Genomic DNA, 144179 nt, shown 5'->3' with positions numbered 1-144179 from the left:
CTAGGCACTGTGATAAGTGCTGGAAATGCAATATCATTTTCATGGTGCACATTGTTTAGTGTGTGAGGGAGAAGAGGGTTATTGAAAAATGTTTTTCAGGCACCCTGTTAAATTATGTCCATGTCTTATATGATTTTAATCCATTCCACACAACAACTATATGGAAGTAGATGCTATTGTGACTCAAATAACAATAGAAGAAATCAAAAGATTCTGTGCAGAAATCTGTGGACTAGGCCATAGAGGATAAGGAAAGAGAAAAATTCTTACAGGACTCATAAAGGACAATAAAAAGGGAAGCAGATAGACCAGTTCCTGGTTAGAAGCCTATAGACTTAGTCCTGTTCTTTTCACAGTGTGGAATCTAGTAACCCTGAGACCTGGGAGCCACCATGACTGGCCAGCTGAGTCATGGAAGCTGGGGATGATAGAAGCATTTGGAGGGAAATAGGGCTTATGCGAGCATTTTAGGTTCAACGCTGAAGTCTTTCGGTAGAAAATTATTACATGGCAGTCACCCAATTCTATGAAGATGGCATGCTTCAGATGCATTATGGCTTTAATTGACTTGTTAAGAATTACATCCTATATATATATATATATATATATATATATATATGAGCAGATCATAGAATATGAAGTTAATTTTAGCTTTAAGAAATAAGTCAGCCAAAATCATTGTACATTTAATGGATCAGTCAACTGCAAATACAACTCACAGTGCCAGTGAATGAATCTTGAATAGCCAAGGAGGGTCATTGAACAGGAATAAAGGATGGTTTTATTAACATATACACATTTTAGGCTATTAAAATATTTTTTATTCTGCCTACAAAAAGGAGAGGGCCAACATACACATGAAAAGACGCTCTACACTATTGATCATCAGAGGAATGAAAATCAAAACCACAATGAGATGTCACCTCACACCTATCAGAAGGGCTAAAATCAAAAACACAACAAACAACAAGTATTGGCAAGGATGTGGAGGAAAAGGAACCTTCTTGCACTGTTGGTGGGAAGGCAAACAGGTGCAACCACTGTGGAAAAAAGTATGGAGGTTCCTCAAGAAGTTAACAATAGAATTACCATATGGTCTAGTAATTCTACTCAGTATTTACCCAAAGAATATAAAAATACTAATTTTAAGGAATACATGCACCCCTGTGTTTATTGTAGCGTTATTTACAATAGCCAAATAATAAAAGCAGTCCAAGTGTCCATGGGTAGATGAATGGATAAAGAAGACGTGATCTATCTATCTATCTATCTATATCTAGATATTATTCAGTCATAAAAATGAATGAAATCTTGCCAATTGTGACAAAATGGATGGAGCCAGAGAGTATACTGCTAAGTGAAATAAGTCAGAGAAAGACAAATGCCATGTGATTTCACTCCTATGTGGACTTTAAGAGACAAAACAAGGGGAGCCTGGGTGGCTCAGTTGGTTAAGCATCTGACTTTGGCTCAGGTCATGATCTCACAGCCTGTGAGTTTGAGCCCCGCGTCAGGCTCTGTGCTGGCAGCTCAGAGCCTGGAGTCTGCTTCGGATTCTGTGTCTCCCTCTCTCTCTGCCCCTCCCCTGCTCATGCTCTGTCTGTCTCTGTCTCAAAAATAAATAAAAACATTAAAAGAAAAGAAAAAAAGAAACAACAACAACAAAAAGAAAACAAAACAAATGAACAAAGAGAAAAAAAGACAAACTAAAAACAGACTCTTTAACTACAGAGAACAAACTGATGGTTACCAGAGGGGAGGTGGGTGGGGGGATGGGTGATATAGGTGAAGAGAGTTAGAAGTACACTTACCATGCTGAGCACTGAGTCATGTATAGAATTGTTGAATCACTATACTGTACACCGGAAACTACTATAACACTGTATGTTATTATACTGGAATAAAAATAAAAAAATACAATTTCACTAAAAGTAGAAAAAAAAGGAGAGAAAAAAACCCGAAGAAGGAGAAACATATAAAGCAAAAAGAAAGGAAGGATGAAAGAAAGAAAGAAAGAAAGAAAGAAGAAAGAAAGAAAGAAAGAAAGAAAGAAAGAAAGAAAGAAAAAAGTGAAGAAAGAAGTAATAGAAGAGAATTGGTAAACCTGAAGACTAGAAAAGGGGCAGAAAAAATGGTAACATGGCAATGTGTTACCAGTAGTGTCTGGGCAATAGGAAGTTCTGGCTTCCCTATGGGATATCCATATCCTGTATGGATATGTTCCATATATGTTCCACAGGCTAAGTTAATACCAACAGCGGCTACAGATTCGTAGCCCTCATCTTTAAGAGTAGCCAGCTTCCTACCTTGATTTTGATTCTACTCTCTTATGAACCTTAGTTTTCCCTGACTTCTTCTGCCAAAGTAAACTATGAGTACTAGGACCTTTGTATCTGATAACTATGTTTCTTCTTGTAAATTGTTAAATCTGTTGCTTGTGAGTTTGGTGTTTGTGAATCATCCCCTAGCAGTGACCAACAGCGTGTTTACTGAGCTGACCCGCTAAGGCCAAACTCCAAACTATGGTGATCTGACCAAAGTCTTGTTCCCAGGTGTTCAGTCTGACCACTAGCCTCATCACATTTTGATTATGACCCAGATTTTTACATCACAGCTTACTGCCGTGACTGCAGTTATCAACATCATAAAGATGAAACGTTAGCATGAATCAAGAGCCCACTGTTCAGGTACACTGTTATGTGCTTTATCTGTGTTCTTGTTTGTACTTCATAGCCACCTTGTAATTTTCAAGGAATAGTCTTCTAAATTGGAAAATTGTTTTCATCAAACAAGTTTCAGGCTCCACACGGAGCCATAGGGCAGAAGAGCTACCTGCCTTTTTATCTGACCAGCAAAATCAACTCTCAGTGTCTTGACAGATGTTGCTTCTAGATTTCTCTCACATCTAAGAGGCCAAAGTTATTTCCCATTTTATAGAAGAGAAAAATAAGGTCCAGAACATTAACCTGCTTATATTCAAAAATCTAGTTAGCGTCAGTGCCAGGAGTTTTGCCCAGGTCTGTCTGTCATCAGATATGTTTACTCACTAATTTTTGATAACAAGGCATCCATTTTACATGTAACCAATTAACTCACCAGACCAGTATGCCCTCCTCAATCATTGAGTGTGGTGAAGTCTGGCTGTGGGAAACTTAGAAAATTTGCATTTGGTTGTAAATTCTGAAAATACCACCTGTAACTTAAATATTTGCACATGTAGAAAGTGAGTCATGAATGTGGGAAAATGCTTCCCCATTTACTGCTTGGGTTCTATTAACTTAGCATGAAAACGCTTCTGGCTTCCTGACACCCTCATCCATCCACACTGACAGAGCTTAAAGTTCTTCCTCCACAAATAAAGGAACGAAGGGCCCCAGAGCCTGGGGAGAAGCTTGGGATGTCTCAGAGGAGACAGTTTGGAAGAACAGAGGACAGAAAAGACAAGCATGACCAACAAATCAGTATGGCCTAAACAAAATTCTGGACAGATGATGGCAGATTCCTATAAATAATTAAATAGGAATGTTCAAGAACAGGAAAATTAGAATCCATATAAATGACTATTTCTGTGCCAAATCACCTACTGATGCAAAAGTCAATCTAGAATGCCAATTCTCTGCCAGATCAGGCATTTGACTTTTTTTGTAGAACGCAAAATTTCCCACTAAGAAATGGGAGTGGAAACTGGTTCCGTTACCAGCCTGCATGCTTTTTCCTACTTCATTCTCAGGTTTCTCTTGACTAAAAAAACCACAGCCTTATTGACATTCAGAAGTCTATTGGATTTAGGTGTTTAGATAGTTCAGCTGAAACAACATCTCAGTGAATGTACTCTGAGTGAGGGCAGTAGTCACTTGAACTCCTCGGTAAAACCTGCTATTGTTGGTATGTAGCTCGGCCCAATCCTATTGGATGAGGGAAACAATGCCTTAGCAAAGGTGAATTGACTTATACATTGGACGTTGATGCAAAATTAGAATTCAAATTTCCTGCAAGATAGAAATAATTCCAAATGTCTTTTACTCTAAGCCTTATGTCTTGAAGCTAAAGGAATTATGTCTTTTCCTTGAGTAGATCCTTGCATGATATCAAAACAAAGTCAGGCAACGTTAAACTTTCAATTTTTAATTGAAGCCCTATGTTTGGCGAGGCTAAGTATTGCTCTAAATAGCAGGGACTACTTTATCCAACTCAAGATCAGATAGAAATGGTAAATTAGCCTTTTTAGGAGTATGTTTACTTCATAGTAAACCAACCAGCCAACCTAGTATATTCGCATGCACAACCTTATAAGGCTTTCAGAGAGGTAAGGGACATCAAACACTCCACTGCCAGTCCCACAGGAAGTTAAAAACATGCAGCCACAGAAGGAAAAAGCCATGACTCCAGGCAAAGTCATTTCCTCCTGCTTTAACTTTGATTGAAGTCTATTTTCATTTTAAGTGAAGATGCTTAGAACTTGCAATGTCACCCCAAGACTACACCAAGCAGTTATAAATGAGCCAGAATCAAAGAGGAAAACATTATACAGGGAACTCTCAATTTGTCTATTTTTTCTACTTTGTAAGTAATCTGGATCAGGGCTACAAACCTATTAAGGCTGAAACACACTCAGGATGTAATAACCTGTATTCATGAAAAAATTTCCGATGAACAGGACAACAAATTTTATAGATAAGAATTAAATCTTGGGTGCCTGTCTGGCTCAGTTGGTAAAGCGTGAGACTCTTGATCTTGGGGTCGTGAGTTTGAGCCCCACAATGTGGGTAGAGTTTAGTGGGAAAAAAAAGAATTAAATCTTATTAGTAGCAAATAATTAAATAATAGTAAGTACTAATTAAATCTAAATTATTAATAGTGGCATCTCAGGTGAAAGCAACTTATTAAAATGCGTGTTTTTCCTCAGTTTTAGAATATGAAAGGATCAGGCCAAGAACATAGGAATCCTTTCTGAAATTATGCTCCTTGGTTAAATCTCACCTGAAAGAATAAGTTTAAAATTTTTGCTCTTAGTGCTACTTGATTTCTAGCACTGCCTCAAGTCCTGTTTGTTCTATAAGGACGTAGCACACGAATCATATATATAACAGAATGATTTCCAGTTGCTAACTTTCCTTAAAATATGGGACATTCTATTTCATTCTGAATTGAAATTCCATTCAAACTCTTTGCATAAGCAAACTCATTAAGGATATGTTTTCTCAGCAAGCATTTATTGAGTATCTACTATATGTTTAGCAAGACACTGGGTATTAGGAATACACATAAACTCAGTCTGAGGGAGTAGACAATCATATAAGCAGGTGTAATTGGTGAAGTATGTTCTTTGCTGTAGAAAGTGTAGATCTAACTGAGCTTAATTGTTGAAAGAGTGTCACTCAGAATCTCTCTGGAGATTCAATAGCCCTTATTTTTAGCCACTGAAAGGAAATCTAACTCAGGAGTTTGCACAAAACCCTAAAGAAAACTAGGAAGTAAAGTTTGTCTTCCTGTCGCATGGCCGCAGAGCATCCAATTTATGTATGAAACATGTCCCAACAGGTCTGTCTTACCACTACAGAAAAATAACGTGCTCCATTCACTTTTAGTCACCAGTATGTCTCATTTATTTGTTGTCTTTTCCTATCATTATTCATTCTTTCTGTTCTTATAAACATTGGTCAAGAGAATGAGTTGAGATGATGCATGTGTGTGTGTGTGTGTGTGTGTGTGTAGTTGATTTATGTATATATAATATATATGTGTATGTTCGCATATATATGAATTCGGTTTTTGAACAATGTCACTGCATCATCTACTGTGATAAATAAACAAATAATAGTGTGTAGCATTTATTGAGTTTCTAAAATTGTATCATATACAGAATTAGCACTTTACATGTATATTTTTATATTTAATTATTGTAAGTTTTATACACACACATATGGAAACTTTTATCAATCAAGAAACTATGGGTTTAAGCACGCAGGACATTTGTATTTAGAAAAAATTGCTCTATGGTCTTCATTTTACATGGAGGAAGCTAAAATCCAAAGAGAAAACATACCTTCCCAAAGTCATCTAGAGAATTTGTGACAAATTAGAACATAAAATAACTTATTTCAGGGGAGGTAAGCTTTCCACTGCCTATACACAGCTCCTTTATCTACCCTCAAACACTTACAATTCCAGCTTTTTTTTTTTAACAAGACCACGAGTGGATAAAAGAAGTCTAAAATACATTCAAATCTAACCAATTGTTCTGCATAGATCGATGATCTTCTAAATGAAAGAGAAATCGAAGAAATTAGAAAAACATTCAATTAAGCATTAATTCTATTTTTGGCCAACATGAGTTGACCATTATGAGTACCAGTGGTTTTTGTCATGGCACGATCATCAATATGTTCAATGAGACAATATTTTTTTGAGATCAAATAAATATGAAGGAAAGAAAGCCTAAAATATTTATGAGTGGTGAGAATAAAAGTTAGTATTCTAGGGTTTCAGAGATGATAAAAATATTTTGTGGAGTAATTGGAAAAGTATTTAGAGAGACAATGGGATTTGACCGAGGCTTAAAGAGTTAGGTCTGAATGGGCCTAGACAGTAGGAATATATTCCAGGTGAGAAACATGTTTGGAAGAGGAACAGAGCATGTTGTGGAAGCAGGAAGGATGTTTGTCATTTCACCAGGAGGCAATCCCATGAAGATTTACTGGGTGTTGTGTTAATTTTATTCATTTCAAATTGCAAACAATGGAGACATACCCAGACAAGTCTCCTGTAATGGGGTTTGTTTTTGTTTTAAGCAAGTTGTTCTGCTGTAGAATTCCTTTGGTGTCACTGTTCTCTCTATACATATTTATCTCTGTCCCTGCTTTTATTGTCTCCTCCACCCATTCCCATCTTGGAAGGCAGGGATGAGGGTGGCTGAGGGCGTGGCAGAGAGATAGATAAAATATTGATGACGCGTCTATGACCTTGAGGAGTTGACAGTCTCCTAGGAAGGTAAGATGCAGAAAACCCACTTTGATATATGCTAAAATGGAAAAACAGCAGAGGGTGCTATGGGATCAACAAGAAGGGCCCATGGCTCAGTCTGAAGAGTTTAGTGAGGGTTCATGGGTAGCTTTCTGGAGGAGTTATCAATGAACCAAGTCTTAAGTATGGGGCAGCAAGGTCAAGGTTTGTAAGATTGAAGGTAGAGGACATATCATGGGCAGCAGCATGCTTGATCCATCATGAGGGGCACTGAAGAACTATAGTAATCTGGTATTTCTAGATTATAAACTAAAAGATGGAGAAGATAAACAGCAACCAAATAATAGTTGGGCTTGTGTGCCCTGCAATGGATTTGTACTTGTCTCACAGGCGATGTGTTTCCACTGGAAGATTTTCAGCAACAGAAAGAAAATAGAATTGCATTTAGGATTATATTTTTGGCTCGGGGGAGGCTGTGTATGAGATAGGGAAAGATGAAGGACTGAGTAAAGTAAACCACCATGAAATATTTCTTAATACTGCAGAGTTTATACTATTTTTCCTTGTATAGCCTATGTCCTTGTAATCATTTGCCAGCACTGAGGAAATAGAGTGAAGAAAAGTATTGTCAGAGAAAAGAGCAAGATAGAGCTATGGGACAGAGAAAAATCTGTTTTCTCTTGACCCCTGGGTGATGCACTACAGAGTGAGCTAGATATCTTTCGGTGACGGGCTTATGTATCAGATTAGTTTTTCAGCACAGTGTCCCCACTCCTGAAGAAAGCTAGAGTCAACGCCCCTACATTATGGAAAAGGATGAGCTTCCTGTGTACCTGGTGCAAAATGCACAATTTAGTTTCACTTGTATGTCGTGGCATGTATCATCACAGAATACCAAACTCAGCAATACCACCTAGATCTCAATGCCAATATCTTGTCATATGCTGCAGTCGAAGATAGACAAATATCCAATGATTATCCCAGACAAATTGTGTAAAAATCCCCTTTACAATTGCTCAATCGAGTTGCAGCATTTTAGAGGAGTTGCAGCATTTTGCCTCCACTAGGCAAATGCTAATAAAAGAATCTTTAGCAATCCTGGAAGGGTTTGCGAAATCTCACATTTCCTGTGTACTATTTCTCACCTTACTTGCAACCATTTTAAGGTAGTTGAACTTGTTTGGGTTTATGAGTTAGAAGAATGTAAGAGTAGGCCATTCATTAAAATAACTCCAAAATGACTTTACCAACACAGGAAAACAGACTCTAGTAAATTTTATTCTTCATAATAGAAATACAACTCAACAGAATTGCATTTTGATATATTCTGATCATGATACAAGAGATGTGAGGATAATATAATCAAATCACATGATAATGAGAGAGAAGAGTGGTGATGGAATTTATTTTTATTTGAATTATTCAGGTGGTTCATTTTCTTTTTTTTTAAGTTTATTTATTTATTTTGGGAGATATAGAGAGTGTGCCCAAGCAGGGAAGGGGCAGAGAGAGAGAGAGACAGAGAGAGAGAGAGAATCCCAAGTAGGTTCTGCACTGTCAGAGCAGAGCCTGATGCTGGGCTCGATCTCATGAACCATAAGATTTTGACCTGAGCCAAGATCAAGAGTCAGATGCTTAACTGACTGAGCCACCCAGAAGCCCATTGTGTTGTTTGTTTTCTTAAAAAGGAATTTATTAGATAACTTTGGAACATTCCATTCAACTTTGCTTTTCACTGGTTACTTAAGATAGTGCAGTAAATGCCATAGGCTTTCAAATATCATTAGACAAAAATGAAGAAAAGGATTATCTAACTACTAGTGCAGACAGACATAGGAGGACAGTCAGTAATGCTGATTCAAGACACTGGTTTTTATCCTTCTAAACAGGATGCTAATGCACATTCCTTAAGGCTGCACATTAGAATGTTCTTTTTATTATCTGCATCTTTTCCAAGGAGAAAGCTGAGATTATTCTATGAGAGGATGTCTACTTTGCCAGCATTTACTATTCCACAGAGAAAGGGTGGGCTGACATTGTATAAAACTCCACAAGCTTCCACTCCAGCTCTGGTATCATTTCCATGTTGAACTCCAAATAGCTACTTCCTGAGTGCAGCTGATGATGCTATGAGAGAGGCTTTGCAAAACTCCCGGGTGAAGGACCAGAGTGTGGGGTTTGGAGAAATGGAGCCCTTCACCTCATCACAGTGATGCATTCCAGTTCATAGCACTAATTAGAGTTGATGTATTATTTTCATGTCAAAGTAGCAGCAGACTGGGTCTCCATGAAGAGAAAGAGGCCAAATCAATAGTATTTGCCTTGCTTCTGTTTTGAGTTTTTTTCTTTTCAACCATACATTTAGATCAACCACAGAGGACTCACACTCTCATTATCTGGCTCACTTTTAGTAGAATTCTCCACGTTCTTTTCTCTGCTTCATTGCACAAAGAATACCTTCCCCAGAAATCTGTATTTGGCCTCTGAATCTTAAACATCAAAAGTCATAGTGAATTAAGACATTGCTTTTAGAACATGTGTTTTTCACCCTTGGTCCCATTTGTTACTTTTTTTAATTAAAAATTTTAAATGTTCATTCATATTTGAGGGAGCGAGAGAGACAGTGTGCGAGTGGGGGAGGGGCAGAGAGAGAGAGACAGAGACAGAATCCGAAGCAGAGCTGTCTTCACAGAGCCTGACGTGGGGCTCAAACTCAGGAGCTGTGAGATCATGACCTTAGCTGAAGTCAAACACTCAACCGCCTCCCAGGTCCCCTGATTGGTTACATTTTTTTTGTACTTAAAACAATGCATATCACACTCACATACATTGATGTGTATTGCACATATGTGTATATAAATTTATATTGACACTTATAATGCTTTCCAGTACATGTCTTAAATACAATAGATGCTGAATAATTAATCATTTGGTTAATAGGACAGGAAACATTTAAAGAGATTATCACTATAACGAAAACTAAATCATCTTTCTTTGAATCTTACATGTAATTTGCTTAAGTTTTTTAGTGTGTATCTGATCCACACATATGTTTCTGAAAAAATAAATATATTTTTGTGCTTATTAAGCTTTACAAAAGGGAATGCTTCTTTTCTTTTTTTTTTTTTCAACGTTTTTTATTTATTTTTGGGACAGAGAGAGACAGAGCATGAACGGGGGAGGGGCAGAGAGAGAGGGAGACACAGAATCGGAAACAGGCTCCAGGCTCCCGAGCCATCAGCCCAGAGCCTGACGCGGGGCTCGAACTCACGAACCGCGAGATCGTGACCTGGCTGAAGTCGGACGCTTAACCGACTGCGCCACCCAGGCGCCCCTTTTTTTTTTTTTTTTTTTTTTTTTTTTTTTTTTTGGGAATGCTTCTTTTCTTGAAAACAAATGCTTACAGTGACTCTTGGAGAATAATACTGAAAGAAAACATATATTATTAAAAAAAAAAACTTTAGTTTTTTCTGGTTTAACATTCTCATTTTTTAGCAGGAGCTTTGTCTTAATCTTTTATGCTTGCCTGCATTGTTTACTTAAGCACACATGGTTTGCCTGGAGTAGATTTATTTTGGTTTGGGTCATTGAATGGGTGGGGTTTAAAATATTCATAGGGAAGGAAATAAGGGATGGTAATATTACAATAAGGAACAAAAGTGCCAGATTTCATTTTTAATAGTCACAGATATGTGGCCACTTGATCCCCAAATGATCCCCAAAGTTTTATTAGAGGACTGTTATCATGTGCTTTTTTTTTTCTTTGTATTTTCACACACAAGGGGGAAAAACGGCCACCAAAATCTTCTGGATTGATCTGTTTCTTCTTGGCTGTGGAAACTGACATTAAATATTATCAACAGGCAGCCAAATACCAAAAAGCTATTACCTTTCAGGACTTGGTTCAGGGTTTCAGGGTGGTTCTGCCGCTGGCAAGATTTCTCCAAGTCTAGTTACCATTTGCAGATTTTATGCAACTTTTATCACATTGTTTCAATAAAAACAAGATGATCATGTTAGTGAACGTGTGCAAGAGAAGGGCAGCCTCAGAAAATTCAGCCCCAATCCTTCTAGATACAGTCTCCAGCTGGGCCTGACTCATGTACCCTATCAGGAGGGAAGATAGCAGTTGCACTTAGGACGGTTTTGTTCCAGTCAAACGATCAGGCTTCTCCTGTTTTATCTTAAACTTGCAGAGACGGTTTATGTTTCTGATGAGGGCAGCCAAATAATGCACTGGTAACCCAAGCCTATTTATCCCCTGGCTAGGGGGTATGTTACATTATACTTTACCTTTCAACCCAGGAGATGATCTAAGTTAGAAGGTGTTATGTGCATTCCCTGAGCAGAGGTCCATCTTTCAGATTAACATTGGAAACCTCACTTCTGAAATCAGTCTTCCACATAATGTCGGGAGGAGGTGAGTTTGCGGTAGGGTTCAGTGAGTTATCATAGACACTTCCCTTGTCCTTCTGTTGTTTTGGTTTCATTTTTGTTTTTCATTGTTTTAGTGCATAGTATCGACACTATTGAGCTCATTATCTCCCTCTTCAAGCATGTTACCCCTTCTGTTGGCTATATCTTGGTGCCATGAATTTCCATTAACTTAACAAAACTGGGAACCATTGATTCTTCCCACACACTAAGAGTTTCAAACTCTACATTCATTTCCTTCTCTGACTCTGTTCCTATCAATTGTTTCCATTAGTTTGTTCAATATAAAATTTATGAGAAGAGAATTAAGATTTCTCTGAAAGAAGAGCAGATTTCTATAAGCTATTTCCCATATAAAAGAAGAAAAAAATTAAAAGAAAAGGGAAAGGGACCTCAAATCTTCCCAAGCATTTGTCTAATAAGTTACGACATTGCAAAAATTACATCTTTTTCAAGATGATTAAAAAAGGATATTTTAAAACCATGAGTTATAGTTCAGTATGTTTTTTTCTAATTTTAATTTTTTTTTTAACCATTTATTTATTTTTGAGACAGAGAGAGACAGCATGAACGGGGGAGGGGCAGAGAGAGAGGGAGACACAGAATCGGAAGCAGGCTCCAGGCTCCGGGCCATCAGCCCAGACCCTGACGCGGGGCTCGAACTCATGGACCGCAAGATCGTGACCTGAGCTGAAGTCGGACGCTCAACCCACTGAGCCACCCAGGCGCCCCTCTAATTTTTTTTTTTTTTTTTTGATTTATAATACACACTTCCCTCCTTTACCAAAAAAAAAAAAAAAAAAAAAAATGCTGTATATTGTAATGGCAGTGCATATATTATAGACAATTCTAAAAAGACCAAAAATAAATATTTTTAAAGAAAATACAGAAACCAGGGAAGGAACTTAATTTTTTACCTTTTTTCAAAAGGCTAACTTATTTATTTATTTTTAAAGTTTATCTTTAAAAAAAATTTTTTTTTTGAAAGAGAGAGCAAGTATTAGCAAGGGGGGTACAGAGAAGAGGGAGAGAGAGAATCCCAAGCAGGCTCTACAATGATAGTGTGGAGCCTGATGCAGGGCTCAAGCCCACGGACCATGAGATCATGCCCAGAGCCGAAATCAACAATCAGACACTTAACCAACTACACCACTCAAGCACCCCTAATTTTACCTTTAATCTGATGTAAAAAAAAAAAAAAAAAACAGACACAATTAAAAAGTAGATTATATTGAGTTTCCTGGTAGCAAAAAGATGACAGAAAGAAGAGTATCATTTTTCAAAAAATATATTCTTAGATCTATTCTTGTAACTTATCACAGGTAGACAAGCCTCAGAGATTTAAGAAAGACTCTCCTAAATTCTTTGTGGTTGTGGAATCTGAAACCCTTTATTTTTCTGAAACACCTCTCTCCCATGGTTCTACATAGTTAAGCGATCCTCCAGTTAAACTCTTGAATCCTTCTAAAAATTCATCAGAATGATGACATTGAATTTATTTGTTGACCACTTTTTTCTGGAGCTTAAAAACCATTTCTAGCTATGAGTTCTTTTAGAAATCATATTAACTCCCTCAGGAAACTAAGGCACAATTACCTAAATTAATATATTTGTGTAGCAAAGAGATAATGGAATAAAAGTGATACAAATGATCATCAGAGACTTAGCATAAACATCTGACTATGAAATTAAATAGCATTAGCTATGGAGATTTTAAGTTACAGAATTTTTATACTTTTAAATTTAAAACATTATAAATGAGTTTCCACTATGGCAGGGAAAATTCACATAAGCATCTTTAACAGGAAATGTCTGATCCTGCAAAAAGGGAAATCAAAATTGTGAAAAACAAGGGTAAGAAAGTTTGTCCTTCTTCATTCTTGACTTACACATTTCCTCTACAGCCTGACTTGTGATCTAGTTCAGATAACTACTGTATTCCCTTAACAGTTAAAATCTTAGCAATTTATTTTACACTGAGCCCTTTCGGTGGCTTGGCACACAGTTCTTCGAGGCTTATCCTTTAATTGAGCCAGTGATAAGCAAAGAAAAAATACACTTTTTTGCTCCAGTATTTCTGAAAAGATGTGGCACTCCCTATCCAGATTAGCAGTTAGGGCTGAGATTACCCTGAAAGAAATCAATTGGCCATTCTATAAAGAAACACAGAATGTATATGTCGACCAGCCTCGTCTTTCGCAGCCTTCAAAATCTCTGTGAACAGATTCTTTAGGACAGGGAATATCTCGACCTTGTAGGTGAATGGGACACAAATATACAGGCTGCAAAAGAACATAAGTGGGCCAAAGTTCACAATAGTTAGATGAATATACAAAGGTCACAAAAGCTGGAAATACAGGCAATCTTATCAGGCTTCGTATTTCTGCTGAGTCAAGTCTAACAAAGACAAAGGTTAGGTAACCAACCTTTGTAACCAACCTAGTAACCACACATGGTGTTCTTTTTTTGTTTTTTCTTTAGTTATTGCTGTTTGGGTTTAATGTAAGTCAACTATACATCGTGAAAGGTACCTTTTGTGACGGCATCTGTGATTCAGTGAATACCAAAGATTGCAACATTTGTGAGAGAAAAATAATGCTTTAGCTCAGCTCCATTTGGTGCCATTCAATTTAACTGAGCCTCCCGGCACCTGAGTGGTTCAGTCGGTTGAGTGTGTGACTTTGGCTCAGGTCATCATCTTGCAGTTTCTGAGTTTGAGCGCCACGTTGGGCTAGCTGCTGTCAGCCTGTCAGCCAGTCAGTGCAGAGCCCGTTTGAGATCCCCTGTCCTTCTCTTGCTGCCCCTCCCTCCCCCACTTGCACTCTCCCCAAAATAAATAAATATAAAAAAAATTAACTGAGTCTCTGTGCTAGATACAGAGACAAGCAAGGGGTTAAAAATCTAGTTGGAGGATATAGTGTAATTCACTTATATGTAGAATATTAAGTCAAATGTGACCACTATTGTAAGATAGTAAAAAAATGCTGTGAAAAAGGAACAGCGATTAATTTTGCTTGACAAGGTCAAATACATTGCCTGGAATTTAACAGATGGGTACAATTTTCACATGCATTGATCTATACCGTTGATACACAATTAGCAACCTCTTTTGTTGTTGCTTTTCAGTCCTTGCATTTAGTTGGGATTGCAGTGAAGATGGCATTAATTCTGGCTAAGTCTCTACTACGTTTCTTAACTCGGAGCTTAGAATTTTGTAATCTTTCACAGTCTAATTTAGCACATGTTCTCTCTTACCCCCCGACCTGTGTCCTACACTCCAGATGTTCTGAACATTTTACAAATTCCCTAATTAGCCAGATTTGTTCATGTGCTGCTTCCTCTACCTAGAGTGTTCTTCTCGTACTCTGTACATATTATTCCTTTAAAACTCCATATACGTGTAAAACCTTCAATGGAAGGTTTTACAAGAGGTGCCAGTTGCTTTAATCTTTCATTATATATGGTCTGGCTACTGATTAGCCTGTGAACCTATGTTCACCTCCTTTGGGGGTCCAAGTAGTTCCTAAATGTATCTGATGCATGAATAAATGAAGGCCAATATCATGCATATAGTCTTTCCCAACTATTTCTCTCAGTAATGAGGCTACCTTCTTTGAATCACCGGTGAACTTCTAGCTTTATAGAGTTCTGAAAATCAGCCTTGCAGATGAATTCTAAAAGATTCACTAGCCTGTAACATTTAGAAAAGTTTAATAGATTTGTCCTTTACAGATGCTTAAATGCATTTATTCAACAAGTATTTGTTAAATGTCTTCTGTGCTTAAATCCTGCACTTTATGAGGTAATACGAGAGACACAGAATATTCTCAGAGTGTTCAATCAGTAGTTATAAAATGACTATAAATGGGTTTATTTGTCTTCTAACTTTAGGCCTTTTTTTTTTCTAGTTAATTGAAGTGTAAAGTTAGGTTGTTCAAGAGATATCTTTTTAACAGACAGATGTGTGATGCTGTGAGTTTCCCTCTTAGTAATCTTGTGGCATCCCATAAGTTTGGTATGTTGTGTTTCATTTGATTTGTCTCAAGATAATTTCTAAATTTTATTTGTATTTCCTCTTTGACACATCCTAATTTTCACATTGATTTCTACTTTTGACCCATGGACCCAAGAGTATGTTTTTAATTTTCACGTAATTGTGAATTTTCCAATTATTTTTTTCTACTGTTGATTTCTAGTTTCATTCCATTCTGGTTGGAAAAGATATTTGGTAGGATTTCAATCTTCTCATATGTGGTATGACTTATTTTGTGACCTAACACGTAAACTATCCTGGAGAATATTTCATGTGCCTTGAAAAGAATGTGTGTTTTGTTGCTTCTGGGTAGAATGTTCTGTACATGCCTGTTAGATACATTTAATCTGTACTGTTTCCTAATTGATCTTTTCTCTATTATTCAAAGTAGAGTATTGAAATCTCCTGCTACTATTGTGTTGCTTTCTACTTTTCACTTCTGTCAATGTTTGCTTCATATATTTATGTGCTTTGATGGTGGGTGCATATATATTTATCACTGCAACATCCTCCTGATGAATTGATCATTTTTTCATTATATAACTTTTTCCCTTGTCTTGTGACAATTTTTGATATAAAGTTTATCTTGTCTGATATAGCCCGATATATATAGTCTGATGTAAGTTATGGCCACTTCTGCCCTGTTTTAGTTACTAATTGCATGCAATATCTTTTCTTGTCTTTTCACTTTCAGCCTGTATCTGTCCTTAAATCAAAAGCAAGTCTTTTGTAGAGAGCATATAGTTGGACGTTGGTTTTTGTGGGTTGTGTTTTTGTTTTTGTTTTTATTTTTATTTTTAAGTTTTTTTAATGTTTATTTATTTTTGACAGAGAGAGAGAGAGAGAGAGAGACAGAGAGACAGAGCATGAGCGGGGGAGGGGCAGAGAGAGAGGGAGACACAGAATCCAAAGGAGGCTCCAGGCTCTGAGCTGTCAGCACAGAGCCCGATGTGGGGCTTGAACTCACGGACCTTGAGATCATGACCTGAGCCGCTTAACTGACTGAGCCACCCAGGCGCAACCCCCCCTTTTTTTTTTTTTTACATTTTTTAAATTAATTAATTATTATTATTTTTTAAGGTTTTGTTTTTAATTATATTCAGTCATTCTGTATCTTTTGTTTGGGGAGTTTAATCAACTTAAACTTAATTACTGATTTAAAAGGACTTATTATGCCATTGTGTTAACTATTTTGTGCCTTCTAGTTCTCTCATTTATCTTTTCTTCTCACTGTCTTCCTTTGGGTTTCCCTGATTTTGTTTGTTTAGGGATATGTTTTGATTCCTTCCTCATTTTCTTTTGTGTATCTTCTATGGATTTTTCTGTGTGATAACCATGGGGCTCACATAACACATTTTATAGTTATAATCACCTATTTTAAGATGATCTTAAGATGATAACTACTTAACTTCAGTCCCATACATAGGTTTTATTTATTTATTTATTTTTTAAGACTTTTGTCTTTTGACTTGTATAACTGAATTAAAAGTGACCTTTGCACCACCAGTACAGTATTATGGGTTTCTGGCTTCGTCAGAATGCATTAATACATTTCCCTGTACTGTATATATTTACCAATATATTGACTATATTATTAAATATATACTAAATATGCTAAATATATTTATATGTCGCAATATGTACAAAACATAGTATTACCTGAAAACTTAGTGCTGTCATATACATTATGCTGCTGCTTAGTGTTTTTTGTTTGTTTTTGTTTGCTTGTTTGTTTCAACTTGAAGGACTCCCTTTAGCAGTTCATGTAAGGCAGATCTAGTTGTGATAAACTTCCTTCGCTTTTATTTATCTGAGACAGCCCAGTTCTCCTTCATTTTTGAAGGAGAGTTTTGTTGCATATAGTACTGATAGTTGGCATTTTTTTTTTAACTTCAGCAACTTCAACTATATCATCTCACTATCTCTTCAGCTGAAAAGTTACTGCTGAGAAATACATTGATAAGCTTATGGGGCCCCCTAGTATGTGCTGCTCTCTCGCTGCTTTTTTAAAAAATTTTTTAATGTTTATTTTTGACAGAGAGAGAGCATGAGTGGGGGAGGGGCAGAGAGAGAGGGAGACAGAAGCAGGCTCCAGAATCCAAAGCAGGCTCCAGGCTCTGAGCTGTCAACACAGATCCTGAAGCGGGGCTCGAACTCACAGACTGTGAGATCATGAGCTGAGCTGAAGTCGGATGCTCAACCGAGTGAACCACCCAGGTGCCCCTCTCTTGTTGCTTTTTATAATTCTCTTTGTCTTTTATTTCTGACAAATTGATAATAATGTGCCTTGATGTAGATTTCCTTGGGATCAGCCCATTTGAGATTTGTTGGGGTACTCATATCTATATGTCCATATCCTTCTTTAGATTTGGGAAGTTTTTAGCCACTATTTCTGTAAATAAGATTTCTGCCCCTTTCTCTCTCTTTTCTCTTTCTGAGACTCCAGCTGGTCCATATGATAGCATTCCATTACTCTCTTATCCTTTCTTCACTCTTTGGCATTCTTTTTATTGTCCTCCTCTTACTGGATAATTTCAAATGACTTACCTTCAAGGTCACTGATTTGTTTTTCTGCTCGATCCTGTCTACCGTTGATCAATTCTTCAGTTCATATATTGTATTCTTTCAACTTCGAAATTTCTGTTTGATTCTTAAAAAACATATTTTCTCTCTCTTTGTTGAAATTCTCATTTTGTCCATACATCATTTCCCAGAGCTCACTGAACACATTTGTGACAATGACGTTTGTGACAGTTATTTTTAATTCCTTCCGTGGTGATTCATATACCTCAATTCCTTTGGTTGGTTTCTGGAGATTTATTTTGTGCCTTTGATTGAGCTATTTTCACTTGGTGTTGTGTGTGTGTGTTGTGTGTGTGTGTGTGTGTGTGTATGTTCCTTGTCATTTGGGATTGGTATCCACACATGTAATAAAAACAGTCACCTCTCTCTGTCTTTATGGACAGGCTTCACACAAGGTAAAAAACATTACCTGTTGAATCTAGTACCTCTCAAACCTTTTCTGTGGATATGTCTTTTCTGCACAGGTGCGTGTAGATTCCTACTTAGAGGGATTTTCTGGTTTTGGGGGGCATGTGCGTGTTTCCAGGATCTTAAAATCCTTTGTTCCCTCAGTGTCTGCCTGCTGTACCTGTACCAGCCAGTTCTTTTGTGTTCTCAGTGTGTCCCAACACATCTAGAATCCCATCGGCACTCCAGTACTGGTGTCCTAAAAAGCCAGAACCTTGGGCACATGCTCCATTGTCTCCTCTTCCTCCAGAAGGACAGGCTGCTGAGCAATGCACGTCCTCTGGAGCAAGAGCTTGCCACTCAGCTCTTTTTTTGTCCTCAGCAGCCCAGAGGCATTGAGAGTATGCTGGGCTCCAGCAGCACTCTGAGGCAGGTGGGTCAGAAACCAGTCTCTCTGGTAGCCCCTTCTGAATGGCCAGAATGTTGGAAGTACTATCGAGTCTTTTCTTTCCTTCCCCAGGAGGAAGGTGCGAGCTGGCACTGTGACAGGGGCTGGAGGGAGCCATGTGAGAACATGTCCTAAAATTTCCTATTGGCTCTGAGGTGTCTGAGTTTCTACTTGCCTGGGATACAAGAGCTTTTTAACTGGTTTCTGGGCTTTTCGTAAAGAGAACCGGTTCATGTCTTGTTGTTGAACTGGCATCTCCATGGGAGGAAGGAGGATCCGGGGTTTCCTATTCTACCATGTTGCTTCTGTCATTTGAAGCAACATCAATCTTTTCAATGAGTTTTGGATTCAGGAAAAAAAACTTTGAACTGTGAAATCATTTTATCATCGTTATTCATCAGTTTATAAGCAAGTGACTTGTCTTCCCCGAGTTTCAGTGTGTTCTTCTTTGTAAAATGGAGATAACGTCAAGTCATTCCAAGAACTGTTGTGAGGAAAGTCCTTTTAAAAATCTTTCTCCCTAAATAAATGTCTAGAAGGATATAGGTCAAAATATTAAAGAAATCTCTAACTCTGAATGAGTTATATAGGTCGCTGTATATGACTCTATATTTCTTTCTATCTTAATCTTCCTACAGTGAAAACATATTGTATGTGTTATGAGAAATTTTCACGTGTTTCCTGATGTTTAGGTGCCTTTCTGATTTGTAACTTCCTTTCTGGTCTTCTCCAACCCATGCACCGATTCCCCTCAACTACTTTACATGCATTTCTAAAGTGAATGGAAACCAAGAGGTCTTTTCAGAATCAAAGGGTAAAGGGTAAACTCTACAGTAAAGCACTTCTGGCTCTTGTGTTTCATTTTCATCATGGATAAAGACAATAGGCATTTTTATTTTTAGCAGTAAGTAAATTACCAAGGCACATCAATATCAACATGTCACTGAGCGATCATATCATAGGCTCTTTGGAACAGGTCACATTGAAAAGAACATTGATTTTAGCCCCAGAACGTAAAGTACATCAGAGCTACTATATAGCTGACAGCCACAGAATAACTAATCCTATTTACTTTTGTCACCCTAATACTATTTCATGTTATGCATATTTTTATATTTATAAAAATCTTATAAGCTAATTGTTTCACAAAGCCAGTTTTCTGCTAGCCTGGATCTTTGTCCAGGTGGTTTTAGCTATCACAGGATCCTTCTCTGTCCCCTAATGTGTCTGGACCTTTCTAGTGTATGGAGCTTTTCTTTATCCTATTGGTTCCTGCTGTAAACCAGTAAGGTACTCAGGCCTATGAATGACCCAATTTTGGGAGTGAAGAAATACTACAATTATACAGTAGTTCACAATTAAATGTAGTAAGAATGGGATCTAGTTATTTTATTCCCATAGATTCCAAATCTGGTGTTCCTTATCAATGTCCGTATGATCATCCTGTCCATTTACCATGGTTCTATCATGTCAATAATCATCACCCGGGGAGGGGGGGCACCTGGGTGGCTCAGTCGGTTAAGTGTCCGACTTCAGCTCAGGTCATGATCTCACAGTCTGTGAGTTCGAGCCCCACGTTGGGCTCTGTGCTGACAGCTCAGAGCCTGGAGCCTGCTTCGGATTCTGTGTCTCCCTCTCTCTCTGCCCCTCCCTTGCTTGTGCTCTGTCACCCTCTGTCTCAAAAATAAAAACATTTAAAAAATTAAAAAAAAATCATCACCCAGGGGCACCTGGGTGGCTCAGTTGGTTGAGCATCTGACTCTTGATTTCAGATCAGGTTATGATCTCATGGTTCATGGAATCAAGCCCCACATCGGGCTCTGTGCTCTCTCCTTCTCTCTCTGCCCCTTCCCTGTTCATGTGCACACATGTGCTCTCTCTCTCCCTCTCAAAATAAATAAATAAACATTAAAAAAATAATCATCACTCTCACAAAATCAAATCATGGAATCCAGGCCCATATCCTACCTGTCCATATACCTGGTCCTTACTGTATAGACTCATACAGATTCTATTTCACCCCTTACCCAAAGAGGTCATCAGCTGGGACATAGCTTATGGGAAGGAATGAAAAAAAATGTGTTCTATCAGTATCTGGGATTCACATAAACATAGTCCCCATATTTACTTCCTTTTTACCTTATTCTTTTCTTCAAAGGCTATCGTTGAGGTTCAAATTAGACTGGCTTAACCTGGGAGGAGAACAGAACTTAGAGAGAGAACATTATTATTCCTGCATAAACTCAATTTAGTATTGCTCTGCATGGAACAAAGCAACACTCCCAGGTCTTGGGAGACCATCCAGTCTGTGAAAGATCTGGAAGTTTCCCAGATCTCTGGTATCTTATCAGGATAGAAGGGCACCTAAGTTCTAAGAGTACTCCCACAACCACATTTTTGTCCTTTTTACCCAATTCAACATATTAAGAATATTTTTATGATAGTTGTCTAGAGCAACTTTTTTCCCCCATAATTGCTCTGACTTTATCTCCTTTGGAAACTGAAGTTATGGACCTGTATTTTTATATGGAATGTAAATTAAGAGTGAGGTCTCTTTGAAAAGTATAATAGTATTATTATCATGACAGTATTATTGTATTAAATTATAGTAATAGTGTATACTTACTCAGCACCAATTTGGCTTACCACCACTTATTTTTTTATATTCTTACCCGCCACTAAAAAATGAGAAAACTTTTCTTGAAAAATGATGTCTCAGATGTGAACAGTCATTATGACAAAGCACTTTTACATACAATATCTCATTTACTCACATGATATAAGCCACACTCCATTGGCCAGGACTTCATCACATGGCCCCACGTACCTGTGAGGAACAGGGAAATGTTGTCTAGTTGTGTACCATGCAGAAAAGGACGTGATTCATGGATCACATATCATCATGACTGCCACAGCATCGTGCTGTGTGCTAAAGAAATAATTTCAGTATCTGAGAATATAAAGACAGAAATATCCTTTTCTCCCTATTCATCTTTTAAAGCTAGCATACCAAACATCAATGCCAAAGCACACAAGGAGAGTATGAGTAAGAAAAAGTTCATGTCAAATTTCCTAATAAACATAAAGGTAAAATGCATAAATGAAATATTAACAAACTGAAGCCAGCATTGTAGAATGAAGGTAATAATACTTTATGACCAAGTTGTATTTTCCCTGAGTACAAAATTTATTGGGGTGCCTGGGTGGCTCAGTGGATTGGGCATCTGACTCTTGATTTCAGCTCAGGTCATGATCCCAGGGTCATGGGATCAAGCTCCACATCGGGCTCAGTGCTGAGCATGGGGCCTGCTTAAGATTCTCTCTCTCTCTCTCTCTCTCTCTCTCTCTCTCTCTCAAAAAATACAAAATGTATTTAAAATTAAGAAATAAAAATAGATTAAATATAAAAATATATAAGATATTATGTTAACATAAGCCCCTCAAAGTCTTTCATATACAGTTCAATGTCTATTCATAGGCAAACTTTATATTCAATAGTACCAAAACCCTTCTTTTTAAGACCCGAAAAAGATGAAGATGCCTTTTACCACTGTTTCTATTTAATATCGCACTGGAGGTCTGAGCCAGTTCTATAAGGCAAGGGAAAAAAATAAGAGGTGTAAACATTTTAAAAAGAAGAAACAGAGGCAGCTGGGTGGCTCAGTTGGTTAAGCTTCCGACTTCAGCTCAGGTCATGATTTCCCAGTTTGTGAGTTCAAGCCCACATTGGGCTCTGTGCTGACAGCTCAGAGCCTGGAGCCTGTTTCAGATTCTGTGTCTCCCTCTCTCTTTGCCCCTCCCCCGTTTGTGCTCTGTCTCTCTCAGTCACAAATGAATAAATGTAAAATTTTTTTTAATTAAAAAAAAAGAAGAAACAGAGTTATCATTAATTGGAGAAGAAACATAAAACCCCCCACAGAATAAGTTGTTAGAGATAAATGTTCACATGTATAGATAGAAAATCAATGTACAGTAATCTGTTTTACTTCTGATATAGTAGCAAGAGTGTAAAAGTGAGTATTTTTCAAAAGATACTATTTATAGTAGCATGAAAGCATAAACTTTCTGGAAATAAATCTAATAAAAACATTTCTAAGTTCTGTGTGGAAAGCCTTGCAGCACTCCATTGAAATACAGTTTTAGAAAATAAATAGATATATAATGCTCATGGCATGGGAGACCCAGCATTGTGTCAGTTTTCTCCTAATCGTTCTATAGAGCCAATGCATTTAAAATTTTTTATCCTTTTAATGGGATCTGGCAAAATAAATGAAACATTTATACAGAACTGCAAAGGGCGGAAGCCATCAGGAGACTCTTGAAGAGCAAGTTGGAAAACTGACTCCAGCAGACACAAAGACTTAAAAAAAGCTCTAGTAATTAGGACAGTGCGTGTTGGTGCAGGGATATAAAAATTGTCAAACGCACACAAATTGCACCCAGTGCAAGTCAGATGCCAAAGAGACATTTGGAGCTTCACTGAGCAGGTATTACAGATCAGTGGAGAAAATCTGGACTTTTCAATAAGCGGAACGGGGACCATCGGTTATATGTATAGGAAAAAATGTAATTAGATCACTGCCTTACAAAAAATACATTCCAGGTGACTTTCCATAATAAATGTGAAAAGCAAAAATAAGGATTTTAGAAGTTATTAGAGCAGGATATTTTTATATACTCATGATTTCTGAAACAAAATCCAGAGACTATAAAGGAAAGACCAATATATTTAATTACATTAACATTAAGAATTTCTCTTCACCAGAGAAGCCATAAAGAAACTGAAAATAGGAGTCACAGAGTAAGAGTATTGCAGACGTATATAATTAACAGATTGAATTATTGAAACATAGAGAAGAACTGGTATAAAGAGATAAGAGGCAGGCAAACAGCCCAACAGAAAATCAATCAAAAGATAGAGTCAAGTACTTTGCAAAAGTTAATGGCTAGTAAACTAAGGAAATGGTATTCACTTCAGTTACTAATCAGGGAAATGCAAATCAAAATCACTATAGTGTACAACTACTTACCATAGAGCTGGCAAAATTTAAACGTCCAGTAACTGCCATCAGATAAAGCATGGCCTGGTGGTTTAGATCAAAGGTTTGCGTCGTTATTCTGACAGTAAGGGCATCCATTGAAGACTTGAAAGCAAGGATGCGATCCAACTAAAGTTCTGAAAAGATTCGCTAACTGCAGTATGCAGCCAGACAAACAATAGTTGACCATATCTAAATATTGTCATCCACTGCAGCGCCGATTTGGAAAAGTGGTTTGGCATTTTCCAGCATATTTGAAGATGTGCATTCCTTATGATCTTGGAATTCCATTCTTGATCCACACTTTAGAGGAATTCTTATTCACATTTATCTGGAAACTTAGGCAGAAATTTTCAGAGCAACTCCAATACAATAGCCTTAAACAGAAACAACCCAGATGCTCATCTAATATAGGTTGGATGAATAAATCATGGTGTATACATATTTTAAGATGTTGTATTACAAGGAAAATGAAGGAATTACAACTACACACATCAACTCAGAAGAATTCTATCAACATAATGTTGAATGAAATAAGTAGACACAGAATATACACAAAGTGATTCTACTTTAACTAAGTTCCAAACAGGCAAAACCGAACAATGTATTATTTAAATATACATGCATAGAAGGAAGGAAAGGAAACAACACCAGAGATAGGATTCCGGTTGCTTCTATAGGAGGGAAGGAAATTCAGTTGTGCACAAAGGAGGCTTCTAATATACTAGCAGTGTTCTGTTACTTAAGCTTGACGATGGCCATAGGGGTGATTTCTTTATTTTTATTTTGCAAACTTACATATTCTTTTTTTTTAATGTTTATTTATTTTTGAGAGAGACAGAGACAGAATGCGAGTGGGTTAGGGGCAGAGCGAGGGAGACACAGAATCTGAAGCAGGCTCCAGGTTCTGAGCTGTCAGCGCAGAGCCTGACGCGGGGCTCGAACTCACAAACTGTGAGCTCATGACATGAGCTGAGGTCAGACGCTCAACCGACTGAGTCACCCAGGCGCCCACAAACTTATATATTCTTATATATACTTATATATATATATATATAAGTGCAAACTTATATATTCTTATATATACTTCCATGTGTATGGTATATTTTACAAGGAAATAAAAGGAAGACTTGTAGGTCTATTTTGTTTGATGGATTATATCCAATATTTTCTTTTTTTACTGTCTGAAATAAAAAAAATAAAATTCTCTTGTCTAGGTTTAGTTATATTCTCATTGAAAATTTAAAACCATGAAACATATAATGTAAAATACAGAAAAGACTAATGCGTGAGTTGTGAGTTATTTATATTTTTATACAAACTAACACATGTGCGTCCATATGAATGTTTCTGTTATAATTTTGAGATCATTTGTGCCAGAATAGAATAGTTTTTTGTTGGTAGTATTCACAAGACTGGGTCCCACAAGAATATAATAATTAAATAAATATTTATCTGCATGTAAGGTAATTATAGCAGTTTAAAAAAGTCTCCCCATCACTACCCCGGAAGATTGATTTAAGTGAACTTTTTAAATTTGATCCTTGTAATTTTTTTTTTAAACTATCATACAGTGCATGGTAATAAAACCAATCGTCCACTTGAATGTTGCTAAGAGAGTAGGTCTTAAACGTTCTCACCACAAAAAAATAAGTGGTGTCTATGTGATGGGATGAAGGTGACAGCTAATGCCATGGTAGTAATCATGTTGCAATTCATAAATGTATCAAATCAATGCATTGCACACCTTAAACCTACACAATGCTACATGTCAAATATATCTCAATAAAGCTGGGGAGAAAGAGAAATTAAGTAACTTCCCTAAGTTACTTAAGAACCAATACTTCCAGGGAGTTTGAAACTCTTTGTAGGCTGTCTGAAACCAGAACCCATTCTTTTATTAACGCAGGGGCTGCAGAGTATTATGTTGGAACGGTCAGAGACTTATGTGTGTGTTTTTTTCCTTTGGCACAGTCTTAGCAATTTTTTTTAGAAGTGAAATGAAACACTTTTGTGAGTGTACTTGCTCATCCCAAATCCAAGAGAGCCCCCCCCCCCATCTTGATAATCAATTTCAGTGACCTCCCAAATGTCCCCAAATGTTAGCATTTTCCTCTCCTACACCAGCTCTTTTTCTCTTAACAGCTGATCTTTGGAATGATTCTCTAAGGTAGGAAAAAAAACACCCAAATTTCCCAGGTGGGGAAACCAATTTTCAATGATGTTATGTGGGCATAGTAAAAAAATATATATATACAAATTTTTCAATTGAAATTGCTTTATTTTTAAATGCAAAAGATACTCAAATTATAGGGAAATCCAATCAAAAAACAATCTGACCCCCCCACCTCTGAGAATTAGAATTAATTTATCAGATTTCTTTATCTGCTCAAGGAGAAAATAAATGAATAAACTTCACTGCTGTCACAGGCATCCTGCCTTTGCTTTGTTATTAATTAGTGGATCTTTTGCCCTCTCTGGAAAAAGAAACTTAACACCATCCCAAAGGAAGCGATTTTTCCTCTCTAGATTTCCTGATGTGAAATCCATTCTTCTAATGTTTTCCATCACTGCAAGGGCGTGACACTTCTATATAACTTTTGTTCTCCCACCACTCAAACAAAGAAAAAAGGATGACTTTTACCTTAGATCACTGAGAACGATGACTTTATTACTATTAATTTTTATCTTAGATAATGGAAACAAAATATTCCCCTGTCTGCAAAGGATCTATAATGATTTTCTGTGTACTTTTGAGAAAGGGGGTGGGTGGGAGGAGGGACTGAGTGGCAAGGAAAGAAGGTTTAGTTGAGAAAAGTAATGGAAAAAGCAAAGTATCAAAGCATAAAATTCTAAAGGATAAAGCATAAAGAGCCCCGCATAATTTTAGGGAAAACATTGAGACATTCTCTGTTCCTCTAACCTGTAGATCATGATTTCAGCTTTTAAGCTTTATGTAAGACATAAAAATATCCAGTGCTGGCACAAAGCTCTGCCTAGCTGCACAAACATAAGGTTTCTCTGTGCTTAGAAAACTAAGAAGTGCAACCCTCAGCAAGATCAAAGAACTGCTCTCCTATCAGCCTGAGAAAATGCAGGAAAAAATTACTGATAGGTCATTTTCCCAGGGGACTCATTTGAAAACACTTGGCAAACTTACAAAGAAACTGGAAATAGCATATGAAGGCAAACATGCTAAGCAGGTGCCATCGAGTATTTTAATATTAACAGTGTCTCTTAGAATAGCCAAATGACTGTGATTCAAACTGATTTAGCCACAGTTAATTATTATGAACCAGGTACTGGATTTCAGTTTGAACCAGTGGCTTAGAGGAGCTAATACGGATTTACAGGCCGGTGAAACCAAATATTTCCTTTAAGAGAATGACATTTTCTTGCAATTAGATTCACACAACTACCAGAAGTTCATCACAGTATGGTAACAATTTTCAGCAAGGCAGCTTGCCAACTTTCGTGGTTATGGAAGGGTTCCGCTTCACTGAATTTTCCCAAAGAAACTTCTAAGAGAAAAGAGCTGAGATGTTTTTAAAAGTGTATCGAACAGAGGGTTGCGGGGGGGTGGGGGGGGGTAGGTAACTAACTGGGTGATGGGCTTTAAGGAGGGCACTTGTCCGGATGAGCACTGAGTGCTGTATGTAAGCGATGAATCACTGGGTTCTACTCCTGACACAAATACTACACTGTGTGGTAACTCAATTGAATTTAAATAAACCAAAAAAAAAAAAAAAAAAAAAAAAAAAAGTGTATCGAGTCACCAACATCAATAAGGCAGAAAAGGAATTATTTATTTATTTGAGTCACTCTAGTCTTTCCTAACGTGCCTTCATGGCAAGCTGGCTGATAAATGCAAACTTTACAAGGCACTATGTTGGGAATACAGGTGGATACGCTGAGCTCACCCCGCGATCTTCCAAATGGCATGCTATTCTGAAGGGGGTGGGTTACCCTCTAGCTCTGATTGCGATATTTTGTCTTACATTCAATATATTGGATTCATGTATAGGTTTTTGAAACATCTCCAAATGTTATGATTTTGGAATGTCTTCTATAAGACACCAAAAATACTAATCCCAAATTTAAGGTAACGGTTTCCATAGCGTGCGTTTCAAACTTCAAAACCAAAGACCCACAGGCAAAACTTGAAGTCAAACACCAGAGGTGAGTCAAGACTACATAAATTCATATAACGGATAAGGTATTGCAGCCGGAGTTCAGACTGATGAACAAAAAGAAGTCCAGCAGTAGGTAAAAAGATCAAAGGATATGGGCGGCCACTTGACAGAAGAGGAAACTAAGTGGTCAATTCACTTGTGAAGTGATACTCAGCTTGCCTGGTAGTGACAGACACACAAATAAAATAATGGAAGATAATTTCTGACTCCTTAGTTTTATGAAACTTTATAAGAAACCTAGAAATCCCAGGTATTGGAGAAGGCATGAAGAACTGTATCTCTCTCATCCTGATAGAAGTATAAATGGTACAGACACTTTGGAGAGCAATTTGGCTTTATTTACTGTGCACATCCAAGAGAAATCAGTTAACGCTGACACGCACGTTGATGATGACAAATATAAAGAATGTTCCATGTACTGCTAATAGCAGTAGCAAACATAATGAAATAATTTAAAGTTCCATCACTAGGGGGATGGATAAATTGTGGGGAAATCATATAATGAACCTTATACAAGTATCCGTTTAAAAGGCTGTCTGTTCTGATCCATTGGTCTATTTGTTTATATCCATAGGTGTAATTTACATACTTCCTCCGAACTCGTCCTCCAAACTTTCTTACATTTTTGGTTTCTGTACTCTTCCAAATGATTTCAAGGTTAACTTTTTACATTCTGTGAAAAATTCTATTGAGAAGTTGATTGGTATTGTTTTAAATTTGGATTAATTAAATTCATAGATTAATAACATCATTGATATTTTCTAGTTCCTTGACACTTCCATAGGTCCTCTTTTGCACGCTTTGGTAAAATTTAACAACTTTTGGGGGCTCCTGGGTGGCTCAGTCGGTTGGGCACCGACTTCAGCTCAGGTCATGATCTCATGGTTCGGGAGTTCGAGCCCCATGTTGGGCTCTGTGCTGACAGCTTGGACCCTGGAGTCTGCTTAGGTTTCTGTGTCTCCCCCTTTCTCTGCCCCTCCCATGCTAGCATTATGTCCCTCTCTTTCTCTCTCTCTCAAAAATGAATAAACGTTAAAAAACATTAAAATTTTTTTACAACTTTCTACATATCTTCCACTCACTATATCTTCCACTCATTTTTCTTGCTATATCCCTAAGTAGTTTAATTTTAAAATTTAAAATTTCATATAAAATATGTATTTAATTGCTTTTCTGATTGGTTCTCGCTGGCATATAGAACCACACACACATAAACATGGAGTGTTTTTATTTATTAAGTGAATGTTTTGGATTGTGTATGTGGCTTAGCATATTGCCTGCAAATAAAGACAAATGTTTTGTTTTTGTTTTTCAATGTTTGAACTTCTTCATACTTTTAATTTTCGTGTTATTCTACTTAGAGTCTCTAAATGATAAAACAGAATTGAGAGTTCTTATTTTGATCCTGACTTCACAGTGAATGGTTCTGCTCTTTTACAGTTAAGACTATAAGCCAGTGACTCTCAGTACATGGTCAGTGTTGTGGACCACTGATCAACATCACCTGGGCACTTGTTAGAAACTCAAATTCTTTTTCTTTAAATTTATTTACCAATTTTGAGAGAGAGAGAGAGAGAGAGAGAGAGAGAGAGAGAGAGAGAGAAGGGGTGGGGAAGGGGAAGAGAGAGAGGGAGACAGAATCCCAAGCAGGCTCCACATTGATTGCACAGAGCCCGGTGTGGGGCTCTGTCTCACAAAACTTGAGATCATGACCTGAGAGCCAAAATCCAGAGTCTGATGCTTAACCTACTGAGCCACTCAGTCACCCTGGAAATTCAGATTATTGAGCCCCACCCCAGACCTACTGAATCAGAAACTCTGAGGGAAAGAGGATGATCCCAGAAATCTGTGTTTCAATAATGTCCCCCAGATTATTCATTAGTAGGCAAACTAAAGTTTGAGAACTACTCTTCTAGGTATGCCTTTCATTAGGATAAGAGAAGTCATTTATTGAAATATAGCTGAGTTTTTGTTACAAAAGGATCATATATTTTATAGGGGCACCAGGGTGGCTCAAGTCAGTTGGGCATCCGAATTCAACTTGGGTCATGATCTCACAGTTTGTGAGTTTGAGCCCCGTGTTGGGCTCTGTGCTGACAACTCAGAGCCTGGAGCCTGCTTCGTATTCTGTGACTCCCTCTGTCTCTACCCCTCTCCCACTCATACTCTGTCTCTCTTTCAAAAATAAACAAACATTAAAAAAAATTTAGAAAAAGAGATGATATATTTTATGGATTCTTTTCTGAATCTATTAAGACCATATGCTATTTTGTTTTTGAACAACATCAATATGATGGATTATATTAATGACTTTTTAAAAATAATTTAAAAACATCATTGTACTTACGAGACAGTCTCTACTCATTTGTGATACACCTTTTGTGGTTGTGAACAACATTAATTATATTTAAGAAGTTAATATGCAAATTGGAAAACTACAAGGACTGGACATCTAAAGTCGTAACAAAGTGCCTTTCAGCATCTTATTTGCCTTTGTCAAATTGACAGTCTGCAATTATTTGTTTATTGCAGTCTGTTTTGCTCTTAGTATTTGCGTGACAAGGGCACTTAGCACTTCTGACATTCCTACCTTGGTCCGATTGCCCTTGTGTCAACACAGTGCCTCACAGAAAGCTAGTACTTAGTAACTGTGCTGGGGGAATGAACTCTCTCAAATGGTCTGCGCTAGGAGGCAGGTCCCATACCTGCTGGATTCTCCTCTGGTTTTACGGCAGATTCTCTAAACTCTGTACCTTATCCCGATAAGTTCACTTCCTTACGAAGAACAAGTCCGTATTCTATCCACATAGACTCTACATTGTGCGATGTCTGAGCAGGGCTTAGGTTCCTGTATTTTCAGTGCATGTCTATTTTGATGAGCCACAAAACCTGTCCCAAGAATATTCTGAAATCACGTGTGGTGAGAGGTGGTTGCTTGAGAAGAGACACAACTGATTTCAGAAACATACTGGCTGGGTCCCTTTGGGCAAGTGACTTCATGCTTCACCTCGTGGAGCACTGTGTCGTCATTTGTGGAGTGGGACAACAATACCTACCTTGTAAGATACTATGATATATGTAGAGACTAGATGAAAAATTAAATGGCCAATATTTATTGAGTGCTTATTCAATCAACATAGCGTTTAGAACTTTGTATGTATAGCCTCATTTAATCAGTAAGTTCATGTGAATGTGGTGCCTAACACCAAAAAACTAATAAATAAGAGTAGATTTTTAAAAAGCTGGTCAATAAGAAAATAGACTGTAGGGGCACCTAGGGGGCTCAGTCGGTTAAGTGCATGGCTTCCACTCAGGTTATGATCTCGCGGTTCCTGAGTTCGAGCCCTGCGACAGGCTCTGTGCTGACAGCTCAGAGCCTGGAGCCTGTTTCAGATTCTGTGTCTCCCTTTCTCTCTGCTCCTCCCTCGCTCATGCTCTGTCTCTCTCTCTTGCAAAAATAAACAAACATTTTAAAAAATTTTAAAAAGAAAGTGGGCTGTAGATAGGAAATGAATGAGCATCAGGCACATTAAAAATGGATATAAATAATTCACAAATGTCTAAGATGTAGTTCGTGTCTTCAGGAGCACCCAGTACATGTAAAAACAACCTATTTGTTAATAGGTTAATTTATTAATGACTTATTCATTACATAAATGATTAAAATATATTATGATTTGTATACAGATCTTACTGGCATATTGCATTTGAAAGGAATACCAGTTAACAAAATAAATATTTTAAATTATATTGTGTTCACTTAGAAAGAGCAAGATTAGCTAGTTAAAACAAGGGATTCTTATTTGGATGTTTATAAAGTCTGAAAGCAAACAATAATTGAAATCAGGTTCAAGGGGCGCCTGGGTGGCTGAGTTGGTTAAGCGTCCAACTTTGGTTCAGGTCATGATCTCACAGTTCGTGCACAGCTTGTAGGTTCGAGCCCTGCTTCTGGCTCTGTACTGACAGCTCAGGGCCTGGAGGCTTCAGATTCTGTGTCTTCCTCTCTCTCTGGCCCTCCCCTACTCATGCTCTGTCTCTGTCTCTCAAAAATAAATAAATGTTGGGGCGCCTGGGTGGCTCAGATGGTTAAGCATCCGACTTCGACTCAGGTCACTATCTCGCGGTCCCTGAGTTGGAGCCCCGCGTCGGGCTCTGGGCTGATGGCTCTGAGCCTGGAGCCTGCTTCCAATTCTGTGTCTCCCTCTGTCTCATGCTCTGTCTCTCTCTGTCTCAAAAACAAATAAACGTTAAAAAAATAATAAATGTTAAAAAAAAATTAAAATCGGGTTCTATTTTTTTTTTCTTTCAATTGTAAAGACTGAAGTCACTCAGAAAATGCATGCTGTGGGTGAGGCAATTCCTTAGTGGAGACAATGGAAACACAGAAAAGAAAAGGGGACAATCCTGAATCACTCATCACAATGAGTTTGTGTTAAGCCTTAAGTTTCTGTCCAAGGGAAACAATTCGGCAGAGTGATTTAAGAATTATGCAATACCAAAACTCTCTGTCTTGGGTCAGTGGTCAGTGTATGTTAGACTGAAAGAAAATAAAAGAAAAACATTTCTATCGGAGCCTTAACCACTCACAAGCAATGCACAATGCAGTTTACTCAAAGGTAAATGGACTTACTGTGATTGAGCTGGTTTATATGAAGGATGATCCATTACTTAGACTTGCAGAGCATCTATGCAGGTGATACAACTTTTGACATGTAGACTTCCTTAATGTATGGGCTGTGAAAAACCTGCTGGACCCTGAAGACTGTGTTCTGAACAGGAATGATTCAAGCTGTTGCAGACCTTAGTACTTGACTAATGGTAACTTTCACACTATTTCTTGAATTTATTTCTACCCGTACTTGTTAGTGACTACAACCTGCTCACTGTTTGAAGGTTTGCTTCTAACATGATCCTTTGGGCTTTGGGCTTTTTAAACTAACTGAGAACACATCCTTCAATTATTCATTCATCCAGTACATATTTACTGAACATCTACTATGTGCCTGCGACTCTCCTAGGTGGTAAGGTACAACAGGGAACAAAAGAAAAGCAAAGGTTCTCTGCTCTGGCATTTTGGCCTCATGTAATTTGCATGTAACTTTGCTATACTGGCCATGTGCCTGAATTGAGAGGGGGTGGGGGAGTAGGGAGGGGCAGAGGGAGAAGGAGAGAGAATCTTTTTTTTTAAGTTTATTTATTTTGAGAGAGAGAGCGAGAGAGAGAGAGCACACGTGTTCATGCAGGAGTGGGGGCAGGGCAAAGAGAGAGAGAGAGGGAGAGAGAGAATCCCAAGCAGGCTCCAGGCACTCAGCTTGGAGCCTGACACGGGGCTCGACCCCACAAACCAAGAGATCATGACCTGAGCTAAAATCAAGAGTTGGTTGCTTAACTAACTGAGCCACTCAGGTGCCCTGGGAGAGAGAGAGAATCTTAAGCAAGCTCCACACTCGATGCAGAGCCCGAAGTGGGGGCTCGATCTCACAACCCTGAGATCACGACCTGATCTGAAATCAAGAGTTAGATGCTTAACTGACTGTGTCACCCAGGTGCCCCATGAAATGCTTCCTTAATTCCTTCACTTCATGCTTGACTAACCCCTATTCATTTAACTTAAATGCTACTTGTTTAGGAAGGCTCTCATTTCCCTCCCTCATACTAGATTGGGCTTCCAATATGTAAATTTTTGTAACTCATTATATATTCTTCGAAGCACTTACAACAATTTGAATCGGGTAGTTACTTGCATAAGTAGCCTATCTTTGGACTGGCACTATGGTCTGTCTTATTTACCACCGAATTCCCAGAATCTGTAACAGTCCTGGGCACAAAAGAAAATGCTATAATATAATCCAGTTTTTCGGAAAAATTTGCATGAGGTAGATTCATGTCAGGTTGGGTATTTGACATTTTAATGCATCAGCCTTATGTAATATAAAAACACTTTAATGTTTTGTCTGTTTTACCCCCTCCCCTGTACTCTTTCTGGTCACTGATTGCATCATATTATAGATGCCCCAGGTCTCGTTCTTTGACAGATGAAGTATTGAAACCTTCTGCCCCCCCCCCCTTTACACATACACCTGTACTTGTCCAGCTTCAATGTTCACATTTATTCCCCTTCCTGCTTTTGTGTACTGGTTTACAATTTTCTCTATGCCATGGGCTCTAGAAAAACTGGGAGGGTGTCACGGATAAACTTCCCATCCCACACCATTCAATATTGTGTCATGTGTCCACCAAATCCACCTGCATTGTAAAATCCATTTCGGGGCGCCTGGGTGGCTCAGTCGGTTCGACGTCCGACTTCGGCTCAGGTCATGATCTCGCGGTCTGTTGAGTTCGAGCCCCGCGTCGGGCTCTGTGCTGACAGCTCAGAGCCTGGAGCCTGTTTCGGATTCTGTGTCTCCCTCTCTCTCTGACCTTCCCCCGTTCATGCTCTGTCTCTCTCTGTCTCAAAAATGAATAAATGTTAAAATAAAATTTTTTAAAAATCCATTTCATTTCCAGTTTCTTTATTCTTTTAATTTTTTTAAATTGTTTTTAATGTTTATTTATTTTTGAGAGAGAGAGAGAGACAGGCAGAGCGTGAGTGGGGGAGGGGCAGAGAGAAACGGAGACAACAGAGTCTTAAGCAGGCTCCAGGCTCTGAGCTGACAGTTCAGACAGGGGTGAAATCATGACCTGAGCTGAAGCCAGCCAGGTGCCCCCAATCTCTTTATTCTTAACTAGAGCAAAATAATTTTTTATGTCTCTTTCTTTCCATTCCAACTTTTCTGCTCTCTCTCTCTGCCCCAGGACCAGCTGAATCACTTGTACATATTTGCACAAAGCACCTGGCTTAGTGCAAATGAAAGCGGGAAGGAACCCTTTGTTACAGAATTAAAAATGTTAAGACACCTGACAGTAGGGCATTAAACCCAACTTGGAATCTTTCGAAGTGCAAGGCCTGGCCACTGTACAATGCTCAAGTCCAGGGATCTAGCCTTGTCCCTCTTTAATTTTATTCTGATAATTTTATAAATAATTTTATAATAAATTTTAATTTATTTATTAATTTAATTTAATTTAATTTATTTAATTTATAAATAATTTTATAATAAATTTTATAAATAATTTTATTTATTTTATTCCCTTCTTTTCCTCAGTCTCCTTCTATCTATCTACCCCTATTTCTTTCTCTCCCTGACAGATGTGACCAAGTCTCTTTCCTTCCCCCATGAATATTTCCATTTCCTGTGTTAGACAAATTGGGATCAATCACCAAAAGTTAAAAATGCAAATAAAAACGTTTGTGGGCGGGGAAAAAAAAAGAGAAGAGAGAGCCAAGCCATATGAGACTCTTAAAAACAGAATAAACTGAGGGTTGATGGGGGAGGTGGGAGGGAGGGGAGGGTGGGTGAGGGGCGTTGAGGAGGACACCTGTTGGGATGAGCACCGGGTGTTGTATGGAAACCAATTTGACAATAAATTCCATATTAAAAGAAAAAAAAAGTTTGTGGTCTTGTCTGATTTTGTGGGTAAAATCAACATCAATTTCACTGAATACTTGCTATTCATTTTTAAAACTGTATTTTGAATGAACTTCCAAGTTTTAATGACCAGCCTAACACCATTTGCAGTTTCTAGCTTTATTTTTTAAAAGAAATTACAGCTGGAAATTCTTCGAGGATGGCTACTGTACATTTCTGGCTTTGCTCTACAAACCTGGCAGATAGATAATAATGTAATGGGGACCAGAAAAGGAATACATGTGTGGGGAAAGCCCTTGAAAGTATACTGTTATCCCCACCATATGAAGTGAAAATGATCGCTACCTGGGTATTCCAGCTCCAAAATCAGGGCCTGAAAGTCTTCTTTCAGGACCAGATTAAATGTCTTACCTGGTTTCTCCAGAAAGCAGAGCTTGAGGCCAAGTGTTGTGTCCTCCTATTTTCCATTAGGCAATGCAATGACGGGGAGCAGGAATAAAGAAAAAAGGTAGTGAGGCAGGTTAAACCAATATAAAGTTTGCAGCTTGGTCTTGTGGAAACATTCGCCAAGAAGGCTTAGGCATTACATTATAGGACTGTTAATCATGTGGGAGAAAAGGGAGAGAATCTAGCCACCAGTGACTCCTTCCCGCAGGTCCGTAGTTTGTCGACAGGATATGAACTCCCTTGGGCGTGTGTGAGTGTGACCAGGGCCTGCGGTGAGCCAGGCCTCTTGCAGAAGGCAAAAGGCGCTGTATCGACACGAAGAAAATTGTGTTAACTTGAGCATAAGAGAATCGGATAGAAATTAGGCAAAGCAGGTCATGAAAGCAGAGCGGAATTAGCAAAAAGGCAGTGTGTTACGAGGCGAATCTGATTTCAAGCACGGTATGAAGTAAACTGATACGTTGTGTCATTGAACACTAACAGTTCCATGGATCTGTAATATATATTTCATGTCATGGTTTCATTCATGTGCCCTGATCCATTGAAACATTTCCCGACTATTAGATTAGTAGGTTATTTCCGTTGTATTATTAATATATTGTCACATGAAGTACTCCAGCTTAGTTTGGATGCCTTATTAATCCTCTCTTCATATTTAACTCAGGCTTAACTCTGGGATCTTGGCTTCAAGCACCCTTGCAAGCGGGCTGTTTTCCCGTGATGTTGGTCTGTGGCTGACATAGAAAAATCCAAAATTCCGTTCAAACCGGATCTTATCTTTCTAAATGGTGTCACTGTTTAACGGGAGAGCCGGGCAGGCTCCCCTCTTTCCATATGATGCTTCATTTGGAGTCCATTTCTTCTTTCAGGATTTGTTGAGCTCTTCCTGTGTTTGGCCAGAGGCTGGAGATACAAAACTAAACGAGACACCACGGTCCTTCGCAAAGCACTCCTAGTTCAGTGCCGAAACCAGCTGCCACAGACAGCAATAGACTTCTTAACATTTCCTGTGTACATAATAACTAGGAAACATAATAGCTAGGAAAATGGGGACGGTGTATTTGCAACTCAAGTAGTGGTAGAGCCCATAACAAGGATTCTGGTTCTACAAAATCCAGGCCAGGTAGGAAGATAACACAGTTTTTGTGGCAGAATGTTTCTCCGAGTTTGGGAAGATCGGATCCAATGTGATCTCCCGGCAGTAATAACACCACAGAGGAGAAAGATAAAATGTTACTGTTGATACATCTCCTTTTACCATCATTTCACTGGGAATTAATTCTCTGTGCCAGAATCGAGTGGGGTCACTTCTCCTTTATGTTGTCCTGGAGTGAGGTTGTTGGGTTGCAGGGAAGGAAATTGGCTTCTTTGCACTGGACATTCAAATATTTACACATTGTCCTTGAGGTAACACTGAAACGCCTATGAGCTGAAAAGCGGGTATTTTATACCTCAGTGGTGACAGTGACAGGATTTTAGGGTGAAAGATGTGGGTAAAATGCAATCTGAGTTAACTAACCCAATTCGAATCTGCATGACCGCCAAAGCACATATTAAACACTGTTCATTTTGCGGTTTAGCACCTTAATGCTCTCTGGCACACTGTAATGCTGGTCATAATCATCAAAATAACAAACGAACTCTCTTTAGTGGATACTTTTCATAAAGTAGTTACGGTCTCTATTCCAAAATCCTGATGGAGATCTCACAGGAATTAGGAGAGTCTGTGTATTTAGAAAATCACAAAGCACTTTTATTGTACTTCTTTCCCTAAGGTGATTAAAGCCATAAAATCTTATAAAATGGGACAGAGTAAAGGGAGAAGCAGCCAAATTAATATTGGTTGTGGGACTTCTCATAGCAATAATGCAAGATTTTCAGTATCCCTATCCATACTCCCTCCCTTCCTTCCTTCCTTTCTTTCTTCTTCCCTTCCTTCCTTCCTTTCTTCCTTCTTCCCTTCCTTCCTCCCTCCCTTCCTTCCTTCCTTTGTTCCTTCCTTTGTTCCTTCCTTCCTTCCTTCCTTCCTTCCTTCCTTCCTCCCTCCCTTCCCCCTTTCCCTTCCTCCCCTTTTCCCTATCTTCTTCTCCTTTCAAGGTATTGTAATACTGTGATATTTTTCCCCCACTGGTAAAATTTCAGGTATTTCTTTCAAGTTCACCTGACTGCCATCCATTTCCCATCTTCTAAATGGTGTTACAACAAAGAGAATACTTTACTTAAAAATATCTGATAATTTTGGAATCACAGGAAAGAAGATGATTTTCTAACTTTATCCTATTGCTCATGTGACATAAGAATTTTAATCCATTAGAATATGTTTGCTTTAAATATGCTCTGGTATGTTTAAACAGTACATACAAAACCAAGCTTTTTCAGTAGGATTACTCTTCCGTACTGATGACAGACAACATCTTTCTCAATGTTCTGCCATTAACAATAGATTTTATAGAAATGGGAAAAAAAAGTTCAAGAGGATAATCTTTCTGATTTCTCTTTTCTGTACTATATGTCTTGTCAATATCTCCCGCCACTAATTAAATTCATCTCTGACTTTGTTCTTCTCTGTTAAGTCTTAGTTTTCCTCTATTGCCCAAATACCTTCTTGTCTTTTTGGTCCCATAAGGAAATCTTCTGAAGTTTAACATCAGATAATCTGGGACTGATGGAATTGTGTGTTCTCTCTCCAGGTTGCTTTGTGAGAAAGCTCTACTGAAAAAGCCTTGTGTGCATTTCTAAGTCAATGGCATCTGTCCAGCAATATGTCCAATTTGCAAGAAGGTCTGATTGAAGCCCTTCATGATCATACATTGGCGAAATTTTGCCTGAAGGGGAAACGGCTCATTAATAAGAGGAATGAATTGCACATTGTTTTTGCCTAATAATCACACAGCTTCCTTGTAACACACATTCCTGGCATTTGCTTCAAATTGTCTACCTGCTTAGTGACCCTGTGTATGAGAGTTGAAGCAACAGCCTTGAAGAGCTCCATGTTGTACATGCCAAAGTTACCTCTGAATCACAGAGTAGATCAGAAAGTCTTCTGTGTGTTCTCCTAAAGGGACTAATTATTACAAAATATATCTATCTAGGCTCATAGGCAGATTCTAGATCTGGATTCAAATTAAGGCCAAAGGTAGTACTGAGAGTGCAGGTATGTATTTCAAGAAACAAAAGGCTCATTTTAGAAAAGACAGCTAGAGTGGCTCAGTGGTTTGAGTCTTGGCCTCTTGATTTTGGCTTAGGTCATGATCTCATGGTTCACAAGTTCGAGTCCAGCATTGGGCTCTGCGCTGACAGCGTGGGGCCAGTTGAGATTCTCTCTCCCTCTCTTTCTTTCCCTCCCCTGCGTGCTCTCTCTCTCAAAATAAATACATAAACTTTAAAAAAGACAGCTTATAGTTAAATATATTTAAGAAATATATCTATGTCTATATCTATATATATCTATATATATAGATATATATAGATATATATATGTAAAATGGTTTTCTTATAGAAAACCATTTCCCATCCTTTTCTAAAGGGGCTGCTTCCCAGCATCTACGTTTGTTTTGACTCCTTGTAAGGACCACGAAGAGGTTGAGGCAACCTCTCTCCCTCTCTTGAAAACTGAGGATACAGAACAAGAAACAATAAATTTAATTCTGCACGAACTCAGGAGAGTGGAGCATCCATATTCTCCCATGTGCATTTTGAAGCCGAAAGAGCCAGTTTTCACAGAGACATGTATGTAAAGAAAGTTGGGAATTCCCTCAAGGGTCTTGATATATTTCCTGTCCCTTGAGGATTGCCTGAATTCCTTTTTCTTTTTTCCTTTACTTGGACTAGACTGAATACTTGCCAATTATTTGCAGTCAACGATTGTGGACTAATACAAATACATAAGTAAATACAGGTAGATGCTTTCTTCTATTCCCATTTAGAAATCGGAATTGATTTACAATTGTACACAGAAAACAGCCAGAGGCAAAGCATTATACTTGAATAATATGCAGCAGACGAAACACAATAATTAAGAATTGACAAATCCCTTAAATTGTGCACAGGCTTATGCAACAATCAAAGCACTAGAGAACAGAGACACAGCAAAAACTCAAGTTTCTAAGGAGCCCACATCAATGGCAGCTTTAGTGGGAGTAACTCAGGATAAGTTGGGCTGGAACAAATATTTACATAGAAGAGAATTCAGTAATGCAATGTTATGGCAATCGTTATTTGTGAAAACAGATGTATCACTACAAATCATAGTCTCTGGAGGGATAATTTATAACCAAAGCTATTTTAATTGCTTTGCACCACCCTCCTTTATGATTGTTTTACTGGGAAAAGATGTTAAAAACAAAGTATCTGAAAACAAAAGGCTGTGGATTCCTTTTTTTAAATCAAGAAATAATTTATGTAACTAAAATGTGAATACCCAAGACTTTAAAAAATGCATTCCTGGTGTTTTGTTTTTGTTTTTTGTTTTCTGCTGTGGAGAATCTTCATTCTTAAGGGAAAGGCAAATGGTGTCTATGAGTCATCACAATAAGAATAGAACATTTCAGGCCACTGGAAATTACTCTTTAAATTTTCTCATCTCTTATCAAGCAATTATACTCCAATCATATATTTCAAAGGTAATTTTTGTTAATCGTCTAGGGGAAGTACGACTTCATTTCTCCTGAAAAACGAAAACATATTTCTTTATTAAAAAAATTACTCAGTACTTGATAATTGCAACATACATTTATTCAGCATTTCCACCATGGTCAGGAGTAATGTTGTTAGCCTAAAATTAGGAAAGAAATGTGATAACATCAATTTCCCTAGACAACAGTTTATTTTCATATCCATTTCTATTTTTTGAACAAGTGTCATTTCTATTCTTAAAGTTGGAAATCCAGATACAAATAAATTATGAAGTTTGTCCACACTTCCAACGGCAGGCTAATTGAGGAGAAGGCACTAGGCATGCGTTTGTTAACTGGCCAGCAGACCTGGATACCGGGGGCAGTCAGGGAGACGAAGACATATTGTACTGAAAGGTGAGCTATATTCAGCACTAAATTCCATGTGTCTTACTAGGGACGTGGAACTAGGTGTGGCAAGTGCTGGCAGGAAATCTGAATTATGCAATTATAATCTGAAAGGCTCATCTACTGTAGGGCCTTGGCTGGAATAGGAACTATCAAAATGACAGCATACAGGAACCAAATTAGGACTCTAGACTTAGTGACCCGGATACATAGGAGCTGGTGGATTGAAAACTCGGTGGTGTTGGTTGGAAAGTGGATATGTGAAACTGCTCTCAGGCCTGGAAGGAGGAAATACCGAAGTTGTTTCAACCATGCCTGCTCTATATCCGAGTGGTTTAGGGATATTGGGATGATACTGATTTTGCCCACAGGTCATAGGGAAAGCAAAGGATTAATCCAAGTTTTTTACTCACATAAAACACTATTGTCTTGGGGGTCCCTGGGTGGCTCAGTCGGTTAAGTGTCTGACTCAGTTTTGGCTCCGGTCCTGATCTCAGTTTTGTGAGTCCCGCATAGACAGCACAGAGCCTGCTTGGGATTCTCTCTCTCTCCCTCTTTCTCTGCCCCTGCCCCCATTCATGCTGTCTCTGTCTGTCTCAAAAATAAATAAACTTAAAAAAAAATAAAACTCCATTATCTTACTCCTATTGTAACCAATTTACTTAGTGTTCAGGGGTTTCTTTTGCCTATAATGTTTCAGCTTCATTTCCCTTTTTTTTTTTTTAAGTTTCTTTCTTTTTTAAAATTTATAATAAATATAATTTATTGTCAAATTGGTTTCCATACAACACCCAGTGCTCATCCCAACGGGTGCCCTCCTCAGTGCCCATCACCGACTTTCCCCTCTTCCCCAACCCCCGTCAACCTTCAGTTTGTTCTCAGTATTTAAGAGTCTCTTATGGTTTGCCTCCCTCCCTCTCTGTAACTTTTCTTTTCCCCCTTCCACGCCCCCATGGTCTTCTGTTAAGTTTCTCAGGATTCACATGTGAGTGAAAACATATGGTATCTGTCTTTCTCTGCCTGACTTATTTCACTTAGCATAATACCCTCCAATTGCCTTCATATACTCATCAATATAGTATCATATACTCATCAAAACTTGTCTGTTTTGTCTTCCCTTTGGGCCGTGCAGTTGTGTATCTTTGGAAATTCCTTTCATCCTGTCTTTATTTGTGTTAATTCTATCTGTTCTTCAAATCCTAGTTCAATTCTTATTTTCTGCTATTTCTCCAGAGTTGGAAAAAGCATTAGGGATTCTGAATTCCTTTTAAAAACAGTTATTACTATAAAATATATCACATTAGATATAAAAGTACAGAAAACAATTAATTTGAAAGACTCATCACTGTAACCACAACCCAGGTGAAGAAAAAAGGTAGTATTAACCTCCCAGAAGCCCTTAATGTGATTTACCTCTTGATCATTTCCTGTTTGTTCTTCTTTGGAGGTAATCACTGTCTTGACCTTGCAATAATCATGTCTTTCCTTGTACTTGTTCATTTGGGCTTTCACTGTTCATGCATATCTCCAAGTAACATTGTTGCTTAACTTTGCATAATGGCATCTTACTGTATGCATTTTGTACTTCTTTTGCTCAATATTAAATTTATTAAATTTATGCTAATAAATTTTATCTATTTCACTGCATGTAACCACAGTTCATTTACATTTTTGCATAAGATTCCCTTTTCTAAATATTCCACAATTTATTTATTCATTGTACTGTGTGCATATAGGATGAGTTCTTTGACTATTTAACTGTGTATTTGTATTTAACTTTATGAGAATAAAGAGAATAAAGATTCTCAGTTTAAAAGAGAAAAATGACTTGCCAATGTTGTTGCACACATTTATATTGACTGCTTGTTTTTAGTAGAAAATTGTTTTTGGAAGGGAGACCCAACATATCTTTACTTTAGGATCAAATGATCTCATATTATAACCATTTATCTACATGTTCTTTCTCACCTAAGTCAGGAAAGAGATATCCTTTCTTCTTCTTCTTGGTTGCCAAGGACCACCTAATTTTTTACCTCTAACCAAAATTTTGGCAGGCTATTCTTGATATTGTCACAACTAGATTTCTGATGGAAGGTAGTAAGAACATTAGATTGATTTTAAATGGTAGCAACCTAGTAATTTAATGATCTTGGTGAGAAAAAAATGCATTAGAATACATATGTATGGCAATTGTTGTTAAACAATTAAATATACTTTATTTTCAGTACTATCTCCAAACCAGGATTTTTGCTGCAGATTGGTTCACATGCACACAATTCTATATAAAGAAAAGAAATGGACAAATGCTTTATTAACGGGAAGGTGAAGTCAGTTTGTCCTTTTCACCAACTCATTACGTTCTTCCCAAATCCGTTTGCCTGAGGCTGACTGACCGTGACTCTCCTTGTTTACTCCCTCAGTGACTGAAATCAGTGGTTGCAATATGTGGAAATAAAAGGTGATGAATGACACTGCTTGTTCCCCCAAATTGGACAATTGCGGGTATCATGAATCAGTGCAATTATGACATTTGTGGAAAGGGGCAATGAAAACAATGACCATAAAATGACCTGCTGAGTCCACTCCTAATAAGGTAACTGGGGGAGTTCAGTAGTCAGCCTTTAGCTGTTCTGTAGGATTCATACAAGAAGAGGCTATTTATTTTATGTTTTTGCTTCCCGATGAAAACGTGTCCTACTTTCTATATACGTCTGTAACTCTGTCTTTTGCTTGTTATAGAAAAGGGACAAAAGTGTGTACGTGTGTATGCACTTTGGTATAGTTTTAGTATAGTTTTCTATATGAATGTATATTAATATATACTAATATGTTTAAAATTTATATCTATGATCAATATATTAATTTGATTATGTATTTACTATTAATATTTAATTCTAAATATTTTCATATTTATATATACTTTTGTCTAAAAATCTTGGTGTATAATAAATATTAATACTTATAAATATTAAATGTTACTATTAAATTATATGTTAAATATTAATATAGTAAGTTATATGTGCATATATTTACATATGCTTTTGTATTAATTATTTATATATTTATATATACTTTTGTCTATCTAAAAGCATGGAGATATATATGTGTATGTACATATATATCCACACTTAAAAAAATTTTTTGTAAATGTTTATTTATTTTGAGACAGAAAGAGAGAGACAGAGAATGAGTGGTGGAAGGGCAGAGAGAGAGGGAGACACAGAATCTGAAGCAGGCTTCAGGCTCTGAGCTGTCAGCACAGAGCTCGACGTGGGGCTCAAACCCACAAACCACAAGGTCATGACCTGAGCTGAAGTTGGACTCTTAACTGACTGAACCACCCAGGCTCCCCAACACTTTTTAGTAATACAAGTAAGATTTCATTTTTTTAAATTTGGAAAAGTGCTTTTTGTGAATTTTAACCACAGCATCATGCATAATACCTTCTAAGACTCATAAATTAACGTTAAAAATACAGGTTCCACATTTTTAGTGCTAGTCTTCTTGAAATGGATTCCTTATCTCTTTTTTTGACCACTGAAACCTTTTTTATTAATGTTCTTTTTTTTCTTTTCAAATTTTTATTTAAATTCTAGTTAACATACGGTGAAATATTAGTTTTCAAAATAGAATTCAATGATTCATCACTTATATACAACATTCAGTGCTCATCACAGGTGCCCTCCTTAATACCCATTACCCATCTAGCCCATTCCCCTGCCCACCTTCCCCCCTTAGTCCTCTGTTTGTTCTCTGTCGTTAAGTGTCCCTTATGGTTTGTTTGCTTTCTCTCTCTCTTTCCCCCTCTCCTGTATGTTCATCTGTTTTATTTCTTAAATTCCACATAGGAGTGAAATTGTATGGTATTTGTCTTTCTCTGACTGACTCATTTCGCTTAGCATAGTAACACTCTAGTTCCATCCACATCGTTGCAAATGCCAATATATATATCATACATTATATATATCATATATTATATATATGTATAATATATATATGTATATGATGTATACATATATTATATATAAGCTATATAATTATATTTTATATATATACCACCTCTTCTTTATCCATTTATCATTCGATGGGCACTTGGGCCATTTCCATGATTTGGCTATTGTAGATAATGCTGCTACAAACATCAGGGTGCATGTACCCCTTTGAATCTGTGTTTTTCTATCCTTTGGATAAATTCCTAGTAGCGCAATTGCTGAATCACAGGGTAGTTCTATTTTTAACTTTTTGAGGAGCCTCCATACTCTTTTCCAGAGTGGCTGCACCCGTTTGCATTCCCACCAACAGTGCAAGAGGGTTCCCTTTTCTCCACATCCTTGCCAACACCTGTTTCTTATGTTGTTAATTTTAGCTATTCTGACAGGTGCAAGGTGGTATCTCATTTTGGTTTTGATTTGTATTTCCCTGATGATGAGTGATGTTGAACATCTTTTCATGTGTCTGTTAGACAACTGGATGTCTTCTTTGGAAAAGTGTCTATTCATGTCTTCTGCCCATTTCTTAACTGGGTTATTTGTTTTTTGGTTAAGTTCTCTAAGTTGTTTATGTATTTTGGATACTAACCCTTTATCAGATATGTCATTTGCAAATATCTTCTCCCATTCCAGAGGCTGCCTTTCAGGTTTTTTTTTTTTTATTTTTTTTTTAACGTTTATTTATTTTTGAGACAGAGAGAGACAGAGCATGAATGGGGGAGGGTCAGAGAGAGGGAGACACAGAATCTGAAGCAGGCTCCAGGCTCTGAGCTGTCAGCACAGAGCCCGACGCGGGGCTCGAATTCACGGACCGCGAAATCATGACCTGAGCCGAAGTTGGCCGCTTAACCGACTGAGCCATCCAGGCGACCCTGCCTTTTAGTTTTAACAAATGAAATATCCAATCTTACATCTGGAGCACTTCACTTCTCATGCAACTGCTATGGCTCTTTTCTGTGAAGAATATAGCTTGCTTACTTCCATAGAGGCTTCTTGGAGTTCCTGGGAGGTAAGGGACTCAGGACTGCAGATAGGGTTTCTAAGTTGTAAAAACAGGGTCATTATCTTGATACTAATCTCATCCCAGTAGAGGCCATGGATGATTTGTTTAGTTTTCTCTTTTATTCTTCTCCAGACATCATCTAGATTCTCTTCTAACAGTTTTCCTCCTTATCTCATCTGAGGACAAGAATCAAAGGAATTGGAGGGAATTCAATAAAGATATTACATGTATTTAAAGCCACTTGGTAGATGAAAAAACCCACTGAAGTAGCATGTTAAATATGGATTAACTCTTTGATTCTTCAAACACCCCCTTTAATATTCCCCATAAATTGTTAGCAGTGGCATTTTAAGCTAAAGATTGTGTCATTCTCTTCACTTCATCAGGTAAGCCAATCTTGAAATTGTATGGAAGATGAGATTCTAAAATTGTTTTACTATTTTATTTTTTAAATACCTCAAATTCTTAATGGTCATGGATCCCCATTAGGTTGTAAACATTTCATAATCTTGTCCCATCTAAATTCTTCAGCCTCCCACCACTTATACCTCAAGGTAGTACCTAAACATATTGAATGCCTCCCATTTCACTAAAAATGACATATAATTCTGTTCAAATTCATTCTGGCAGACCCTATCATCCATTCCTAGTCATGCAAAAACAAAAGTTTTATCACCCATTTGCAATCATAGAATAATCATTTCTGTATCCCTAATATTCTTCACTATCTCTTTAATGTTATCCCATATCCCTTGTGCTTGTTGTAAGCATAGCACATACAATATAATTATCACAGTGTATTTGGCACTCTATCTTTTTTACTTGTTGCATAAATACTACACTAGATTGAAGAATCTCTGACATTTCAGAATAGGTTCTGATATCATAAAATAAGTAAATGAATGAAAGTAGCCAGGGACACCTGGATGGCTCAGTCAGTTGAGCGTCTGACTTCAGCTCAGGTCATGATCTCATGGTTCATGGGTTTGAACCCCGCATCAGGCTCTGTGCTGGCAGCTCAGAGCCCGGAGCCTGCTTCAGATTCTGTGTGTGTGTGTGTGTGTCTCTTTCTATGCCCCTACTCGCTCATACTCTGTCTCTCAAAAATAAATAAAAATGTTAAAAAAGTGTTAAATAAATAAATAAATAAATAAATAAAAGTAGCCAGTAAAAATATAATAGAAAATACAGCTCTAACCTCACAATTTATGGAATAGGGCCAGATATTTTGAAAGTAAAGAATCAATACTTTTGTTTGCCTGTTTATAAGTAAGTAAACTCTCCAAAATCCAATTACCAAATAATATGGATTCAATGTGAGTTGTCTATATAGCTACTTCTAAACCTGGGCTGATTCTTTCAAGTTTTAAAATGGAATGGAGTGGTCTTGTTTAGGGAGATTAAAATGAATCTTATACATAATCTTTGAGGGAAACACTAAATCTGTTCCATTCCATTGTGTTGAATCAGACTAAGCATATTGCATTCAGTGCCTAAAGTCAGCTAGCAAAACTAAGATTTTATTACCACTATGTCACCATGTACATAAAGAAGATTCTCATATCTTTTAATGTAGAGTACTGATCCTTTTTCTTTTTTGGAAAATAGGAGACTGGAATGCAAAATCCAAACTTCTGTGGTTTTTTTCCCATACTCATTCTTGGAACAGAGATGAATAAAAATATACATATGGGCATTCAGATAATCAAAACTAAGGAGAGATTTCAGCCTTGAGGGCAATTATGCTTTTACTCCCATATGATTTAATATTTTAGTGAAATTTGTCGAATAAAAGTAGTTTCAAATCTACTTGGATTATCTCTAAAGGAATAACAAACTACTTGAGCGACACCATTATAAATGAAATGGAAAAACACATCTAGAATCTAACTGTTGGTTAAGACTGTGGTTCTTATTATTTCTCTGTGTCACAAACCTCCCGGAGAATCTAAAGAAAATGATGATCCTTCTCCTCCTAATGTTGTTACACACAATTTTAATCAGTTAAAAAAAAAAAAAAAAAAACTGCCAAGTTAGAAACACTCTATGCCTCATATTAAAAAAAAAAAAAAAAAAAAATACAGGGACCAGAGCAGAACCTAATCCTGAAAGAGATTGCTGCGCAAAGTAATCTTTTTCTACTAATTTAATTGAATGCATTCCTCAGATCATGTGAAGGTCAAATGGCAGAAAGCTGATGTATAAAAATTTAGATTTCCAAAGATGGAAACTAAGACTGGCTGAGAAGCTAAAACCGTAGGGGAGACTTCCTAGAAAATTGTATACAGAGAAAATGAGTCCCAAAATCTGGTATAAATTCTGCCCAAATCCTTGGCTGCATGCTAAATTATGCAGACCCAGGAGAAAATGCCAGGAAACTAAAAAAGAAAAACAACACAGATATTGAAGCAGATATGTCAGCAACTATACACAACAGAAGAGATACAGTTTACAGTTTGAGTTGAGACAAATTAACAGCATATTCAAACAAACGAAAGGTGTACAACACTCAAAAGAGTGCAGAAGAATCCAAAGTTGCTACAAAGGATTTTTATATAATGTCTGATTTTCAACTAAATATCATTGGACATACAAAGAAAGAGGAGACTGTGACACAAACTCAGGAAAACTAAAAATCAGTAATATAAATTGACTCACAATAGGTAGAGATATTGTATATATTGCATATAGCAGAAGGAAATTTCAAAGCAGCTACTAAAAAACATATCCAAAAATTTAAAGAAAATACATTGGATCAGATGGACTTGACAGATATATTTAGAACTCTGCATCCCAAAGCAACAGAATATACTTTCTTCTTGAGTGCACATGGAACATTCTCCAAGATAGATCACATACTGGGCCACAAACCAGCCCTTAATAAATATAAAAGAATTGAGATCATACCATGCACACTTTCAGACCACAATGCTCTAAAACTTGAAATGAACCACAGGAAAAAGTCTGGAAAACCTCCTAAAGCATGAAGGTTAAAGAACCCCTTACTAAAGAATGAATGGGTCAGCCAGGCGATTAGAGAAGAAATTAAAAAAATATATGGAAACAAATGAAAATGAAAATACAATAATCCAAACGCTTTGGGATGCAGCGAAGGCAGTCCTAAGAGGAAAATACATTGCAATCCAGGCCTATCTCAAGAAACAAGAAAAACCCCAAATACAAAATCTAAAAGCACACCTGAAGGAAATAGAAGCAGAACAGCAAAGACACCCCAAACCCAGCAGAAAAAGAGAAATAATAAAGATCAGAGAAGAAATAGACAATATAGAATCTAAAAAAAAACCCAGTAGAGCGGATCAATGAAACCAAGAGTTGTTTTTTTGAAAAAATAAACAGAATTGATAAAACTCTAGCCAGGCTTCTCAAAAAGAAAAGGGGGATGGCCCAAATAGATAAAATCATGAATGAAAATGGAATTATCACAACCAATCCCTCAGAAATACAAGCAATTATCAGAAAATAGTATCAAAAAATTATATGCCAACAAACTGGACAACCTGGAAGAAATGGACAAATTCCTAAGCACCCACCCACTTCCAAAACTCAAACAGGAAGAAATAGAAAATTTGAACAGACCCATAACCAGCGAAGAAATGGAATCAGTTATCAAAAATCTCCCAACAAATAAGAGTCCAGGACCAGATGGCTTCCCTGGGGAATTCTACCAGACATTTAATGCAGAGATAATACCTATCCTTCTCAAGATGTCCCAAAAAATAGAGAGGGAAGGAAAACTTCCAGACTCGTTCTATGAAGCCAGCATTACTTGATTGCCAAACCAGACAGAGACCCAGCAAAAAAAGAGAGAATTACAGGCCAATATCCCTAATGAATATGGATGCAAAAATTCTCAACAAGATACTGGCAACTTGAATTCAACAGCATATAAAAAGAATTATTCGGGCGCCTGGGTGGCGCAGTCGGTTAAGCGTCCGACTTCAGCCAGGTCACGATCTCGCGGTCCGTGAGTTCGAGCCCCGCGTCAGGCTCTGGGCTGATGGCTCGGAGCCTGGAGCCTGTTTCCGATTCTGTGTCTCCCTCTCTCTCTGACCCTCCCCCGTTCATGTTCTGTCTCTCTCTGTCCCAAAAATAAATAAAAAATGTTGAAAAAAAAATTAAAAAAAAAAAAAAAAAAGAATTATTCACCATGATCAAGTGGGATTCATTCATGGGCTGCAGGTCTGGTTCAATATTCACAAATCAATGTGATACATCACATTAATAAAAGAAAAGATAAGAACCATATGATCCTGTCAATCGATGCAAAAAAGAATTTGACAAAATTCAGCATCCTTTCTTAGTAAAAACCCTCAAGAAAGTCGGGCTAGAAGGAACATACTTCAACATCATAAAAGCCATTTATGAAAAGCCCACAGCCAGTATCATCCTCAATGGGGAAAAACTGAGAGCTTTCCCCCTGAGATCAGGAACACGACAGGGATATCCACTCTCACCGCTGTTGTTTAACATAGTGTTGGAAGTTCTAGCATCAGCAATCAGACAGCAAAAGGAAATCAAACCATCAAAATGGGCAAAGATGAAGTCAAGCTTTCACTTTTTGCAGACAACATGATATTATACATGGAAAACCCGATAAACTTCACCAAAAGTCTGCTAGAACTGATTCATGAATTCAGCAAAGTCGCAGGATACAAAATTAATGAACAGAAATCAGTTGCATTCTTATACACTAAAAATGAAGCAACAGAAAGACAAATAAAGAAACTGATCCCATTCACAATTGCACCAAGAATCATCAAATACCTAGGAATAAACCTAACCAAAGATGTAAAAGATCTGTATGCTGGAAACTATAGAAAGCTTATGAAGGAAATTGAAGAAGATACAAAGAAATGGAAAAACATTCCATGCTCATGGATTAGAAGAATAAATATTGTTAAAATGTCAATACTACCCAAAGCAATCTACACATTCAATGCAATCTCAATCAAAATTACACCAGCATTCTTCCTGAAGCTAGAACAAGCAACCCTAAAATTTTTATGGAACCACAAAAGACGCTGAATAGCCAAAGTAATATTGAAGAAGAAGACCAAAAAGAAGCATCACAATCCCAGACTTTAGCCTCTGCTACAAAGCTGTAATCATGAAGACACCATGGTATTGGCACAAAAACAGACACATAGACCAATGGAATAGAATAGAGATTCCAGAATTGGACCCACAAAAGTATGGCCAACTAATCTTTGACAAAGCAGGAAAGAATATCCAATGAAAAAAAAAGACAGTCTCTTTAACAAATGGTGCTGGGAGAACTGGACAGCAACATGCAGAAGAATGAAACTAGACCACTTTCTTACACCATTCACAAAAATAAACTCAAAATGGATGAAGGACCTGAATGTGAGACAGGAAACCATCAAAACCCTAGAGGAGAAAGCAGGAAAAAACCTCTCTGACCTCAGTCGCAACAATTTCTTACTGGACACATCTCCAAAGGCAAGGGAATTGAAAGCAAAAATGAACTATTGGGACCTCATGAAGATAAAAAGCTTCTGCACAGAAAAGGAAACAATCAACAAAACTAAAAGGCAACCAATGGAATGGGAAAAGATATTTGCAAATGACATATTGGACAAGGGGCTAGTATCCAAAATCTATAAAGAACTCACCAAACTCCACACCTGAAAAACAAATAATCCAGTGAAGAAATGGGCAGAAGACATGAATAGACACTTCTCTAAAGAAGACATCCGGATGGCCAACAGGCACATGAAAAGATGCTCAACGTCACTCCTCATCGAGGAAATACAAATCAAAACCACACTCAGATATCACCTCATGCCAGTCAGAGTGGCTAAAATGAACAAATCAGGAGACTATAGATGCTGGCGAGGATGTGGAGAAACGGGAACCATCTTGCACTGTTGGTGGGAATGCAAACTGGTGCAGCTGCTCTGGATAACTGTGTGGAGGTTCCTCAAAAAATTAAAAATAGACCTACCCTATGACCCAGCAATAGCACTGCTAGGAATTTACCCAAGGGATACAGGAGTGCTGATGCATAGGGGCACTTGTACTCCAATGTTTATAGCAGTGCTTTCAACAATAGCCAAATTATGGAAAGAGCCTAAATGTCCATCAACTGACAAATGGATATTGAAGATGTGGTTTATATATACAATGGAATACTATTTGGCAATGAGAAAGAGTGAAATATGGCCTTTTGTAGCAACATGGATGGAACTGGAGAGTGTTATGCTAAGTGAAATAAATCATACAGAGAAAGACAGATACCATATGTTTTCACTCTTATGTGGTTCCTGAGAAACTTAACAGGGAGGGGAAGGGGAAAAAAAAGTTACAGAGAGGGAAGGAGGCAAACCATAAAAGAATCTTAAAAACTGAGAACAAACTGAGGCTTGATGAGGGGTGGGAGGGAGGGGAAAGTGGGCGATGGGCATTGAGGAGGGCAGCTGTTGGGATGAGCACTGGGTGTTGTCTGGAAACCAATTTGACCATAAATTTCATGTTAAAACAATAAATAAAAAATAAAAGTGTAATCGTTATTTTATTCACTATAATTTTTTAGTTTCTCTCATGGTATTCTTATGCATTTTAATATTCTTTTTTTGATCATATCTGTAACAAATAAGAACTTTTGTAACATTTTTCTTTCTTCCAACATCCATTCTTCACCAGTACAATGGTATTTTACTTACTATATATTTTTTAGTTTCTCTGATGTTATTCTTATTCATTTTAGTATTCTTCTTTTGATGTTAATTTTGAGAGAGAGAGAGGAGGAGAGGCATTAAGAGAGGGAGAGAGAGAAAATCCCAAGCAGGCTTCATACTGTCAGTGCACAGCCCCATATGGGGCTCGATCTTATAAACCAGGAGATCATGACCTGAGCTGAAATCTAGAGTCGGATGTTTCACTGACTGAGCCATCCATGTCCCCTGCATTTTAATATTCTTACACCCTTATTACTTTGTTTTAGTCTTAAGTAATTGCGTGCCCCTGTATGTGTGTGTGTGTGTGTGTGTGTGTGTGTGTGTATTATGTCAACTAAAGTTCCAAACAAACCTGGCACTACAATAGATAACAACAACAAATGGATAAAAATGTTTAAGTGATATGAATAACTGAATAGAAAATAAAAACGGGCAAATTTTAGAGGTAAGTCAACATTTGGAAGAAGGAAATGGTATATGGAGATTCTGCCATTTGTGTGACTGTTAGAATCCCAAGCAGGCTGAAGTTGCTGATTTATGGAGTGGTTAAAACTCTAATAAGAATCCTGCAGGCTTCCAGGCCTGAAGAACCAAAATACTGAGTTTAAGGCAACCAAAGTCACTAAAAGTGAGGGAGAGTTCTCAAAAGGAGAGTGTGAGGGAGGATTCCCAAATGGCATATAAAACCACGCCCACATCTTTGAACCAGGCACAGAACAAAATCCTGATAAGGATACAAGGCCGGCATGAGATTGGAGCAGATGAATGGACAAAGTTTGCTTTTTCAGTCCAACCAAATTAATTAATTGCTAAAACTAACAAGCCAATGGATTCTTCAGAAGAATATAACGGAAGCCAGAGTCTTTACAATGTAACATTGACAAAGCCCAACATAAAATTCAAAGGTAAGTGACACACAAATCACTTCAAAATTCTTCAAAAAATGAAATAAAACAGAACAAAATGATGGAGACCAAGTCTGAGGTAAAAGAGGTGTTGGAATTCCCAAGGATTTTAAAACAGCTATTCCTTTGGTGTTTAAAGATATACAGGACTGGGGCGCCTGGGTGGCTCAGTAGGGTTAAGCGTCTGACTTCAGCTCAGGTCATGATCTCGTGGTCCATGAGTTCGAGCCCTGCGTCAGGCTCTGTGCTGACAGCTCAGACCCTGGAGCTGTTTCAGATTCTGCCCCTCCCTCTCTCTGCCCCTCCCCTGCTTGCATTTTGTCTCTCTCTCTCTCTCTCTCAAAAATAAATAAAAACATTTAAAAAATAAATAAAGATATAAAGGATAATACGTTCACCGTTAATGAAAAGATGGAAAATGTTAGCAGAGAAACAGAAAATACAAAGAGAAACCAACTAGAAATTCTAATAATGTGATTTCAAACAGGTAAAAAGGAACAGGGAGAATTTTACTATCTTTACTTTTTAACATTTTATCGTGAAAAATCTAAAAATTATTCAAAAGATAAAAACTATACCAAATGGTCACTCAATTTCAAAAAAACACAACATGAAATGATTCTTTTATTTTATTTTATTCTCTGCCTCCTACGTTTTTGACTAGATATTTTAAAGCAAATTGTAGTTGTCACATCATTTCATCCACACGTATGCAGCTCTGATAAGGAATTTGAAAAATGTATCTATGTTTCCATCTACGAGAAATATCATTATTTCTTTAGTTATCTAATATCAATGATATGTTCAAATTTTAATTTTCCCAAGGAAAGCTTTATATCTAGCCAGTTTGTTTCAATTTAGCTTCAACAAGGTCCACATATTATATTTGTCTGCTAGGTATCTTAAATCTTTTGTTTAATTTTTTCACTAAAATTTCCTCTTCCTTCCCTTGTCTGGAGAAACCTGGTCTTTTGTGTTATAGAATGGCCATATCCTGATTTTGGGTGATTGCTTTTGCATGTACTTAACTTGCTTGTCTATCTCTAGTATGTTTTTATTCTCCGGTCATTAAATCTAGAAGTTCAATTAGAATAAAATGGTTCCTGTTTTCAGGTATTAAAATTTAGATGATGTTAATCACTTCCTATTACATGCCATCATTAGGTCCATAATGTCTGATGTTTCTAATTTTTTCCATTTATTTAAAAAAAAAATTAATGGTTTTATTTTTGACAGAGAGAGAGAGAGAGACAGAGCGTGAGTGGGGGAGGGACAGAGAGGGAGGGAGACACAGAATCCGAAGCAAGCTCCAGGCTCCGAGCTGTCAGCACAGAGCCCAATGTGGGGCTCGAACTCACAGACCACGAGATCATGACCTGAGCTGAAGTCAGCCACTCAATCGACTGAGCCATCCAGGCACCCCTCCATTTATCTTAAATTGAGAACTCATCAGCCTTCCTTTGAATATGTTCTCTTTCTCTAGACAACTTTTTTAAAACTTTTTTTAATGTTTATTCATTTTTGAGAGAGAGAGAGACAGAGCGAGACACAGAGTCCAAAGCAGGCTCCAGGCTCTGAGCTGTCAGCACAGAGCCTGATGAGGGGCTCAACCTCACAAACTGTGAGATTGGGACCTGAGCCGAGGTCAGATGCTTAACTGACTGAGCCACCCAGGTGCACAGGTAGCATCACATTTTAATTGATAAAACCCCACATAGCTCAGCTTCTGAGTTTCTTATATACATAAATAAACATATTTTCCTCTTCACAAATTCAAGGAATTCTACTAGGTTCTGGGGATTAAAGTGAGGTTTTCAATTCTTTTGCGAGAATTTGATTCAGACTCAATCCCACCCTACACTAGAAACTAAAATAGCAGTTAACTTGGGAAGTTAAGAGAAGAAAGAAAGCAGGCATAAAGAGTGGGATATAGATACTCTCAACTGAGTGCTATTTCAGTGAGAACCATTTACCTAGTTTAATTAAGAAACCCAGCAGGGCCACACATGAACAATGTACAAATCAAAAAGGTAATTGTGCCAGGCTAAGAAGTAAAGCACATAATTATAAAATCGAATTATACCAAATCAAATTAGAAACTTGTTTTGAAACTAACTAAACAACATTAAAAGTCTTTCTGGAAAATGACTAGTGGGTGAGATATTTTTTCTGGTATTAATCATACCATACGTACTTACTGAGTGTCTATAATGCATTTGACACTACGTGAAACAGATTTATTAATTCTTAGTTCTGATAGAAAACAGTCCTAAGTGCTGATAGCTTTGACTAGTTGTTTAAAAGTCTTTTCGTGGGTGGGGGTCAGATATTCCTTTGTGAAAATCTCAGCGTGAAACCAACACCTTAGGTTTCAGTAATAGCTGGTTACCTTATCTAGTTTTCATGAACCTGTAGCATTTGCAAGAGAATCTTGATTTTTAGAATATTTCATACAGAAGACTTTCAAACGAATCATGGACATCGCAATCAGCAAACAATAAATGATAGATAAGGGCTTCCTCTGAGAGCCGCCTTTTATGGAATAGTGAAGAACCATGTCAGAAGTAAAGCAGGAGGTGTGTTCTCTAAATTTTGTGAAGGATTTTCAGTTAGATACTGCTGTCTGATTTACTTCTCACGCAGTTTTCAAAGAGAACTTTTCCACAGAATGCCCGAGAAAACGGTTTTGCAAAGGATCATGTAGTTTCTCAGTGGAATCTTCACCTTGAAACCAGTTCAGTTGACTATGACCCTGAAGAACTTCGCAGTAGAGCACGGGAACCTCACGCTTACAATGGCGTGAACTTGACATTTCCGAAAATAAACAACTTAACGCTTAATCCATAGAAATCTAACCTATAAAAATAAAATTAAATAATGTATGTGAAAATGCTTTACAAACTATAAAACAATAGAGACATTCATTTCTATACATGAATCCGTGATCAAGATATCAACATATGACACTAAGAATCTAACAGTCTTCATACTTAAAACAGCCTTTTAGAATAGATATTGCAGGGGCACCGGGGTGGCTCAGTCAGTGGAGTGTCCAACTCTTGACATGGTTCAGGTTATGATCCCAGGGTCATTGAATTGAGCCTTACGTGGGCTCTGCATGGAGCCTGCTTCAGATTCTCTCTCTTTCCCTCTGCCCCTCTCCCTCACTCGTGCTCTCTCTCTCTCTCTCACTCTCTCTTTAAAATACAGTAGATATTGCAAGCTATTTTTACCACTAGTAGAGAAAATCATCTACTTAACCATAAAGGAAATACCAATAAAAATGGGCAAAAAGTAAACAGTCTAGTCATAGAAGAAAAAATAAATGCCAGTTAGGATCAACAGATGCTCCACCACACTAAATATTAGGGAAACAGAAAAAAATAACAGTTGAAAATATTTTTTAAACTAAATAAGTAAAGTTTAAAAAGTAATGTAATATCTAAAAATAGTGAAGGTGTTGAAAAATGGACTCGTTGGGGTGCCTGTGTGGCTCAGTTAAGTGCATCTGACTCTTGGTCTTGGCTCAGGTCTTCATCTCAGGGGTATGAGTTCAAGTCCCACACTGGGCTCTGTGCTGGGCTTGAATTCTACTTAAAAAAAATTTTTTTTAAAGGACTCTTAAATGAATATTAATTAGTTGGTATACCTTAGTTTATCTTTATTTTAAAAAAAATGTTTATTTTTGAGAGAGAGAGAGAGAGAGAGAGAGACAGAATGTGAGTGGGAGAGGGGCAGAAAGAGAGGAAGACAGAATCTGAAGCAGGCTCCAGGCTCTGAGCCTTCAGCGCAGAGCCCAACACGGGGCTCGAACTCACGAGTCGTGAGATCATGACCTGAGCCTAAGTCAAGAGTTGGACACTTAACCGACTGAACCACCCAGGTGCCCCTGCCTTAGTTTATGTTTAACTTAAAAAATGTAACTGCTATGTTAAAGTGTTTCGTAGTAAAAATGGAAAAAAATACCACAAAAATGAATAAGATAAATTTCAGATATGCACATATTCCTTTAGAAAGTTGCAATCATTCTTCATAAAAAGTTCAAGTATTTGTCACTTTATATTTCATGAAATATTTTATTTTACTGTGTAAGCTTCAAATTATTGTTATTAATAGTTCTATTAATGATTGTATCAATATCATTTCCAGTGCATACAGTATTAGCTTTTTCCCAATTGCTAGGTATTTAAGTTATTTCTACCTCACTAGTTTAACTAATGTCTTGATAAACATTTGTGTATTTATGGCTTTTTCCTCCTTTGGGATTACCTCTTATATGTTTTGCTCTCAAAACTTTTAAATTTAAATACTTTCAAATTGTAAAGAATAATACAACCTTACTTGTATACAAGCAATTTATGTATACCAATATATTTTTGAAGGTTTGGGGAATTTAAGAAGCAAAATAAAACCTTATTTTTGGTCATTATTTAATAAGTACTGAAATTACTTTCTATTTTGTTAACTGAGTTCCTCTTTTTTGAAATTTTTATGTCATTTATTTATTGGAGCACTGATGCTTTTCTTTCTAATTATATTCTTTTTTATCATTCCATTTGCAGCAATTATATTTGTCAATCTATTTTTTTCTGAATTTCAGAACTTTTAAGTGTTACATATAAAATTTTTCATTGTTTTAAGATCTGATTTTCATCTCAATATGTTTAAATTTTAAGACATTTTCTTCTCTAGCTCTCATGGTTATTTCAAAAATCAGCACTCTAATACACATGGGATTTATTTTGGTTTATAGTATGAGCTGTAGGTCTGAAACAGATTTTTGTCTTAAAATTCCTAACATGTTACCTCAGTGTCATTGATTAAATAAACTATTTCCCTATTGTTTTCATACGTTTCTTTTATAAATATTAAATCTTTATGTATAATTTTATCTATTCTATTCCAGGAGATCTTTTTTCTTATATCAGCAACACATTGTCTTAATTATTATATTTCTAAAAAAATAATTGTGTGGTAGGGATTTTTTTTTTTCCTTTTATTCTTCCTTTACTGAATATATTCGTCCATATTTTTCCCAGTCTTCTCCCTAGATGAAAATTAGAGTGGATTCTTTTTTTTTTTTTTTTTCTTCTACAGCCACCTATATTACCATCTTATTTAGCTCCATAAACTAATTGGAAAAATTTATGCATTTAAAATATCTTTCTATTTTCCCAAGTTTTATATCATATCTTTCTGAAAGGTTCATAGTTTCTTGGGCTTTGTTTTGTCCAGGTAGATCAAATCATTTCTCATGAATATAATTCTTTTTTTTTTTTTTTTTTAATATATGAAATTTATTGTCAAATTGGTTTCCATACAACACCCAGTGCTCATCCCAACAGGTGCCCTCCTCAATACCCATCACCCACCCTCCCCTCCCTCCCACCCCCCATCAACCCTCAGTTTGTTCTCAGGTTTTAAGAGTCTCTTATGCTTTGGCTCTCTCCCACTCTAACCTCTTTTTTTTTTTTTTTCCTTCCCCTCCCCCATGGGTTTCTGTTAAGTTTCTTGGGATCCACATAAGAGTGAAACCATATGGTATCTGTCTTTCTCTGTATGGCTTATTTCACTTAGCATCACACTCTCCAGTTCCATCCATGTTGCTACAAAAGGCCATATTTCATTCTTTCTCATTGCCACGTAGTATTCCATTGTGTATATAAACCACAATTTCTTTATCCATTCATCAGTTGATGGACATTTAGGCTCTTTCCATAATTTGGCTATTGTTGAGAGTGCTGCTATGAACATTGGGGTACAAGTGCCCCTATGCATCAGTACTCCCGTATCCCTTGGATAAATGCTAGCAGTGCTATTGCTGGGTCATAGGGTAGGTCTATTTTTAATTTTCTGAGGAACCTCCACACTGCTTTCCAGAGCGGCTGCACCAATTTGCATTCCCACCAACAGTGCAAGAGGGTTCCCGTTTCTCCACATCCTCTCCAGCATCTATAGTCTCCTGATTTGTTCATTTTGGCCACTCTGACTGGCGTGAGGTGATATCTGAGTGTGGTTTTGATTTGTATTTCCCTGATAAGGAGCGACGTTGAACATCTTTTCATGTGCCTGTTGGCCATCCGGATGTCTTCTTTAGACAAGTGTCTATTCATGTTTTCTGCCCATTTCTTCACTGGGTTATTTGTTTTTCGGGTGTGGAGTTTGGTGAGCTCTTTATAGATTTTGGATACTAGCCCTTTGTCCGATATGTCATTTATGAATATAATTCTTAACTATTTTATATATTTTTCCTTATTGTGAATGGTATCTCTTGCCCCATCTCTCAGATGATATTATTTTAAAACATTGAATTATTCATTTTACTAACTCTTATTAATTTAAAAATTTTAATATGGCAATTTTGGCTTCTTTTTGAGAGACAGAGTGAGTGAGCAAGGGAAGGGCAGAGAGAGAGGGAGGCAGAAAATCCCAAACAGGCTCTGTGTTGTCAACTTGAGTCCAATGCTAGGCTCCATCTTAGGAACTGTGAGATCATGACCTGAGCCAAAATCAAGAGTTGGGTGCCCAACCGACTGGGAAACCAACTGGCCACCCAACCATTCTAATATGTTGATGGTACAAATGGTAATGGTAATGATAATATGTTGATGGTATGAATACTTCCTTCTAATGATTTTAATGGCTGAGAAATTACTTTTATTTATTTGTCAGGGCTTTAAAACAAAGTCAACTAATTTACTTCTAGAACTATCTGTTGAACACCTACTGAGAATGAATATTATAAATTATATAACCTTATAGGCAATCAGGAGCTGAATGTTTGTGACTCCATCTTCAAAATGCTTATACAAACATACACTCATGTACACTTATACTCACATCATATAGCAAATTCTTAAGTAACAAGACATGTAGTATGTTCAGTGCATACTACTGGTTTATGGAAAAGCTGACAGCCACCTGGAAAAGATAGATCTTCAAAGATAAATGGAAGAATTAGCGTGTCTGTTTGGCTCAGTAAGTAGACCATACAGTTCTTGATCTTGGGGTTGTCAGTTTGAGCCCCAGGTTGGGGGTACGCGTTACTGAAAAAATAAAAATAAATAAAAAAAATAAACAAAGATGAATGAATTTGGATGGATAGAATGCAGAAGGAAAGGAATTCTTGAGCATGAAGAAGAAAAGGCAAAGGCATGAATAGAGTACTCTCAAGGCATATTCTGAAAATAGGCAGATCCATTTTCAAGGAGAGAACAGGTGGTTTGTTTGACTTTCTGTGGCTCATTTATCTAGCTTGACTCACTCATGACCCATGCCTTTGCTGGTCTCTAGAACTGCCTAATCTCTTGGATAGTGGGTGAGAGTTTACCCATTTGAACCCACACCTCTCTCCCTGGTTTCCTTTGTCAAAAGGTCGCATACTTTTAGCTAGGTATCTTGATTAACTCTCTAATGTGGCCTCTTTCTGTTTATCTCCCTGGCCTCTGGACCTTGGCTGTTGGGCCTGATTTGTAGTAACTTTTGGCAATTTTTTATCATTGACTTTACTTTTGAATTTTATTGTTAAGAAAATCTTCAATGAAGATTTTATCATGTGGTTTATCCTTAGATCTTTATGATGTTTTTTAGTCTTTTTGCTCCTCCTGTTGGGAAGAAAGAATGCCCTTACATTGTAAAGCTAATACTGGGCAGATAAAGCTGTAGGTTTGAAGTATAAAATGAGGACACGATTTGCAATAGAAGGCTCTTAAAGGGAGTATGTTAGAGTACAGAACTACAGAATAACTATGATGAAAGGGAAGTGTTTTTTTCTTAAAGTTTATATTTGTTTTGAGAGACAGGGCATGATCAGGGAAGGGGCAAAGAGAGAGATGGGGAGAGAAAGAGAGAGAGACAGACAGACAGACAGAGAGAATCCCAAGCAGGCTCTGCACTGTTAGTGTGGAGCCCAATGCAGTGAACTGTGAGATCATGCCCTGAGCCGAAGTCAAGAGTCGGACACTTCACTGACTAAGCCTACCAGGTGCCCCACAAGGGAAGTTTTAAGTAAAACATGTTTTATAGTTATTTGTTCAAAATTAAGCTGTGTGAAATATGAAATTGGGTAGACTTTTATAGTTAGGAACTCAAGCCTCTGCAAGAATATGGAAGTATTGGCTTCATTAAAGAAAGGGATCACAGTATTTATTTAAAAGTAAAGTGTTTAACTTAAAGCAAACCTAATAATTTCCAGTTGCCAAATCACAACGACACCAGCAATGAATAATTTAGATTTCACTGTAGCATTCTTAAGATATAATCTTGTGGAGGGGAGCCTGGGTGGCTCAGTCGGTTAAGCATCCGACTTCAGCTCAGGTCACGATCTCACGGTCCGTGAGTTCGAGCCCCGCTTCGGGCTCTGGGCTGATGGCTCAGAGCCTGGAGCCTGCTTCTGATTCTGTGTCTCCCTCTCTCTCTCTGCCCCTCCCCTGTTCATGCTCTGTCTCTCTCTGTCTCAAAAATAAATAAACGTTAAAAAAATTAAAAAAAAAAGATATAATCTTGTGGAGAAAAGTCCATATGATTTGTTTTTCTTTTCCAAGTTTGTGAGCAAAACCTTGAAAGTGAGTTCTTAAGGCTTTCAAAACCTCTGAGTTCATACATGTTACTTATCAAACCTAGTAACCTCAAATCAAAAATGAAGGACTTTTTTTATGGTGATATTTTCATTTTTTTTTCCAAAATAGCATTCAGCAGGCCCAACCTGCGTAACTTTGCAAGTTCTTTGAGAGACCTAGGGTTTTATGTTTCTGCATTAGTCTGCCATCTTAGAATGCGCTAGATGAGATTTCAGCCATTTTTATAGACCTGTCAGCGTTTTGGAATTTGGGTGTATTTGCATTGTGACTCTCATTAACTCAAGAGGAAGCCTCTAGTCATCAAGGTGATAAGGACTTTCACTCTAACGGCAGGCAAATAGATTTTTTTAAACAACAATTTGTCCTGCTAGCAAATACTTTTAACCTAACATCATGCCAGAGAAACTCCACAAGAATTTGAATGTTCCAAAGTTCTACAAGTGGCAACAAATTTGGAAGAAGGTAGAATCTTGATACAGTTTTGATAAATCACTTGGTAAACTTCTACTGACTTAAAATGATCTCTTTGTTAAATGGCATCTCGGACTATAAATGATATCGCCAGCCATCATTTTTCACCTATTATCTTCTCACTGATTTCACAAACCTAGTAGGAAAAGTAGGTCAGGTTTGGTTAGATTTTTAACTCTACTCTTATTTATATTGGCTGTGTTTTTCAGTCTGTAATAAATCTACCAAAGTAAGTCATCATTTATCTGGTATTATATCTGTAAGGGACCTAAAAGAAGAAAGAGACATACTACATAAATACTTTTCCCCCCATTATTTTAAACATAGCTCCAAGTGAAATTTGTGACAGTAAATTAACAAGGCTTTTAGAAAATCTTGACATCTGAAGAATTCTTTATGAACCTTCGTTGGTTTCCAGAAGCTAAATTTGAGAAGACCGAATCTGAATTTAGCGCCTTCTCCTTATTCTGAAAATTTGACTGTTACTCTAAAGCATGTACCACTATAAAGCCAAACACTTGTTTTTCTTTTTAAAAGATCCCCAGATTTATTAGCTACATTATGTTGACCCTGAGGACAGAAGAAAAACAACTGTGTTTAGTTTCCTTAATTCACTTCTGGCACTGTGTGTTAATGGTCCTAAAATACAAGTTGTAATTTTAATGCGTTTTCTTGCAAGAGTTTCACAATGGCCATAGGAAATGAGGATGTACGAATCTCAAAATATTCTGAGTTCAAGAATGGTTTATATAAACAGTTCAGAGTCAGCAAAAGCTTTTCCAGAAACCCCTGTCAACTTTCTACTTACAGCTTATTGACCAAAATTTTGTTTCCTAGCCATGACTGACTACAAGGGTGTTGGCGACAAGTATAACTATTTAACCTCCGCAGTCTCTTTGGAGGAGGTAGTCAATAGAGAAGTTGGTTAGAAACTGCTATTGGATTGGTCTTTCAATGCTATGTATACCTAAATTATTTGCAAGATGATGGGCCAGTCTTCATTTCTTTCTTCTTATATATAAAACAGGGTTGCCTGGGTGGCTCAGTCGGTTAAGCGTCCGACTTCGCCTCAGGTCATGATCTCGCGGCCCGTGGGTTCGAGCCCCGCGTCAGGCTCTGTGCTGACAGCTCAGAGCCTGGAGCCTGTTTCAGATTCTGTGTCTCCCTCTTTCTCTGACCCTCCCCTGTTCATGCTCTCTATCTGTCTCAAAAATAAATAAATGTAAAAAAAAAAAATTTAAAATAGATTCCCTTACTTCATTACTTATTGTAATAACAGTGACGTTATTTATTAAGCATTTCCCTGTACTAGGTAGTATATCAAGCACTTTCCAAATGTGAGCTAATTCTCCAGCAATTCTGTGAGTCAGGTTCCATTATGCCCATTTTACAAATGAGAAAACTGAGATACCAAGAAGCAAAGTTACTTATTTCAAGTGTGCGCATCTTCTGATTGGCAGAACAGAGGCACTCTGTGACAGGGGACTTCACACTTTAAACCACCCCTTAATTATAGGTTAATTACAATGACATTTCACTCCTTAAATGTCTTTTTCCTTTTTACGTTACATTATTTATATTTCATTTTATTTTTTTAAGTTTATTTATTTGTTTTGAGAGAGAGGGAGAGAGCGTAAGTGAGGGAGAGAGAAGGAGACAGAATCCCAAGTAAGCTCCGTGCTGTCAGCACAGAGCCTGACACAGGGCATGGACTCATGAACCATGAGATTATGACCTGAACCGAAATCAACAGTCTAACGCTCACGTATAACTGCATGTATATACATATTTTATGTAAAATATTTTAAATATTTTAAAAATATTTTATTTACTTTTGAGAGAGAGGGAGAGAGAAAGAGAGAGAGAGAGAGAGCACAAGCAGGGGAGGGGCAGAGAGAGAGAGGGAGACATAGAATCTGAAGCAGGCTCCAGGCTCTGAGCTGTCAGCACAGAGCCTGATGCAGGCTCGAAGTCCTGAACTGTGAGATCATGACCTGAGCTGAAGTCAGCTGCTACTGATGGAGTACCCAAGCACCCCCTACATTATTTATATTTTAAATGGAATTCATTATTTTTGTTTGTTTTGGATCAAAAACCTTGAGCCACTCACTCTTTGTGGCAAGTGTGCATCAGGTCATTTTCTGAAACATAATTTGAAAAGACAACTTGGCCATGTTGTCTAGCATATAGTACAAGTTGCCCAAGAATGTCTCATTTTCCTTATTTGCAGAATGAGGGATTATTTTACATGTCCTTCAGCAGATCTTGGAAAACTAATACCATATAATCACTGAATTTTTTAATGTTTATTTTTGAGAGAGAGAGAGAAAGAGAGAGAGCAGGGGAGGTGAAGAGAGAGAGGGAGACGAAGAATCCTAAGTAGGCTCCAGGCTCCAAGCTGTCAGCACAGAGCACCACGTGGGGTTCAAACTCATGAACCTCAAGATCATGACCTGAGCGGAAGTCGGATGCTTAACTGACTGAACACCCAGGCACCCCCATATAATCTCTGCATTCAAAAAAAAAATTAGGTCTTTCAGGGCCCAGTGCAGTTCAATTTTTATGGTGGACAAAATTTTCTGATTGCTCAAGAGAGTCATTGCTAATAAGTTTACAAAGAATCTTCAGTAAAAAATGTGAAGATAATGCTTTGAGGACAAGGCAAAGTGACAAGAAGCTGGAATCCATCAACACTAAAAGGAGTGAAAGATGTTATGACTTTTCACATATATTCTTTTGCATGAAAGGGAAAAATGCAGAGTGGACCACTAGAGCTGTCTTTGATTTATAGGTGGATTTGGGTGATGTAAAAATAATTGCAGTAAATTACTCTGAGGAGAATCTAAAATCATCAAGAATGCAGCATTTATCGGTACATGATCCCTCATTAGTAAAGAATGAAATAATGCAGGCTCTGACAATTCTTTCTCCCACATTGGACAAATGGGCCCTGTGCATGATGTTAATGACTTGAAAGAATGCCAACTTCGGGCAATGTTTGGAATTTAACTAGCACTCATAAATACAGGTAGATGTGATATGATCCCAGCACTGCCTCTGGTTTGACTTGACCAGACCTTAGGTTAAGCATGCTACACAACAATCATTCAGAATGATAGGTGAGGAGATTTGAAAGAGTGTTGCTTAGTGTTTAATGGGAATGCTTTCCTAAACATTTAGGCAATGATAACAGTGATTACATAGGCATCGTGTAAGATTGATGCGTTAGTCAATAAAATCCAAATAGCAACTATGTCCTGCTGGGCAGGGAATTCAAACGTTGTGCAAAACCAATTCTGTCTACTTTCTTCTCTCTCCTTCTATCACGCCCCTACTGCATTTCCACACTTACCCAGAGAAATCCTTCTTCTTGGCAAAACTGGACTCAAAAAGCACGATATTGGGCCATTGCAAAACTATGTTGGCTGTAAGTATGACTATGCTGACAAACTTTCTCTTGGTTCATCTCAGGTCAGGAAAAGCCACTTTGAGTTAAGTAAAATATTTTCGTGCTATAATCTGCATGCTGTAAGAATTGGAGTCTGTAAAGCTTAAGTTAGTGTCTAAAATCTGACCATTACTATTTGAATGAACTTGAGTCGTTTATGTGGAGATTTCCTAGGATTGAGATAGCATGGGTTTGCTGCCATATTCAAGGTCATCAGACTCCTCCAGCAGAATAGTGTTCTCAGTTACATCTAATGCAGCTCCTGATATTCAGTATCTGGTATTAATCACGGAAATAGGTATTTTCATTCACTTTTGTATTTATGTTGGCTGTGTTCAATAACTCTATCCTTTGGAATAGGTAACATATAAGTGCTATGTTAGCAAGGAATCTATTAACAAACTCTAAGTCATCAATTTATTAGCATTATCTTTTTTAAATGTTTATTTATTTTTGAGAGAGAGAGAGAGAGAGAGAGAGAGAGAAAGAGGGCACGGGTGGAAGAAGGGCAGTGAGAGGAAGACAGAGGATCTGAAAAAGGTTCTGTACTGACAGCTGAGAGGCTGAGGTGGGGCTCAAATTTACAAACAGTGAGATCATGACCTGAGCTGAAGTTGGACGCTTAACCAGGTGAGCCACCCAGGTGCACCTAGCATTGTTTTAAATGGTTCTCTTGGAAAATTGTCCAGGACAAGAACATAAGTTAATCTTGGTAAGGTTTATGCAGATATAATTTTATTAAAGTATCTCTCTTAATAATTAATAAAAGAAACCTAAGATATGGTTTTAACATTTCCCAAATATATAGTTTACTGATTGTTAGAAGGTGAGGGGGACAGTAAAGTATCCCACAACCTGAGAAGGCAAGTTGAGACGAGAAAACAAAGCAGGTGACTCCATGCAATTTTCAGTCTTATTTAGTAACTTATTGATGGGGGTGGGTGGGGGGTGGCGTAGATCTGGTGGAAGATGATCCACGGCAACTGAATGGTTGTTGTCCTCAAAGTCCAGAGCTTAGTCTACAGATTTTCTAGAGCAAGGGAACACACAGAAGGGCATTACCATGAGATCAAAGTGTTTACATGCACCTCAGAGGGTCTGCATGCTCTTAATTGACAGTTCACCTATAATTAGACTTTGTGGGGCACCACTTCTGTGTCAGGAAGCAGAAAGATTATGTTACCCCTAATAGATTCGTGGGAAGCCAAAATAGGCTTCCCTCCATCCTAGTGGGCATCCCTTGGTGGACATTTCTAAGGTATGGATATTAATCTCCAAGTGGCCTGGAAACATGCATCCCTAAGAGAAGTCTTGAGGGAGCACAAACAAGATGGAGGGCCAGGAATGGAGTCAGTATTGTCAGCACTCCTACAGTGATTTTGCAATAATTCAGTGATGCCTCTTTCCCTATTAGACCATGCTTTTTATTTTTTCCTAAAAAAAAAAAAGGTTTTATTTATTTATTTTGAGAGAGAGAAGGGGGAAGGACAGAGAGAGCGGAACAGAGAGAGAATTCCAAGCAAGCTCCATACTGTCAGCACAGAGCCTGATGTGGGGCTTGAACTCATGAACAGTGAGATCATGATCTCAGCCAAAACCAAGAGCCTGTTGCTCAACCAACTGAGCCACCCAGGCACCCTGACCATGCTTCTTATTTGACAACTATCATACTGTATTATAGTTATCTTCATTCTTCCTTAATTATATGTTCCATATGGGCAAGAAATATGACTTTTCAATATTAATGGCTAAAAATATTTTACAAAATGTTGGATTCCTTGCCTGTGGTTCAGGTGGTATTTAAAATATAGAGAAAAAGAGGCGCTGTTACTGGTTACAAATGCACTTTATTGAAACTAATAAGTATAAGTACTTTTTAAATATCCATTTTGACAATACAGAAAGTGTATATGAAGCTCAAAGGCTCCTCAAACAAATGACCATCAAGTGGTAAACACTTCACGATGATTGATAACTTTGAAGGATCCATAAGAATCATTGGAGAAATAAGCAAGTGACAATTACAATCTTGTAGAAATTAAAATATGTAGTTTTACAAGATGGATGATCTCCCAGTTGCTCGGTGTGCCAGAGAGGAGATTATAGTGCATACAACTGATCAGTCCATGCAATATGATTCAACTCACCCTCCTAAGTGTTTTTGTGCTTCTCAGGAAGAGAGGACTTTCAGGGATTCCTCCTAGAGTGGAGATTGATAGTGGTGTAACTTTAGCTGTTAGGAGCGCAGGCATATTTACAGTAGACTTCAGGTTTACTTACAAAGTCAGAAGGAATGGGAGTTTTGGGCCACATAAATTGTCTTAAGACATGATTTGTGAAAAATGTGGCCAGGTGGTCAGATCTTAATGTACTCACTTTCTTATCTTTTAGCCCAGAACTCCTCCTTGTCCAGATTTCTACTTTTTTCTCTGGTAGTAAAAAACAAAAAAAGCACAGAACTAGAGCAGAGAGAAAGGCTTAGGTGGAGGCAGTGTATTATTGAGGTAACAAAAGGTAACATAGTCATAGGTTTAAAGATTAAGAGGGATCTTTGATTAGGATGACTCTCTTGGGGGAGAGGGTATTGCACTGCATACCAAAGTTGACTCTGGCCCCCCATAATGCACGTCCATCTTATGTGCAAACTACGTTCACCCCATCCAACATTTGCAAATGCCTCAACTCATACAGCATCAACTTTGAGTCCAAATTCTCTTTTAAATCTCATCACCTCCAAAGTCCCCCATTTCCTTACCTAAATCATCTAAATCAGGTAAGGGTGAGGCTCTGGGGATAATCTCTTCTAAGGCACAATTCCTCTCCATGTTGAAGCCTGTGAAACTCAAGAAACAAGTTATCTGTTCCCCAAATGCAGTGGTGGGACAGGCAGAGGAAACCGGAGCAGGCGTTTCAGTTCACAAAAGGAGAAAAGGGAAGGAAGGGTACCAGTCCTAGGGAATTTATTATTTTTATTTTTATTTATTTTTTAATTTTTGACGGAGAAAGAGACAGAGCACAAGTGGGGAGAGGGGCAGAGAGAGAGGGAGACACAGAATCCGAAGCAGGCTCCAGGCTCCGAGCCGTCAGCACGGAGCCCTACGCGGGGCTCGAACCCACTAACCGTGAGATCATGACCTGAGCCTAAGTCAGACGCTCAACCGACTGAGCCACCCAGGCGCCCCAGTCCTAGGGAATTTAAAAATGCAGTTGAGACGCTAACATTGGCCCTAAGAATAACCCTCTATAGTTTTCAGCTCTGCCCTTTGGGTTGATGACTCATTCCGCTGAGGTTGCACCTCCACCCTTGGAGTCACCCCCACCCCCCTCTTTTTTTCAATGTCAAAGATAGCATGTATTTGTAGCTGAAGAGTTTTACCAGCCTGTCTTCTGCCTATGGAATTATGGGAACTCTACAGCCTTTTTTCATTTGGACCTCTCTGTCGCCTTCAGTCCAAACTGGCAGTATTTCTGCTGGCATGAAGTTACTATGAACTTCATCAGTCTCCTATGTAGGTCACAAGGATTCACTCCATTAGAAAAGAAGCCCCTTCCACGGGCCTTTCTTAGATAACCTCATCTCTAGTTTTGGCTTCCGCTGAAATGGTGGAGGTGGATCCATGAGTCACAGGCCTAATCTCTTCGAGGAAGACGTCTCTTTGTGACTGAATATGTTGACCTTTTGTCCCTTCTGAGGCACTAGAAGATGGTTGTCTAGTCACACTCTTGGCCATCTTTCCAGAACGCTCTTGACAGTGAATCTTGCGGTTTTAGAGTCTTCTGCAATCTGGATAGCTGAGAATTTCCCATTTCATCAAGTCCTGGTTCCTTTTTTATTTATTTCTTCCCCCTTCCCCCTTCTCTTCCCTCCTGCAATTTATTATAAGAAGCAAGAAGAAACCAAGCCCTATTTTCAACACTGAGAATTTCCTCAGAAAAACCCAAGTCCGTCACTTACAAATTCTGCTTTCCATGTAACTGTAGGACACAGTTCCACTCAACTTTCTGCCACTATATAACAAGAATTCTCTTTCTTCCAACTTCCAATATGTTTTTCATTTCCTTTTGAGCCTTTACCAGCAGTGCATTTACTATCCTTACTACCGTTAGTCAGCTTAATGATGATTTAAGTATTCTCTAAGACAATATAGATTTTCTCTCCTATGCTCCTCATTTCCTTCTGAGTCTTTATTAGCAGAGTCGTTAAAATTCATCTTTTTACTAACAGTCTGTTCAAAGCAGGCATGGCTTTTCTAACATGCTCCCCAGAGTGGTCCAGTTCCTACCCTTTCCTCAATTCCAAGGCCACTTCCACTTTTTTAGGCATTTGTTACAGTAACATTTCATTCCACTTCCAATTACCAAGATTTGCAGTAATTTGCTGCTGTAATAAATTACTGTAAATTTAGTGGCTTAAAATCCTAATTTATTATCTTACAGTTCTGGACATCAGACATTCAAAATGGGTCTTACTTGTCTAAAATCAAGATGTCAACAGGGCTCTAAGGGCACATCTATTCTTTGGTCTTTTTCAGCTTCTAGAAGCTTCTCGCACTTTTTTTCTCATGACCCTTCTACTCTCACAGCCAGAAGTTTAATGTCCTCATACTTTTCCCTCTGACACTTCCGCCTTACTCTTATAAGGACCCTTATAATTACATGGGGTCCACTCAGATAATCTAGGATCATCTTTCCACCTCAAGATGCTTCACTTAATTACACCTGCAATGCCCCTTTTCCCCATGTAATGCGTTCACAGGTTCCAGGGATTAGGCCATGGATGTCTCGGAGGGAGGGGCATTACATTTCCTTCCAGAGAAACATACTATAAAAATGAGTTCCTTGAAAGCAGAATTCATACCTTCCTCCTTTCTCTATCATCAGAACCTAGTACAATCATGTTCCAGCACCTAGAAGGCACCCAGCAAATGTTTTTAATTGCTTTAATCAAGAAAAATATGTATTTGGTATCTGCTATGTGACAGACACTCTTTTAGGTGGTTGGGAGAAATAGTGAACAAAACACAGTTCTTATTCTTACAGGCCTTATATTCTAGTTTGGAGAAGCAGAAAGTACATGCCAAAACTATGTATTAAGTGATGGTATGAAGAAAAACAAACCAGGATAAGGACAGACTGTGTATGTAAGAAGTCCTCTCAGAAAGGATGCCATTTGACTAGAGACCAAAAAGAACTGGAGAAACAAGATTTATGAGTATTTGGGAGAAGAATATTTAAAAAAAATAATGTTTTATATTATTTTTGAGAGAGAGAGAGAGAGAGAGAGAATGAGCACGGGAGGGGCAGAGAGAGACACACAAAGAACTTGAAGCAGGCTCCAGGCTCTGAGCCGTCAGCACAGAGCCCCATCCAGGACTCAAACCCACTAACTGTGAGATCATGACCTGAGCCGAAGTCAGATGCTTAACTGACTGAGCCACTCAGGTGTCCCTGGAAAAATATTTTAGAAAGATGGAAGATAGGTGCAAAGATTCTGATTTAAGAACGTGGCTTGGATTTTGAGTTTTTAAGGATAGTAAGAATACAAATGAGGGTCACAATGAGAGAGGGAGAGAATAGTATCAGATGAAGTCAGACAGGTAGAAAGGTGACAGAATGCATAGGATTTTGTAGTCTGTGGTAAAGATTTGGATTATACACAGGGAGAGAAATGGAGGTACATTACAGGGTTGGAACAGAGGCTAGTAAATATCTGACTTATATCTGAAAAGATTAATCTGGTTGCTGTGTTGAATACCAACTGTGGAAAGGTTAACGGTGGAAGCAAGGAAATAAGACAGGGCTATTGGAATAGACCCAGGAAGAAGTGATGGTGATTTGGATTAGTCTGGTAATAGTAGTAGGGGTAAGAATGTGTAGTCCATTCTGGACACATTTTTAAGGTGGGGCTTGTATGATTTGCGTGATGGATTGGATGTGGTGTGAGAGAAAGAATGCAATTATCTTTCTTGGATTTGGCTGAGCATTTGATGAGTGGAGACACCATTTTCTGAACTGGAGAAGATTAGAAAATAAGAACAAAATCCCAGTTTTGTATATGTTGAGACTAATGCTTATCAGACATTAAGTCAAATTCTTATGGAGGCAGAGAGACATGGGAGACTTGAGTTCAGGAGAGAAACTGGGGCAAGAGATATTCTTTTGGGAATCTCAGTACACGGATGCCATTTAAAGCTCTGGAACTGGGTGAAATTCCCAAGGGAGACATTTTAGAATAGAAGTGATACCAAGATTGAGAAAAGGGGCATTCGTGTGTTTGGAAGTCAGGAATATGAAAAGAAAACAGCAACAGAGTGTGCCAACAAGAAGGTAAGTGGGGGATGATGGGACCAAGGGAGAGTGATGTCCTGGAAGCCAAATGAAGAAAGTCTTTCTAGAAATGCATAATCTAATGTGTCATCTGCTGCTAAGGTATAAGATAAGGACCTCAAAACAACTATTTTTTGACAGAATGGAGGTAATTGTGTTTTGCTGGAGTTGGGGATACATTAAATGCCTGATTGAAGTTGTTCGTGGAGCTTCAAATGCCTTTATAATTTACCCAACAGCAAAGAATCCTTATTGCATTTCTAAGTGTTGACAAATACTTAACACTTTATGTTATGCAACTTGGGGCTGACTGGTAGTATAATTATTGGAGGTTTTTGAAGTTTAATTAAGGCTTCTAAGTTGGTCAGAACGCCTGGGCTTGCTCAGCCTGTAAAGCACGTGACTTGATCTTGGGGTCGTGAGTTCCAGCCCCATGTTGTATGTAAAGATCACTTAAAAAAAAATCAAAAAGTCTTCTAACTGGGTCATCTAGCATTTCTTTATTTGCAATACCCTTAAAATGTATTCTAAATTTTCAAACTTCCTTACCTCCAATTATCTCCTTCTCATTATAAGGCAGATGGGTCTATAAAATGGAGAGATTTATAGAACCAAGGACAGTTTCCATTTCTCTGGGAGAAGGCAGCTCAGTGCAGGCAGAATAGTTCACAAGGCATTTTTGCTTTAAATTTTTACCCCATTTTCTCATGATGCTGACATAGATAAAATATCAGATGCTCCAGGTCAGAGATTAGTTACGGGGATTCTTTAGTTAAAAATGCATTCATTCTTTTGAAACAAATAAATATGTTAGTAATTAGTGTTGTTTGACTGTATATTTTCCTCCACTTAGTAAAATCAACAATCAAAACATTCTTGGCTTCATAGGACTCTAATATTTAAATCATAGACTTTATAATTGGTACATTTTGCAAAAAAAAAAAAAATAAATCAATAGGAACACATACATACAGTATGTAAAGCACATACAGTAGTGAAACTCATAGAGCCAAAAAAATTCTCGAGTATTCTGCCAGTGTTCATGACAGTTTCCCTTAAAATACAATGGATCAATGAAAACTATTCCACACACTTTTCCCATATTATACTCTTTTGCTTTTATAATATCCTTTCCACAGATGGGACACATATAGAGAACATGGGATTGGCAAAAAGCAGGGGAAACTGATTAGGAAGAGGAGGATGTGAAAGAAATTTGCCACATTTGATTTACAATCTGCAGGTATGATCGGAGGACAGAAATCACTGTTCATGTACCTGGCTTGTTCTAGGCAAATGCTGGCTTGTGATGGGGTGAGAATTTTCCCTTGATGCCTCTTATATCCTTGCTGTCTGCTTCCTTCCCTCTTACTGAGGATGTTCTTACAGTGCTAGACATCTGGTTACATATTTCATTACCCTCTGCTTGAACGCATCAGTCTTGGTTCTAAGGATGTTTCTCTGGTAGGTCATAATGAACATTCTCAGATTTTAATTGGGTAAATAATCTGTGCTGAAAACGACTTGGTTTAATTCTAGGTTAAAACTGAACAGAATAGGCAATCAGCCAGCCTTTGCTAAGTTGAAAGTAAAAATAAGCAGGAAGGGGAAAATACATTAGTAACGGTTGGCATGTCAAATCCCCAATTCACCTGTAGGAACAAAACTGACTCTGGACATGTGAATTCAGGAAAGGGCTTAGAAAGCTTAGTATTGGGAAATGTGGGTTCTCACTCATTGGAAAGAAAATATTGGTCTTTTTTTTTTTTTTTTTTGGTAATGGGCTTATATTTGCTTTTTTATCCATACTTTATTATTTACCTTCAATAGGTATCAAAGGGGCCATTGTTATTGTTATGGCTAAGAGAGACTCAAGTTCAAATCCTAGTCTTGACACTTACTGGTGATTTGATCCAGTTACCTACCTTCCATGTGCCTCGGTTTCCTCAAATATAGAAAAGAGACAATTTTCACATCATGAGATTGTTGCGATGTGGATTATATCAAGTAATTTATGAAAAAAAGACTGGTGTAAAATATAGACCCTATAGATTTTAATTGGAAATGGAATAACATATGTTCTGGAAGCAAACAATACATTTGACAAGAGTGTAATAGTTATATATCAACAAAGGAAATTTGGGGAAACCATTTCTCAAGTATGGACATTTTTCAATTATAAATAGGAAGCCTTTTTGATTCATACTGTAAGGTGTTTAGTACAGAAACATATTTACAAAGAAAAGTTTGAAATCTCAATAATTCACTCATGAGGAATCATTAAGGTAAAAGAATGTGGAAGATTCATAACACACCAAAATGAAAAGTTTGTTTACTACATGAGTTGTATTTTTGGATGTCATTTCAGAAAACTAAGAGATTATTTACTCCAGGATGACAGGATATATTAGACTTCATAAATGGTGATTCTAATTCCCACTTCATCCATCCATCCATCCATCCATCCATCCATATATGTGATTTATGTGTTTGTATATCATATCAGAATCACAAAACACCTATAAACAAATGTCAACAAAATCTCAAAATACAAGTTAGAACCTCTCTAATCACCTTCATGTATCTAACCTCAATTATTCTTTGAAATCTGGAGAATCATATATATTATCACACAACTAAGCTTATATAGTTTGAGTTAGAGTCACTAAAGACAAAAGTACGATCCAAAGTATGAACTCAAAGTTGAAGTGAGCAGATTTCACAGAGTTGTGGCTTCCGAATAATTGCCACGTGGAAGTATGTGACTAGCTGTATTGTTTATTTTATACTAGGAAGTTTTTGCCTACAAATAATGCCTACGTTCGTTGCAACTCTTTTGTCCAACCTATGATACAAATCCTAATAAACTTCAGTATGTTCTGGAAAATGAAACTTTGAATTGTTTAAGCATACAAAGAACAAAATAAACTGTTGTCAGACTTTGGTTTATTGTAAAATTTAGCAAAGATTTATTTTTTGGTAATCCCTGACCCCTTGCTCTGAAAACAAAAGCAAAAACATAATTATTGCTTATTCTTTTTCCCCCAACTTTACTTGTGTCACTGTAAAGAAGGGAGAAAAATCATTGTAATAAATAAAAATAGAGATGTACGAGAGAAAGATCAATCAGTCCAGATAAGAAATATTAGGAGCAACAGAATTATCATCAAGCAGTTTCAAAATAAGCTTCTTTTAAAAAGGTTGTCATATATATATAAAAAAAAAAATCACACCAAAAAGATAGCAGCAGAGAAGAAGGATAAATACAAGTTAATTGCACACCAATCCCATGCAAAAAACTGGGTCATTAGCCAAAGCAGTAGTATTCAGAATCCAGTTTGGGGTGCTTGTGCAGTGCTTGTGAGTCCTCTATTATGGAGCTGTCACTGAATTGGTCCAAGTCTGATGGGGTCTGATGGCCTGGGACATCATCTGCCAGAGTGTCCAGAAAGCTCCCCACGGAGATGCCATCCAGCCCATCACTGCCATCATGCAGGCTATTGTAGCTGCCACGTAAGGAGGTGCTCTGACTCTCCAATAAACTGCACAGGCTGCCACTGAGACTGCTTCCTCGGCTGGTAATGGTGGCCTTCTCTTCAATCATCCACTTGATGGACTCAATGCTCTCGTTGATAACAAGCAACTGGCGCATGAGCCTCACATCTGTGGCTCTGAGGTTAACCTACGGGGAAGAGGGGGGAGACGAAAGACACGCCAGTTATTCTACCTGTTTTTAAAACGTGTATTTATTATTGAGAGACAGAGAGAGACAGAGCACGAGCATAGGAGGGGCAGAGAGAGGGGGAGACACAGATTCCGAAACAGGCTCCAGGTTCTGAGCTGTCAGCACAGAGCCCGATGTGGGGCCTGAACCCACGAACCGTGAGATCACGACCTGAGCCAAAGTCGGCCGCTCAACTGACTGAGCCACCCAGGCGCCCCATCTACATTTTTGAAAGACTCAAAATTCATTTGGATCCTGTCTTCTGCAGTCTATAACTTGCAATGCACAGAACAGAATACAAATTCACTCCATCTCAGGATCTTTGGAAATCTCCTGACCGATGGCAAAAGTCATAAACAACTCACTTCCTGCCAGATGCATCGGGTCCAAAGGGGACTGTAAAACTCCCACTGCATCCCTGGCCCTAACCAAGTTGCCTGGGAATACCATTTTGAATGTCAGGTTTTCTGTTCAGAAACACATCCTCTCTCTGGCCAGACTAATCACTTATCCATATTTACCTGGGGATATATATATATATGTAGATGCTGTGAGGTGGGGAGAAGAGAAATGTGTCGAAATTAAGGAATCACTACCATTGTAGCAGCTCCTGGTTTTTGCGTGATAATGTACCAGACATCATTATGCAAGGTCCAACCTTCATTAATAGCAACCCGTTACCATAGATTATTATTTTTATCCCCATTATACAGATGAAGAAGCTGAAATCTACAGAAAAGAGTTAAGACTACAGAAAAGGTCTGCACTCTTTATAGCTATGTTGACAAATATATAGTACTAAATAATGCTTTTATTTTTAAGAACAAATTGCTTTAATATTCCTTGAATCCAAAAGGATGCCAACCAATACTGTTCCACTTTACAAGATGAAGCATACAGGTGTCTTCTATAGACCTGGTTACTTGCCTCAGACATGTCAGGGGAAGTCCCGCTCCAAATTGGTATATGAAAATCTGAGAAAGTTCTAGAACTTCCCTAGGTGCCTTCTAGGTATGTAGTCCTAAATGACTTCAAAGAAATCTGTCTTACAGCACAAAGTAGAATTTCTTTATAGGTCCTACAGTTAAATGGGGGACATTCACTAATATCAAAATATCAAAAGTGTGGTGGTTCTGTAGAATATGGAAAGAGGTAGGCTGCACAAACTCTCATGATTGCCCCTATTCTAGTTGGAAGTGAAGAGACATAGCTCCCATAAAGATTCCAGTGCCTAGATTAGGAGCCAGGAATACATTTGGCCACCAGAGGTCCTGGTCACATTCATTATGGTTTGAAATGGATTTCTGGTTTTGTTTTGTTTGTTTGTTTGTTTGTTTGTTTCAATTTGGGGTCATTAATCCAAAAGGCTGGGCCCTGATAATTCTTTCTTTCTTTTTTTTTTTTTTTAATTTTTTTAATGTTTATTTATTTTTGGGGTCATTAATCTAAAAGGCTGGGCTTTGCTAATTCTTTCTTTTTTTTAAATTTTTTTAATGTTTATTTATTTTCAACAGAGAGAGACAGAGCATGAGCAGGGGAAGGGCAGAGAGAGAGGGAGACACAGAATCTGAAGCAGGCTCCAGGCTCTGAGCTGTCAGCACAGAGCCCGATGTGGGGCTCGAACTCACAGACTGCGAGATCACAACCTGAGCCGAAGTCGGACGCTCAACCGACTGAGCCACCCAGGCGCCCCACTGATTCTTTTTTTAAGATACAAGGCTAATTCAGACTTGTGGGTTTCTAGAATTATTAAAGGCATTCAGTCATGAGTGACTCAAGCCTTAAGGGAGAAAGGAGCTATTGTCTTCAAATGTATGCATTCATATTATAAAAGTACTTCCTGGTTAGGAGTTAATCCATAACCGAAGGTGAACTTTGGATTGAGTGATTGTAGTGAACAAACATTAGGAGAGATGGAATGTCTATCAATGACTTCGAAGATGTGAGGTTACCAGTTATGTATGTATAAATACCAAAAAAGCATAAAGTACAATTTTAAACCCTTCATTTTGTGAGGATATTACATACAGTAACCAGGGTAACTTCCTTATCTTCTCTGAGAAAAGACCAAAACCAACTGTGTAGAAGGTAACAGTGACAATCATTCATCTCTGAGGTGTCCATGAACAGAAGAATGGAAACTGAGTACGTTTTGAGAGGCTTTCCTGTCTTAGTGTCTCAGTGACACTGCTGTCTCAGTGACCTTGCAGCGGTGTTGTGTTGAGGAAGGAGGCTTTCTGGCAGTCTTCATGCTCATAATCACCCACACACCCCATGGGCCATCAAGATACTGTTCAGGTTACACGTGATACAACAGATATTTGTCAAGCAACAAATTGTCTAGGTCCGCTGAAGAGCCCAGAAACCCCATATGAGCCAAAGTCTTACAAAATTCTTCTGTTAGGCATCTGTAGCTGATGAAACATGCTGTGCCCGCTGTAGGCATGGTGCGACATAAATGGGACCCTTTCCCGTCAGCTCTCCAAATGAGCCACAGCTGCATTTGTTCGCAGCCCCGCCCTGTCGCGTGAAAGTGTTCTGGTCTTTTCCAGCTGCGGGTGTGTTCTCTGTTAGTCCCCTCCCTTGAACTACTTCTTCTCTTCCTCTTCAAATCCTCCCCATTCCTGAAGTCCTCTTCTTCTATCAAGCACTAAAGCTGAGTCCAGCCTCCTCTGCTGGCCCATGTAAGAAATGTCTTACAATTTTTCCATATCTTAACGTCTGACCTGAGGACTGATTTTTTTTTTTTTAGAAATAGGCATAATGTTTTTAGAAGTAGGCCCCTGGGTGACGCAGTCAGTTATGCGCCCGACTCTTGATTTTGGCTCAGGTCCTGATCTCAAGGTTCATGGGATCGAGACCCGAGTCGAGCTCTTGTGCTGATAGCATGAGGAGCCTGGCTGGGATTCCCTCTCTTCCTCTTCCTTTGTCCCTCCCCCCCGCCCAATAAATAAATAAACTTCAAAAAGAAAAAAGAAATAGGCATAATTTTAGATGTGTGAAAGTTCGGCTCTTAAGGCGGTAATAATGCACATTCCCAACAAATGTGTCACTCTGGGGTTTTAGCATACTCAGGACAATTTTTTTTTCCAGCAATTTTGGTCTGAGTCACACAGTGACTGCATCAGATACAAATTTTTCAATTTCATTGAGGAACGCAAATCAGAGAGGAGTAGACTATGAAGTCACAAAAGCTTCCTTTGACCATTTTTTTTTTTTTTAAATCTTTTTCTACTGAAGGTAAACATTCACAGGCCATTGAACCACGGCTGGGGGAAACATGACGAAAGCAAGTCAGTTAGAACGCGTTGATCTGGCTGATAATGATTACAGATTTAACTTCCACCTCTGTCCTCCTGGGGAGAGAGTAAACAGCTGTCTGCTGTAGGAGTGCCGGGCCGGCCGGTTCACATGGCTGCCTGTCCATTACCTGGAGCTCTAGGCTGCTTCCTACCACTTTCTTCTGGAACTGAGGTGTGGTTTTGCTATCGCCAATGAACCTTGAAAGGCTGAGCAATCTGTCACGGAACTAAATCACAATGATGCTTCTGTCTCCGGTAGCTACCCCGCCTTTCCTCCCTGTTTCTCATGTCCATCTTTAGAACGTCTGGCCATCTATCAAGGAGACAGTAGCCTGGCCCGTTGGTAGGGAACTTCCAGTTCTTTCACCTGAGACCTTATAAGGTCCAGTAACTTTAAGGAAATAGAGAGTTGGGAGGCCCTGTTCATGGTCTGGGTTTACATTCCCTTTCTTGGAGAACTCTTTCCTGATCTATCATGGTATCCAATCTCCATGCTGAGTTCCATACCACTCTTCTATGGTTTTTGTGTTCCCTTCACAATATTTACAGCTAGTTGAAATCATCCTGCTTATTACATTTATGCTCTGTTTTCCCCATGAGCATGTAAGCACCACAGAGTACAGGGAATTTGGTCCATTCTGGTCACCACTCTGTGCCCAAGACCTGCAAGAGTGCTGGGCACGTAGCAGGTGCCCGATTGGTATTCATTCAAGGGCAGAATTATTGCTTCAGATTGGACCATCTGTCAAGTACACCCCTCCCTTGGGTTCTGCGGTAGGTCAGTGATATGGGACTTGAGAGGGAGGAGAGAGGCAGTTTCTGGAAAGAGCATTTCCGTACTGAAGCATTCCCAGCGTGCAGTCCCATCTGGATTCATTCACAGGATGCAAACACTGAGTACCTGGCACAAGGAAACTGGCATTCCTAGCTTAAATGTACAGATTCTGAGATAGTGTCTCTGAAAGGACGTGGACTTCAAGTGTGACTCACATTCCAAACACCATTCTGTTTGTTCTGATGTGATAACTGGTACTAGCACAGCACACACACAGGTATTCTGTAGACACTTGATGAAATGAGTTAAACAAAGGGAACAAACAGGGCATTTACAAAAAGAAAAAGAAAAAAAAGAAAAAGAAAGGAAAAAGGGAAAAGAAAAAGAAAGAAAGAAAAAGGAAGAAAGAAAGGAAGAAAGAAAAAAAAGAAAAAGAAAAAGAAAGGGAAAAGAAAAAGAAAGAGAAAAAGAAAGAAAGGAAGAAAGAAAGAAAAAGAAAAAAGAAAAAGAAAAAGAAAGGAAAAAGAAAAGAAAGAAAGAAAAAGGAAGAAAAGAAAGAAAAGAAAGGAAAGAAAGAAAGAAAGAAAGAAAGAAAGAAAAAAAGAAAAAGAGAAAGGTTTGTACTGATTGATTCAAAGAGATGTGAATGTCACTCCCTCTTTTCTTCCTCCGCCTTCCCCCACTTTGGTCCTTGTAGTTAACGCAATGTAATTCACCTTCAGGCTTAACCGAAGTCTCTCACGCTTCAGGATCGTAACATAGCAGGTCTCTAGATGGGGTGAATGCTGAAATTTCTTATCATTTTTGGACAAGTAGTGAGCTGGGTGTACAGCAGAACTTGAAATGAGAGATCCGGAGAGAGGAAATCGCCTTTATTTTTTTTTAACATTTATTTATTTTTGAGAGAGAGAGAGAGGGAGAGAGAGCACGAGTGGGGGAGGGGCAGAGAGAGAGGGAGACACAGAATTTAAAGCAGGCTCCAGGCTCCGAGCTGTCAGCGCAGAGCCTGATGCAGGGCTTGAACTCACAAACCATGAGATCATGACCTGAGCTAAAGTCGGTCACTTAACCGACTGAGCCACCCAAGCACCCCAAATAGTCTTTTTAAAAAATATATATATATATATATATATATATTTTGAGAGAGAGACAGAGACAGAGAGACAGAGAGAGAGCATGCCTGAGCAGGAGAGGGGCTGAGAGAGGGAGACAGAATCCCAAGAAGGCTGTGCGCTGTTAGCACAGAGCCCAACTTAGGGCTCAAACTCACGAACTTGAGATCAGGACCTGAGCTAAAACCAAGTGTCGGGCTCTTAACTGACTGAGACACCCAGGAGCCCCAACAGCAAAATATTCTTAATAATAAGCTTTTCCAGATCTGTGTTTTCTTCTAGGCCATCATTCTAACACTGAAAGACTACAAAGGTTATGAATTAGCATAATGAATCCATGAAGGCAGGAATGTGGTCAAATTTGCAGTGAACCAGGGAGTTGCTAAACAAGTCAACTTCTTTTGTGCTGCTATGTGAGGAACGCAGCACAGGGTTCCAGTCACTGTCACTGTCAACCTGTGTGAGCTTTGGGCAAAGTGGCTGGGCACAAGGGACCTCGGCCTCTGCGTTCATGAGGAACAATGATGAGGCTGTATTCTCAGCTCCAGTGAGTCACCTGCCTAGGTGGAGGTGATAAAGCAGTTTGTGAACAAAGGTCATTTCTGCCGGGGTTGAAAATTTAACTCAACTCAGGACCTAGCACTTGTCTGCTTTTCACATTGAGGTTTGTTTGTTTGTTTTGTTTTTTTTTTTGTTTTTTTTTATGATGTTATTTGATCCAAAGGATCTGCAGATAGGATCATGTCAGGATTTCCCTCCATTTTGACATCCCGGATCCTTTGGTCATTCCTGTGGCCATTTGATTACTAGGTTGTTTCTTCTAGGAGAAAAGTACGTGGGCTCTGGAGGAGAGGGAGCCATCAGTTTTGCTAGTCAACAGCTCCAGCCAAAGTTTTAGCTAGTAAGAACTCCTGGCCCGAGCCAGCAGTTTGAGCTCTCCGTGAATTTTAATCTCCTTATCAGAAATTGGGAGATGACAGTAATTTTGGCTCTTTCTGTTTGGCTTCTTGTTTGTGTTCTGCCCCAGGATAAACATACATATCATCTTCCATATGCCTGTTTATGTTCATAAATGTGTACATGGGCTGTGGAATGTGTCTTCCAAATACGGGCAGTGTTGGCTCTGTCTTGTCATACTGGAGGCGTGGACAGCACTCCAGCCCTTTTGTTTACAAGGATCGACTAGTCAGATAAAAGCAGGCCATCTCCTAGGTATGTACTTCTAACGTAAAATCTGCACTATCCATGACCTAAATCCCAAATGTCCAGCAAGCTGCAGTATGAATTAGAAGGGAGAAAGATGACTTTATAAGTCCATAATCACATACACGAAGAAAGGAAAACAGATCAGATTTGCCTTTTAATGTGATGCTCTAATCCTAGTTCCTAATTCAGAGGAACGTATTTTTCAAATTTGAAATTGGTAGAAGGCCTTTTTTTTCTAGCTGTATTTATTTCCAAATATGCAAAAAAAAAGTTAAAGGGATCTTTTTCTACCTTATTAAAAGGCTGCTATAACAATGTTTGGAATATTGTTTTCCCAGTTTATCCCAGTTTATTTGTGTGTTCCCTTGCCTAATCTAATCGAGTCCAAATTTGCTCCCTCTCCAAATTCACCACATCCTCAATTTGATGATCACAGAAGATTTTCTGCCTACCCATCCTTAAAATTTCTGGCGGTTTTATTAATAGCTGTATTTATAAACCACTTCTCTAACTGTATTCTCAGAGGATCCATAAGGATATTATTGTCTCTTTGCAGTCTGAGAAGGCACTGTACAACATTTCCATCCACAGCTTTTGGTTTCAAATGCTTCAGGAGAAAAGCCTGCGGCCTTTTACAAGTGCTATTTGCCAGAAATTCCCTCTGCCTTCTCACGCAGTTTGAAATTTACAACAAAATTTCTTTCTAATTGGGCAACGGAGGATTCCATTTTTATATCAGCTTTGTCTTCCTCCATTTGTGGTGTTTTTCTGTGGAACTGAACAATAACTAAAACAGTTCTCTCTTTTCCCGAAACCTTATAGAAGAGTAATTTACCCCAAGACTAATTACGTACATAAAACCACTGTCATCTGCATAGCTAACTGATTAATGTTTTGATAAATTAGGAAGCTGCATCTGGTTTATTTGAAAGGGGGCACATGTGACTCTCCCGAATGTCAAATATAAATTCCTGCCACCAGGCCTGCTCACCAGTGCCACACAGTTCCCTGCTGGCGAATCCTCTGATCACCAAAATAAGACCAGGGAGCTTTTCGGTCCTCTTCTGTCCGGTGCTAGAATCCAATCAGCACTTAGAGCCTGCGATGTCAATTTCTTTTCCATACTCTGATACAGCGAATATTGTTTCTCCTGAGTGCTTTCAATATGTATATGCAAAACGTCGTTTCGGGCAATGAGAGAGAATATAAATCACCTGAGCAGAAATTCATTTGGAATGAGTTAAGAAAAACACGGACTTGAGATATCTGTAGCAGAGAAGCGCACATGAATAGAGCAAGGACCAGACCAGAAGTGTCCCCACTAAGTCGTAACAAATATGCTTTCTGCCTGTGCATTTTTCCCGGTTAGAACTTAAAACGGCATTTTTACATGGCAGATGAGGCTATGACGATGTGCCCTGTGATATGGAGTGGCCCTGCTCACACTGGGAAGGAAGGAGGAGGCAGGGTGGCGTGGCAAATGTCCAACAACTGACTCCCTGGGAAAACCACACTCACGTGCCACCAGAATCGTGCTGATATAACAGATGTGTAGCACACACTTTACAAATAATACTAAAATATACGTTACCTTTTATTATACTTGTGTATAGTTTTTTGTGTGTGTAACTAGTTGATTCTCAGTAAATGCCTTCTGTACATTTTTTGCTGAATTCTTATATGTACGGCAACCTATCGTTACAGTTCAACCATAATTTAACAAGGAATTGACACCAATCACTCTTTTTTCAATCGTTTTGTCATTAATCTATGTGATCTAAAGTTTGGTTTGTTTGTTTGTTTGTTTGTTTATAGGCAGGGAGAGGGCAGCAAGAGGGAAAGGGAGAGAATCCTAAGCAGACTCTGCACCGTCAGTGTGGAGCCCGATGTGGGGCTTGAACTCATGAACCGTGAGATCATGACGTGAGTCAAAATCAAGAGTCGGATGCTTAGCTGACTGAGCCGCCCAGACGCCCCTATGTGATCCACTTTTAAACAATTTCTCACCCTGGCACAAATTATATTCATTAAAGGGAAGCCTGTTTCTGCTTCAGCCTAGTTACGTGGTTCAGCACTAGTCAGAACTTTACAGGTTTATTAGTCATCTTTAGTGACTTGGACAAGAGTTTTTTAATATCTCCCAACTTTATATGCTGTCAAAAATGTAATAACTAAGGACATGACACGCTTCTAAATTTAATCTGCCATATTAACATTGTCTCCATCACTGTCTTAAAGGCAGTCAACAAAATAAAAATCAAGTTCTGATTGACGGCGTTTTCTAATTTCTGTGCTGTCAATACTCCAACCATGGCTAATTGCAAGCTCCCAATGTGACGCCGCTAAACACGAAGCTGAGAAAAGGTGCTCAGTAGCCCAGCATTAGGTAATATTTTCTCCCTGTGGGTACAGTAAATATTTTAAATAACCTCAAGAAAATTATTAATAGTAAAACATTTAAAAGTGATGGTTTTGAACATTTATAACCTTTGTTTTTCATATGGCGTCTTAGTTTGTAGGCTTCGATGCATAATTTAAGGTTTTTTGAGATACAACTGACATATAACTTTGTGTCAGCTTTAGGTGATGATGATGATGATTTGGTGTATGTACATACTGTGAAATAACTACCACAATAAATTATCTTTCGTCACCTTGCATACCTAACAATTATTTTTATTTTTCTTATGATAAGAATTTTTAACATCTACTCTCTTAGCAACTTCCAGATATACGATGCAGTATTGTTAAGAATTTTTAGGATCTATTCTCTTAGCAACTTCCAGATACACGATGCAGTATTGTTAACTTTGGTCACCATGCGGTACATGACATCCCCAGAACGTATTTATCTTGGAACTGGAAGTTTGTCATCCACCTCTGGCTACCACCAAGCTGTTCTCCGACTCTATGAGTTTAGTTTGTTTAGATTCTACATACAAGTGAGATCAAACACTATTTGTCTTTCTCTTTTTCACTCAGTGTAATGTCCTGAGTCCATCCACGTTGTCATGAATGGCAGAATTTCCTTCTCTTTATGGCTGAGTAATATTCCTGTGTGTGTGTGTGTGTGTGTGTGTGTGTGTGTGTGTGTGCATGTGTGTATCACATTTTCTCACATTTTCTTTATCCATTCATCCAGTGATGGGCACCTGGTTGCTTCCATGACTTGGCTATTGTGACTAATGCTGTACTGAAAATAAGGAGTGTAGATATCTTTTAGAGATAGTGATTTTGTCTCCTTCAGATATATACCCAGAAGCAACATAATTTTTAATTTTTTAAGACACCTCCATATTGTTTTCCATAGTGGCTTCAACAATTTACATTCCTACCAACAGTGCACAGGGTTCCTTTTTCTCTACATCTTTGTCAACACTTAATATTTATTTTCTTTTTGATAACAGCCATCTTACCAGGTGTAAAGTAATATCTCATTATGCTTTTGATTTGTATTTCTCTGATGATTAGTGGTATTGAGCACCTTTTCATATACCTGTTGACCATCTGTATATCTTCTTTGGAAAACTGGCTATATTCCTCTGCCCACTTTTATTTTATTTTATTTTATTTTATTTTATTTTTTAAATTAAATTTTAGTTAACATACAGTGCAACATTGATTTCGAAAGTAAAATTCAGGGGTGCCAGCCTGGCTCAATTGGTTGAGCGTTTGACTTCTGCTCAGGTCACGATCTCATATTCTGTGAGTTCGAGCCCCATGTCTGGCTCTGTGCTGACAGCTCAGAGCTTGGAGCCTGTTTTGGATTCTGTGTCTCCCTCTCACTCTCTGCCCCTCCCCCACCCCCCTTGTGTTCTGTCTGTCTCTAAAAAATAAAATTTAAAAAATTAAAAAAAAAGTAAAATTCAGTGATTCATATTGTTTTTTTGCTATTGAATTAAAGTTACAGGAAAAGTAAAGGTTTTGCCTAACCCAGTGCATTTTATTATGATAAGTAGATTAGAGAATTAGAGACTTTCATTTCTCCCCTAAGGGTTTTTATTTTTCTGTTCAGGATTAAAAACTTAATGTAATTTTATCCTTTCCACTGAATATAATTTGAGGAAAATTTAAATATTTATCCCAAAGTTATTAGTGTTTTCTATGGAAAGATTTCAAATATTGAATATAGATTATTATTTAAGCATTATTTTAAAAAAAATTTTTTTTTAATGTTTATTTACTTTTGAGACAGAGAGAGACAGAGCATGAATGGGGGACGGTCAGAGAGAGAGGGAGACACAGAATCTGAAGCAGGCTCCAGGCTCTGAGCTGTCAGCACAGAGCCCGACGCAGGGCTTGAACTCACGGACAGTGAGATCATGACCTGAGCCGAAGTCGGACGCTTAACCGACTGAGCCACCCAGGCGCCCCATATTTAAGCATTATTGAGACATGAAATATACTTGGAAAGGGACTAGAGATATCTAAAAATAATGTAAGCATTTGCATTTTATATTATAATTTTAATGGATATATTTCCAAAATATGCTGCACACTTCCCTATCTTGATAAAAAGAACCATGTAGAACTGAGCTGAATCAATTAGTAATGGGCCACCATTATAAATAGCATTTTTAATGCAGAGTTATTTAGCAATGCACTTAAGAGGTTTTGAGGAAACAGTACTGTAGACTTCTTTTAAAAAAAATTTTTTTTTAATGTTTATTTATTTTTGAGACGGAGAGAGACAGAGCATGAACGGGGGAGGGTCAGAGAGAGGGAAACACAGGATCTGAAGCAGGCTCCAGGCTCCGAGCTGTCGTCAGCACAGAGCCTGATGCGGGGCTCCAACCCACGTGCTGTGAGATCGTGACCAGAGCCAAAGTCGGACACTCAACAGAATGAGCCACCCAGGCGCCCCTAGACTTCTTGATGCTGGTATTCAATCTGTTCGACATAATCCTCATGCCCCACTTCTTCCCCAGTCTCCCGATTCTCTTTCTTTTAATGTTTATTTATTTTTGAGAGAGAGTGACAGAGGTGAGTGGGGGAGGAGCAGAGAGAGAGGGAGGCACAGAATCCCAAGCAGGCTCCAGGCTCCGAGCTGTCAGCACAGAACCTGATGCGGGGATCAAACTCACGAACCGTGAGATCATGACCTGAGCTGAAGTTGGACGTTTACCGACTGAGCCACCCAGGCACCCCCGGATTCTCTTTCTAATCTGTCTTCAGCACAGTAGTATTTCCATAACCTTCCCTTTTTTTTTTCTTTTTGTGGGTAGGGGAGAACTGAGTCGTGAGGAAAACTGACTTTGCACTCCTTGGAAAGTAACATCAACTGGTAAGTAACATTAAGCTGAGAAGCAAGCCTCTGTGACAGAATAAAGGGCATGTGCCTTCCTCCCTAGAGGAGTGCTTTTCAACCTTTACATGCATATGGGTCACCTGAGAGTCTTGTTAAAATTCAGATCCTGTTCACTAGTCCCACGATCATGCATTTCTAACACATCCCAGGCCGATGCCAGGAAATCCTTGGGGGCCTCTCAGAGGACTCCCGGTAACCCCCTTCTGGTATCCACACTCCCATTAGTTCCCTGCCCTGGAGTGCGGACTGGGCCTATTACCTTGTTTCTAAGGAACAGATTATAGTGAAAATGATGGGATGTCTCTCCTGAGAAAAGGTTACAAAAAGACCGGTTTCCATCTCAGGTATACTCTGTTGCTTGCTCTGAGGCAAACCATCTGCCAGGCGATGAACTGTCCTATTGTGAGATCTACATGATAAGGAACTGATATCACTGGACAGCAGTTAGCAAGGCCTAGGCCCGCCAACTGCTACTGGCTATATGAGTGAGGCTGGAAGCAGAGCCTCCTGAGTTGAGCCTTGAGATGACTGCAGCCCTAGCCAACATGTTGACTGAAGACTTGTGAGCAGACCCTGAGCCAGAGACACTCAGTTAATCTGTGCTCAGGCTTCTGACTCACAGAAGCCATGACATAGAACATGTCTGTTGTTTACATTGCTAAGTTTGGAGGTATTTGTTACTCAGCATGAACAACTAATAACCAGTGCTTTGTATATGGACACGTTGAGTAGCAAGAGCCTAGAGATCTTTCTACTTGTGGATAATGTTGGGTGATGGATGCTGGACCACAGTGCCCATGGAATGCTACTCTGCTGATTCACTGTTGCATAGTTTGGATAAAAGTTAACAAATAGAGTAGTTAAATCTTTATTGATGGAGACAGAAAATGTTCAAGGAAGTTAAGCTCTTCAAGAGGGGGCCATATGCATCTCCCACAGGATCACCATTTTCCCCATAAGAAATGGTAATTTATTACCCTAAAGGAGAAACAACAGATGATTCCTCTGGTATCTGACACAGGATGCTTTCAATGAAGGTCACTTATAAATATATTCTCTAGGGTAACCTGGGTGGCTTAGTTGGTAAAGCATCCAACTTCAGCTCAGGTCATGATCTCGTGGTTCATGAGTTTGAGCTCCGTGTTGGGCTCTGTGCTGACCGCTTGGAGCCTGGAGCCTGCTTCAGATTCTGTGTCCCTCCCTGACTCATGGGGAGAGAAAGAGATGTGAATGGGGAGGGGCAGAGAGAGAGAAGGGGAGAGAGAGAGAAAATCCCAAGCAGGCTCTGCACTGTCAGCACAGAGCCTGATGTGGGACTTGAACTCACAAACCATGAGAACATGACTCAAGTTGAAATCAAGAGCTGGATGCTTAACCAACTGAGCCACGTGAGAACCCCTATATGCCATATACTTTAAGGGCCATAGAAAGTAGGGTATACAATGATAAGATAATCAACTAAACTTAGACAATAACATTCAGATATAATTTTAAGAGTTTAGAGTATAGTAAGAGATTAATGAAGCTGACATCACTGAATCTTCAATACTGAGGAATCTATCAAATTGTAAGCTTGCTTTTCATAATTCCCCATTTAATCCCCTTCAGTCTGGCCTCACTAGAGAAAAGGGGGAATGAGATTAAGATAGGGATAAAAGTTGCATTTATTTAGTGCCTTCCATAAGCCAGATTTGTTTTTCACACGTTAACCCATTTTCTTTATGAAGGGCCTTTTATAGAATGGTCCTTTTGCACAGGAAACATAACTGAGGCCTGGCATTTTGTTACAATCATTCATGTTTACCCAATGTTGATAATTTGGTAATATTTGAAATGTTTCACTTCATGATGCTGAAGATCAATTTTGTTTTGTATATGATGTCTAAACACTGACCATTTTCATTTGGGAAACTTTGGGTGGGACTTTCCAGATGATATTAGTTAGAGCAGTGATCTCACACCCTGAAGAGTGGCCAAAGACAAACACCTGCCACATTGCAACATTTGCTGATAAAGCATTGACTATCATGTCTAGTGATGTATTTTGTCTTGTTTCATTAGCTTTAAGAATATTACTAAAAACATCTGTCATTTATTGAATGCTTTCTATGTGCCATGGTCTTACATAGTAATTTATCTAATAAATTTAATGTCATTATTACAACAAATAAGTAATAAATCTGACTGTTATTCTCATTGGATTCCAGTCTGACATGTAAAGTGCATGGAAATTATCACTCCTATCTTTCTTTTTTAATTTTTTTTTCAATTTGAGAGAGAGAGAGAGAAAGAGAGCAAGCAGGGAAGGAGGAGCAGAGAGAGAGAGAGACAGAGACAGAGACAGAGACAGAGACAGAATCCCAAGCAGGCTCCATGCTCAGCAGGAAGCCCAATGCAGGTCATGACCTGAGCCTAAATCAAGAGTGGGATGCTCAACCAACTGAACCACCTCAGCTTTGTTTTTATTGTGTAGACAGGAGTGATGGGGCTCCTGGGTGGCTTAGTCGGTTGAGCCTCCAACTCTTGATTTCAGCTCAGGTCATGATCCTAGGGTTGTGGGATTGAGTCCCCCCTAGGGCTGTTCACTGAGCATAGAGCCTTCTTGGGATTCTCTCTCTCTCTCTCTCTCTCTCTCTCTCTCTCTAACTGCCCCCTCCCTGTCTTGTGCATGTGTGCCTCTGTGCATGTATGCTCTCTCTCTCTCTCAAAAACAAAAACAAAAACAAAAACAAAAAACAAAAACAAAAACCAACAACAACAACAAAACAGAGTTTAACGAACTGGAAGTCAACAACTCTTCTTAAATTCATCAGAGAACTGAGGTCACAGGGCAAACCACTGCCCCTGGGAGATAACCAAGTAGATACAGAAACGCATTGGTTTCTAAGAGCATAAGGCCAGAAGCAGAAGTCTCCAGGTAGAGCTGGTATCAGTAGAAACACTTTAAACTCTAACTGAAGAATTGCTGGAGGTTCAGGGTAGACTAGATTGAGAGTTAAAAACTCCAAGAGGCCCAATTTCAGGGAGACCCCCACATGTTCATGAGTGTCACCTCCAGGAGCCCCACCAGGTTCTCACTATCCCCTATGCTTCTGGCAGGGGGAGGGGACAAGTTATCATTCTGAAATATTCTCAGAGCCCTCTGTTCTCCTTAACATTGTCTGTCCTCAAGGGAAACTATTTTACCAGAGCCTAACTTACTGGGCTGTTGCCAGAGCTTACCCAACACGGGGGAAGGGAAACATCCAATTCAGGCTCACTAATTCTGAGACCTAATCATTCACTACACAAGGGTTCTCCTTCCCTACAACCTACCACCAGGTCAGCAAGGCTCCTGGGTACCAAGAGGGGATTTCGGCTAAAAGTATCCCAAGCCTCAGACTCTACTTCAGAGTCTCCAGGAGAACCCAAAGATAACAGAACAGACAAAAACAAAGACACTAGAGGCAATTTTAATCTCTGACACCTACTCTACAGCAAACAATAAACAGTCTTACTCCTAATCAGACAAATACAAAACCTCACACTTCAGGCCTATCTATTCCTGTTCCTTTACATCATATCCAGCTTTCAACAAAGAATTACAAGGTGTGCTAAAAAGCAAAACCAAAGCCTGAAGAGACAAAGAAAGTATCAGGACCTGACTCAGATATTATACAGATTTGGGGATTACCAGATTAGGGATTTAAAATAACTATGATTAATATGATAATGGATCTACTGAAAAACAGTGGACAACATGCAAGAACAGATGGGTGATGTAAGCACAGAGATGAAAATTTGAAGAAGGAAAATGGTGTAAATCAACAAAACTGTAATATAGGTAAAAAATGACTTTGATGAATTTATTGGTAGACTGGAGATAGCCAAGGAAAGAGTCCATAAACTTGAAGATATATAAATGGTTTTAATGTCTCCTCAAAGATATGTTAACTCATGGCCAAATCATTATTTAATCATCTAGGGGAGTAGATCTTTGTGTGACCTGCTATTTACTACTACTTTGGCCCAGAGTTATAAAGTTATTAGCTAATTTGTAGATTCGTGTCTGGAGAACATGAAAATGAATCGTCTCCAGTTGAAAAAAAGTTCAAAGATTATAGTTTTATTGTCCTACTGCACATTGAACAATTTTGCCTCTAACTGAAGAAAATTATTTTATATATTTTCTGAGAAAATAGAGAGACCATTTCTATATTTCTTTTGAACCAGTTGATATCATCTTGCTGGTTCTCTCATTAAATGAACTAAATAAATCCTCAACATGTGCTCCATGTTTATATGACAGTAATGTTTAAAAATTTCATGAAAATTATACTTTGATGGATTTGGAGCTTTCCCTTGAGATTTCCAGTGGCTCACCTGCTACAGCTCGGTAAACCAAGTTGCCCAGGAAGTGGCTTCTGGAGTTAGTCACAAAGACCATTAGAACTTTATCTTTCCTGACTCTGTTTTCTTTTTCTGATTTGGTACCTTTTGTTCTGTTTGTTTGTTTGTTTTTCCTTTGTTGTTGTTCCAGATTCTTGGCCAATAGTTACATGTTTTGTTTACTCATTGTTTAAGTTGTGTCCATTTCCACAATTGAATACTGAATCCTCATGTATAAAACGTATGCAAACAGTCAACTCCAGGGATCCATGGGTACTGAACCACTAGGTTAGTCAAGGTCACATAATCTATTAATTCTTCCCCATTTGGGGTGACAATATTTGGCAATCTGGTATCATGATGGGATCACTAAGTGATCTCTATTAGGAAGATGTGAATCTATTCTCTGTTGGATGAGACTGAGAGACAACACAGAATATGGTTAGCTGGTCTATACCATTCATCTACTGGTGTGCTCAAATCCACGTAGAAGGTATTGCATTTCCACTGAATAGAAAGATAACCCTTTGAGAACGTGTGTTCTGTGTTTTCTAAAAAGTGCCTGAGGTGGCAGAATTGAAATTTCATGTCCTGTTGGAATCTGTGCGTTAAACTGGGAAAAACCTTTTACGGTTCATTGATAAGAAAATGAAATATTTTCCCATTTATAGAGTCTATTGATAAGTTATAAAGTCCCTTAAGAAAAAGGAGACTTTTCTAAATATAGAGGCTAATAAATATTCCCAGAATTTCAGGGAAATGAAGAAACTGAACTCCAATACACTGAATGTCCTGACCTTTTTCAGGGAAAGAGAAAAATAAAAAATCAAAACATTCCTCATGGATAATGCTAACTCAGAGGCATGTTTATGGCAGAATCCAAGTGAATCTTTAGCCATCCACTGGTTTGGAAATTTTAGGCTATAAATAACTAAATATCTTTTCCTTGCTTTTGTCAGTATTGAGAATAAACATATATATGTGACCCCTGAACAGTGCGGGGGTTTGGGGTGCAGAATGCTGCACAGTTGAAAATTCACGTATAAATTCTGACTTCTCATGGCCTCCGATCAAGCAGAAGCCTTATTGATAACATAAATAATCAACACATATTTTGTATATGTATCATATACTGTAACCTTGCAATAAAATCAGCTAGAGAAAAGAAAATGTTATTAAGAAAATCATAAGGAAGACAATATATTTATAGTGCGGCACTGTACAAAATTCTCATATCAAAAAAATGTTTAATTTCAGAGACAACATGAGCAGGAGAGGGGCTGGAGGACATGAAAATGAATTCTCTCCAGTTAAAAAAAAATTTCAGGGGCGCCTGGGTGGCGCAGTCGGTTAAGCGTCCGACTTCAGCCAGGTCACGATCTCGCGGTCCGTGAGTTCGAGCCCCGCGTCAGGCTCTGGGCTGATGGCTCGGAGCCTGGAGCCTGTTTCCGATTCTGTGTCTCCCTCTCTCTCTGCCCCTCCCCGGTTCATGCTCTGTCTCTCTCTGTCCCAAAAATAAGTAAAAAAAAAGTTGAAAAAAAAAAAATTAAAAAAAAAAAAAAAATTTCAAAGATTATGGTTTTAGTGTCCTACTGGTACAGGTGGGGGGAAGACAGAGGATCTGAAGTGGGCTCTCCACTGACAACAGATAGCCCACGTGGGGCTCAAACCTACAAACGGTGACATTGTGACCTGAGCTGAAGTCAGAGGCTTAACTGACTGAGCCACCCAGGCGCCCCCAAAATCCGCATGTTAAGTGGACCTGTGCAACTCAAACCTGTGTTGTTCAAGGTCAACTGTAATTTCATTTTATTTAATTTTATTTTTTTAATATTTATTTTATGTTTTGAGAGACAGAGACAAAGCGTGAGCAGGGAAAAGGCAGAGAGAGAGGGAGACACAGAATCTGAAGCAGGCTCCAGGCTCTGAGCGATCAGCAGAGAGCCGGATGCAGGGCTCAAACCCACGAACTGTGAGATCATGACCTGAAGTTGGCTGCTGAACCGACTGAGTCACCCAGATGCCCCTAATTTTATTTTTAAAGATTTCAATTATCTTCTAATGAGAGAGACTAGGTTAATGTTAACTTCCTAAATCTGTTGTATTGGTTTATTGATAAGAGAAGCTAAAGTTTCTTCCCTATATTGTTTAAGATTAAGAAAATATACAATACTTTCTACACTGAATTAAAATTCTCAATATTTTTAATCCAACTGTAATTATGATCCTTCTGTGACAGCTTGAACACAATCTGCAAGATATTTATTAATTTTAGAACTTAGACTAACATTAAATCAAATTAATAAAAATCTTGAGATCCGTATAATTTCTAAAGAAGACAGAATAGTGACACACAGTTTACCAGTTGTCATGGATATTTTTTTACTTTAACAGTAATAATGTGGCTATATTTTTGGGTCATTTTAATGAACATGAATTTTGTCATCTACAAAGGTAAAAAGTATGTTTTTCGCTGCGGAGATTTTATAATGCAATTGTGTAAGCTTTGCTGGTCGGCCAGCATAGGGACAGGAAATGATCACTCTCCAGTTTTCCTCTGAAAGACTAGTAACTTTAATTAAAAATTTTGGCCTATATGTATGGTTGAGACCAGACTAGGAATAATCATGACAAAGAACTGTACCTAAGATATGGTTTTATCAAAGAGAAGAGTATTTTTGTTGTCAACATCATTTGTTCCAGAATGTGAAAGAAAGTAGTGAAGGATAGAACTTACCTCAATATAGAAAACTGATGTAAACAAACAAAAAAAATACCCCCTTTATTGTCCTTGAATTGTGTCATTCACAAAGAATGATTCTGAAAAGTAGTAAAAGGTGTAAAAATTTTTGGGAAACTTTGCTCAGTTTTGAATGGACTTATTAGGAGATACATTTTTAAAAGAGCTCGTGAATAAATTACTGCTAAATATATTCATTCAAATCTAGAACTTGTTTTCATTTTCTTCTGTTAGAATGAAAAATTAGTATGGGAGCATTACCAAGAAATAATAAAGTTATTTTTCTGTGTAATCTGTCCGGATAGTAGAGATTCCATATCTAACCTGAAAAATTTCTGTGCTCTGTCTTGACTTTGCCATGCCCTTGATCCAAAAAAGGATGGCAGGTGGGGGGGGGGGGGAGCAATTTACTTATCAAAATTGTATTGTATTCTTCTTACTCCAAGCAATAATCATTTATTGTTTCTAGGCACATATGATAATGTTTTAATGAAACAGCTTAATCTATTCTAATAAAACTTTAACCTTTTTAGTTTGGCCTTCCTAAAATACAAACGTAAATTCAAGGGAAAAAATTTAAGATGTCTTTTATACCAAAGCTATTCTTGGGAGTCTGCAGGGGCCCCTGGGCAACCCTTACACGAAGGTGGCTGGACAGCAGCCATTGTAAGTGAGCGGGTATGCCTGTGTTCCAATAAAACTTCTACAGAAACAGGCAAGCTGGATTTGGGCAGTGGGTTGTTGGGGTCCCCGTCTTACAGCTATTAAAACAAAAAAGACACTTCCTGGTGAATTTAACTCAGCACACCTTTCCTCATGGACTATTTTCCGCTCCTCTGTTTCTTCCTTTCTCCACTGTTTCCATCTTGATGGTTCTCTCCTCATTAAAGAGTTAAATAAACCTTTGCCTTGTGCTTGTTTTATATTTGTATGAGTCACGTTTTTGACTTTTTTCCTGAAAAATGTACTTGGAAAGAATCAAATAACAGAGCCACAGGGAGAAATCTTATTAGAACTGGCATAAATGCAGACCGGCCTGGAACAGTATAGATAATGCCAATGATGCAAAGGGACTTACTAATGTGACTTTCCTGTGACAAAAGTTTCTGTTAAACCTGCATCCTTAGGTCTTCAACTCCTTTTTACTTTTACCTAATCACTTCTTATCTCCCATTTATTAGGGGAAAAGTTGCCTGTATTGCATGAGAGAACACTCATACCCTGACTTTACTTCTTCAAATTAGACTAAACGATTTTTGTCTTTTGAGTGTGAATTGCATGAGTGAATTGCATAAGGTGAATTGCATGAGGAAGGAATGGATTTCCTCTTTAATTTCCAATGAATTTATCTCTCTGATTCTCTTTGATTCAGCATATACCAAGTATTGTGATGATTCAGTGCTCATGATCTTACAGAGCTGTTTACATTTTATTTCCCACAATTAGTTTAATGATATCTCTGGCACAGCAGATTACTAGTAACTAAATGCATGTGCTTCTAACTTTAGTCTTTTAGAAACTAGAGGATGCAAACTGTCCCTTTGCAGGATATCATTCTGAATAACTATTTCATTTATTTTAAATGAAATGAATGTTGAAATGTTGCCTGAAATACCATGTTCATTTTTCCAATATAGTTTTCTCCTAGAATTTTATGCTAATTAATGTAGATGATTTCACCTGGAAATGGGAGAGTTTGTTCTCCTTTGAATGTGATGTATGTAATTTGTCATGTTTATATACAAAAAAATTTAAAACAGAGGTGATGGCTGATTTGCTATTTATTTACATCTATGATACCCTCTGACCCAACTACCCATTGATGGTGTAGGGTTAGTGAGAACGGCAAGGATACCGACAGCTTGGTTCTGTTAATAACCTAACCTGTGACTTGTAACAAGTCACCTCACCTTCCCGTGTTTCCATTTTCCTGTTGGATGAGAATATTGGAAACTATCTTTAAAATTCCTTCTAGCCCCCAAATCTGATTAATAGCACATTAACAGTGTATGTATGATGACTGTACATTATCATTTGAGCCTGCAATGGGGGAAAAGAAAGAAAGCTCTAGAGATGTAAAAGTTCATTTCATGCTCCAGATGTGGCAAGCCAATCAGAAGGTCTGAGGGTCTCGAATACAGTGGGAGGTGAATGTGGAGAGGTCATTTGTTGGATATCATGCCTGGAATGTTGAGCAAGGATAAGTCTGGAAAGGCGGTGACAGTTGATTCCATAGAAAAGCTCACCGGACTGTCTGAAACAGAAGCTCTTGACGGGACTTCCCTCGCCGCTGTGCTGTCGGTTACTGACTTTGAGCTGCCTTCCAAACACCTTCAAAGGGTTTCATTAGAATCTTAGGCCTGTTCTTTAGTGTGGGCAAAATGTTACTAATTGCAACAGAAAAGGATATCAAAGAAAAAATAACTTGGCTGTGGATGACGTTAGATACGGACTAGAGCTTTTCTGACACCAGCTACCTTTATGCACAGCTCTTTCTGGAATGGATTGATTTTCTAAACTGTAAGTAACGCTTATTTCATTCTCTTCAATCCAAAGTGATACAGTCAGTTTTAGGTGGAATAGGGCCAAGAATTCAAAACAGAGTTCATTTGTATATGTGAAGCAAGGCTACTTTGCATTTTTTTTTCAATCAGAAGCAAAAATGGGGGTGAACGGCTTCAAGTATGTGCTTTTCAAGTATATGACATAGAAAGGCCCAGAGGTCTTGACTCCAAATTCTTATTCTGATCTCTCATTTCCACCCATAAACCCAATCTTATTGTTCTTAAAATTCTCGTGACAAATATGCTTTTCCTCTTGAGTTTTGATTTGTTCGCCCTATCTGAGGACATACTTAAGTTTTTCTGAAGTCTATGTTTATTCTCCCTTTTTTTTTTTTAATTAGGCACAAAGGAAATTTGTTACATGCCTTTCCAATGCAATAACATTAATTGTTCCTAACTTAATTACTGAACACATTTAGTTTTCAATGAGTCCATTTAAAAAATGTTCTTAAAGCAGGATTTCCTTTTTAAATTATATCCTTATAGCATTTTAATGAAGTTAATATGGTTAAAATTTCTTAAAATGATAGATGATTTGAGAATCTCATGTTTCCTTTTAGAAAAAAAAAAATAGCCTGGTGCTCCATTCAAAGGAACAAGGATACAGATTTCTAAGAAATACTTCCAGTAATTCCTAATTTACTACATTAGAAGCAAAGTTTCTTTTAATTTTTTTAATGTTTATTTTATTTTTGAGACAGAGAGAGACAGAGCATGAGTGGGGGAGGGGCAGAGAGAGGGATTCACAGAATCCCAAGCAGGCTCCAGGCTCTGAGCTGTCAGCACAGAGCCTGACGTGGGGCTTGAACATGTCAATCGCAAGATCACGACCTACATTTAAGTCGGACACTCAACTGACAGAGCCATCCCAGGCACCCCAGCAAATTTTTTTAAACAGCTTTAGCCATCATTAATATACTTAACCACCTTTAAAATAATATCCTGATGTTACTTCAGGGAGACGTAGTATATATATATATATATATATATATATATATATATATACTCAACTAGTAGTTGAGTAGTATATATAACTCAACTAGTTATAGCCTACGGAATGATTAGATGTTCTTGAATGAAAGATATTATTAAAGGCAAGGTGCAATGTGGAACTACAATGCGATTATTATAATTAGGACATCACATCTCAGCTTGTGCAACTTGTTGGGAGAATATTTTTGCACCAAGGATAGGAATTTTATTATCATCATTATGTAAAAATGTTAAGTATTTTCCGTTGCTTTTACACCTTAAGTTTCACAATTAATTTTACGCCTTGTCTAAATTAAAATAAGAGGTACCAGTTTCTGTTTTATCTTGTCAAGAAGGACACTATGCAGACATTATTTCTTTTCCATTGTAAAAACTACAAAGAATCAGCCATTCAGATGATCTTAACAGAGTGTTGCTCACACGCTGATTATATCACTTACGGAAAGATTTTACCTAAGTGCTTTCTCTAAAACCAGCTAATGAACAATAGATTTTGCTTTATTTTGTATGTTTTTTTTCCTTTGGGCATTTGAGTGTTTCCTTGCTATATCCTTGTGAAGGTCCAAAGGAAACACTGTAGGAAAATTGTTTCCCAGGCAGACTGGTACCCTAGAAGGAACATGGGTTTGATCTTGAAAGACAAAGGATAAAGTGTAATTCTTCCCCTAATTAGCTCCTTATTTTGATCAATTGGACATGTAACTTAGTATTTTCTCTATGTCAATTTTCTAATCCATAAAATAGTGTTTATTTTCTACTCAATTAGTAGGTTAGTATGATTGGAAGAACTATATGAGATAAAGTACACTCATGGCATGAATCCTGGCCCAATGGCACTCAATAAAATTTAGTTTACCCCTAAAGTTTAGAGTAGTAAAACACCTACATCAGAAAAGGAAAAAAAAAATATTTCAAACAAACAACCTAACTTCACACATCAAGGAACGAGAAACAGAAAAACAAATCAAAATTGACAGAAAAAAGAGATCTGAAAAAATATTAGAACAGAAATAAATGAAATAGAGGATAGAAAATAATCAATGAGACTAACAGTTGTTTTTTTTTTTTTGAAAAGATAAAAAAATGACAAACCCTTAGCTAGACTAAGAAAAAAAGAAAAAAAACCTGAAATAACAAAAATCAGAAATTAAAGAGGAGACATTATAACTGATGCCACTAAAATAAAAAGGATTCTGAGATTACTGTGAATAATTATATGCCAACAAATTGGATAACCTAGATGAAATGGGTATATTTCTAGAAACACAAAACCTACCAAGTCTGGATCATAAAGAAATAAAAAATGTGAACAGACCTATGATGGCATTTAGGAAAGAGTGCCTCCCAAAATGGTACCTTGCTGTATTGATTTTTTTTTTTAACGTTATTTATTTTGAGACAGATAGTGAGTGAGTGGGACGGGGCAGAGAAGGGGAGAGAGAGAATCCCAAGCAGGGCTTAAACTCATGAACTGTGAGTTCATGACCTGAGCCGAAATCAAGAGTTGGAAGCTTAACTGACTGAGCCACTCAGGTGCCCTGGTACATTGAACTTAAAAAAAAAAAAAAAATTGTATGTTTATTTATTTTTGAGAGAGAGAGAGACAGAGAGAGAGAGACAGAGAGAGAGAGACAGAGTGCAAGTGGGGGTGGGGCAGAGAGAGAGAGAGGGAGACACAGAATCTGAAACAGGCTCCAGGCTCTGAGCTGTCAGCACAGAGCCTGATGCAGGGCTCGAATTCACAAGCTGCGAGAGCATGACCCGACCCCAAGTCGGACGCTCAACTGACTGAGCTACTCAGGCGCCCCGGTGCATTGAACTTTTTAAACTGAAAGAGTTTGAGAAAACAGCAGAAGCAGGAAGGTCACTCTGATCACTTTCTTTCATTCTTCTCTTGAAACAGGTCATAAAAGTTTCATGTGAGAGGTGCTCTCCCTATGCCCAGAGGAAAGCATTCTTTTCTCCAAAGAGAAGTGGATGCTGAGAAGAATCTGAACAAACAGGCCTTGTTAAGATTCCCCAGAGTTTCAGTTAGGCATACTCTTTGATCTGTCATATTTCTCCATGACTGTCCACCCTGCACCAAACCTAACATAAAAATACTCAGGGTTAGTCATTTCTGCAGCTTTTCCCATTTGTTTATGTAGGCTCCCATGTCATGCAAAGCTTACATTAAATAAATTTGTATGCTTTACTTCTGTTAATATGTTTTTGTCAATATAATTTTCAGACATAGCTGGGGATCCTGTAGGGGTTAGGAAAACTTTTTCGTCCCGTGTAACTAGTAGGAAAATTGAATAAGCAACCCAAAACTTCCCCCAAACAAAAGAGCCCAGGATTAAATGGCTTCACTGAAGAATTATACCAAACATTTAAAAAAGAATTAACACCAATCCTTCTCAAACTCTTCCAAAAAATTGACGAGGAGGGAACACTTCCAAAGTCACTTTATGAGGCAGCATTACCCGAATACCAAAATCAAAGATACTATAGGAAATTAAAACTATAAACCAATAACTGATTACTGATGCAAAAACCCTCAACTAAATACTACCAGATATAATTCAAAAATACATTTGAAAGGATTATACACATGACCAGGCAGGAAATATTCCCAGAATTCAAGGATGGTTCAACATAGGAAAACTCATCAAATACACCAAATTAACAGAGTGAAGGTCAAAAACCCCATTATCATCTCAATTGATGTAGAAAAAGCATTTGACAAAATTCAACACCCTTTCATGATAAAAACACTCAACAAACTAGGAACGGAAGAAAATTACTTCACTGTAATAAAGGCTATCAATGAAAAACCCACACCTAACTTCATACTCAGCAGTAAAAAGCTGAAAGCTTTCCCATCCAGATTAAGAACAAGGTGAAGACGCCTTCTGTATCACCATTTCTATTCAGCAGGACACTGAAGGTTCTAGCCCGAGAAATTAAATAATAATAATAATAAAAGGCATCCAAATTGGAAAAGAAGAAGTATCTCTGTTCACAGATGATATAATGTTACAAGTTGAAAACCATAAAAATTCTACAAAAATAAAACCCTGTTAGAACTACTAAATAAATTCAGCAAAGTGGAAGAATATTAAGTCAGCGTGCAAAATTCAGTTGCATTTTTATACGGAAACAATGAACAATCTGAAAGGAAATTAAGAAAACAACTTCATTTATAATAGAATCAAGAAGAATAAAATACTTATTAGGAATACACTTAAACAAGGAGGTAAAAGACTTGTATACTGAAAACTACAAAATGTTGAAAAAATTGAAGAAAAAACCAATAAGTGGAAAGACATTGTGTGTTTCTGGATTGCAAGCCTTACTAGTGTTAAAATATCCATAATTTTAAATATAGAAAATCCTAAAGACTCAACTAAAAAGCTGTTAAATCTAGTCAATGAATTCAGAAAATTGTAGGATACAAAATTAACATAAAAAAATCAGTAGCATTTCAATACACTAACAACAAATTTTCTGAAAAAACAGAAATTGATCCCATTTACAATAGCATTAAAATAATAAAATACTTAAGAATATATTTAATAAAGGAGGTGAACAATCACTACACTGAAAACTATAAGACACGGGCAAAAGAAATCAAAGAAGAAACAAATAAACACAGGAAAGATATCCTGTGTTTATGGAACAAAAGAATTAATAGTTAAAATACCAGTATTACCAAAAGCCATCTATAGATTCATTGCAATCCTTATCAAGATTTCAAGATCATTTTTTTATAGAAATAGAAAAACCACTACTAAAATTTGTATGGAACCACAAAAGACCCCAAAGTGCCAAAGAAATCCCAAGAAAGCAGAACAAAGCAGGAGGTATCACATTTCCTGATTTCAAACTATATAATAAAACTGTAGTAATCAAATAGTGTAGCACTAGCATAAAAACAGACAAATAGATCAATGGGACAAAACTGAGGGCCCAGAAATAAATCCAAGCATATAGAGTCAACAAATATTTGACAAGGGAGCCAAGAATACTCATGGAGAAAAGACAGCCTCTTCAGTAAATGGTTCTGGGAAAATTGGATATTCACATGTAAAAGAATGAAACTGGACCTATATCTCTTAAACCACTCATGGAAATTAACTTGAAATGGATTAAAAACTTAAATGTAAGACTTGAAACCATGAAACTCCTAGAAGAAAACAAAGGAACAAAGCTCCTTGACATGGGTCTTGGTAATGATTTCTTGGCTATGACACCTAAAGCACAAGCAATAAAATAAAAAACAGACAGTGGGGCGACCTGAAACTGAAAAGCTTCTGCACAGCAAAACAAGCCATCGATGCTACAGAACGGGAAAAAATATTTGCCAACTGTATTATCTGATAAGGTGTTAATATACCAAAAATAGAAAGTACTCACGCAACTCATTAGGAAATAAAATGACACAATTTAAAAAATGGACAAAGGATCTGAATAGGCATTTTTCCAAAAATGATATATGAAAGTGCAACAGGTACATGAAAAGATGATAAACATCACTAGTCATTACAGAAAGGAAAATTAAAACCACAATGAGATATCACTTCACACCTGTTAGAATGGCCATTATCAAAAAGTCAAGATGTGACAAATGTTGGCTTGGATATGGAGAAAAGGGAACCTTTGTGCATTTAAAAAAAATAAATAAGATTTATTCCTTTTTTGAGAAACAGAGAGAGACAGAGCGCAAACAGGGGTGGGGCAGAGAGAGAGGGAGACACAGAATCCAAAGCAGGCTCCAGGCTCGGAGCTGTCAGCACAGAGTCCGACGTAGGGCTCGAACTCACAAACTGTGAGATCATAACCTGAGCAGAAGTCAGACCCTTAACTGACTGAGCCACACACTCAGGCACCCCAAATCCTTGTGCATTATTGGTGGGAATGCAAATTAATACAGCAACTATGGAAAATAGCATACAGGATCCTTGAAAAATTAAAAGTAGAACTACCATATGATCCAGCAACTCCAATTTTGTAAACACATCCAAAAATAACGAATATACTAACTCAATGATACCTTACCTTCCGTTCATGGCAGCATTATATACAATAGTCAAGACTTGGAAACAACCTATGTGTCCACTGATGGATGAATGGATTAAGAGGTTGTAGTATATGCATATAAAATAGAACATTATTCAGCCACAAAAAACAAAAAACAAAAACAAAAAAAAAAAACAAACAAAAAAACAAGGAAATCCTGCCATTTGCAACACCATGGATGGACCTTGAAGGTATTATGCCAAGTGAAATAAATCAGAGAAATATGAATACTGTATTATCTTCCTTTGTTGTGGAGCCTTAAACAAACAAATAAATAAAACTCCCAAACTCACAGAAAAAGGGATCAGCGTTATGGTTACCAGAGTTGGGAGTGGTAGGAGGGAGAGCTGGAGGAAGGTGGTCAAAAGGTGGTACAAACTTCCAATCACTAGAGGTATAGTTTATAAGCTGATGACCATAGTGAACACTGGTATATAATATATAGGAAGTTGTCAGCATAAATCCTAAGAGTTATTACAAGAAGAAAGTATTTATCCTTTTTTCTTGCCTCTTTTTTTTTTTTTTTTTATTATACCCCTATCAGAAGATGGATATTAGCTGAACCTGCTGTGGTAATCATTTCACAATATATGTGAATCAAGTCATCATATCATACCCCTTAAACTTATACAGTGATGTACGTCAATTATTTCTCAACAACAAAAATATAAAGTAAAAATAAATAAATAAATAAATAAATAATCTAAACTAAAAAAAAAAAAATGCCTGCCACATCCAATGATTCTGAAATTCAATGTACATAAGCAGGTCAATGAAACTGAATGAACTGGTTTTTAACAAATCTGGTTGTTCAAAAAGATTATTTATATGTTGGATTCTGCTTAGGAAACCTGCACAATACACATTAGTTAAGTCATTTTTATTTTCATCTGTTAAAGACAATGTTATTTTAGTCTAAATATCTAGTGTGTGTTGCATTCAGAATTAAATGTATACATGAAAAACTAGACTGATGAATTCATATATGATGAATTCCATGCAATCCAAAAGTATATACTCTAAAGACAGGCATAAGCATCTCGGATCGTTAGTGCTAAAGATACCATAGTTAATAATCGAGTCAGGTGACCATTCTATCAGATACTCAGGTTGATGAATTTTGCCCCAGATTTATCACTACTTACTGGAAGACACAGGATTGGCAGCTTGATTGTCTGATTTCAGTTCACTGGTATTTCCACAACACTAAAGGACTGAGAATATTACATTATGATCTGATAAGTGTGGTCTTAGCCTTTAATATTACCTTACCGCCCTCTGATGATAGTTGAGCTCTGGATAAAAATGAATCATCTTTAAAAAAAAAAGAAAGAAAGAAAAAAAGAAAGAAAGAATTCTGTAACTTGGATTAAACAGGCACTGACCTGAATAAGCAATAAACTTCCATGAGCAATTCTAACCTATTATATTTGATGTCGTATTTACTTTGATGTAAATGCAATACATGTTTTATAATCAAGGATCTCTCCTCATATTTTCCTGTTAAAGAAATGGAGCTTTAGGGGTATCCAATTACCTAAAAGTTATACACCTATTCAAAAAAGGTAGCTGGGAATAAATATACATTGCTGATTTCTATTTTTATCTTCTTGCATTTGCTTACATCTGAAAATCAGTGCCACCAGATTAAATGGTTTGCAAATAAGCTGTTCTCTTGTAATAAAAATTAGCATAAACTCAAAGTTAATTCATCACTTCCAGCATTGAAAGACCCAAATGAGGGTGATAAAAGCAGATGCCTGGCATATGGCAACAGATGGGTCACAACACTTAAAAAGAGCTACTGGGAATAGGATGATTCACTCTTCTCAATTCTTATCACATAAGGTAAAAAGGTTGGAGAACGAAACAGTCAAAACAATATAGACTTAATTAGGTCCTAATTTTCTGATAGTTTTTAAGTGCCTATTAAATTACCGGACTTGCAATTTGCTAGTAAGTTTCAGGTCCTTGTACTGTCTATAAAAATCATGTAGAAAATTCCATAATAGAAAGAGTCAAGCAAATACAGTAGGAACCTACAATACCCACCGGCAAAATATGGCTGCTGGTGGCAAGAATTATTGGAGCAGATGGTACATGATGAATTCATCAGGATATGTCCCGACACCCAGTTTCATAATCATACCAGGTTTTTCCCTACTATTTTTGCTCACATGACACCTTATCCTAACATTACACTAAAAATGTCATCTGTGAATCATGTACAAATTTTGTAATTATGCATGATTTTCATCGTAAATTAGAAATAGTAATAATGATGCTTATGATAAAAGTCTGATATTCTTTTATCCATTTGGAGTTGGTTTCATAAATACAATTCACAAACTCTGATAGAAAAAAAAGTGTATTCATGCAGGTTACACTAAACAGATGGATTTTAGTGGATATAGCTGTTTGCCACATAAGTAGGAAAGATGATGTCAAGTCACATTTTCCTTTGAGTGTGAGTTTTCTCAATAAGACTGTGTTTGGATCGATTTGACATCTATTAAGGAAAATATATAGTTCTTACTCAACTAAAATCCCTAAAAATTTCCTGAAATTAACATAAAACTCAAAACCTTATCTTAAATTGTAATACAGGAAAAAAAAAGACAAGGTCACCACAATAAAAGCTTAAACTCACTTAAACTATCATTAGAATTTGAGATTATTCTCTACTAACTAAAATCCTGGTGAATGCAGCTTAAAAAATATAATCTATGTTGTATGTAGGCTCCTCTAAAAGTAGTGGGGGGGGGGGAAAGCCTGTTTTCCTTCCCCACTGTCTATTTCCTCCTTGAGAAATGGAATTTTTGCAATCAGCTGAAACTTGGCTGCTTTTATAAATTAATCAGGGTGTGATTCCCATTGCCACTCCTCAGTAGTAGCAATGGCAACTTTTTAAGCTGGTTTTGCAATGATCAGAATTCACTGCTCAGGAGGTAGGGTAAAGAACAGGTAGAGGTGGTATATGGAATTCTGGAAAATAAGCATAGTACCCGTCAGTAAAGCCTTCCGGTTGAAAGCAGAAATGGGCAGAGCCCTGGTAGCAGTGCCGTTTCAAGGCAGTGTGGGTTTTTGTTGTTGGCCATGCATGTGCTGTTTTGCTTTTTTTTCTTACCGTGTTTGTAACCCCACATAGAAATTTAAACCCATTGACTTGTTAACTTCCACGGTGACAGCAAAGAATACCAACCATAGCATAAATGACCAGAGCTGGCCTTTGATAAAGCACTAGTTCCAGATACCATGAGAAGTACCCTATAGGTGTTTTTTTGCACCTAATCTTCATAAAAATTCTAAATGGTAAATACTATTATCTTCAAATTGCAATGCAGAGAGGATCTGTAACTTGCCAAGGTTACATGATTAGGAAATGATAGAGCTAGGATTCACACTTCGATCTCTCTGGCCTTGAAGCCCACGTGCTTCCTTTCCCCTCTGCAAGAACTCAAAAACACAGCAGTCATGCACCCCTTTAAAGAAAACAAACTAAGGGCACCTAGGTGGCTCAGTCAGTTAAGCATGGACTCTTGGTTTCGGCTCAGGTCATGATCTCACAGTTTGTGGGTTCGAGCCCCGCCTAGGGCTCGGCACCGAAAAGCATGAAACCTGCTTGGGACTTCTCTCTCCCTCTCTCTCTCTGCTCCTCCCCGACTTGCTCTCTCTGTCTCTCTCTCTCTCTCTCAAAACATAAATAAATGTTTAAAAAAACTAATGAATCTACCCAAATACTTAGTCTGACAAAAGAAAAAGATTTCAAGGGTTGGAAAATCATGTTGCAAAAGGAAAGACACGTATTCCCCCAACTTAGAAATTATTAAGGAAATAACCTGAAATATTATAACATCACAACAAAAGTATAAGAAACAAGCTATCCAGTACTAGGGGAATGTGCATAAAAGGGACTATTTCTCATACAATACAAATTACGTTTAGGAAAATCATACAGGAAAAGGTTTATGATACAATGTCAAGCAAAAAATACCACAAAAAGTAAGATATAAGGTATATATTCTAGCCTCAACAATGCAAAGGAAAAATTACAGAAGAAAAATACTTCAATAAAATAAGACTAAAGTGTTATAATAACAGCCTCAGAGTAACGTAATCATAGTTTTGTCTCCCTTCCTTATATTTTATGTACTTTCATTCAAGAGTACTATCATTTAAGAGTACACATTGCATTTTAATCAGAAAAATCTTTAATTACAAAATAATTCAGTCATAAACAGAATTATATAAATAACTAATCATGGATAAATGTCATTTGGATGATTAAAACATTTAATTATTTTATTTAGAAAATGTCACCATACTAATAAAGCCTACTTAAATTTATTGAGGGCATATTTTGTAATCAATAAAATCTGTGTAAATATGGAACTATATGTGATAGGATGAAAACAAACATTTTTGAAATATGCATATCCTGTGCAAGTATAATCCCTCTTTCTTTGTTCCAAAAATATTTTTATCATTTTTTATTTTATTGCAGACTTTCATTCCTAGGCAATCAGTGAACTTTCAGTGAGCTTTCTTGTTTATGAGTATTTCAAAAGTACAACATACTTTAAGGAGCCCATAATATAAAACACATGGAAACTATTTAGTTGTCATGAAGAGGATTGTTAGAAAAACAAAAACAAAACAGAACAAAAAACGATCGTAAGTATACAAAAATATAGCAGCTTTTATGTCTTAAAATAATAACTATAATTGGTCCTATGGCCCATGAAACCATACTCAAATTTCTCAGCCTAGTATTCCCATTAACTGGGATCATTTTACCTTTTCTATCTTCTTTTCATTAACTTTATTAGAGTTATTCATTCACAGTATCCATGAATTTTCAGTACAGTAGCCCCAAATTTGCTCAAGCTATTACCTTTACCTGTTGTTAACCCCTCTCTAATCATGCCTTTGGAGGTCACTTCCTAAGTAGCTTTGTTAATGTATTCTTTGAATCCGGAGCTCTTACACTCTGCTAAATTCTAGAGGGGAAATATCTGGACACGGTTCTACCTATGAAAGAACATATAGTCTAGTGAGGGATATCAATGTAAAAAAAATAAAAAATGAAAACAAAATACTATGCCATCAGTGGGACAGAAGGGTAGAAAGTTAGAGCTAAATGGGTATGTCACCCAGGGGTGGGAGAGGAAGAAAGATACAGGCAAAAAGAATACCATGTATGAATGTCAAAAGCCAGTAATAGATACAAGGCACATCTGAGGAACTGAGATGGGGCTGGGTTCGCACATCAGGATGTAAATGGCCCGTTCCTAGGCACAGTATTAAGTGGTTGTAATATAATTTGTTTCTTATAGAAATTAATTTTTTTAAGGTTATGGATCTTTGGGATTAAGCCAGAACTCTCAGTACCATGGAGACGAAATATTGCTGTTTTAGTAGTAACCTCGTGCCTCGTTTACCTGATTAATTGGTCAATAACCTGAAATCCACGTCTTCAACATCATGTGCATTTTTTCTGGAGCTTACACAGGAATGGGATATAGAAGAGTCTTAAAATTATGTGTCATTTTTACTTGATTCCTATGAAAGAAACATTTCTAGAAGCAGAGATGGCGAACACGTCCAGGGTGGATAGTTACATAGTCAAAATGATATGTAGCTGAGAGTTTCCATCTGTCTCTAAGGCCCAACAAGGAGTGAAGATTTGGAAGTACTTATATTTATTCATCATCATTGTTTAATTCGAGCAACAAAGATTTTTGACCGGGGCAAAATTAATTGCATGTGTGTGGTCAAGAGATGGCAAGTAGATTCTTGTTGGACTCATTTTCAAGTGTGTGAATCAGTGTGACATTCTTAGCTTGTACTTATTTTATTTGTTCTCAAAAGAGTTAGAACACTTGAGCAGCACCAAATTCTGCTTACAGAAAGGCACTGGGTTATTTTCATGTAGAGAATAAGTTTTTCAAGTTATTTGATCCTACTGCACAAAATCAAGTCAATGTAAAAAAAAAAAAAAAAAAAAAAAAGTAAAAGTGTTTTTCTCCTTAAAGAATTTTGGGTGAAATCCAAATAGAATCAATTTGTCTTAAGACTGAAAGCAAACAAGAACAACCTAACACTTAATGTTATGAAGTTGCTGAACATTCCCAGTAATCATGTCTGGGCTTTTGGAATTAAAGTTTAGCTGGAAATGCATTTCCTCTATTTATAGTGGCTGCTCCACGGCACTCTGGACAACCAGTTTGGAAAGTGGGAAATCTGGCCTTGTCTTTATCTACTATGAATCACTTGGTCTCTGTATCTCCACTTCCAACTCAGCAATGTGAGCATTTGATAGTGCTCCTAGGAGACCCAATTGATGGTTAAGGTTTTGAATAAAACAGTACATAGACTCTAATGATAATCGTTTCAACCCACTTGCTTGTGAATGCCAGTAAGATAAGATGGCTATGCTGTGATTATTTAAAAGGCTCCAACATAGAAAGCAGTATCCATTTATGAGCTCAGCCTTATTATTTATTTACTGACTTCTAATCACCATATTCTGAGCTTATTTTATTTATTAATTAAGTCAAAATGTTTGGGCAGTTCCATTGTGTGCGGGCACTGCCCTTTGGAGCATGTTGGTTTTCCATATGTTTCGTGCCAAGTAAAGATATGGTTCACTAAAACGATTGCTTTGTATCATGACTGGAGGGAACATTGTTGGAAAAAGCTTTTTCACTGTGTTGTTGAAACTGCTCTTTAAAGTCACAGTATGGGGGTGCCTGGGTGGCTCAGTCGGTTGAGCATCCGGCTTCAGCTCAGGTCATGATCTCGCAGTCTGTGAGTTCGAGCCCCACGTTGGGCTCTGTGCTGACAGCTCAAGCCTGGAGCCTGCTTCGGATTCTGTGTCCCTCCTCTCTCTCTGCCCCTCCCCCACTCATGCTCTGTCTCAGAAATAAATAAACATTAAGGTCACAGTATGGATCAGTAGACTACATGACAATCATTAAGATCTTCTCAAAATTCCTGATCTTATCATATAGGAATCCATGTAAGATTTCAAATTCAACAGAGTAGAAGTAGTCAGTTGCTTCACTAAGTTTCCCATCTTCCATGAAATTAATCTCTTTAAATCCCACTTATAAATGTTAATTATAACATGGTTGGAGGAGGGCAATTAAAAAGTACGGTCATTGCGTAACCAAACAAGTCCGAAAACTGCTTAGCAGGACATACAGGATGTTCATCAGTCTAACTCTCCTCCAAAGTACAGATTAAGTCCCTGGACATCAAATACGTATGCTGATAAAAATCAATTTGATTAACTGACAACCCAAATAAATCATACCCAAACTGATACCTAAGGAAACAGTTTCATTTTTATATTGAGCACACTGTGTGCAGAATCTAGATTTTATTTCTCCATGGCACTAGATTAACCTTCTAGCAGGATGTACGTTGGTAGACACAGTGGTAATTTATATAATTTCCTAGGCTATTAATGGATGGTGATTGGAAGGAGGGGATTCAGACAGAGTGGGGGAAATTCAACATCCGTTTCTAAGTCCTTAAATTTGTTCCCTATGAAAACAGCATGTAATCTGAATTCATCATCACGAGCCCAATGTCTACCAAAATAAACCTTGTCACACACTGGTTCATTTCCCCCCCACCCCTGACAAAAACACAAATATAGAGAGGATCATTAATCTCTTAGTTACCCTGACTTTCTTCTCACGTATTTATTCTGGCATTTCCAAACTGATTTTTTAAACTTCCAAGTAAGGAATAATTGGAACCAGGACTACATTACAAAGAAAACACAAAAATAAATTTTAAAAATGAAGTAATAAACTCAAAGCTAAGAGGCAGAATACCAAAGTTAAAATTCTATTTCGTTTCACTGGGGTTGTCTGGGCCATTTCCTGGCAAACCCTGAATATAGCCAGATTAAAGGAAAACAAGTGGGTATTTTCAAGAGTTAACTCAACATATGGATTTTACTGTTAAATATAATCTCCAAAAAGAGTTTGTCTGAGTTTTTAAAACTAAATTTCATATGGGTCATGGTAATAGTATCGCTTGATTCATTACTTCTTTGACCAAGTAACTAGAATATGAGGCAGAAGGCTAGTATAATAGTCATATGTATCGGGTAAATACTATATTCTAGCAAACATTACTATAAACACTGTATTGAACCGTATATAGCAAATGCTATATTCATTGTGTTATTATTGTAGCTTCATAGCTCCAGGACTGAGGACGGTATAGCAAATGCTTTGTAAACAATGGTGTAGAGTGCAAGGTAATGACTCACAGGAGAAATATCTTATTAGACCAAAATGCCCAAATATTATTTTCCTTTTCCTGTGTCCTTTTCCTTCTTTTTCCTTACTTTAAAAAAACAAAAAAAAAAAAACAAAAAAACTGGCTCTCAAATCCTTACTTCCATACAGTTTAATTTGTAGAAGGTAATAGTGTTTTTACTGTATTCAATATTGAAAACGTATTTACTGCATACCATGTAGAGTCCAAAATCTTCCACTTATTATTTGATATCTTCATCTGAATCAGGAGCTCTGGCTGACAGATGATTTTGTGAGGGCAGAATTTCTAGCATTAAGTCAATAAGAAAGTGAGAAATTGAGGGCATGCTCTTCTAATTGCCCCTACTACCCTTCAGGTAGACCCAATTCTATTATTTAACTGAACGCTAGCCTCAGGCAGCTTTCTGATTGATGCCGAGTGGCCACTTACAGGGCTCTGTTGAAAAAAATTCTTAGGACTTGTCTGAACTCAGCAGTAATGTAAGTCATTAATTATGACCACAATGTACTCAGGAGGGAGGAAGGATACCACTTAGGTCTTGCTAACTGATCTTGATTTTGAGAAATGGTCACTGAAGTATTTAGAAGTAAAGTAATATCATGTCTGCAACTTTTAAGGTAAGGATGTTTAAGAATATGTGTGTAGAGAGAGAGAGAGAGAGAAGGGAGGGGAAGGGAAGAAGGAAAGGGAGGAAGAGAGTACATGAGAGGACACTGATACCATTCATCACCATCTCACAAAAAATTAAGATATGGGGGGATCTGGGTGAGGGGTATATAGTGATTTTTGTAGCTTTTATGCAAAGTCTACAATTATTTTAAATTATAAAGTTTTGGGGGTACCTGGGTGGCTCAGTTGGTTAAGTGTCCAACTTCTGCTCAGGTCATGATCTCACAGTTCGTGGGCTTGAGCCCCGTGTCCAGCTCCGTGCTGACAGCTCAAAGCCTATAGCCTGCTTTGGATTCTGTGTCTCCTTCCCTCTCTGCCCCTCCCCCACTTGTGCTCTCTCTCTCAAAAATAAATAAACACTTAAAAATAAATAAATAAAATTCAAAGTTCAAAAATAAATGCCTGCCCCATATTTGGAATTCCTCCTGTGGGAGATATAAATAAGAAAGACCAAGATTAAAAGTAGGAAAAGCCCATTATAGCAAGAAGGTAGTCAAACTAATATTTTTGGGGAGAGGATGTTAAAAGTTCACACAGGGACAAAAAAAAAAAAAACAAAACAAAACAAAACAAAAACAGAAGGAAACCCATCCAATTGCTGCTTTAGAGGCAGTACACGAATATTTGGTAGCCATTTTTTTTATCTTTTGATTGTAGTTCCAAATTAAAAACAGAAAAATGGGTTGATTCCTTGAAATTCCTTTCAATTCTAGAATCTTAGAAAAGCACTCAAGAAGCCTAGTCTTCGTCATCCTGTTCATGCAGCTTACCCACCTGGACATGTATACCCATCTAGACAAGTATCGCAAACACCTCAGACACGAGTCACACTGTACTCATCAGTTTTCAAGTCCATACCGAGGGCTGTGTCAGGCATAGTCAGAGACTTCATGCCCTCGTGATTAATACTACCCATGTACGGATTTAGGCTGCCAAATTAAATGATCATTATTTTCAACCAACGCCACAGAAACCAGACCATATGTTAATATACTACGCATGGAATACTAGACTATAATGTTACTAGAATGTTTTCCTTTTCTTTAAAGTTCTTTCTTTTCACTCCGAAACTTCAAAAGCTCACTCCAAGCAGGAAAAGAGGATGACAAAAATCTAAAGTGTGTACATTCTTTGTTTACTTATCAGAGAAGAAAAACAACTCTTTTCAGTTTTAGGTTCAGCTACTACTCCTGGGAATAATGTTTCCTGAGACTGACAATATCTAAGGATAGAGCAGGTCCTGCAACCAAGAGGAAATTTTGCTGTACCACCTCTAAGCAGGCAGAAACGTTCTTTTTCTCTCTCCCTTTCTTTCTCTCTCCCTTCTTTTCTTTCTCCCTCTCACTCTCTCCCTCTCGGTCTCTCTTTCTCTCTTCCCCTCTTCCCCCCCTTCCTCCTTCTCTCCTCCTTCTTTCTCCCTCCTTCCTTCTTTCTCCTTTTCTTTCTTTCTTTTTCTTTCTTTCTTTCTTTCTTTCTTTCTTTCTTTCTTTCTTTCTCCTTTTCTTTCTTTCTTTCTTTCTTTCTTTCTTTCTTTCTTTCTTTCTCCTTTTCTTTCTCCTTTTCTTTCTCCTTTTCTTTCTTTCTTTCTTTCTTTCTTTCTTTCTTTCTTTCTTCCTTTCCTTTCCTTTTCTTTTCTTTTCTTTCATCACAATAACAGATTGGAGAAAAGTTATTTTATTCTTTTTTTAACCAAGGACCTACATTCCTTGTGACTGGGTTTGGCTGGTGGGATACAGAGGACGGATTGAGGTTCTATGTTCCAATCCAAAAAGGAAATGTTGCTAATGTGTTCCAAACACAAAAATTAGAAGCAGGCCTAAAGTGTCCTTTAATTCACACATTTAACAAATGGGGGTCCCTAAATACTTGGCTGGCCATTAAGGAATACAAGGATTGGTTAGTTAGTCACAGCCTCTGCTCACATAATTATAGTGAGGAGGTAAAAAGATAATGAGCAATATTATTAACAAAGCTGGAATATACAGCCTAATTTTAGGAAAATGACAAATGAAGTCACGTATACAGAATTTTGTCAAGACTTTCACTCTGTGGAAATCTTTAGCCCCAGAGACTTATAAATATACTTTATTTTTATAAACATATTTAACATTTTTTTTAAATATTTATTTTTGAGAGGGAGAGAGAGAGAGAGAGAGAGAGAGAGAGACGGAGTGAAAGCGGGAGGAGGGACAGAGAGAGAGGGAGACACAGAATCTAAAGCAGGCTCCGGGCTCTGACGCAGAGCTTGAACTCACAAACCGTGAGTTCATCACCTGAGCCGAAGTCGGATGCTTAACCGACTGAGCCACCCATGTCCCCCTATTTTCATAAACATATTTTAAATAATAACGTGCTTTCGCTATGGGAAGATTTTTGTCAATGCACGATATTTAGTCTACCATTAAATCATTAAGTGTTATAGTGTGACCAAAATCACTGATCCATGTGATTAAATTAAGTTCTACTTGGTGGCTCCTTGTATATTATTTCCTGACAATTTTGTCATCAGATTTAAAAATGGAAGAAGTCTAGAGTATGGTTTCAGATTCTCGCCTGTGGTTCTTGGGAAATCCTAAAAAGGTTTCTGTATATAATCAATTATTTCTAATCCTTTTCTGCATTCTGGGCAAGAACTAATTTCCTCCCTATGTAAACATCTATCTGAGTGCTAATATATTCTACCCACCTATTTCTGGCAAGAGGCATAACGTTCCCATTAGCTCATATGGAGAGACTGTGGAATGCTTTGCAAGTATTTCTGAGAGTAGCTGTCAATTCCATTACCTTCTTAATGTGGACTTGTCCATGATTTGAATCAGCCACTACGACTAAAATCCTGAGGAGGCAGTTGGTTGTTAATTTACGTTGCTCTACAGAGGGGATGTTCCAGAGTTTGAAGTGGCCAGTTCTCCCTTGGGCACTAATCATTTCAGGTATCATTTCTGTGCAGGGACGCCTAATGCCAAATTTAGCAACTCAGATGTGGTACATGCAAGACAAGAAGTTATTTTATATATTGCCATGTCCCTTCTTCTATGAAATGGAAGAAAAGGAAGAAAGAGAAAGGTGAATAGCAGGAAAAATTCTAGTCTCATCCTTTCCTATAAGCGTCAAAAGAGTTAAGTCATTCATCAAATGGAAGGACCAAAAAAAAAAAAAAAAAAAAATCAATGCTTAATATGTGCCTACTATTTGGCAGGCAGAATCCCAGCTACTTTACATAATATTAAACTCACTAGGTGCTTAAAACCATAGCACTGGTTAAAGGAAGAGCCGTGATTCCTTGAATCAGCTCTACCTTATTCTAGAGCCCATACTCTTTGATTTTTATTTTTTTAAAAACTCTATCTACCTATAATTTTTTTCTTATCAAAATACAATATATACTTGGTGCGGAGAAACTGGATAAAACAAAAGAACTCGGGGCGCCTGGGTGGCTCAGTCGGTTAAGCGGCCGACTTCGGCTCGGGTCATGATCTCGCGGTCCGTGAGTTCAAGCCCCACGTCGGGCTCTGTGCTGACAGCTCAGAGCCTGGAGCCTGTTTCGGATTCTGTGTCTCCCTCTCTCTGACCCTCCCCCGTTCATGCTCTGTCTCTCTCTGTCTCAAAAATAAATAAACGTTAAAAAAATATATTTAAAACAAAAGAACTCAACAGAGAAACAAAAACAGACACCCATAAACCCACCATTTTATGATACCACGGTTAACACTGGATGGTATTTCATTTCAGCCTTTTACTCTATACATGAATATATCCATAACCACTTTCTCTCTTCCATAAACAATTCTGCAACACAGTTTTAATAGCTACATAAGGTTCTATCACACACACATAAATAACCTACTGTCATTTATCATTCAGATTACTCCAGTTTTTTCAGTCACACAGAATACCAAATATATAAACTAAATTTTTGAACAAATCCATTATTGTTTCCTCGGGGTAAATTTCTATATTTCTCCTAAGTATCACTGGCATCAGAACTGCTATGTCAAGGAGATTCTCTTTTCTGCTTTTTCTTTTAGTACAGCGTCAAGGTTACCTCTCACGGTTTCTTCAGTGCACCCTCCCAGCAGCAGTACAGGACGGCACCCATTTCTCTCCATCCTCAGCAATGCGCTGCACTGCTGTTCTCTTCTCATTTTGCAACAAAGGCAAGAAAGTCCTTTATTTTAGCCACATACACACAAACCTATGAGAAACTCACTGACCTTTTGTTGCACTTCGTACCTGAAAATGCTTTCATCTTAAATTATAAATCCACAGCTGGAGGCTCACATGCTGGAAAATTCCTCCCTGTGGTGAATGATCATAGAGGTTGCTTTTGATGAGCAACTGGAAGGGCCGAGTAACAAATATAAATGGACGGAAGTGTCTGGAAATGGAATGGTCGGCCTTGGGAGCCAATGAAGTTCTCATCCCTGAGGTCGTTCAAGCAAAGAATGCATGACGACTGGTTAGGGTGATAGTATGGAATTGGTCTAGATGAACTCGGACGTTTCTTCCCACCCTAGGGTTTTATGATGCTCTATTCTACTTCTAGAGATTATTGACTCTGTTTCTTTATCTCATCAACTGCAATCTTTGTATACAAATAGAGTGACTCTTTCTAACTTCTGTCCTTGACAGTAATTTATCCAAAGTGGCCACAATGTAAATTGTGCTTTGAAGCAAAGTGTGTATATGAACATGCGCACATCATATGTTATATATACACACGTCAAATATACGTCATATTTGATATAAACCAGAGTATTTGCTATATCTAGAAATCTAGCTGCAACATGAGCTCCAAAGAGTCTCAATTTTAAAATTATACATACATATATCTTTCCAAATAGGTACCTATAATTATAGCTAAAGGTAAAAACAAAAAACAAAAAACTACACGTATGCTTGCATATGTTCAGAAAAATTTTAGGACACACGGAATACTATTCATAGCAGTTATTTCTAGGGAGTGAGAATTGGGAAAAGGGATGCGGGGAACTTATATTTTCCACTTCAGGTCCTATTATACAGTTTGCATGTTTAGTATCATTTTAATAAGTTTTACATTTTATGAAATTAAGAGAAAACCTGGAAACACAGTTAATTTCATACCAATCAAAAGTCAATAGTAGCTATTTATGATTAAAATCTCAGCAAACGAACTATAGGTAGATCTCTGAACTTAACAGCCTTGAAAATTGGACTTCAATCAGCATGAGGAGAGACATTTCCTTCTCAACTTTGATCTCATGCTTTGTTTGGTTAACAATAAAACAACAATGATATAGACAACTTTTGCAAAAGAAAAAAAATCAGGGAACCTATTAGAATAATAGCCTATGCCAGCAATCAGAGTTATAACCGACATAGCTCACTGTTTGGGATGCTGGTGTTACATTTTTGTGAATTTACTCACGGTGATAGGTATGAATACGACAATTTTATTCTGCCCGTCAAATATATGGAAAGTCAAAGACTTAATTCTAGCTCACTTCAGGTCCTAATTTAAATACAGAGGAAAAAAGAGAACATTCCATAATTGTAATTAAAAATAGATAACGCTAATGATTTTGTAGCTCACACACATTATCTAGTGAATTTGTTAAATTAAAAACTATTCTACAAAAGCAATGCTATGCTGATAGTAGAGGGGTGGGGACATGCCTGTGAATGTGATGGAAGGGAAGTGATTATCCTATGAAAATCTGAAATCAATCATAAGACATCACAGGTCAGGTCGAGAACTCACCCCTAAAGACAGTCCAATGTGGCTATCTCCAGACTGACAGGATTAACAAGCACTGTGAATAATAAAATGTATCAGAATTATAGGCTGAGCTGTAATGGCCATGCTGGCAGACCCAATCAAAGAGGGTCCTGTCCTGAAATTGCCAAATGAAGCCCTGGGTCCAGCAGTGCCAGGTCATAATCACATTCCTATTTCACTCATGCCCTGATTCCTTGCTTGCCCAGTCTTCTAGCTTTCCACTGCATAGACCTGCAGAGAGAGGGATTATTAGTCAGTGACATATTATAGTTTTAGTTTTAAACATCACTTGCTTGCAAGAGTCAATTTGAAAGATATGAATCATTTCTTTAATTGAGAACTCAAGTATTCCGATTATGTCTAATCTCTTGGAATATCACGAACGTTCCAGTATCTGACAAAAATCGAAGATGTTTTTTTGGGGGCGCCTGGGTGGCTCAGTCGGTTAAGCGTCCGACTTCGGCTCAGGTCACGATCTCACAGTCCGTGAGTTCGAGCCCCGTGTCCGGCTCTGTGCTGACAGCTCGGAGCCCGGAGCCTGTTTCGCATTCTGTGTCTCCCTCTCTCTCTCTGACCCTCCCCCGTTCATGCTCTGTCTCTCTCTGTCTCAAAAATAAATAAACGTTAAAAAAAAATTAAAAAAAAATCGAAGATGTTTTTGAGCCATGAAGACTGAAGGCACATGAAACCCATGGGTTGCCCTTCTGCCTTCTCCATGTGGCATGGATCGCTTTATGACTGTTAGCCTTTAGATCCAAATTTTAGAGTTTGTATTTATATCATTATCACCAGGAAAAAACTCAATAAGAAGATTATGTTAACATGGTATGTGAGGGGCACCTGGGTGGCTCCATTGGTTAAGCAACTCTTGATTTAAGCCCTGGTCATGATCTCACGATTTGTGAGATCAAGCCCCAAGTCGGGCTCTATGCTGAGAGCATGGGGCCTGCTTGGGATTCTCTCTCTCCCTCTCTGTCTCTGCCCCTCCCCAACTCATTCTCTCTCTCTCTCTCCCTCTCTCTCTTTCTCTCTCCAAATAGGCATTTTTTTTTAAAAAAAGCAGTATGTGATTGAAGATGAGTACATTCCAATTGGAAGACTTTGTTATTTCTTAAATCGAAGACTAGTCTAAGTCCGATTTCTAAGAGCAGAATTTACTTTGTAAAAGAACTGTTACAAGTTGGATAATCAGTTATTATGAAAAGTGAAGTAACTACTTTTCTTTCTGATTAGTAATTAATTAGGTTGCTTATAAAAGTGAAGGAATAAGATAAAAATTAACCAGGTAAAAATTTCTTTTTTTTTTTTATTTTTCATTTCTTTCTTTTGAGTGAGAGAGAGCAAGCGCAGGGGGGAGGGACAGCGAGAGATGGACAGAGAGAATCACAAACAGGCTCCACTCTGTCAGCACGGAGCCCAATATGGGGCTTGATCTCATAACCGATCGTTAGACCCTGACTTAAGCCAAAATCAAAAGTCAGACACTTAACCTACTAAGTCGTCCAGGTGTCTCCTAGGTAAAAATTCCTTAAGATGTCAGGAATCTGTTTATATTACCTAACATCCCACAGTGCCTACCTCAAAAGTGGGTGAGGAGTGAGAAAGAAATACCATAATACATCAAGCCTGTTTAGAATGCTAACTGGCATATCGTAACGCTCCAATAAATGTCAGGTAATATAATAAAAGATTATTATGTAAAATAAGGAAAACAAAATCCAATCCACACACACCAAATTTATGTAAGCATATATGTACCATTTATATGCTGGCAAAGATACAAAAAAAGACCTGAGAGGATTCACACCAAACTGTCAGCAGATGAGTGATTCCCTTGGGGTGTGGAGTAATAAGGAGGAGGTGTGGTGTCTGGGGGGAAGGTAAAAGGGCACTTTTTTTTTCTTTTTATAATATATTTCTGGAAGTCTTATAATGAGAAAACAGATGTTAACTTCTAAAAAAGAAAGCAATAACATTTTTAAAGGAATACCAAAAGATCCATTGGTGGCTATGATGAAATTTCTCTAAAAATGTTCATTGGTAATAAACGGGCATTCTCCATGGTACATAGACACAGTAGGGTTTGGGAGTGAATTGGATCCAGCCTATAACCAGGCTCACAGAGGTTCTTGTTTGAATGGAAGGCTGGGAAACCACTTACAGTGACTTAGTGAAATGATTTCACCTCCCCCTACCCCAGCCCCAGAAACAATAGTTTTCCTCTCTGTAAAAGGAACATAATAATAGCTATGTATGAAAATCTAGCTCAATGTTTATTCCCCTTTAAAAAAACGAATTGGGGTGCTTGGGTGGTTGAGTCAGTAAAGCGTCCGACTTTGGCTCAGGTCATGATCTTGCAGACTGAGTTCGAGCTCCGCGTTGGGTTCTGTGCTGACAGCTCAGAGCCTGGAGCCTGCTTCAGATTCTGTGTCTCCCTCTCTCTCTGCCCCTCCCTCCCTCCCTCCCTCTCTCTCTCTCTCAAGAATAAATAAAAAACATTTAAAAAATGAATTATTCAGGTTTTATTTTTAAGTCTTAGACTGAGGTGTTTGAAATGTATGTTTGAAAACATAACCTTGTTTCTTGTGAAATCTATCAATACAATTTACATTGGGCTCCATCTGGATCAGTGCGGTTCAGCCACCCAACGTGGGAAGTCCCAGCACAGTGCTGTGCAACTGGTACCACCGCAGAAACATAGGATCACAGAGCTCCTGTCAGAAGAACGGCAATCCGAAGGTGCTGCTCAAATGGACACAAGATGGTGTCACAATTCCCGGTTTTCTGGTTCTTTCTAGTGGGTTACCTAAGATCCAACCTCATCCTGAACAGAATCTCTCAGAGAACCAAAATGCGACCAGTTGGAAGCGTTTAAAAGTGTAGGTCATGAACACTGTTGAGTTCCACTCCTGAGCTCTGGTCTTGAACTGGTCCAGAGAATCCTTCCCTAGCAGCATTTGTGGAGTGGGAGGAGGTATTTATGAAGATATTGGTGACAGGAAGGGTACAGTTGCTGGGAACCAGGTGACTTTTGGATGTGTTCATCCAAGCCTTGGATCCAAGTCATCCAAGTCTGACACAGGGATGGTCTATGGATGTTACTCGTGAGAGGGAGCCCACAGTAAATAAACACATAGTTTAACATGTTTAAAGTTTTAAAAATCTGGAAGAGTATATCATCTCGGGTGTCACCATGGGCATCAAGATATTCCGAAGCATGAGAAGTAACAGCACAATCATGGTTTAAAGCTCAGATTCTGACCTTGACCTAGCTCGTCTCTTTACTGTGTCTTGAGCATTGACAATTATCTGCAACGCTTTACCTACAACGTAGATATGAAAATTATATTTAGTTAAGATTATTATAAGGTTTCACTGGGATGATACATATAGAATGCATGGGGCTTTGCCCATTAGAAAGCTTTTGTTGTTAACGAACCAAATACTAGTCTCTGTTCTCAGACTTCCTAGGCTAACCCCAAAATTAGGTTCTTACAGCTCCTTAGCCTAGGCTACCCACACACTGCAGAGGGCTTAGTTCACAGCACGTGCTTCATAAATGTTGAGTCTGAAATCAAAATCGACATTTCAGTCGGACTGAAGCTAGGGAAAGGCCTCACGTATTTCTTTTTCACTTCTATACAGAAATATAGTGTCTCCTTGGAACGTGTGACGCGGGAGGTGTTGTGATAGTCAAGCAGAGGAGATGCTTAAACTTTAATCAGTCCCCAAACCACACTGCCCATCTGCAGCTACTTGTAGAAGATCAACAGGACAGCCGTGTCATTGACATACTACCTCTTACTGCCATCATCCTTACTGATTTGAATGCCTATGTAATTGTTGATTTTCTTGTATTAGTTCATTGAATTCTTACAATGCTTACATAGAGATTTTTTTTTCCCTATGTTAACAAGAAAGCGGAATCCTTGAGTGGTTATATAACTTTCTCAATGCCACGCACAAAGCCAAAAGCAGAAAGAGAGCCACTGAGGGCTAGACAGGCCTTCCGTCTGGGAAGATGGGCTAAGAGTCTCCAGAGGGAGAGGGTACAGGGCCTTGGCAGCCGGCTGGGCTCTCCTGGTTTGTATCTTGACTTGCTCTAGACTTGGCCAGAGTCCCAGCTTGTCTAGGTCCAAACCCATGAAGATTCCACCAAACCAGAAGCCTACCACTTGAGTAGTGAAGAATAACCTCTAAAGAAAAATAAAAGGAACATCCTTCAAAGAAAAAAAAAAAAAAACAAAAACACCACAAGAATGTAACAAGTACTCAGGGACTCCAGAGACTCCAGCCATAAATCCCCATTTCAGAAGCAGTATTTAAAAAACCAGAAATCAGGCGCCCGGGTGGCTCAGCCGGTTAAGCATCTGAGTTCGACTCAGGTCACGATCTCATGTTTCGTGAGATCAAGCCCTGCATCTGCCTCTGTGCTGACAGCTCAGAGCCTGGAGCCTGCTTCAGGTTCTGTGTCTCCCTCTCTCTCTCTCTCTCTCTCTGCCCCTCCCCCGCTCAGACTCTGTCTCTCAAAAATAAGTAAACATTAAAAAAAATGTGACAAATTCTTTTAATTGTGACTTATTAACTACAAAATGGAAAGCTAAGTATATGGTTTTTGTGCTGTCATGGAAGTGGACATAATCTGTCTTAAAAAAAAAAAAATCTCACAATATTTGTGGTCTCTCACAGTATCAGGGCAGTATGGTTGTGCAACTTGAGTGCAATGGAAAGGAATTCTCTTTGGTCAGAAAGTGTTCTTCAGGTATGTGCCAGTAATTCAACATACATTCCTAGGTACAGGGCGGGGCTCCATCAGGTTTTGGAAATGTCACTGTTTTCAAGGTAGGTATAAATTCTCTAAATTGTGTCTATGTGTTTCTAGCAGAATGACACGAGTGCCTTTGTGTTCACTTCTGTCAATTTTCGAGCCACTGTGTAAGGAAACATGTTTCAACAAGATTTGTTTGTCAGGTTTAGGTAAGTATAATGACACTCCATGTGCATAATCGCAGAAGAAGCCACTGTTAGGAATCAGATTTCCTCATCTCCTTGATGTCTTTGTCCCTAATATTAAGCCCCTTACTTCGTATCATTATCAGCAATTTCAATTCCTTGCCCGGGGCGCAGTCAGAAATCTCCTCACTTTCCCTGATAGCCTGATCTCTGCTATGGCATCGGGCATCTGCTGACCTGGTAGTTTGCAATCTTTCTCTGGCCAAATGATACTCCCATTTTATCTTTTCCACTAACTTGTGACCTCATCCAGGAAGGAGCCTTCCACTGTACAGATTCTCAATTACATACATAAGGGGTTTTGCTTAAACTTTTGTCTAACTTTAAAAAATAGCTAAGTGATAAAATAGGAAAAATATTGTTGAAACTGTGAAGTTATGAAAGATGACTAAATTATAGAACAAGTGATCTATAGATCAACATGTATGGAACAAGAAATCTCCTAGCCTACTCTGAAGCATATCCTAAGCAACTGCGAAGTTAATTTAATGAATTTTTTTTTCGAGAGAATATAACTGTTTATTACAAAGTCAGCAAGCCATTGAACGGGGGGTGGAGGGAATTAGAAACGATCCATGAGAGAAAGTATCAAAAACCAAATATAAGTCTACCACTCTTAAAATCTTTGACATTTTGATTTATGTTCTGCTAATAATCATGTATGCATTTGTCTGAGTATACGTGTGTTTGTGTCTAGTCCTGGGTATTGCCTCGAAACTTTATTAAAGCAAGATTTGAGGAACTTGGTGGGGTACTAGAAAGGATCGGTAACTAGCTTGAGATTGTTTATTCTATTTGCTGCATTACACAGCTGTGATGTGAACAAACCCCAAAAATATAGAAATTAGAACATAGTATTTCCATAGCAGTTTTCATGATGGCATTGTATCATGTGAAGATTAGCAGTCATCTTGACATAACCCAGAACTGACTGGAACCAGAATGTGGCAACATAGGTTTTGACAGAGATTATTGACATATATTGGAAAAACACTTTTTCTTTCTCTGAAAACAAATACATAAACATTAAAAAAAATAAATAAAACGCTCTGAACAGAAAAGTAGTGAACACATACTGGGCAGACTTTGTACAAGAGGCCTGACATCTCTTTCCAATCTCGTTAGAAATTTCCGAGGTATATCTCTGTGTTTGTTTATTGTATTGTTAAATTTCCTGATCTCTAAATTCAACATAAAAATACTTCACATACTGGGAAAATCTGTCTCAAATAAGAGAGAAGGAAATGATCCATGAAAGCATAAAAGGAGGTGAGAGAAGCTACATAAACTCATGTGTATGTAAAGAACTTTGTGTTCAGACTACCTTCCTTCAAGTCTATGCTATATTGTGTCAATGGTATACACAACCATCTAACAGGAAAAGAAGGGAGGCTTAACTCCTGGAAGTCTCTAGAAAGGTTTGTGCATGGCTCAGGTGTTTCTTAGGGAGAGAGTTCCAAGGGCAGGCCCAAAGCCTGGTAATTCCAGACAATCCAGAAGAACAATGTGTGAACTAAAAGTAATAAACATGAAATGTGGGGTCATGCTTAATACCAAGGAGGTTAACTCAGTGCACATAGTATAGGGCAGAAAAGCACATAAGAAATCACAATTAAGAAGTCATATTCCACTCTATCCCTAACTTCTCCACATGGGGATGTGGGGAGGAGACAGGCAGAACAGCAGAACACCTGCTCAGTGTTTATAACAAACCTGCCAAGTTGACACAAAAAACAAATCTGTTGCTTCCCAGATATGCTGAAGCTGGGGTTTTTACCACCCAAAAGAGTTATGTAAAATGGGGGAAAAGGGTCTCACTGGCAGGGGAATATACCTGTCCCAATCTTTTCTCTAAACTCCCAAGGCTAATGTTATTTTCTTTGTGGAGCACAAATTTGAACACAAAACATCTGTCTGGCGTGAATTCTGTGGATCCTGATGTTAAACATAGAAAATATAACAAACAGTCAAGGTAGCAATCTGCTGCTGATAGCATTGTGGTTTCTGTTTGCTTTTTAAAAATGTATTTATTAATACACCCTGATCATACACAGCAAGTTCTGGTTTGGGGAAAACACAGTCTTACTGCACTTATGGTATTTTCATTAAGAACAACAGATAAGTCTAGAAAGTGTCCTTGGTTGAGAATAACCAGATCCCCGCCCCCCCTGGAGTTCTTCAACACACTTGGCTTAATTTACTACAAATAATAAATGGCAAATGAGTGCAAGAGATTTGAGAGCCCTAAGTAGACAAGCTCTTGTATTTTCAGCACCCATTTACCCACAGTAAATGCTTAGTACTTTTTGAAGAAGTAAGATATATAACCTGTGTGTTAGACAGTGAAACATGAACAGAATAATAATTTGCAATATACATGATGCATGAATATATATGCCTATACATGGATAGGTGTGTGTTTGTGTGTGTGTGTGTGTGTGTGTGTGTGTGTGATTTGCTTTCAACATCTGAACACTCCAAGTAGGAAGAAAATAGAACATAAAACTACATAAAACTACAGTTATTAGGTAGACCAACTTTAAAGATCTTAAGATAGGTTTTTAGAGTGTATATCCTAGGACCTTTATGTAGAGAACACGGTGAAAATTCTGAACACAGGACATGATCTCTGAAGACTGGCTTTTTACCCTTATATATTCGCCAAGATTACTTTATGCTGTGGAATTTATTACCTCTTGAGTGTTCCAAATGCAGAAAGAGAGGAACCAGGGGAAACACCTCTGGTTACTTTTTAATGCAAGGCCCTAGGAGACAGGATCCTTTAGGTGGAAAATCCTTGCCATCCTCCTGGTTGACTGCGACCACTGTGGCAACTTCCCTCCGCTCCAAGCTGGTAGAAAATGCTGTTGTTTTGTCATTTTCTTCAAACGATTTAGGAAGGAATTATTTCCTCCAACCAGTTCACTGGATAAATAAACTGAGGTTCACAGAGGCCAAGTGTCTGGCCCCAGAGCTCAGGGCCACTAAAGTTTGCCCGTTTAAGAACATCCGGAATGACAAGTATTTTCAGACCCTGTACTAGTCTCATTGTCTTACTCTTAAGGTAATGTTTGCAAGCATCACAGAAAACAATTGCAGCTTGAGGACTGGGGTGGGGGTAGGGGGAGAGGGTAGGAAGTGGTCGTTAGCAAATCCCTGGGCCTGGGGATCACCTGCTCCCTAGGATCAAAACAGTGAAACAAGCTATTCCTAAGGACATCAAGGACGAGTGGGCCATTGTTTTCAAAGCCAGCTGTGGAGAATCAGCTGAACGGTGGCCTTGGAACAGCTGCGGCTGCCGCACCACTGGGCGGGGGCGGTAGTGGGTGCAAGAGTGAGCCAGGAAGGAGCGCCGGTGGAGACCCTGCCTCGCCACCTCTCGGCAAACCAGGAAGTCCTTTTTGCTGTGGGTGCAAAGGATGGAGCCACCTTTCGAACCGACAGTCTGAACGGCACGCAGCAGCCCACAGACTGGCTTAGTAACTGCAAACCCTCGGCGGGCAGGGTGCGCGGGAGGCCGCGGACCGGCAGCTACACGGTCAGGGTCTGCAGCACGGAGTCGGCGCTATCACAGAGTACACAGAGCAAAGCAGGCTCTGCCGTCTTAGCAAACCCTGGCCGAGCAAAGTCCGGGGTAAACAAGTCTCCAGACGCGCGCCCCCCGCGCGCTCCTCTGCCCCCCGGATTGCCCACGCGCCCTGCCCTCAGCTCTGCAGCGTCCGCCGCCCTCTCCCCGCGCCCCCCTCCTCCGATCGCCCCACCTTCCGGCGGGGCCCTCATTCCCACAGCTGGCGCGCCGCACTCACCATCTCTCGCCTGAGGAAGTGCAGCTTGGTTTCCAGCCTCTCCAGGGCGCTGCAGTGGCTACGACGTGGGGAGCCAGAGGTTGGAGAGGACGAGGAGGACGACGACAGGGAGGGGGGGAGGCTGCAGCTGCTGCTGCTGCTGCTACTGCAGCCGCCGCCGCCGCCGCCGCCGCCGCTCCCCCCGCAGGGGTCCCTGTCCCTTTCCAGGGGAACCGGCTCCTCCCCACGGAGCGAGCGCACTAGGCTCTCGGGTACTTTGCGCCCTAGCTTCAGCTCGATGTCTCTGAGGTCTGGCAGCGGGCCGTCTTCCATGACTTTTCAAGAACGAGGATAATGGTAATGAAACGCAGCGGAGGAGAGGCGGCCGCGGCTTCCGAGGCTGCGGCGAAATGAACCGACCCCTCCCGGCGCCCGGGTCTCTATCCTCGGCGGCGGATGGAGTGCACCGTCCGCTCCATAACCGCTTGCGCTGTTACCAACCCTGAAATCCGCACAGGACGAGGCGGGTCGCAGCCGCAGTTTCCCGGGTGCTGTGGCTCCCCCGACACTTACTAAGATTTTAGAGATCGCTTCATCCTCTTCCCTTTTGGCCACCCCACTGCAAAGTTGAGTCAATTGATATTGCAGAGAGGAGAAAATCCGAGTATTATAAGACCAAAGAAGTGAGAGGGAAAACGAAGTCTGGTTGTTGGCGTTATGGGGGGGAAAATTCACATGATAAAACTGTCCGTTCACATCTCTGCCTCATTCACTGATTGCCCATCTGGTACCACGCGACACAAAGTAAGATGTGGCCATACTCCGGGGTCGTTTCATTTTCCAGCCATATGTCTCCAAGCTTTCGGGATATCCTGGATTGGCAGAAATAATCCCTGGTCAGTGAAAGAGGAGGTCGGTCGTGTGCATGGCCGCGTGAAAGAGGTGGTTAGCTTAGCGGGAGTTTAACGGCTTTCTCCTTGCAGCAGAAATTCCCTTCTTCTCATTTAGGCAGTTTGGTCCCAGTCATTGTGTTCTTCTGAGCCTTGGAAACTTTAAACTCCGCTGGCAGGTGGACCAAACCAAGGCCAACCCTTGTACCGTATATCCCAGGCAAGAAGAGCAATAGAAATGTTCCCAGCCCTGCTGTTAGTAGGAGTTTCAGCGAACCGCTTTAGGTCGAAGTACCTCATAGGGGTGTTAGGTCGCCTGGTAGCCAGAACCTTTAAAACAGTTAACAGAAGTCAGAGGGAGAAGAATGAGTTGAAATGGACCGTCCTTCCCCGCCCCCGATCTTCCCACACAACAAAAGTCTACCTTTAGAAAGAAGCCTTTTCTACTTGTACGCTAGTAAAAAGTGAAACTGTTTCACCATAAGTTCAGTGAGAATGCCCGGCCAAAGTGAATTACCTTACCAAATGTTACAGTATTTCACTGCCGGAAGTGAAGACTTACGTAGCCAGAATAATTTAGACGAGTGCGGAGGTAGGGGTGGATTTTAAAAGGCTGAAGTTACTGAGACACTTTTAATCGGGGGGAAAAAAAGTACTGAACAGAGCTAGTGAAACGTTGTGTTTGATAATTTAGCTATATTTTTCAACTACTCAGAAGATACCCAAAGCTTATAATCTATATATAAGAAACTACCCAGTAAATTGCCATGGGCTACGTGGATTATAGGTTGGACTCAATATCGAGTTTGTGTGAATGATCTTCAATTAGAGGATACTCTTTCCAATTCAGTAGGCTGATTTGGGGGTTCCTTTGGGATATTTGAAAATATGGGCTCCTCTATTTGGGGGGGACAAATAATTACTTGTGTTCTTGGTCCTTCGTGGGCTCCATTCCCAAACATCGCTCGGGTTTTATACTTGGCACGTAGGCAGATCCCATCTCAGAGTTTGTTCTCTTGTAGAGCCTCATCTAGGAGTGATAAGGATAGACAACACAGGCCTTCAGAATGAAATATTTCACGCCAGGGAGAAAATTGCTAAAGTTCTCTTATCAGCATGCCAGAAATTGGTGTGTTAGTTCTCACTCTTAAAAATGAATGAAGAAAACAGTTGTAAATTTAGTGGCCCATTTTAAAGTTGGAACAACCATTCACGAAATCAAAGGAGAACAATGCTAAATCTCAACTCACTGATAAAGCAACGTGCTTTGCCCTGAATTTGGAAAACCACAAACTCATCAGATAAGAACCGCACTGGGATGGACATATAATCCAGGAAGGTTTGTACTTCCCTCAAGAGCAGTTTGTGCATTGTTGTTGCTGTTGTTGTTTTCAAACCCTCACAAAGTTCAGCACAGGGTGGGCCCAGAGGAATAGCTTTACAAACGCAATAGTTTAGCTTGTACTTGGTCAATTAAAAAGTGTATTGTCAAATTATCAGTGTAACTGTACAAAAACCAAACACCTCCTTTGCTGTGAGTCACGGACAGTAAAGCTGGTATTTGATACTGAGGTTGATAAAACTCAGAAATAGAAAACTTGTATGTATGTATGTACGTATGTATGTATGTTTTCATTTTGAATGTCTGCAGAGAAACCTTCTCTGAAAGTAAAAATAAGCCCTGTATGTGTCCAGCTTCAGCTTGTATGACTTCTTTAGATAGAAGATAACGTAGCATGCCCTTAAGGATCTGGGTAGTCAGCTTCTTGTTCTCAGTAGCTGTACCACCGGAGGGTGGGAGAAGAAATGAAAACACTCATTTGGAACGTTACTGCCAGATACTGGAGGAAACTAGAATTGAAAGTTTGGTAAGGTCTGATAAAATATGAAAGACGGTAGGTCCAGTTTACAGCCAGATGAAAACCCTCCAAGGCAAAGAAGGACCAGAGTCTGATAACTCACAAAGGCATGCTATACTTTTCTTGTAATTTATGAAACATAAATGTTTCCTATAGTTTACGAAACATGAAATGTCTCTCTATAGTCACCCCCCCTTTTTGGTTCTTGTTTACAAAATAAATCTGGCCTCGTTAAGAAAAAAACCTGTATGTAAAGTAATACTTTGTACTAGTGGAATATACAACAAAGGTAGAAATTTTAAGAAAAGCTTAGTTATGTTGAGCCTTTCCAGCTTTCTCAGTTTAATGGTTTATAACATTTTAGTTTAAAATAGAGACATTCTGGGGGCGCCTGGGTGGCTCAGTCTGTTAAGCTTCAGACTCTTGATTTCCACTCCGGTCATGAATTCACCCTTTGTGAGTTTGAGCCCTGTGCCCCCAGGCTCTGCACTGACAGCGTGGAACCTGCTTGGGATTCTCTGTCTCCCTCTCTCTCTGCCCCCCCCATCCCCCAAGCGAGTACGTGCACTCCCTCCCCAAAACAAATACTTTAAAAAGTAAAAAAATAAAATAGACACATTCTAATGTCAAAATGCTAATTTTCAAAACACATTAGAATCCCAGGACCCTTACTAGGCTTCTTACAGGTTGTGTTAACTTTTATGTGGTCTGGTATGAGGACATTCCTTACCCAAAAAGTTAAAAAAAAAAAAAAAGGGTCTTTAAAAACAAAACAAAACATACAAACAAAACCTTTGGGTCTTGAGAATATTTTTTGTTTGCAAGATTCTCCTATCATTAAAAAAAAAAAAAAAAGGCATGAGACATTGAACCACTTGCTAACCTTGTATGTTAGCCCCGTGGATTCATTGCACATCTTGATCTGGGGAATCAGCTGTTGAGAACTGGCAGTGGTGGGTCTAAGATGGGAATCTGGACTGGGAGTGAGGTCATCACGAATAAGAGGAAGAACAGAGAGAAATGGGGGGGGAGGGAAACCTCTCTGGATAACCTTTTCCTATTTCCCCAGCTGTCACTCATAACAGCATACCCTCCCTGCTCTTTCCTGTCCATCTCCAACCAGCGCCTGGTTCCCTGAGCCTGATCTACTGAAAAGTAAAATTATAAAGATAGTTCTCATCCTATTTGTGATCTAACTTTTTAGATTTTCATGCTTCTTTTTCTGACTGCCGTAAATGTGACCTGGATTGGCCTTTTTCTTTTTCTCTTTTTCTATTTAGAATGCCTAGGAAATCTGAGAATGAGGATTAAACTGTGGAGGAGAAGAAGAGACTTTCCTTCCTAGTTGGATTGTGCTCATTGAAAAGGAAAGGGAGCCTCTTGTTTGTCAGTGCAAACAGAACAAAACAAAGCCAACCAAAACAAAAAGAAACTTAGTGGCTAATTAAATAGGAACGCTGTTGGACCCAGATGACAGGTTCTCAAAGAATGCCTCAGTCACAGAAGCAGACTGATGTGGTGCACACTGAGAAGGCTTCCTGGTAGGGGACGCACTACTTTCAGCCCAAGTAGACTCAGCCAGCCCTTGCGTGGTGTGAGTAATGCCACTCCTTAATCTGCTGCTGGCATTGTGGTTAAAAGAAAAAAAAAAAAAAAAGGCCTCTCACCTTCTCTCTGGCACTGATTGAAAGTTTGCAGCTTTCCCAACTCTTGCTGGCAGAGAGTTCAAGCGCTGGGGCACAGTCTCTAACCTGAGACTCCACTTCCCACAGCGCAGGATAATAGCTCCAGCTAACAGCCTCAAATTACGCTTAAGAATTTTAGGAAGTAGCTATTTCATGGGTAACAGATTCTTTGAATTTCTGCTTTAAATGTGGAGAGCTGCTGTTCCTATAAATGTTTTTGTTGGGCCGATGAACTGCTTAACAAGGAAGATGTCATCGCAAAACTAAAGAATGTTGAGCCTATCCACACACAGTGGAATTAGATATCTGTTAAAGCTGTGAAGACTTTACCCTGCCTGCTTATGGCCATTTAATTCACCTATAATTTTGTAGCTGGGTTGGGTCTGTTTTACTAAGTAGAATCATCTAGTTTATTACCACCCTGAGCAGTTTACACATCTTATTCCGTGTATATTGCCCTATCTATCTATCTATCTATCTGCCTATCTAAAATGTCTCTCCCTCAGGAGCACAGATCCTTTAAATAGTACTCTGATTGGAATCTAATTAATATTTATAATCACAGCTAAACACTTCCCTGGAGATTTAGGAGACAATACTAAAAGTAGGTCACCAGCATCTAAGTCTGCCTTATCCCCTCTCGACAATCCCTGTCAAATCTCTCTGCCTTCATTATTTGTAATGGAGCCCTTTATTTGCTTTTACTTTCTTTCCATGCTTTTCTGAATTCCTACTGAAAGGTGCCAAGCAGGGCCCAGAAGAGTGATCTCTTCGGTGAAGCTAGCCTTGGTCAGTTCCTCCGTAGCCATCCAGGTTGGCTTCTAGAGTGGACTTGTGGGTTGTTTCAAAGGCGTGCTGGTAAATGTTTATACCTAGCTCTCTGCAAATGGAAAAATAACCGATTTGTAGCTTTCGATAGTTCTCCTGGTGTAAGTACTCCCACCATGGCTGATTTCAAGCTTCCAGTGTGAGTTGAGAAAAGATGGGTCCCAGCACAGCATTATAATAGGATTTCTACCATACAGATGCATGAGACATAAATAGCCCCATAGATGCATAGAGTATAGATGGTAGTAAAATGCAGTCAAATTATTAGGAAGAGATGCATTTTGATTACTTATCCCCTTTGTTTTAGCATAAGTTACCTAACTTAAAGCTTACACAGTGTAATTTTTGAAATAATGGCTAAGTCTAGCAATCCACTTGCAAAATTCCCCCAAATTTAACAATCTGCTCCTGAAAGGTGCTCCCAGTACACCTCCGGTTCATAAAATATTGGAGGATGATCATTAATTACAGTTAAGAAAGGAAATAGAAATTCAAAGTCAGAAAAAAGCAGTGCAGTTTGTGGGTTGAAGGTTGGGCAAAGTGATAATTGGGGAAACGTGTACCAAAGTCAAAAGCAGGATGATTCGGAAATTCATAAAACTGTGTGTGGCCGTCTCCTAGGGGGCTGCCGTAACCAAATACCATAAACTGAGCGGCTTAACACAACAGAAATGTACTGTCTTGCAGTTCTGGAGACGAGAAGTCCAAAATCAAGATGTGGACAAGGCCTTGTTCTCTCTAAAGCCTTAGGGAACGGTCCTGCCTCACCTCTTCCGGCTTTTGTTGTCCAAGTATTGGCATGTGGCAACATAGTTCCAGACTCTTCCTCCAACATCACATGGCTGTCTTCTCTCTGTGTCTGAGTCCAAATTTTTCTCTTCTTCTAAGGACACTAGAAGAAGGGCCCACCCTGCTCCAGTATATTTTAACTTAGCAAATTAAAACTACAAGAACCTTGGGGCATCTGGGTGACTCAGTTGGTTGAGTGTCTGTCTGGCTCTTGATTTTGGGTCAGGTCATGATCTCAGGGTCATGGGATCAAGCCCCGTGTTGGACTCCATGCTGAGCCTAGAGCCTGCTTAGGATTCTCCCTCTCTCTCTCTCTCTCTCTCTCTCTCTCTCTGCGTCTATCCCTCATTTGTGTCCTCTCTCTCTAAAAAAAATAATAAATAAATAAATAAATAAATAAATAAATAAATAAATAGAAATAAAACTACAAGAACCTTATTCCCACATAAAGTCACATTCTGAGGTAGCACTGAGTTAGGATTTCAGCATATCTTTTTTTGCAGGGGGTCATATTTCAACCCATAACACTGTGGAATGGCATTGGATCTTGGGGGTTCATCTCAGACATGAGACCATGAATAATAAGAAAGAACTGGAATCCACAGCGAAACCCATAGGGAAGAAACAGACAACAGACTTTCCCTCCATCAGGCAACAAATATTGAAAATGATAGTCTAGGGGCGCCTGGGTGATTCAGTCAGTTAAGCATCCAACTTCGGCTCAGGTCATGACCTTACGGTTCATGGGTTCGAGCCTTGCGTAGGGCCCTGGGCAGACAGCTCAAAGTCTGGAGCCTGTTTCAGATTCCGTGTCCCCCCTCTCTCTCTTTGTCCTTCCCCTGCTTGTGCTGTCTCTCAAAAATAAATAATTATATCTTTTAAATGATAGTCTAGTTTACTCCTTTATTAATCATCACCTGTGAGTTAGATAATAATAGCTATTAGATATTTTTAATATGCTTTTATAGGCTAGAAAACTTTGATCAGAAACACCCTTATCCTGCAATACAGTGTCATAGTCAAAGGCATAATTCCTATAATCAACATTTGACATCTTTTACCAAATATCTTGATGATATCTAACATTGAATTTGAGGTGGGCTCTTACAATATATAGTATAAATTCAAGACAAACATGAAAGGCCAAAAAAAAAAAAAAAAAGAATGCTGTTTCTAGGTCTTAGTTTAGAGGTAATCTTATGAATTTGCTTTGAAAATGACTCCACAGATATCATTTGAAAAATTGGTTTTTACACAGCATGGAAACCAAACACATTGAATAAGAAGCCCAGTGAGGGTAGAGTAAAGCAATGTTGAACACTCACAGAGAAGATGATATCTAAGAAGTTTAGAGAGAACTGTGAGTTTCTGCAAGGGTTTTAACCCACAGATGTGGCACATGGTGTAAAATACCCACTCGAATACCCTGACTTCATGATCAATGCCCATTTCTGGCAAGGCCTTCTGAATACATTATTCCTCGCCCATATCTAGGTATCTAGCTTCTCCTTAGTCTTGGTGTTACAAGTATAAATGAAAGGTAGAACTGCCTTCCAGTAGTCTTGGGAGAAAGAGAATGAGGAATACAAGTTTTTACATATATTTTTTTTAATTTTAAAAAGATCGCCAAGATTCTATGTAAAGAGACACATGAATTAACATTATTTGGGTGTTAAAACTCAAGAACTCCCCATATTAGAATTGCGGATCTTAGTCTTACAACTTAAGAGCAGTACTAGACAGTTGAAAGTTAGCCTTCTTAAGCTATTAACTAGCATTGCTACATTGGAGAGAGAATGAGAGAGAGAGATACTGAGAATGTGGTTTTCCTTCAGAAGGAGGTATGATTCAATGACAATACTTCTGTGACCATAATGAGACACATTGGGTATGTGCGCCTTATATAAAAGATAAATACTATAATGATGTTCTCCAAATATTAAGGGGGATAGTTACTGGTTATTATATGCATTTGATGCATCAGCAAGAACCCTTTTGAAATAGAAAGCACTTTTAAATGAGAGCAGCACAACTCACGGTGATAAAAAAAAGTAGGGGAAACTCAAAAATCACTGACTACCAGCGGAGCTGTCTTAAACATTATTGTATGATGAACTCCTTATAACAGCCCAGAAAAACAAATGTTACCAATCCTGGTAACATTAAGATTAATTTGAAGCTCCAAGAGGTGAAGGCCCTTGCCTGATGGTCTGCTGGCCTCAAGAAGGGAAGCTGGGATTGCCCCAAGTTATAATTTACCCCAAAAGCCTTGTTGTTTCCATACCTACTGATGGACTGTTTAGGGTTTTCACTGTTAAACATATAGTTTTGATAAGGCCAACACTGAGTTACTGCTTCTGATGTTTTTGGGCAATTCAAGTGCAAGTGAGGCAGTGATAAAAATAAAATACAGTTGCAAAAAAAGAAGATAAATGCATTCATGGAAGATTCATTTACGATAAATCATTAAGGGGCATTAGAATGTTGTAGAAGGCTGTTCCCATTCTCTGCTCTTGATTTCATATGAATTATCACTCCCTTCCAGCATGGGGCCAGTATTTCAGATTGAAGCTGGCACTTGGTGGGGCCTAGATCTGAAAAGAAGTAGAAGTTAATTCTCTGGTCACAAGGTGATGGTCCTAAAAAAACAGAGTGGAAATGTGGGAACAAAGCAATCAGGCAAGGGTGCTGCATGAAAGCTTGTGCAATGATCAGGGCTGGGCAGAAAGGTTTATGACCTTCCTGCCAGTGAGACTGGTCTTTGCCAGTCTGATGAGGCAAATGCCAAGGGCATGATAAATTCACAGGGGGAAAAAAAAAGCCCAACTCACGCTGCCATTCCAGAAGATAAAAGGCAGCCAAGAGTACAATTGTTTAACCTCTTCTCTCTTTTGTGGCTTTCCTATACCTCACCATGCGTGAGAGCTGATTTTGTGGGACCTGACCCACAGTTCCACACTGACCTTTGGTTGTGGTAGTTCAAACGCTTCCAAGTGGGACTTAAGAACATTGCTAATTCTATTTAAATTTCATCATGTTCTATCAGAAGCACTTCCTGTTTGTTTTGAGCTTTTGAGTCCATGCTGGTTCATAGGGGGTCAGTTGCAAAGACGTGATCATAAATGTCTGAGGTGCTGTCGAATACCCAAAGGGAGAGTCCCCCTGCCACAACAGCAACCAGTTTCGTGTGACAGCTGTGTAGAAATCTGGAACTGAAACCCCTCTTATTCTCATTCTCATTCTCTCAGTCTGTTTTGGTTTCGTGCTAGAGATGATTTGGGGGAATAGTGGGGTCCTGAAAAGATGAACTTTGATGATTTGTACGCAGGTTGTTACAACTTCTTGGCGAGAAAAACAGAGAGCCAAGTGTTGGTTTGTTTGCTAACTTACCTCAAATTTCAAAATACTTAAAGACAATTCAAAACACCCGATGTGACTGTATTGGGGGTGGGTTCAATATACTGTGGTATACTTGTGAATTGGTAACATTGTATTTCTCTTTCTTTCTTTCTTTCTTTCTTCTTTCTTTCTTTCTTTCTTTCTTTTTCTTTCTTTATTTGAAAAATGTTTATTTTGAGGGAGGGAGCGCACGGGCAGGCGTGAGGGGCAGAGGAAAAGAGAGAGAGAGAGAGAGAGAGAGAGAGAGAGAGGAAAGATGCTCTATCACAGTCTGGCAATAAGGAATTACTTAAGTAAATTACGTGTAGCCATAGCTTGGACAACACTGCAACTAATAAAATGGAGTGCAGAATACTTAATGGAGAGGGTAGTATTGCCAATATATTGTTAACCGAAAAAAAAAAAGATAAAAAATGCAAGTAGCTATGTTTGCATATGCACACATATGTATATAGATGTACATACATATATATGTACACAGACAAATATGCTACTTATAAAAATATATGTGTATTTATCAAATAACGAAGCTATACGGTGGGGTGAGATTATGAGTGGTTTTGATTTATGTCTGTGTTTTTCTACTTAACTTTAATTAATTATAAAAAGAACTCAGAATATCATTTTTTAAATGTCTTTTTAGTGCTTTCCATTTTATTTTTAAATGTTTAGGCAAACCTTCTATAACAAGTATAGTAGGAAAACCTTCTATAACTCTGAAGAAAGAAATTAGGTGGAATATTTTTGAAGGGGAACCTGGGTGTTTTAAGAAGTAAAAATGTCATTTACTGAATATACCTATATCTTAATTATAGGGAATTTTCTGAGTAGCCTTTGTCAGTACTAAATATTAAAACCCTAACTGTATACACACAGTGCCAAAAATATTATCATTGTCTGGCTATCTCATGGAAGATTTGTGTCTACCTCTCTCATAGTATGGGGTATGTGGCACAGTATATGATTCTGGAATAACTCCTTTGAATGGAGAGCAAAGAATAACTCTCGAAACTGGGCAGAATTACTGCCTGATGCAACGTGGAATAAAATAATCAAAGCAAACCACACAAGGCTTTTATGAAATGAGTCCTCTATATTTTTCATAAATGATCTAACAAAACTATCTTCTCCACAGCACCACCACTGAAGAAAACAAAAAACAAAACAAAAACCAAAAAACAAAAAAACTTTACCTTTCAATTTCAAATATGTTAACTAGAAAGGAATCCAATACACGAATGTTCTGGAACACCTTAGCCTGATTTGTTGTTATACCACGTTGAGTAGCAAATAACTGAGTAGGGGGTATTGAGATAAAAGATAATATTATAGGAAGGGGTCAAAGCCAAAGCTAGAGTGTAGGGACTCAGTTGGAAGTCCTGTGTAGGGAGAGACAGATGAGTCTCTGGGTATGTGTATCTGGGTATGAGGAAGGGAGAGAAGTTGAAAGGTGATCGGTCATTAAATATAATTGCAGAGACTACATAATTTTTCCTGTGACCAACCCTCAATGTACATGTCTTACAAAGTTTTTACTGTCGTTCAAAGCTTGAAAAAAATCTCTTGGCGACTAAATCTCTAAATCCCAGTCTATATGAATGATTTCCTTTTTTTCCCTACAGATTCTTTATTTATTTTGAGAGACAGAGGGAGAGAGCACAGGTGGGGGAAAGGCTGAGAGAGAGAGAGAGAGAGAGAGAGAGAGAGAGAGAAAGAAAGAAAGAGAGAGAGAGAATCCCAATCAGGCTGTGCTAACAGCATGTGGGGCTCCATTTCACCAACTGTGAGATCATGACTTAAGCTGAAATGAAGGGTCATTTGCTTAACCCACTGAGCCACCCAGGTGCCCCAAGGATTTCTTAACTCACAAGGAAATTGCATTAAGTCCTAACTCAGTGAATTTGCATCCCTTGTTAATATTCATTTCCTAAGCATAATATGAGCATCTTAAATTGAGTTATTTTTGGTCCTCGTGGAAGAACTGTAGTAATATATAACAGATACACTACAGACTGAATTCATTTCTTCAACATGCCATCAACTCCAGACAGATTTTTCAGGCATTTGGGTGAGAGATTCAGTAAAAGAATGGTTTAGTTGATATATAACCTGGCATTACATCATTCTGAATTGTGTATGAATAGGGATTATAAAAAAAGGTTTGCTAGTTTGTTGGAATGCAGCCTCTGCTTTACAGGACTTCAGTTTCCTGGTGTAATGTAATATCTTTGCTTTGTATTATAGCACCATTCCTAATGATGTAAGTGTACTTTGTTTAAAACAGTGTATATAGGCCAAACCATATTTGACTAAGAAGGCTTATGTTGTACATTATTTAAGCAACCATTTTTATATGGCTATAGGAATAAGAAGAAGAAGACACAGAGGATTAGATAAAGTCATATTTCACTCTTTTATTCCATTCCCATATATCCAACACCAGGCACTTTCCTCCCTTACCCTTCTGCTCACCAACCTGGCTTTCCAGTGAGCTTCCAATTAACATTTGTTTCCAGTTTCATTCGGAATTCTATTTGATTGTGTCCTGCTTCCATTTCGATGACAAAGGAACAATGTATGGAAATTGCAGACTGTAAGTATTAATTTTAAGAATCCTTTCCTTGTTCCCTTTTACCGTTGCTCTTTGACTTTTTTCCTGTCACTTTTCTCCCTTATTCTCCCTCATTTTTGTCTCATTTCTCCTTCTTTACTTATCTTTGCTGCTGTCTCCTCTCTCCCTCCCTCCCTCCATCTCTCTCTCTCTCTCTCTCTCTCTCTCTCTCTCTCTCTCTCTTTCTCTGTACTAGAAATGACTGCTGTCCTTGTGCTGACTAGTTTTCCTGCTGTTTCCTTTTAATAATGTTAGCTAGTGCTCACTGGGTACTTACCCTGCGTGTCGTCATATCTTCACTCTAGTAGGTGGGTCCTCTTCTGGGCCTCATATTACAAATTGGGGCTTAGCTGACTTCTGCAATTTTCCCATGGCCACATAGCTAGGAGTTGTGTTTTATCTCAAGATGAACTCTCTTCTGTCTGACTCCAGATTCCATATGCCTACTCATTATCTAATGTTTTCTTCCCTTCATTTATTTGTTAATATTTATTTATTTTGGGGAGAGCACAAGCTGGGGAGCCAGAGAGAGCAGGACAGAGGACCCAAAGCGGGCTTTGCGCTGACAGGCTCACAGCAGTAAGCCCGACGTGGGGCTTGAACTCATGAACCACGAGATCATGACCTGAGCCAAAGTCAAATGCTCAATCTACTGAGCCACCCAAGTGGCCCTGAATGTATCTCCCCTTTAATTAAAGTCCCCTGTGATCAGGTATTTTCCTTCTACATGATTCTACTTCTTTGCAGATCTGTTGTAATTCAGAGAGCCATATATCCTTGTCATTCAGCATCGCTTTCTCCCTCTACAACCTATTCAGAGTCCTCTTCTTGTGTTTGCTGAAGCTTGTAGAACAAATCAGTTAAATCGAAAAAAGGTTGTCTTGTTCTTATTTTATAGTGAGGAAAGCAGAGGTGCTTGGTTGACAGAAGAAAGCTCAGCCAACCCTATGGTTTGTTTTTCAGAAACATAAATCCTGCATTCTCTAGAGTTTGCTATCTTCCGTCCATTTGAAGGTGGATATAGGAGATCTTCCTCTAGTCTTTTGTAGGGCCCTAAAAAGAGGAGATAAACCACCTCTATGGGGGTCAGGCAAAAATGCACACCTCTGTTCTGCTCTCTAATTTATAACTTAATATAAGATTAGACAATAGCCACAAGTTCTAACAACCACCATTTTATTGTATTCTCACAATGTGGTAATGAGAGCAGGAGTTTATGTGCCTTTTTGTATCTTAGGAAACATAATTACCTAAAGATGTTAAGTTACTTAATGAAAATAGTAATTCAACATCTTAAGCACCTTCTCCGTGCTCTGCACAGAGCTAGAGATTTGCATGTCTTATCTCTATTATATGTTTCTTTTTATGATCTCATGCTATATAGAATAATCATGTCCAAAATGAAATTTTTCATTTTCCTCCACTACTTATTTTCATTTATGACACCACAATGTGTGAGAGCAACCTCTCTTTCTAGTTAGAAGTTTGGGAATATTTACTCTCTCTGTCTCTCTCTCTCTCTGTCTCTCTCTCTAAAAGTTCAGTTAATCATCAACCCAATGATTTAAAAAAAGGAAAATCCATTTTGGTGACATTGCTACATAGTTCCAGCTCATCATTCCATGATTACATTATCACAATTGTATCTAAACCAATTTTCCTTCCTTAATGTTTCTTTTCTCTTCCTCCTTGCAATGATGCTGTTTCGAAGTCACTTTGCTAAAAATGCTTTTCATCATCTTAAGAACCTGTAATGGCCCCAGTGCCTCCAGTGCCAATTCTGAATTATTCATTCTAACTTTCACACTATGACCCCCACAGCATGAAAAATACCTTTCTTGTTCAGCATAATGTCCTGTGCCGTCATAAAGCAGTTTTTGTTCCAGTTAGAATAGCTTCCACATAGTTTCACACACACATATACATACTCACATGCTGCCAGCTTCAACCACTATTCTTTTGTTGATGATGTCCTTCTTGTCTAGAACTCCTCATTTTTTCATGTATCTGAGTCTATTCTTCAATACCTGGGGCCATCCCTTTCTATTTCAATTCACCTTCCCTTTCTACTTTCCTTCAAACATTGCTCTGTGTTAGGTATCCTGCTAGGACAGAAACACGGGATGCATGTGAAAAAGCCATAATCCTTATGCTTAAGGAACTCATAGTCAAGTACATCCAGAGTGTCTGCAACATAACGTCGTACCAATGTTTCCTGTGGTTGCTCGATTCTATGAATTCATATGCCACTAACAATTGTCATCATTTTAATGATCACCAGGAAAACAAATCAGTAGTGTATCCATTGTGCAAAACAAAGTGTCTGGCTTTGAAAACCTTCGAATCAATCCTCTATGGTTCCTGAACAAGAGATGTATGATTTAGCTGGGAAAGCAGGTAATATTTGAACAAATTTTGAAATTCAAACATCTATATGATAATTGATAAAACATGACTCAACCAGTAAACAAGGGAGGAAACTATGAGCTAGAAAATTCAGGAAAGATTTCACAGACTAAATGGGGCTTTAGTTGGTTTTTTTTTTTTTTTTTTTTTTTTTTTTTGGGAAAAAAATGTGAGTAACAATAGTGGCTGGATGGGAGCAAGATGATTCGTATCTTTTGAGTCTATATTGTCTTCTAGTGCATTCTAATTCCTTTCTGTCTGTGAATTCGGTCTCACTGACTTCCTGGTAGGCTTCTCCAGGATGGTATGTGTATCATGTGTCTGTTTATATCTCGTAGGGCATACAGAATTGACTTGGGCAATACGGGGTGACCGTAGATTGTGTATAAGCATTAAACTGTGTGGGCAATAATATTGTGAAGTTAAATTTGTCACCATCGAGTTACCATTTCTACATCTCACTTCAAGTTGTACAATTTTGAGTTAATCGTTGGGAAAACCAATACGTGCATGAATTAGATAATCTCATCAACTACCTTTCAGTAATATTAGAAGAATCCTCAGTGTGACCTAGAATCCAAACACTCACATCTTCCCATTTTCCATCAAGATTATTTATAGATACCTGTGAAAGAAGATTATCATTTGGTTTTTAAATACATCTATCAGTTTTCAAAAGCATTCACTCTTTTGTGTTTTGTCTTCTCTACACGCAGACCCGGTGGAAGCCGACAACAGGAGCACTATTCTTAGTTGTGCTGTTTGCCTTCATTAAATATTTCTTAGGCAAAGATGTTCCCGAAACGTTATTTTCTGAGCAATCTTCATGAATACAGTAAAAGGCATAGAGAGGTCTAAATTGGGAAGAATTGAATAGGATTTCAGAGTAACTGGGCTTTAACCTAGGCTCTCTTGTTCTTAAAGTAAATTAAATTGTGGGTTTGTTACAAATTGCTTACTGTCTCTGAATCCAATGTTCATTATTCATAAGAGCAAGCTAATAATACCTACCTCACAGGATTGTGTGGAGGGTTAAATTGATTCCACTTAACAATCTTGGTGAAGAAAGGTGACCTCTTATTTTCATATCAGAATGTTTTTCTCCATGAAAGAAAATATGAGAACACATAAAAGCCCCTACTGTCCCCCTCTGAAATTAGGAATTCTGCAGTAATTCATTCAAAAAATGACGACAAACCCAGTCTCGCCATTACAGTTTTTCCACACTATAAAGGACAATGAGAAGACCTTGCAGGTTCTCCTTGAGGGAGGTTTGGGAAATGGCTCGCCCTGAGCAAGGACTCATTTGCTCTGGCCTTATTTCTGTACACCTCGAAGGGCACAGAAAGAGTGAAACTCTCTTTAAATGGGCAAGGCACACAGTGTGAGGCCCACAGAGCTGCTAACATGATCGAAGGGAGCAGAGCAAATACTTCAAATTGAAGACAGTTGCCAGAGCTTCCTAGAAACCATGGCACGGACTGTGTTGTCATAGTAATCCAGCCACTGTTTGTGTTTTGTTTGACTTCAGTCGCGCAAAGCACGGTCTACTACGCTACGAGTTTCCGTGTGCGTGTGCCTGTTGTGTGTACGTGCGTGCATCTGTGCGTGTGAGACCGAGAGAAATGATACTGCGTTAAGCATTGTATTTCTGCCATTCGTGACATTTCATCAGAGGGATTCTGTCCCATTTCACTGCCACAAGCTCGGCAAGTTGAACAAAGGGAGATGAACCCCGAGGGTTCTCTACTATTACGCTTTAATTCGTACCTGGTTTTGTTTCAGATCACACAGAGAGTGTTTGAGGGGTCAAATAAAGGATATGAAAAGAAAAAAAAAAAAAAGAATAATTTGTATTTGGGGAAATGAGTACAGGGGTATGATTTTGTCTTCTTTCTGAGTCACTCACCCTTGTTCTGTATGTGGTTAGTGATGTCTGACTTAAAGAGGAGTAGGTAGAAAAGTTGGCATCCAAATACGTCTGCAAAGAAAAAGATTGTTAATTCCGGGAGAAATACTAGATACGGAGACATATGTCAAATTTGTGCCCAACTGCAGCTACTCAGAAAAGACAGGCATGCGAGGTTATTTGCTTCCAGAATTTGCGTCAAGGAATGTTGTTCTCTCCATTTCGGGCTGGAAAAGAGTGTCCCAGTAGATGCTCCTTGAATCTTCAATGTGGCATAAATTGGAACTAGCTTGAAAAACGTACTGACAAAATCAAACATGATTTCTATACACATTAGCCTTGATTTCTATACACATGGGCACATGTGTAATTTTTAAAAACTTCGATTTTAGTGACACTTCTACCATAAGGCTCTTCCTTACACGATTACTACTGCCTTTTGATAACTCACTATGTGCCAGACATTTACATACCTCATCTCAATTGTTCTTCAAATAGCTATTATAATTCCATTTTAAAAATGAAAACAGGGGTGCCTGGGTGGCTCACTCGGTTAAGCGTCCGGCTTCCGCTCTGGTCGTGATCTCGCGGTTTGTGAGTTCGAGCCCCGCGTCGGGCTTTGTGCTGACAGCCTGCTTCGGATTCTGTGTCTGGCTCTCTCTC

General features: G+C 38.4%; 1 protein-coding gene across 2 annotated transcripts; it reads right to left on the bottom strand.

Moving 5' to 3' along the window:
- Positions 1-74490: 74490 nt before the first annotated feature.
- Positions 74491-129521, bottom strand: LURAP1L (leucine rich adaptor protein 1 like). 2 transcript variants are annotated; one of them, XM_060609761.3, is made up of 3 exons: positions 128455-129521; positions 127162-128360; positions 74491-76140 (listed from the first exon to the last, which is right to left on the bottom strand). In XM_060609761.3, the coding sequence occupies exons 2-3, from the start codon at positions 127471-127473 to the stop codon at positions 75766-75768; spliced, it is 687 nt and encodes a 228-aa protein (XP_060465744.2). In that variant the 5' UTR covers positions 127474-128360; positions 128455-129521; the 3' UTR covers positions 74491-75765. The 2 variants fall into 2 exon arrangements, with proteins under 2 accessions (XP_060465744.2, XP_078292932.1); XM_078436806.2 differs by having other exon boundaries at positions 127162-129521.
- Between the last annotated feature and the right edge of the window lie 14658 nt (positions 129522-144179).

The sequence above is a fragment of the Panthera onca genome, chromosome D4 (genome assembly GCF_046562875.1).
Source record: "Panthera onca isolate mPanOnc1 chromosome D4, mPanOnc1 haplotype 2, whole genome shotgun sequence".
In the NCBI taxonomy this organism is placed as follows: domain Eukaryota; kingdom Metazoa; phylum Chordata; class Mammalia; order Carnivora; family Felidae; genus Panthera; species Panthera onca.
Note: the sequence above shows the minus strand (reverse complement) of the source record. Positions and strands in the feature narration are given on the sequence as shown.

What these genes read in the sequence shown, in the direction of transcription:
- LURAP1L (XM_078436806.2), bottom strand. Translation starts at nt 127,473, where the DNA reads ATGGAAGACGGCCCGCTGCCAGACCTCAGAGACATCGAGCTGAAGCTA. An exon ending in ACTTCCTCAGGCGAGAGATG is followed by an intron (nt 76,141 to 127,161) that starts GTGAGTGCGGCG and finishes TCTTCCCCGTAG; the next exon opens with GTTAACCTCAGAGCCACAGA.